This window comes from Cryptomeria japonica, chromosome 3 (genome assembly GCF_030272615.1).
Source record: "Cryptomeria japonica chromosome 3, Sugi_1.0, whole genome shotgun sequence".
NCBI classification, from domain to species: domain Eukaryota; kingdom Viridiplantae; phylum Streptophyta; class Pinopsida; order Cupressales; family Cupressaceae; genus Cryptomeria; species Cryptomeria japonica.
Genome location: NC_081407.1, coordinates 36,999,908 through 37,144,086, shown reverse-complemented (window position 1 = coordinate 37,144,086; position 144,179 = coordinate 36,999,908). Strand labels below are relative to the sequence as shown.

General features: G+C 37.2%; 2 protein-coding genes across 6 annotated transcripts; both read right to left on the bottom strand.

Moving 5' to 3' along the window:
• Positions 1 to 51,797: 51,797 nt before the first annotated feature.
• Positions 51,798 to 117,365, bottom strand: LOC131050925 (ubiquitin carboxyl-terminal hydrolase 2). Of its 5 annotated transcripts, XR_009107057.2 has the most exons (5): positions 116,902 to 117,365; positions 112,582 to 115,766; positions 53,381 to 53,431; positions 53,070 to 53,135; positions 52,931 to 52,974 (listed from the first exon to the last, which is right to left on the bottom strand). XR_009107057.2 is itself a non-coding variant. In XM_057985242.2 (4 exons), exons 2-4 carry the CDS (start codon positions 115,716 to 115,718, stop codon positions 52,325 to 52,327), a joined length of 3,285 nt encoding a protein of 1,094 aa, XP_057841225.2. In that variant the 5' UTR covers positions 115,719 to 115,766; positions 116,902 to 117,363; the 3' UTR covers positions 51,798 to 52,324. The 5 variants fall into 5 exon arrangements, 4 of the variants coding, with proteins under 4 accessions (XP_057841225.2, XP_057841224.2, XP_057841227.2 ...); XM_057985242.2 differs by lacking the exons at positions 52,931 to 52,974; positions 53,070 to 53,135; positions 53,381 to 53,431 and adding an exon at positions 51,798 to 52,580 and having other exon boundaries at positions 112,582 to 114,898; positions 115,007 to 115,766; positions 116,902 to 117,363; XM_057985244.2 differs by lacking the exons at positions 53,070 to 53,135; positions 53,381 to 53,431 and adding an exon at positions 52,447 to 52,580 and having other exon boundaries at positions 52,907 to 52,974.
• Positions 93,662 to 96,607, bottom strand: LOC131050926 (uncharacterized). The gene is made up of 3 exons (XM_057985245.2): positions 95,004 to 96,607; positions 94,560 to 94,895; positions 93,662 to 94,431 (listed from the first exon to the last, which is right to left on the bottom strand). Exons 1-3 carry the CDS (start codon positions 95,394 to 95,396, stop codon positions 94,330 to 94,332), a joined length of 831 nt encoding a protein of 276 aa, XP_057841228.2. The 5' UTR covers positions 95,397 to 96,607; the 3' UTR covers positions 93,662 to 94,329.
• Positions 117,366 to 144,179: the final 26,814 nt, after the last annotated feature.

Sequence of the window (144,179 nt, the reverse complement as noted above, 5' to 3'; positions counted from 1 at the left end):
TTAGAACTCTTTCTATGGTTGGTAATCCTTCTCCTTTCTCACTCTCTCTACTCTTCACCTTCTTCGCAGCATCATCTTGTTCTGTCTTGAGCTCTCATTTCTTATATAGTGATTTCCCGCCAGAAAGCAATTCAAACTCTAAAGCGGTTAGGGTTTCCTCTTTTCAATACAATCTTCATGAGATCTGATCCAACATGTCTTTGATCTATCACTTGTCCTTTAAGGATGCTTTTATACATGGTTTCCATTATCCAATGCATATTTGTTGGAAATAGCAATCTCGAATAAGATCTCCAGCCTTGAAATCCGTTGACACATAAAACACTTCAGCTGTTTCCTTTTAGAGGTCTTCCTGAATCAGATTTCCTTTACATTGATCCAAGCACCAACTACTCCCTGATCTTCCTCTATCATTGTTTCTTCCTCGAGCCGCAATGTTCAAATACAATCCTGCAATTTGTGGGTCCTTCATTAATTGCGATTATCTGTTTCATTGACCCTATCGATGAGGCTTCACCAACCTAGCACGTTTTCCCCTCTGCTCCACATGGCATCACAATGATCAACACATGGCCCACTAACACATAATCAACTCGACAAACACATACTGATACATCCCTTTGCGAATTGAGGTTTCTTCTCCTGTTAACCAATAACGCAGACTAAACCGGTAGCACATATTCACTCTTTATGTTCACCCTTATGTGAGTATCCATCATGCCAGTTGACATCAATGACAACTTAATGCCAAAATGCAAACATTCCTATCCTTGATAATTTCATCAATTAATTCATGAGAAGATAAAGGAGGAAAATATCATATTTGGTCTGAGTTGTTTCCATCTTACCAGATTCAATTGCTTCATCCAAGTCAGATTTGACTCTCGATCCTCTCTTAAGTCTATTGGATGGACCAGGTTCAGATTTCACTTTCTTCTATTTCTGCCCTTTCTTCTCTTCACTAGATTGAGGCTTTCGGATTACCCTTGCAAATTCTCCTTTCTTGGGGGCCTTTTAGATCTCTGCATCTAAATCCATCTTAGATACCACTAGAGATACTGCTACATACTCTCTCTGTGGTTTTTGCTTCTTCCTCGAAACACCCATGCCATTAGCTGATGAGCTAGCGGGTCCAGTTTGAGCAGGAGGTGTCTTCATCGTAGCGGGAGAAGACCCTATCACCTTAGGTTTGGCTGGAGCTAGAGCAGTCTTAGGTTTCTTGGCTTTTTCTGTAGCATCTCTCACAACCCTTGCAGCCCTGACCCTCTCTCTTGGGTGACCTTCGTCCACAAAGATTTCTTCAACCATCTTAGCAATTTTCCTTTGTCTCTCAGGTTTGGTGAACTCAAAGTGAAGCTCCATAAATTTCTCTTTGCATGTGTTGAACCTTTCTTCTTTTGTGATTACCAGAGCATTCAGCAGGTGTTGTGCATATGCATCATGTGTTCCTGCATCAACCTCATAACCCATCGGCAAAATGCACACCATCTGGGGTCCAACTACCTCCATAAGGTATTCATCCTTGTTTACCATAAAACAAATTGTCTCTTCATATTTGCTTACAATCTCCTTAGGGATTCTTACCCTCTACTTCATCTTCTCCTAGAATGTTTTGAAAAATGCTCATAGAGAAGCATTCTGAGTGTCTCTATTTCCAATTCTATCAAGACCTTGTTTGATATGTTGGGTCGTCGGTCTATCAAATGCCCATTGCACTCTATTGGTTCTAGGAATCCGGTTCAAAAAGAAAAGTGCTAAACATATAACCAGTGAACCAAACTTGAATACGTGCTTTTTGTCCTGCATGATTTTCTTCAATCATCAGCTCCTCAAAAAGAACATTGCACATATCGTATTGTGCATCTTCCTTAACTATTTTATAGGTTGCATGAATGGTTGTCCCTGACACAAAATTCAATCAATTAGACTAATACACCTTATACCCAATGACCATTGCAGAAAACTTCACATCATCATCTTTTATTGTGTTAATCTTCATGGATCTTCCATCAAATTCTGCACAAGTTAACTTGTTAACTGTAGAGTTCATAACCTTCTGCAGTTGTGGCTTCTCATCGATTTGATGCAAGCATATCACTACCCTAATTGTTGCAGGTGTGATCTTGTATGGTTGATCCAACCAAATAAACTCATGATGAATTTTGCTTAGCACATATCTCACCCATTCCTTTTCAACAAATGATGCAAAATTCATGAACTAGGTGAAACCTTTTCTCTGTAAATGCAAAAATTTTGGCTTCGGGTTATTGATTTCATCCATAATGTTGTCAATATATAAATCCAAGATGGCTTCAGAGCCGATTTCCCCAATTTCACAGTGGATATATATCCATACATCGTCAACATGCAGAACTTCGTGTGGAACAGAAGAAAATGTGCCAACAAAGTCATCCATCATAGATTTATATGGATGCTTTTTTAATACAGGATGAGTCATATCCTTAACTTCAACAACTAATAGCATAGCAATAGAAGAAGAAGATGCCATTTCAAATTTTTAGAAGATTAAGCTCAGATATGCACTCGAAAAATACCTTAACTTTCTGTCAAATGCTCTAACCTTCTTGCCAAAATGCTTCTAGCTCTCTAATCACCTGAAAGTCTTGATCACCTTGTTCTGTAGCTCAAAAATACTATTCACAAAGTGAAAAATGATTCTCTTATTTGTCCTTTTAACTTCACAAACCCTAATTTCCTTTTGAAATAAATGCACATTAGATATCCAACTGGATGCCCTATTTAGCTACCAAATGCCTAAATCAACCATCCAAATTCCAGACATCAACTAAAATTCAATTCTATAATCCATCGACTACATATCTCATCAAGGGGTACTACAAGATTTGCATGAATTTGCCTCCCCCTAAGGCCAAAATCCCTAGTTATCAAATGAGGGTTTTGCACTAGATTCAGGTATAGATCCACTGTCTGCCTTAGATTTATCTTTTCTCACCCACATCTTCTCATGCTTGTCTATGATCTCTTCTATTTTCTCTTTTCCCTTCTCGTCTAATTTATTCTTCTCTACCAGAGCACTATTCTTGCTTCTATAGTATTTTGCAATGTGATCGGTTTTGTTGCATGCATGGCAAACAATATTATTCTGTATAGGTCTGAAGTTCATCTAATTTGGTCTTGTCCTGCACTAATTAGAGATATGTACAAACATTCCACAATCATAGCATCTTTTGTTTTGGAAGTTATTCAGTACTGCTCTACACATATTTGACTTGTGTCCAAAATTATTGCATATGAAACACTGGCCAATAAAGGTAGGAGCATTATTCATGTTGTTCATTCCATTATTCATCTTACTTCTTCATTGATTTGCCATATGACTATACTTATTGCAAGTAAATCATCTACCATTGACTTTGTGAGCATTAGGATGTCTTATCAGAGGATTCTTTCTCTTCTTTTGATCAGGTTTTGCATTGCCTTGTCCAGATCCAGAGGATTCACCTTTCTCAAATCCTAGACCTCGCATGTCCTTTCCATGTCTCTGACTTTCCATCATCTCATCAAGCCTTGTTGAGCTAGCTTTGAATTTGTCTTTGTATTCATTGGCAGTAGCAAGTTCATCCCTTAAAGTAGCAATTTGCCTCTCAAGTTCTTGACCATTATTCCTTGACTGTGTCAACTCAAGCTTCAACTGATCATTCTCATAAGTAATCTTGAAGCATTCATCTGCTCTTTCCTTCAATGATTGTGCTAGATTTTCTTCATTTTTCTTCCAGCCCTCTATTTCCTTAGTCAATCTCATCACAATGGATTGCATCTCATTCTTGAAAGAAGAATTCTCTCTTTCAAGTTTGTCAACTTCATCAACTTTATCCTAGTACTCCATGATCATATCTTCTTTCTCCTTTAGCTTGTCCATCAATTCCTTCCTCTTCTCTCTAGAGATGTTAGCTTGATCCTTCAGGTCATTCATGAAATCATCATCAGCATTCAGGTTCTTTTTCAAGGTGTGGATCTCATTTCTAGTTGCACCAAGTGTTATTGTGAGGATCCGATTATTACTGAGAGGGGGGGTGAATCAGTGATAACAATAAGCTGAAATCTTTCACCAATCTGAAAACACTTCTCAAAAACTAGTACCGACAGCTGATCAAATAGTCTTCAAACCAAATTTACCAAACTATTATCTGTAGCTACTTAAGTGTTCATCATTAAGAAAACATATTAAACACATCAAATGAATAACTCAACAATCCATCCACAACATGAACACAGATATTTTTTCATGTGGAGACCCAAATGGGAAAAACCATAGCGAGAATTGGTACCCACAAAATATGCACTCTTTTGGAATGTGCCCTGTTAAAGGCCTAGCCCAGTTAGGAGCTTTACAATAATATTCAGTTAAGAGAAAACTATGTTAGGAGTCACTTGATGAAGGTATTTTAACTCATCTCTGTTAGGAGCTCTACCCTGTTAGGAGTAACCTTGCTAAAGGATTTAAACCCAAATTAATGAACCACCCGGTTAAGGGATTTACAATATCAGGCTTGTTAGAACCTACCCAGTTAAGGGATTTTAATACTGTTACAATTGTTAGGAAACAACAGGTAAATGATTTGATCAATGCACTCTCTACTTGCTAGTACAGATCCATTTCAGCTCTGATCTGCTTCACACATGGAAATATCTCAATCTGGTTTGGCACACTCTCCTCAAACTCAACCTGAATACACTTTTCAACTAGGTTGGTTATATAACCCTAACAACATTCAAAATACATTGAATTTACATCATAAATCATATCAGATCATTACAAATAATTTATAGATCATTACATAAAATTTTAAGAAAATTACAGTCGTTGAATGGTCATAACACATCACCGCACATCGATATGATAAGTTGTCAAACCCTTAACACATTCTGCTAAGCACTTCATTGTTTCCCAACAAATTCTATCCCTGTACATGCTTAAATGTAATCTTATCATCACACACGGTTTCTGACACATCATCACTAAATAAGATCATGATAAGATCCACCACCAAACCATAAAACATCACTAGTTAAAGATCTTGTTACTGGTTCTCAAACCTTGCACTGAATATACAAAGTTAATTACAAACATAACTTCTAGTTCTCCAAACATGATGTGGTTCCAGTCATAGACTCATTATAATGTCATAAGAATACATTCTAAACCGCAACATCTAACTCAACACGAATGTCTACCACAATCATCTCCTTTAGTATTCTTGCTTACCGGTTCACTGTCAACTTAGCAAACATTCCATTACCAGTTAGGCTTAGATAAATTAGATAGCTTAGATGATACACCAAACATAAACAAACATGGTTTCCATCAATGACAACACAAATAACTGATCATAAAGCATCATATCACAGTTATAACATCACCAATAGTCCATCAATATATCATCACCAACAGTCCATCAATCTCCTCATCATCTCCATCATTTATGCCAATATGCCAACATCAAGATCCTCAAAAGTGACACTGATTTATCTCTGGAAACCAGAATGCATTGAATCAATCTCTTTGATCTTCCTCGGGCGGTTAAGCTTCCTTAGAGGAACTAGGCTCTGATACCAATTGTTATAATCAATGAACACTGAGAGGGGGGGTGAATCAAAGTTTTGTCAGAAATCAAATTCACAAACTTATTCTGTATCCACTAGTTAGTAATGCACAACAGTAAAGAACATAAGCAAGCAATAAATAAACCATAGATCCTCAACACCAGAATTTTTACGTGGAAACCTGGAAAGGTAAAAACCACGGTGGGGCTGGGACCCACAATATTCATATACTATGGCCAGGAGTACATAAATATTACATAGATGGGGAATGCACTTGCATTCAGTCTCATAGCCTAGAGCTCACTACTCAATTACAATGACCCGGAAGGCTACAACCTTCACAGAAGTCTCATTGACTTACAATTTAGTTATAATGAGAAAATACAATAAAATAACTCTAAAATAGCATCTGACAATGCAAGAATAAGTTCTGGTTAAGCTATTGGATCACCTGGGAATCAAATGCGCACATGAAACTATGCTCAATCACACCAAAATGGATCACCACAATAGTAATAACTGAAAACCAATCACCAACTCAATCTTATATATCTGGTCATATCAGAAATAATCTCCTCCAAGTCGGCTATCAAAGATGTAACGTGTAGCTTCAAATCAGCTTCAATATCTAACAAGACATAGCACCGAACCAAAAAAATCTCTAAAATGTTACACTAATGTCAACCTCATCATTTACACCTCTAACTTAGTCACCAAAATCACCACAAACATTGAAAATCTTACTAGACCAAAACTGCACTGGAATATTCTCGATTTACCAGTTAACTGAGTACTGATTAACTCCTGCTTCCGGATAAGAGGAATCATGACCATCGGATTGAATCTCCAAGAATAGTTTCCATCAATGACAATCCTAAACCATAAATCAAGCATCAAAAATCACCGGATGAGTTTCAATTGCCAACAGGTGGTTCTATTAGAATTGGAGATGATTAGACTGCTTAGATTGTTGGAATAGGTTCTATTACTTTTGATAGAAAACATAACACTGACAATGTATATACTATGGGAAAAGATTACATCATAATCACTTAAGTGTTGGACAGATGTGTGAGAATGGTTACAATGTTGTTTTTTAGGATGGTGGTTGTGAGATCTGGAAGAGATCCAGAACTGTTATTGTTGCATGGAAAAGGACAAATGCAAACATGTATCAATTGGAGGCTACTACAGGACATTTCTTATTATCTCATGTTAATGAAAGTTGGATATGGCATCGGAGGATGTGTCACATCAATTTTGACAATTTGGTGAAGATTAGTTTGACAAGAGCTGTGAGAGATTTACCGAGACTGACTAAACTGGATAATAGTGTTTGCAAAGAATGTCAAGTAGGAAAATAGACAAAGGGAACGTTTAGAGGAAAAGAACAATTTTTTATTAGACTATTATATTTGGTACATACAGACTTATATGGTCTGACAAGAACAAGGAGTTTACAAGATGGGAGGTATTTCATGCTCTTAATTGATGATCATTCTAGAATGACTTGGGTTGCATTTTTAAGAGAAAAGTCAGAGGCATTAGAAAAGTTTAAGATATCCAAAGCTAGAGTTTAAAATGAAGTTGATAGATGAATCAAATGCTTAATATCAAACAGAGGAGGAGAGTTTGTTTATGATGATTTTGATACTTTTGTGAGAAATATGAGATTAGGAGACATTTGTCTGCCCATAGAACACCGCAGTAGAATGGTGTAGTGGAAAGAATGAATAGGACTATACAAGAAGCAATAAGAACTATGATTAAAGAAGCAAACCTACTAGAAGTGTACTGGAGAGAAGCAATACATACTGTAGTATACACTCTCAATAGAGTTCAATTTTGGATGAAATATGGAAGACATCATATGAGTTATGGAATGGGAGGATTCTATCAATGAGGTATTTCAAAGTTTTTGGAAGTAAATGCTATATCTAGAGAGATGAAGGAAATCTTGGAAAGTTTGATAGTAGATCAGATGAAGGTATATTCATAGTATTTCAGCAAAGAGCAAGGCTTATCGATGTTATAACAAGAGATTGAATAAAATTGTTGAAAGTGCAAATGTGAAGGTTGATGAAAATATTTCCAAAGACTCTGGTAAACAAGAAGGATATGAATATGATGAGTCTGTTGACAAAGAAGAAGAGGAGAAGAGAAAAGAAGAAGATTAGCAGAAAGAAACTCAGGTTGCTCCAACGACTATATCTAAAACCCCGAGGTTGTACAAAAGAATCTCTAAAAATCAAATTATAGGAGACAAGAACAGATGTATTATTAAAAGAAGTAAAGTTGTTGAAGAACAAGTTCTACTATGTTTACTTTATGAAGTTGAACCTAAGACAGCTGAAGAAGCATATAATGATCAGAATTGAATGAAGGATGTGAAGGAAGAGTTAGATCAGAATGAGAAGAATCAAACTTGGGAACTACTCCCTAGAATGGCAGATAAGAATGTTATTGGAACAAAGTGGGTGTTCCGAAATAAGTTAGATGAAGATGGTCATGTTGTAACAAACAAGGTCAGATTGGTATGTAAAGGTTACACTTGTGTTGAAGGAATTGATTTTGAAGAGACTTATGCTCCTATTTCCCAAATGGAAGCTATTAGGATATTTTTGGCTTTTGCATCACGTAAAGAATTTATGCTTTTAAACTCTATTTGCCCAATTTACAAAGACAATCCCCACCAATACTTGGGTAAGTTGTATGATCACTAACTTCCCTCTAAATTTTAGAGGTACGATTCCCTCATAAGATTAATATTATTTTTAAAATAAATTGATGGTATAATTTTAATCCTAAAGAAAGAAAATAATTCAAAAATTATTCAAAAAGAAAAGATGAATAATATTCAAGAACTTTATACATGTAAAAATAGATCTCACAAATGATATTTTAGAACACAAGCCAAAACATCAATTGATAAATGTAATTTTTTTAATTAATATTTTTTCAAATTAAGAAGAAATTAAATGTTTAGTAATAGTTATCACTGTTGCACATATAAATATTTGTTGGCATTGATATCAAACTTGTTGGTGGCTTGGATGTTGGTCCAGAAGTAATTTGATGTAGAGGTGTATGAGATGTTGGTCCAAAACTGGTCTGGTAGATTCTTAATACTAGTGACAACATATTGGCAGTTCAGTTGTTGGTCCAAAAGTAATATGATGTAGAGGAGTATGAATGTCTTGCAAATTATATGCAGTATGATAAGATGCTTTGAACATAACTATCTAGATATGATGTTTTTGTTTGGAATAAGGAAGGTATACATGTTGGGTTGTGGAGCAATAGTGAGATGACACTATGGTGTAAGTGTGTATAGATATTGTGTGGATATGTGGAAACTAATTGTAAGTGTTCTGGATGGAAAATATCGATGATATGTTTTATTTCCAGAGGATTGATGTCTTTTTACTAGGTCCAAAAATTGTATAAATATTTTAGGTGACTGCTATGGTGAATGGTATCTTTGTCTAGTGGTGTGTGGTTGTATTGGATACATATCTGTTGTTGGATATATGGATTGAAGTGGAATGGTTATGAAATATTGATCTCCTTATATTTCAATTTTTAGATGGACAGGTGTTATACTATGAGAGCTATATATGTCTATGTTAAGGGATAACACAATTATAAGATGTTGCAAAGGAATGTGTTGCATTCCTCAACTTTATAATACTTTAAGAGTGTTGTGGATTATTTAATTATGCCCTCTGGCACGTTACGTTCCTTCTATGGTGATCCACATATCCTATTTTTGGGTTTGGATTTAAAGGTTGGGTAAAATAGATTGGTATGAACCAACTTATGCATTTCAATCCAAGAGGTTGTATGCAGAACCTTTTTGGAGATAATTGGAAGGTGTTCTAACATGGTGTGAAACCTCACATGTCTTGTTTCCATTCTGCATGTGTTTTATAAGATTGTTTTTGGGTCGATGATGCATTTACATGCTACATTTATATAAGCTGGCCTAATAAACGATATTGAAGGTTTGGTTGGTATATAAAGGACAATTTAATTGAGTATTGTATATATGATGTTTGACTGGTATATATATGAAAGTATGATGCAAGTTGAAGGCGATATGTGAAGCTAATGTGAAGTGATCAAAATATCCTGATGTGTTACAATGGAGAAATAAAAGTTGGATCATATGAGTATTAAGTTGTAAATTTTTATCTGCATATTGGTAGATGTGATTCTTTTGTAGTTCAATCTCTTAATATTGTGTATCTTTTCCTGAAGAAGTGATTTTCAACTATGCAAGTCTTTTGTATCTTTCCCTAATGTTGTGCACCTTAGGTTGCAATTTCGGGAAATGAGCTCCCTAGCCTATGAGCTAAATCTTTGTAAACAATCTTTATACATATATTGTGAGCCTAATTCTCGTCATGGATTTTCCTAGTTAGAGTTTTCCATGTAAAAATCTTGGTGTTCTTGTGTGGCTGTGTTTGTTGTTTTAGTTGTTTACTTTTATGCATATGTGATGAATGATGTTATGAAGACTTAATTTAATTTGACCAAGATTTTTTATATTTTGATTCACTCCTCCTCTCTCAACATCTAGTAGTGTTCAACAATTGTTATCAAAGCTTGGTTTCTGAAGAGGTAGTTTAACCACTGAGGTAGATCCAATATTTTGAACACTGCTTTTTGAGTTTTGCCCCTCATTAATTACCTATAATTAATACTATTCTACCAAAACACTAAGTTAGGTTATGAGTACATGTACTAGTGGGTCATACTCTGGCGGTCTTTGGTATTAGTGGACACTCTCGGCACAATTCTCGTATCATGGAATGTGTGGCATGGTTCTCCTTTGCTAATTGCTATGAACTCAATGAACAATGTGTGTGACAATGACCCCTCCATGGGCCCCATGTGGTTTGTATGGGCCCTTCTTTCAGCCCTTTGCCATCCTTTCTTAGTCCTCTTTTTTCCTTTTCTCCAAAATTCTTCTCGCTTCACCTTTTCCTACCGTTTTTCTTTCTTTTACGAGAATTTTTCAAAAAAAATTAATTTTTTTTTTATTATTTCTCGAGGGGGCATACCTCACCCATGTATTCACGTTGGGGCATCCTTCTTCATCTTCTACCCATCGCCAATTTTACCATTGTGTAAAAGAGGGCCAAAACGTAAACATCTAAAATTAATTAAATTAATATTTAATTAATTTAAGCCTTTCCACATAATTAATTAATTTAATTATGTTGATCCCCTTCCTCTTACGGTTAATAAAATCAAATTTAATTAGTCTTATCACTATAGTCCTATAATTAATTTATTAAAATTAATTATTTCCCTATTCTTCTAAAGTTATTCCAATCTTTATTTCTTCTAAATCTCTATTAGTTAATTGACTTCAATTAACTAAGCTAGCCATGTGATTCCTACAAATCACCTTTCTTAATCCTATCATCTAGCCTAATTAATCACCCTCTAATAATGCTTATCATTTTCCTATATTTTATATCCATCCACTTACTATCTCTCCTCATGTCACATCCTCCTAACTTTCCTACTTGCATTTTAATCCCTCATTACCAACCTAATCAGTATCCTTAATCATTTGCACATCTCTAATAACCTTGATTAGGGATGAGTCGACTCCTTGCCATAAATGGCTTTCTTATCTCACCCTCCAAACCTTAAATGCACCAACTTTGTCTCTTCCAAGGAATGTCAAATCTTTGCACATTCTCATGCCCTCTCTTCACAAGGAAAATCTAATTCCTTTTCTCATTTAATCTTCTCACACAATCTTCTATTTTAGAATTTTTAATACCTCCTCCCTCCCCCCAAGGAATTTTATATTCCTATTTCTCTTCCCAATGTACTTGGGGAAATATTCCCCATGTACTTGTGGGGTGTGGAGACAAGAAATGTCTTTATGAAAAATCTCTTGGATCCCTCACCTTGTCCTCTCAATCATCCTCCACATTATTTTAATCATATCCCTCCATTTTGAATCAATCTTGGCCCTCCATTTTGGCCTCCTCCAATCTATAAATTGAGGTCTCCTCTCCTCAAAAATCATCCATCTTTCAAGTAATTTCATGTTGTCCATTTGAGATCAAAATCCATCCAAAACGCCCTCATAATGCCCAATTCATACTTCATCTAAGCCATATCCATTTTATCCACAACAATCCAATGCCAATGTAAATCTTATTGCGTAGTGGAGAGCAATCCACATATCCCTCATCCAAGGAGCAAATCAAGTGGCGCAAAGGGTACCTCTATTTCATCAAGCTCAATAAGAGGAAGATGCAAGAATCTAGGTATAAAGGTTATTTGTGTATATTTTGAATGCATTTTGGTGATTTATTTATGATTTATGCAACTAACCATTAGTCTAGAGGTTTTTATCCTCTTCATCACAATCTAAACAATCCAACCATGTAGAAATTACTAAACAAGATGAGATAGTTTAGGAAGATATAATGGACTTTTCGTTAGAATCATTTGTAGATTTTTTTGAGTCATTAATGAACAACCTAAAGCATCTTCTCCTTTTTTATCTAGTGATTTATCTAATGATAAAATTCCCAAAATAGGGATACCAACCTCATTACATTGTGGCTACTATAACACAATCAAATTGAAAGGATTATAGTTGATCCAAGTTCATATTTTAACATTTATATAGAAGCATATTTACATAATAATTATTTCCATTAACAACCAAGTTATAGGCCTATATGCCATGTCATAGTAGGCCTATGTACTATGTTAGATGTATTCCATTATTGAAATGAGAATATTTGTGTTGTTCTCTATTCTATTAATGTGATGTTACATTTTAATGTGCATATATTAGTTTAATTAGTTCATAAGTCCTTACCTACACTATTGGAAGGGGGCATGGGGCATTATTGTCTATTAGATCTTTGGGGGGTTAAGGAAATAAAGATCCATTAATATCAAGGAAAGCTATGCCATGTATGATAATAAATTGAACATGAGAGATTAATTTAGCTCTAAAACCAAGGAAGCTTCACTTATTTTGTCAATGTCTAATTTGATTAAAACATCTTAAAATAATTACACCAAATAATTAACCAAAAAATTAAAATTTGATGTGAGCACAATTCTCAAAGATATTTTTTTATATTATTTTTAGCATAATAACCCAAAAACTAATACCTCAAATTCTTATGCGTAAATTTTGATTCGCAACTATTATACTTTGAGAGGATACATTTTTCTAAACTAGAAAATAGTTTAATGTAATTAAATGAAATAACATTATATATTATTTAAAAAACTAATTTATCTTCTATTATATATTCAAAAAAAATTAATCAAAATCATCTTAAAACTAAAGACAATTTTAATTATAACTAGTACAAATTAATTTAAATAAACTCTTTAAACACATACACTCTCATTAATTAGAATATTTGTAAATACACTTTAATAAATTTAAGTTGTAAAAAAATTAATAATTAATCTTCCAAAATATTTTTTACGAATTTTATCAAAAACATCTTTCACATTCAGTTATTGGGTTCTATTTGGTTGGTTGGGCCATAATGTTATTAGTTTATTGTGGTCAATTTACCTATGACATAAATATGAAAATCTCATATCACCTAAAACATCAAAAAAAATGAAAATTTATCAAAATATACACATCACAAAATTGACAACTTAAAAATCAAAGAATCTATTTATATTCAAATATATTTTTCACATTCATTTATTCCTTTTGAATCTAACATTTTTTTAATAACCCAATTTATAATAATTAAGGTGGGTTATTATGTTCTTACTATAGCCTTCCGTGTCAATAAAGATATTAGCATTTGGGACCATTTCTTCAAGAGTAAGAAACATTACATCATTAACATAAAATATTTGTTCTTTATTTTTTTAATTGTGTTCTTTATTTTTTTAATTGTGTACCTCCATTTTAGAGAAATTTAGTATAGTAAAATTTATTGAGATTTTAGTTGAGTACATGTCATTCTCCACTTCATGAATTTTTGGGATTGGTTTGACCAATTTTGAAATAAAATAATAATATTAATAATAAAAATTATATTATTATTTTGTTTAATAAGATGAAATTAATAAACACTAATTTGATGCTTTATTTTTTGTGACTTTATCTAGTACCCTCTATCTTTTCCCATAACTTCATTGGCCTCACCTAACTTTAGTGATGAGCTATTGATTAATTTCATGACTTACTCCTTTGTCAAATGATTTTTTAATTATGACGTTTGGTGAGATATTTTTCATTGAAAAACATGCTTATTTTCAAGCGGTATTTATAATACTTGGAATAGGTAGTGGGTGGGGGCCTTTAGGGTTCAAAATGTTTTGAATGGCCCTTTTTCTTCCCTTACCATGCAAGAAATGTCAGCAACTCAACATAAATTTTGTCGTGGTCTTTTATATGCTTCATCAATGATTGCATTTTGTTCAAAAAAGCATGATGGGCATGACAAAGAATCATATTAATAATTCTTTTATATATGGTGGTTAATGTTGGACGCGTTTATTTTGGTTCCAAAACAGTGGTACGGATTGACTAACACGTGTGTTAGTCGTGCGTTTTACACTGTCGATTTTGCAATAAATGACTGTGATTGACTAACACGTCACTATCACGTTGTACGAAAGGTCTGTTTTGGAGCCAGAATAGCTTTGGCTATTAATGTTATGTCAATTAAATAGTACTATTGGGGGATCTATATCTGGAATGGGGAGGATGCATCTTTAATATTTTGTGTTCCATCTTTTTTTTTGTTGAATGTGAAATGGAAGGAAGAAGTCGAGTAGTTTATGTTGATGGAGTTGTCTATGTAGATAACAAAAGAGTTGTGATAAGATAGTTTATTTGCATTTAATAATTAAATTAAAAAATAGAATACAAATATATTCTAATTTTTATTTTAATTATTAAATACAAATAAATTGTCTTGCCACGGCTCTTTTGTTGCCTACATAGGCAATTCTTATGTTGATTATATAGTTATGTACATTGTACTTGCCATTGTATTCTAGTTGAGAGTTGTATGAGCAAATTATTAATGTTAAGATTCAATTTATAAAATTTGTTAGAAGAAAATATTATCCAATAGTGAATTAAAGATCCTAGAGCCCTGTAGATGGTTAGAACTTTCTTTTGTGGATGGTCTAAATAATCTATACTATTGAATCTTTGTTCAACACAAATAGAAGTATTATCTCATTGATTTCAATTTACTTTATATTTTCAATTTTATTTTTCAATGGTTATGAATAAGCTAATTTATTAAATCTCAGTTGGAAAGGGTTTTGAAATCCTTGTATCATGATATGAAAGGAGTTTCACTAGGTAAAATATTTGATGTAGGTGTTGGTTCTTCTTATCTTAAAGTGGTAAAATATTAAAATATTTTACACATTTTAATTTAAGATAGATTCATTTATTATGCTTTCATACCAATAGATCTCCCTAGTAATTGTGTTAGAAGAATAAATTGAAAATCCTATGAAAAGGATCTAAACAAAGTTTTTTTCTTGAGCTAACCTAGAATAAATCTTGTTCTATCTTTAACCTTACTTCAAAGGAGACCAAGACCTTAATCTCTACCCAATCCTAGAAGCCCAAATCTTATAACATAGTGTTTTCCTTTTGACCCAAGAAATCCACCAAAAATAACTATGGTATACCCTATAGCTCACCCATTATTTAGATGGCATAATGGTATCCCTGTATTTGTTAAACAATAGAATCATATCCAATATTATACTATAAAATCCCTAGATTGTTTTTATCACTTTTATTTACCATAATCAAGAAACAATCAATCATGCTTACAATCCATGGTATAGCTAAAGTTGATATAATGTGTAGACTTTTCATCCTGCTTTAGTAGTTAAACTTTGGAATGGTACCAAAGACTACCTTTGGGATCAATTATAAATTTGAGTCAATCTATGCATTCTCTCTACAACTAGTTCAAGGAGAAGACAAATAATCTATATCTAATAGAGAGACTAAAAATAATTAAAAGATAAGCAATTAAATTTATTAGGAATAAATGATCTAGAATATTAATATAGGATTGGCCTCTTCCAAGTGTAATATTATTGAAGAGGATTAAATGTTAAGATTTCAACAATGATTAAATTTATGGGAGTGTACATTAATGCATGTGAATTTTTTTATAATATATTAGCTTGTGTATTATCGATTCTACTAATTTTATAAATATATATTTGCACTCAAGTTCTTACTTTAATTCTATACCAATAATTAAACTAGTATCTATTCCTTCTTAGGTTTTAGCTCAAACCTCTAAATAGCTAGATGAAGTCTAATTCATTAAAGGGTTTTTTAATGATTGTATGGTAGCATGCATAGTTTTCCCCAAAATAAAATCATTGTATTAACTAAGGTTTTTACCTCAATATTAGTCAAATAACCCCATCTATTTCTAATAGTACCTAAAATTCATGAGAATATTATCCCTGCATTACCTATGTGAGCTACCATTGATACTCAATAAAGAAAATATATAATAAAAATATGGTGGGCTCTTCTTATCACATAGTTTTTAATTTCTTGTATATCTTCGAAGAATGGGAGTATGGGGCTCTTCTTGTTCATGCATTTTCTCAAATTCATCTTGGTTATCTTCCCTAACCTCCTCAATTTGCTCAAAATATTTATATTCTAGCCCTCTTTCTCTTCCTCCTCAGCCCCAAATTTATCCATTTGTTCTTCTTGAGGTGCATCTCAAATTGCACTCTCCTCTCCACTTCTTTATCATTCGGCTTTTCAAGGTACAAAATAGCTATAAAGTTCCTAAGAATCACATATCTAGAGTATATAATGTTCTTAGTTAGTAGATTATAAAGCTTATAAGTTTTAACATTCTCACCAAATCTAATTAAAGTATTCCTTTTAGCTTTTGGCTCCAATTGAGATCACTTTTCTTTAGGCACATGAACATAATCCTCACAACTAAAAGTTGTTAAATGTGAAATAGAAGGATTTTTACTTGTCCATACTTATATAAGGTATCAAATTAAGAGACTTACAAGTAAATATACTTAATAAGTAACAATAAGTACTTGTAGCTTCTACCCAAAAGTATTTATCTAATTGTAAACCATTTAACTTACTTTTGACTCTTTCATAATTATTTGTTTCATCCTTTCTTCCCATTTTTTTTAATAGTGTATTGAGTAGTCTATTACCTATCAATACCTATTATAGCATCGCAAATTGTAACCAATCCAATTTACAGCTCATTTTTGTGCTCCTACTTTAACATGTCCTATTTCCATACCCTCTCTAGGTCCAATTTGACTATATTCTCCAACTTTGATGTCATGAACACCCTTTGGTGGGTCCCATTATGGGATACCCTCCCTCCTTTCTCTTTGGTTGGGCCTTGTTTGTAGAAGGACCGGGGCATGGGACGCCTTGGTTTGGACTAGGTCTCTCAAAAACACCCTAGTCCCTCTCAAACGGGCCGCAATTTAAAATGGGCTAGGTTCTATATCTCTGTAATAGCATTTGATCCCCAAGGCCACACATGACCGTTAAAGGTTGACCTAATCGCTAATTTGCCTAGGGAACCCTATATAAAGACATCTTATCATTTTATTTTGACATCAATCATATACCCTATTATTCGTGGATCTATGAAGTATTCCTCATCAAGAATTTTCAAAGATTCAAGGTTGCATATTCATCATTCAAGCATTGTAGAGAAATGTTACATCAATATTCATGAAAGCATGTGTGTGAGATTAGGGTTTTTCATGTCTGTGTGTTTGTCATGCCATTACATTCAACATTTTTTATTGCATTCAAAGAGTATTGCATCTTCATCAATAATTGTAGATCTAAGGTATATCTCCCTATCATTTATTTCAGTATTTGCATTATTTCATTCAAGATTAATTCCAAATCTAGGGTTTGACTTAGGCAAACCCCTATCCTCCACAACATCTCTCCCTTTCTTTCTGTGTGCAGGAAACAAGTGTAGGAGTTGTACTTGATAATTTCAGTAGTGTCGACAATGATGAATAGGTTCAACTTTGGACAGCAAAAAATTCAGAGGATCAAGGAAGATTTGTGCTACCTGGTCCCAAAAATCAGGTTGATCTCCTGGGAACAAGTTCTAAACATCTTATTTTTCCCAGATCTCAATTGATGGCTTCGTGGGACATCTGTAGCTTACTGATTCTATCAATTTACCTCAATTATCCCTCAGTTTGCCCTAATTTCACAACTGCACTCCAAATTCAACTAAGAAAGAGGATAAGCAACCCCAACCAGTGAATCCAATAAGAATTTTAGTCTCTTTTCCCATCGGGATTGATCCTAGATCTATTGGGTTCTCTCCTCTTTCAATGTAGTTGTGTTAATTGGGTTATTTATTGGATTTTCTTGGTGAAACCCTAATCCCCAATGTCCATATATTACATTTTGGTGAACCCAACATATTTCATGCTTAATTTTAATTTTTTGTCTCACGTTTGATTTGTAGGCATTTGAAAAAAAAAAAATTCCACTCATATATCATATTTTCAATTAAAAACATAAATTTAGAGGTTAAAATAATTAAAACACTAATTTAGTTTGTTAAATTTAACTTGTGGGTTGCATAATTTTTTTCTTATATTGTTAGATCTGATTTTAGGCACTCATAATGGAATTTAGTAAATCTGATTTGTTTTCTATTTCATATATAATTACATTTATTTTTAGTTACATTTATCACAATCATATGTTGGATAATGGCTTCTTTCATTTTACATTACTTATTTTCACTCATAGTACTCTTACATATTGCATTTTTATGGTTTCAAAGATATTTCCTACTTGCAAATCATATCTCAAATATTTTATACATGTTATATGTTGTTTTATGATGACATTTTTAATAACATGTTTTACATGTGTAGATCACATAAAAGCTTTTGTAGACAATGAATATCCTAGAGATGACATTAACAAAGTTAATACTTGTACTTCTCCTAGGTTATCTAATGTGAATGAGGAAAGATTCAATACTCCTATCAATGATCTCTCCAATGGAGAGAAAGCATTGGAGAACATGACACCATCATCTTCTCATAGGCATACTCTAGTGCAAGGGGGGAAGATCAAAATGTTGGGTATATCAATCTCTTTAGATCCTCCTTATTCTCCTAGAGCTTATCTTAGTCATCAAAACATTTGTAGGGAAGATGATGTTATAAATTTTATTCATGGCCTATCTCCTTACATAACATTAAGAAAAGATGAAGCCTTGGATGATAAGGACCTTCCCTCCCACCCTATCAAAGAGGATATGAATAATGATGATAGAAAGAAGAAATTCCCTACAAGGGATATTCCTTCTACATCTAATTATCCATTTGATCCTTCCATGTGCCCTTACACTACAAATTTTAAAGAAATTAATGATAATGGTCCTTCTTCATCACAATTAAAAATTTCTTATAGGAGTGGTTATAACATAATCTTGAAACAATGTTATAGTAGACAAGGACTTGGAAAATATGAACAAGGAATCAAAGTCCTTATAAACCCTCCTTCACAAGCTAGTACAGAAGGTCTATGACATCCCCATCATTCCCCCATGGATAATCTCCTTAGGGTGAAAATATTTAAGGATTATCTTGCAAGACATAGAAATTAGCATCCATCTAAAGGTGCTTCTTCCTTAAACAATCCTTTTTTCTCTTATCAACAAACCCACGATCATCATGCCAATGATTGTCCTAATTTTCAAAAGAGAATACAAGAATGCATTGATCATGTAACTATCAAAATCATAGAAGAAAATCCTCCTCCTTCTAGCGACCCTTGTCCTACATCTCAAGAGACAAGACCTACTCCTATTAATGATAAAGAGAAATTGGCTACAAGAATCTTTTGGAGATTGAAGTATGATAAGACTGTTGTTTTTCCCTTCATTGAACTTAATCACAATTATAAGCATAAAAAATGTGATGAACATTCTTTTTCATCGTGGTTATTCTCATTCTCTTGGAAATTGTAAAGCCTTTAAAACATTTGTTCAAGACTAATATGATCGAGCTCGCATAGCTCTTACAACTAATCTTGCACTTTTTCTTGGTGAAGAGGTAGTGCCTTATCACTCCATTCACCCTATCATGTTTCTCCTCACCCTATGACACTAGTAATTAACTTAATTAGAGGCTCTTTGTCATGAGTGGTGATTCTTTTTCAATAAAAATCATCTTGGGGTAGCAATATGGTTCTTCCTTGTCTCATCACTTGGGGGGAAAGGATAATATATATTCAATTCTCTCTCTCCCTTTTTAAGATTACTTCTTCTTTTGAGTTGCATTTTGCATATCTTGATGTCTTTTCTTGCATTGAATATTCCTTCATGTGATTACATGTGTGTTCCTTGTTGAGGACATTTCTTTGCTTGAAGAGGTTCATCTTCTTATGTATAATTTCTCTTTGGAGGTTATGCAATCCTTCTCATTGTCCCTATGCTTGGGGGGGCATTGATCTTTCCTATTTTGTCTAAGGATCCACTTTTTCTTTGTTGATTGGTGTTTCTTACCATGTGATGTCATTCCTTGTGTGAAGTTTTTTGTTTTCTCAAGGATGCAAGAGGTGTATATCCTTATCTACAAATTCTTCTACACTTGGAAATGTATATATATCATAAACAAACCCTTCCCTTTGGGTTAAAAGTGTGTCATCCTTCATCAAGAATCCCTTTCACCTAGCAATAGGGGGGAGGTATGCATTCTTGTTCTCCTTCATCTCTTTTGGTCGATGATGTTATTTTTGTTAAAAAAATATCCTCTTGGAGGTAGATATCTTTGAGCATAAGGACCTCTTCTCCTCCAAGGACTCCATCTACACTTGTTACAAGATATCTCTTTTTCAACTATATTTTCCTTTCTTATAAGAGTAATTCCTCTTTAGCTTGGATTTACTCACATTGGTGCCTAAAAGGACGTCTCTTTGGTGTTTAAGGTGTGTATCCTTGTTTCTAGATTCCTTAAGATATAAACATAGGACTATCTTGACATCTTAATGGTGGGAGGGGGGGTGGGTGTTTCATATCGCTCTCTTTGTACTATATTTTGCATGTCTTATACAAGGTGTTCAAACTTGAAACCAAACAACACAAAGTCTTATGTGAGATGCTTCATGCAAGAAATTATATGCAACATTTTTTATATATGTCTTATACAGAGTACACATTCTCAAAACCATAAAAAAAAGTCTTATACGATATGTTCTCAAAACCATGCATATATTTGTCTTATACATGGTACACATGCTTGAAACCAAACAAAACAAAGTCTTATACAAGATGTTCCCGGAACTAGACATTTTTGCACTTTTATTTCATTATTATACAGGTTGTTGCATTCTCAAAACTAGATAAAACAAAGTCTCATATGAGATTCTTAACTCTCGAAACCAGACGACAACATATGCAGCAAGATGAGTAGAACTAGCAAAACACAACTAGACTATTCTAACTCTCCTCCCCAACATGGAACACCTAGCATGACATAGCTTGCTAGCCTATGGCATCCATGTCCTCTCTCTTTTCTCTTCTCCATGAGCTCATAGCTTTGTTATTTATGGCTCACGGTTCATCATTTGGTTCATGATCTTGCTCTTTTTATGTGATTGCTTGTGATCTTGTGATAGCATTCCGATAATGATATTAGTGGCTGAGAAATTTTGATTATATTGAGGTCAATTCAACTAATTGACTTGGAGCCTTTTTGTGTTGTGTGTCTTTTTTTATTTTTTCTTTGTTTGTCTTTTTGTCTTTGTCTTGTTCTGTGTGTGTTCTTGCATAAGATTGTGTTAGTTAAGATCCTAAGACTGGGGGCTTGGTTCCTCGAAATTAGTGATGTCTTATCTCCTTGTGATCTTTCTCCTAATTGCTCCTCTCTCTCATATTTCTACTTTACCATGAGTATTTCCATAGGCTCATACTCCCATTTAAGTGGAGGATAAATGTAGTGTCGTAAATTGTAACCGATCCAATTTACACCTAATGTTTGTGCTCCTACTTTAGCATGTCCTATCTCCATCCCCTCTCTAAGTGTGGTTTGACCCTATTCTCCAACTTTGATGTCATGAACACCCTTTGGTAGGTCCCATCATGGGATCCCCTCCCCACTTTATCTTTGTTTTGGTCTTGTTTATAGAAGTACCAAGGTGTGGAATGCCCTATTTTGGATCAAGGCACATCAAAAAACCCTAGTCCCTCTCAAACAAGCCCAAATTTGAAATGGGGTAGGTTCTATATCTCCCCAATAGCATTTGATCTCGAGGGCTACACATGACCATTAGAGATCATCCCAATCGATAGTTTACCTAGGTAACCCTATATAAAGACATCCTATCAATTTATTTTAACATAAATCATATACCCTATTATCTATGCATTCATGAATTATTCATCATCGAGCATTTTTGGAGATTCAAGGTTGCATATTCATCATTCAAGCATTATGGAGAAAAGTTACATCAATCTTTGTGCAAGTATGTGTTTGATTAGGGTTTTTCATGACCATGTGTTTGTCATGCCATTACATTCAACATTTATGATTACATTCAAAGAGAATTGCATCATCAACAACAATTGCAGATCTAAGGTATATCTCCCTAACATTTATTTCAATATTTGCATTATTTCGTTCAAGGTTAATTCTAAAACCAGGGTTTGACTTAGGCAAACCCCTATCCACAACATCTCTCCCTTTTTTTGTGTGTGTAATAAATAGGTGTAGGAGTTGTACTAGAGAATTTTGGTAGTGTCAATAGTGATGACTCGGTGTTTATGGATCATGGCTTCAATGTGTAGTGGTTTATTATGTGGATGGTTCAAGGAATTATCATCTTCTTCAAGGAAGGATAGGTAGTGAGGTGAGGTTAGGTAACCCACCATAGATTGAAACCGATCCAGATCTAATTCTTTGGGGACATTGGCAGTGAGAAAAGCTTTGCCTAGGATCTCTCTATGAGAAGGAGAGATCTTAAGCAATTCGAGAATAGAGATTTGAGTAGTAGTTCATTTTAGTTGTTCAACAATGTTGTAACCGGAAGAAGACAGTGAATCCAGTTGTTTAGATAGGGAAGCCTTAGCAATGTTTGTAGCCGGTTGTTTGTTTGAAGATGTCAGCAGTTTTGATGATGACGTTTGATCAAGAGATGAGAAACCAGCTCCTTTGAGAGTAACTTTTCCTTGAGCATGGGTCACAACGCTTACAGCTCTCAATTTGTCTTGCTCTTCTTTGACTATGATTACATTGCAATGCTCTGATTGAGAAGGTTCGAGCATGTTGATGACATTATTGTTGTTGGTATAGGTGTAATTTATCTTGGCACCTCCCCTAGATTTAAAGGAGTCTCCTTGCTCATAAGTAGGCAAGGGATCTTTGAAAGTTTTGTGATCAGAGTTGGTTGCATGATTCCCAACAACAATTTTGCAATAATCGATAAGGTCTTGAATCTCATGTTTGAGTTTCATGCAGTTATTAGTTGTGTGACCTTTGCTTCGGTGATATTCATAGTAATCATTTTCCCTCCACCATTTGGGTTTGACTTCAGGATCGTATGGTTTGGAGTTGTTAGGCAATGTGATCAGATCATTTGCCAACAGAGTCTTAAGAGTTCTTTCATAGGATTCTCCCAAAGGAGTGAAATCACATTTAGGCTTTGAAATCCAAGGTTTATCTTTAAACCACTTTTTCAATTTCTTAGGAGGGTTTTTTGCAACACTTTCAACAGCTTTGAGGGCCTGTGTGCCACTAGTTAGATTAAATATTGTTGGTTTTGGTTTTGGTTTAACAATATCAACTACTCCATCATTCACGACATTTCTATTATTGTCTTTGCCATATTTCCAGTATTTGTTCTTCTCTTTAGAACTAGAACCATGCTGCACGTTTCCTTATAAAGTGAGATTTCTCCTTTCTTCACAAGCACATCTTCTATTTTGAGAGCATTGTCCACCATCTTATTAAATGAAGGATTTACTTGCATTTGAACATTATATTGTAACTCAGGAATCAAATTGTGGACAAAGATGTCCATCTTTTCAGAATCAGGAATGGGTCGTGAATATCTAGAGAACATCTTTCTCCAACGTTGAAGGAAAGTGAGGAAAGGTTCTCCTGTTTTCTGGTTTGTATTACAGAGATCAATCATGGTGATTGGGTGATGGATGTTGTAGGAGTATTGTTGGAGAAATAGTTCGACCAGCTCCTCGAAAGATTTAATTCCTGTAGGTAGTTTTGAAAACCATTCCATAGCTTGTCCTACTAGACTTATTGGGAAGAGACACATAAGATATGTCTATTCATGCATAAATTCCATACATAGAGTATAGAATTCTAGGGCATGGTCTTGAGGATCCGAGTTGCCATCATATTTGTCAAATTTATAAGTTTTTTGTTCTTGAAGGAAATGGAGGCATGTGAAGATTCTTGTCGAATGGAAACGGACAAATTGTGTCCAAGGAATACTGGACAGAAGATTTATCTTTGCCTTTCATTTCTTTGATCTTAGTTTGCAATGCTTGAAATTGTTTGGTTACCAATGATAGTGGTGTCTCTTCTTCTTTAATGATAATATTTTCAATGTTGTAGTCAGTGGGAAGTATGGCTCCTTGTTTAGCCAATTCTAGAAAATGTTCTTCTTTTTCTCGAGCCATGATAATTTTCATCATTCTCTTGAAATCCTTGTCCTTTTGACATTTAGCTATAGTATCTTCTTCAGGTTTAGAAGGTTCAAAATCACTAGATGAGGTGTCACTATCCGTAGCTTGAGTGATAATGTTATCTCGAGTACTGCATTTAGAAGCCTCTTTTTCTTGTCTTTCTCCAGACATATTGGAAGATAATGGTTGATCAAAAATTGGTTGGTTTGACAACATAGGTTTGTTAGAGGTTGGTTGTTCTTGAAAGAATGGATTAATTTGCAATGAGTAAGACTGCCTCTTACTTTCGTCAAAATTCTTTGAAGAGCTCCTGATTCGAACAGGCATTTACAATTGATGTGACCGAGAGCTAGAAGTGATACAGATGTCAAGATCAAATCGAAGCTAGATGTTTGTTTGAGGTGATGATTGGATGAAGAGATTGAGACCAACTCTAGTTTCAAGAATGATCTATCCTATATAAGACATGATCTAAGTGGATCAGATTGATTAGATCGATGGATGATTGATTGAACTAGCTAGGATATAATTGGCAAAATCATGTAACACAACGGTAGGGGTACACTATCAAGACTGTTATGCTTAGGATGAAAAAGACTAGGTATATGCTCACTACAATGTATCAGGATTGATCATACAAGTATGACGGAGATCTAAAAAGGCATGTAGAAACATAGATTTATGGACTGATGAAAAACAGATATTCATACGACAAACTTTCCAAGATCATACGACAATTAACAGGTTACCAGATGACAAACTGGAATACTCGTACGAGATGTTGTCAAAAGTTGTCAAAAGTTGCAGTAAATGGCACAGACTCGTATGACAATTTAGGTGTTATCAGAAGACAATTCTTGCAAGACAGTACGACAAACTAGCAAAAATAGGACCCTAGGATTCTCACTCGTATGACACAGGACTCGACAAAGGTCGAGTTTTTGACGAGAACAGGGTTTTGACCACTGTTTTTTGATGTTTTGATTGGTTTTCCAATTTCAATTGATTGTTCAAGGTTTCAGTTTCAGCTTCAAGGACAAAGACACAAAAAATTCAAGCGTAGCAAGCTAAGCCTAAGGAAGTTGGCTGAGAGAGAAAACATTTGCTTGCAAACTTAGGTACACACCCAATAGCTAATCAAAATACGGTCGTTGAGTCTCATGCAATGGATTCTCAACGTCGTATTAGCTAACTCCAAACGGTAATGGGAGAACGATATGGCAAGTATCTTGGGAGAGTTACTATCTCTCTTGCACAAAAATTATCCCCCTTTCAGAGGTGAACCGGGTAGCTTCTATCCTAGAGTTCTTAGTAAGGATTTTCGTTCGAAATTACCCCTTGAAGTCGCACAAACACAATTGAGGCCTAGCCCGACAAGGTACCGAAACAAGATGTAGTCACACAAGCATGATTGAGACCGTGAAGCCCTACAAAATGTCCGATATGAGAGATCTCAAAGAGAAAACTCAAATAACTCTGTCCTTCGAGACTTTAACCTCAAAGAGGCCTATTTATTATAGTGAGTAGGAATGCTTGGGTCTAGTTGTACTCACTTGGGTCATTCTCACAGGGTGGTTAATTTTTCCCACTATGACAAGCCCACTAAACGAACACAAATCTCAAACTAGAAAGCTTAAAGGGTCTAGATTTTTGATTGTCTGTGTAGACAAGAGCATACTCTCCTACCTTTTAGACTTCTCTCAAACATGAAAAAAATAGATTTGTTCATTTACCACATCGTAATTTAGGTGCCTAGAAAACAATTAAGAATAAACAAAAGTTTGCTTGAATTGAATCTCCTTAGGCAACCTGCAAAAACAACGAATCAGTAGTCATATTGTTTTTTAGCAATAGATTCTTTGACAAGCATAAGTTTGAGCAATAAATTCTTTGATGAGCGTTCTGCAAAAACTTGTTAGGTTGTCCAAAACATCAGATAAACGGAGAACATAGAAGGGTCAGTGTTAGCATCAACAAATTCACGTCAGAAAACCCCTAAAAACCTCTCTGTTTTTCATACGAGTAGAAAATCGTATGAGTTTTCTCACCTGACCATACAATAATTCTCACCAGACCATACGACAAAAGATAAATACTCGTACGATAGCTAACATAAATTTGTGCAAGTTTTCTCACCTGATCATATGAGAAAATAGTAATTCGTACAAGTTTTCTCACCTGACCGTACGACAGAAAGAATATCATACTGTAATGAATATAATGTCGTACGAGTTTTTGCAGAGAATGTACAGACATAATCCAAAAGATGAGAATTTGATGATCTGCAAGGCCAAAAAATTGAGTTTCTTGCCCCACGGTGGGCACCGAAAATGTGTGTGAAATTTGGAATCTGTATCTAAAACACAAACACTCAATAAGTCATTGCATGCATGGTTAGTTGTTCAAAATCAATAAATATAAAACCATAACAAATCGACCTATTGCCTCCTAAAAGATGTGAGTATAGACTTGCTCTCAGATTTATCTAAGCAATACCAATGACTAGACCACCAAGACGGAGGATTTAATCTATATGAATGCAAGATTAAGCAAATTAAGGTAGATGGATGCAAGATTAAGCAAATTAAGGTAGATGGATGCAAGATTAAGCAAATTAAGTTAACATGATTAAGCAAATATGCAATATTCTTAATGTGTAATATTCTCAATGACTCTATAGCAAAACCAACATGATAACAATAAAATCTCTAGAATACTTTGATTGAGAGATGAGAGCCTAAATTTATAGAAAATCTAGAGAGAAAGCGACGGTCGAGATTTATTGACGATGAGCGGTCGAGATTCTCCAAGAGGAAGCACAATCCAGGTGATTTGAAGTGATTGGTTGCTTTCTTCAGTTTTGAAGGAAATAAGATTGAACTAAAATTGAGATAAAATCAAAAAAACTGATTTATTCCATTTTCCTTTCTTAAAGCAAGCTTTCTTTGATTTATTCCCTTTTATTCAATTTTGCTCCTTTTTTGAAATTACTTTTTCAAATTATCTCAAATTGATTTCTTTCTTTAAAATAATTCCTTTTTATGATTAATTCCATTTTTTTATGATTTAATGGCAAAGTGATTTATTAATTAAATATGCTAGGATATTTAATTAAATAAATAGGATAATTGATTAAAGAGATTTTGATGATATATTTAATTGAAAAGATTAACTTGCCATGTGACATTGATGATTTAGGAATTAATTATTTAGGTGCTCAAGATTGATTTAATTGTCTTTGGTTAGGACCTTGGTGATGTGGTCGAGATTAGGGGCCAATGGTTTAGATGACCATTTTTAGGTATTACAATTGTGTCCTTCAATTGGGTCTTTTGGGCATTTCTGGGAGTTGCATAGTATTTTGGGTCTATCAAATCTGTGAATCCATTGACCACTAGCTCCCACAAATAATTTCAAACCATGATAGTCTTCATCTTCTTGCCCAAACATCATAGTATTGTTCATTGAATGATGGTGGTTGTTGTCAGCTCTTATTGTCTTCTACAACCATGTATAAAACAAAACTTCAATACCCAGACAACACTAATGCCCAACACACTCTAAGATCTAAGGCCCTCTAAAACCAATTTGATGGAAGTAAAATTCAAAACATACATAGAGTTTTTTCTCTGTTTGCTAATCAATTGGCAGTTACACACAAAAAGCAAACTATAAAGATAGTTGGAAACAAATCACAATTTCTTTTCATAAAATGGGATTTACAAAATATATTAAACTTGGATTTCAAATAATTTACAAATAAAACTTCTACAACAATTTGGAGTTGTTGCCAACAACTATTTTTTTATAACTATCTAGAGTTGCATGTATTTGTTCTATTTGTCTGGAACTACCTACTGTTCAATGCACTATCTTCATGCAACCCTATTGTTGTTGCATATTCCTTTCTTCTATGTTGTGCTCAAAAAACTCTACACCTACATGGACATTCCTATTTTTGTTTGTTGTTGTGTCAAGCATTCTCCTACTTAGTTCAAAATTCAAACTCACCTGCCTCCATTTACTTCCCTACCAAAAAACATTAACTACTCATGCAACATTGGGGGCAGAGAGGGATAAAGATCCCAAAAAAATCTCCAACAGGTTGTCTTTGACAAGAGATTGATTGTTAAGTTTAATAAATTCCAACAAATTTCTGCAATAACTTGAAATTAAAAGGGTTTGAAAGAAGTTTCCTCATCTTTTCAAGAAGAGTTCTAAGAACCCAAGTGGTTGCCACAAGAAGGTAGTTGGAGTTTGAGATTCAAATCCTACCCAAATCTCCTTTATCAAACATCAATTCGCATTGACAATCATTTTTGGAGAGAAATGAGGTCAAGAAACAACATAAGAGATATCGGAGCAAGTAGTCATTCACCCAAGTACTTCACCATCTATTTTGCCTATTGTGATGTATAGAAAACAGACTTCTTGTATGATATGCATTGACTACAAGGCCTTGAACATGGTCATGATAGAGAATAGATATCATGATTCAAGGAATGATAATTTGTTTGACCAGCTTTAGCAAGCTAAGTAGTGCACTAAGTTGGATCTTAAATTTGGGTATCAACAAATTCACTTGAAAGAGGGCAAATGGAAGATTGCTTTTAAAACAAAACAAGGTCTTTATGAATGTTTAGTTCTTCCATTTAGATTGAGTAATGCACTACTTTCATGAGTCTAATGAATGATGTATTAAGAGATCTCATAAATTAATGTTTAATTGTACATCTAGATGATATCTTGATTTTTAGTGCAATAATGTAAGAACATCTTATACATATCAAATGAATGATGTATTAAGAGATCTCATAAATTAATGTTTAATTGTACATCTAGATGATATCTTGATTTTTAGTGCAATAATGTAAGAACATCTTATACATATCAAACAATTCTTGCAAGTTCTATAAAAACAACTTTTTGTGTAACATGAAGAAGTGTGAGTTTGACAAGGTCATTGTTATAGATAGAACATTTGATTGGAGGGGGAGAGTTAAGAGTAGATTTTGTTGTTGTCTACACCAAAGAGTGCCAGAAAAGCTAAGAGTTTTGTAGGTGTTGTCTAATAAATGAGGAAATTTATTCCGATCGTCTATTTCCATAGCCTCACTTCTACACAAAGTTACAACCATAGGGAGGAGTTTTCATTGGGGTAGAGAACATGTTGAAGCATTTTAACTTTTCAATTATACAATGAGTCATGCTCCTGTTCTAGCACTTCACAAGTTGTAGAAAGCCTTTATGGTAAAATCAAATGCAAGCAAATATGCAATGGGTGTTGGCATGCTTCAAGGAGCTCAGGCCATTTACCATCATTCAAAGGTTTTTACTTATATTGTTAGAGGATATACAATATCTAATACACAATTATATGTACTAGTTCAAACTATAAAAAAAATGGAAGCATATTGTGCATGCTTACCACCAACCTCTACAATATTTATAAGCTTGAAACAAGTTGTAGTAGGCAAGGCATTCTAAATGGATGGGATTTTCATAACAATTTCATTTGGTGATCAAATACAAGAAAGGGAGCACTAAAGTGATGGTAGATATGCTATCTAGGCCACCAATATCAAAACATATTTTAGCCATGGAAATTATACCAACTAGAATCTTTCACAAAAAAGGCTTATGAGGAGGAATATGCCCAAGATGCAGATTTTAGAGAGAAGTTCAATAAGTTGCACACTCAAGGAGTTGCAAAAAGTGAAGAGTCATATCTCAAAGAAGGGTTCTATTGTGAAGTATTCACACATCGCCCCATCTCAAATGGGGACCCCACATTTTCACTTTCTAGGTTAGTCGTCTTAGCTTAGTAGTTAGTTGTTGTCGAGTCTTTGCTATTAACCTTTTTGTTTGTAGTTGCTCACAAGCTCATCAATTCTCCCTCTTAAGAATGAAGTGAGATTCAACACTCCCTTTGCCCAACCAAAACATAATCCCCTCCACTTCTCCTAGTCTTGTTAGTGGGTGCCCAAACTCAATCACTCCCATTTCTATTTATCATCATTACCATCATCATTTCACCATTCCATTTCCTTCCATTTCCACCTCCCCTACCACACTTCACTTTCATTTACCATATCCTCTACCCACCTACCTTTCTATACTCCATCTAACCTTCCTTCCACCCATCCCCATATCCTAACCTACCTTATATTTCCTAACTTCCATCCCACGTCCTTAACCTAGCCCTTCCACTACCTTTACCTTTACCTCCATTACCCCTTCCATCTCATTCACCTCCCTATCTTCACCTATACCCTCACCTGCCTAACCCTCTTCCCATCCTAGCATACTCATCCCCTACCCTTCACCTATAACCTCACACCTACATCCTCCACCCTCCATCTCACACTCACTTACCCTTCTACTTCCCTTAGCCTACCCTTTCCCTTACCTACCACTTTACCCCTACCCCTATCCTATCCTATCCCACCTTCCTTCCCCTTGCCTAAACCCCATCCCATTATAACCTGCACCCCTTCTACCCTTTCTTTACCCCCTTCAAATAATGATTTGTTGTTCTAATCAAAGAAAGTCGGCCTCACCCTAAAGGACACATCTCCTCATTAGGACACCTACATAAGGAGACTTGAAGCAATCATTTAGTCACCAATTCAAAGCAATCCTTTCTCCTAGAGTGAACTTGATCAGCAGATCAGCAGTCCCCATCAACTTCACTAGCTAATTCGATCAGCAAGACAAGGAATCCAATCAATATCAACAGCAGGAGCGACTTCATGTGTTGAGGATTTAGAGCACACATCATGAGTCAACAATTTAGACCGAGCTTCATATTTAGGAAGTTTGAAGCAAACTGCACAAGCTAAGAAAATGGAGTGAGGTTTATACTTCATGAATCAACAAATTGGAGTGAATTTCATGTAAAGGTGAACTTCACGAGTTTGAAAATTGAAGCGACTTCATGAGTTGATGATCAACAGTGACTTCATGAGTTGTGAGTTTGGAGCGAATTTCATAATTTGAGAAAATGGACGGAATTCCCTACAAAGGTGAACTTCATGAGTTGTGAGTTTGGAGCGAAATTCATGATTAAAAGGAGATGAGCGAATGCACCCAAGACAAGATACAAGGCAACTAAATAGATGCATTTTCCTTGAAGCTAATTTGATGCCTAAGAGGGGAAGATTTTGAATGAGTCGGGCAAATAGAGTGAACTTCATGAATCCACATAGATGAGCGAATTTCATGAATTCACCTAGGGTAGCGAACTTCAAGCTTCATGATACAATAGAGAACTTCGAACTTCACCTTCAAGCCTTCATGAGCGAAATGGGAAGTAACGGAATGAAAGAAATTTGAGGACACTTACTTCATGATCAAATAATTTGGAGTGAACTTCATGAGTTGACAATTTGGAGCGAACTTCGGGAGTCGAGGATTTGGAGTGAATTTCCTACAAAGGCGAACTTCATGAGTTGACAATTTGGGGCAAACTTCATGTTTGAGAGATTAGGAGTGAACTTCATGTTTTGAGGAAATGAAGTGAATTTTACACAAGAAAACTTCACACAAATGAATTTCGTGAGTTAGAGATCATGAGCGAATTTCATAATTTGGAGAGGGAGAACAAACTTGATGAGCAAGATGAGAGAAACAAACTTCACGTGCACACCAATTAGAGCAACCTTCATCCTCAAGCTTCATGAGCGAATTTCAACTTCATGAATCAAGCTACATAAGCGAATTTTAACTTCATGTTTGAGATAAGTGAACTTCATGTAGAGAGCTTCAAGAGCAAATTTCAACTTCATAACCCACGGTATATGAGCGAGTTTTACATTTTGTGGACAAATGAACTTCATAAAATGGTGTATAAGAGCGAACTTCATGAACTCACCCACATGAGTGAATATTATGATTTGATCTACATTAGCAACTTCATAATCTCAATAAGGTAAGCGACTTCAAAAGTCAAGGTATATGAGCGAAGTTCAAGAAAATGAATGGAAGTAAGTTCAAAGACAAGTCAAGGACAACTTCATAAATATCAAGGGTGAAGTAAACTTCAAGAGCTCCTCTCCAAGAGAAAAAAAAAATAACTTCAAGTGTCCCTTCATGAAGGCGAATTCTTTTCATATGCTCTTATTAAATCTATATATCAAGTGTATTTAATATTGCTTGTTTGTTTTGCAGGAGATGAAGAAAAAAATAAAGAGATCATACAAGAAGCATTCACTTACACAAAGACATATCTACAACATCAATGGCATGGAGTCACAAGAGAAGGAATTCCAAAGGAGAGGGACAGCAACGACATCAAAATTTTGTTCCAAGGCAACATCAATACTTCAAAACTAAGATCTACACCTTGCACTTCCATGATCAAGGCATTCGAGAAGACAATTTCAGAAGAGTTAATCGAAGTTAGAAGATCATCGTCATCATCACTGAAGCTGGATGATGTTGAGTATCAAGAAATATTCCTTCATGATGATCTATCAAGCCTACAAAGTGCGAGTTGAAGTGTCATCCTAGTCAGCATCCCAGTCACTATCTCTACCAATCAAAGAAGTTCCACATTAGCATGTCTAGATGCAATGAACCTGACTCGCCAATGATGGAACAAACTCTGAGGCACCTACCCTTGATATGTATTGGTCATGCCAAAGTGTTGTAATCATTTCATTGGCCAAATTGAGTTTGTTGTAACAAACCCTAATTAGGGTTTTCATTGTAGAATCTTGGCCATTGATGGAGATTCAATCCTGGCCGTTCATTGTAAATGAGCTGTTTATAAAATCTCAAGCTCTCCATTTGTAAAGGTTAATAGTTAATAGTGCTAGAATAGTTAGCTAATAGTTAATAGCAATAGAAGAATAGATAGTTTTGAAGAAAGAATAGTAATTAGAGTAGAGTAGGAGGAGAAAGCAGAAATTGTTGCCTAAGTTCTAAATGAACTCCATTTTCATTGAAGTTATGGTGAAGTGTGTTGTTTCTTTACAAAGTGCATGGTTTCTTGTTGGATCTTCATGTTAGATGATAAATAATGTAATGTCCCCTACTAGGTCTAGCTTTGTTTTCCCTATAATTAATCCATCTCAACATACTTATGACTTAAACTAAATTGATTAGGAGACAAACTATCTTAAATATCGCATTTTCCAACTTCTTAGATACCAATAGTCATAACAGAGAAACATAGTCTTCTTTCTAATATTGAATTAATAATTCAATTTGGTTTATAATCTTATATTTACTTGTTCATTCAAAGAAAAATCACAGTAGAACATACAAAAATTACTTTTTTTAGATTATACATATGCAGCGGAAACAAGATTTATTCAATTGCAACTTATATGGTTTATAACATTTTTTTTTTCCCTTTAATAACCATAGTTGGTAGTACAGGGAATGATCCGGTTAGCCCATCCATCCCACTCTGGATCCAAAGGCAGTCATTATGCCCCTTTGGCTTACTATTAGTGGTGTGGGTCTTATCCCCGCAATTCATTCCTTGTCTCACCCTAAAATTATTAAACCAAGGAAGTTTCAGATTGTAGAGGGGCTTATTAATTGCCAGTCCTAGACCCAGTAGCAGTCATATGCCCTACTGGCCTACTGATCTTACATGGATCAGTAGGTGGACAACTGAGACAGGCTTATCCTCCTCTCCCAAACACTCTGCCTTCCTGGGATTTTTAGCAAATTAGTGAATAGATTCATTGTTATTGACATAAGATTCTGCAGTAAGTTTTAGTTTCTGATTTGTAAAATAATTTGTCAGTATTACAACAGAACGTTTTATCCAAATTTTATATAATTTTATGGTTATTATACCTGGTGAACAGAAAATGTACGCATTAAGGAATTCACTTATGCCATTAGTGGTTTAACTTTATTAGTAATCTAGTTATGTATATCATAATATATCAGACGTACTATGAAAGACTGCCAATTCCTTAGCATAACATTATTCATACTTAATTACTATTGTAATTGCTTATACGTATCAGATTGTGACTGTTTGTAATCATAAATATGCATATGACATTAAGTTTAATTAATTGATATGCACAGCTCTATCGAATCATATAAATAGTTACAGTTTAATGTATTATGCAAGTTGAATGGTGGATATTTACGGGTTGATTCCAAAACACATGAATCTGGAATTGATGCAAATTACCGTTGTATGTTATAACCATGAATCTAAATACTGTGCACGTTACAAGTCAGCCTGAAACGTTAAAACTAATCATCATATTTTCTGAGTATGCGTCATATAGTAAGTTACTGAAAACTATATAGTAGATTTGTTACAATTATAATTAGCTGTGTGAAATGGTTTAACATTCGTAACATACTGAAGTGATTTCTATCATACTTTAGATACACGTATTACTCTTTGCAATATCTTAGCAACAATTATTACCATTCCTTTAGGAGACGAAGACATACCCGAAACGTCTTCTTTCTGAATTTCTTTGGTTGTTTTATACCCCTATCGTGTTTGTTAGGGTGTAGATGTGGACTGAGGCAGCAACAGTGGTGTCAGAGTCCTTCCTTTCTCCAATAATCCCTTATCCTTAATACTTTGTTTTCTTCTCCACTAACGTAATGCCCTTTGGCAAGAGACACACCCTTTCACCATTAGCACCTTTTGAAAGAGTGCAACTCTTCATTATTTCTGCCCTTTGGAAGGGACATAATCTTTTATAATCAGATCTGCACTTCTTATTTAAATCAGATCTACCATTCTCATTTTTCAAATTCTCCCCCCATCAAATGAGTTTCTCTTCTCCCTTTTATATCTCATGTTTGAGGAAGTCACAACTTATCATTTCATGCCTTTTGACTTTTCATTAACTTTAATCAAATTTTAATTATATTTAATTATATTCTTTTATATTTTAATATTAATTTTAATATTTATTCTTTTGTACTTTAATTTTATTATTATTTATTATTAAATTATATTTCAAAGTGGGACATTACAAATAAATTAGATTGAATGGAGGAATTTGTTGAATGTATTCATGTGGAATCAGCCTAGTCCATACCACTAGCCTCTTACTGATTGTAAGTGTGCCTTGTGTGGTCAACTAGAAAGATATGAGCTTAACTTTGAATCGTTCTACTTTCATTGTTTATGCATTAACTTGAATGGTGATCAATGTTTGATGGTATTGATTTGAATATCTTTGAAATATCCTTAGAAGATTGCAATGAGCTTGTGTCAAATTGTTCAAGTTGATGATGAGACCTCACTCAGTAGGATTCCATCTAATCATTCACTCATCTTCCTTCTTAGGATTAGATTAGACTCTCTCAACCCCTCATCTTTTGCCATTTTTTTAAAAATCCAATTAGTTTAGGATCAAAAGCATCACCATATTGTAACATCGTATGATCTAAGTTCCAACGAATCAAGCATTTAGGCATTCAAATGTAAGTCCCTTTGATGAAACAGCAATTACAATGACCAATTGAACTTATCCACACGTAGTGACCCTACATTCATGAACCTTGGAGTCTTCTCAAGTGATCCTTAAGCTAATCTTCAGCATTTGAGAGATTTTGTTCAAGAGAGGATAAGATACTCTTGGGTGTTTTATTCTGTGTTTGCATGTGCATAAAAAACACATCAACGGGTTCATCTATAGATTAGGGAAAATGTACATGCCAAGGTCACAAAGGCTTATTCTCGTGAAGGAGACATGTACCTCCAAATTGGCAGATCATTTTGGTGTTGGTAAAATGATGATTTATATCCAAATGTATGTATTTTGGCATAAAATGTAGCTAGAAGTCTCAAGGTTTGTTAGAGGTTGCAAATTATCTTGTCCGAGTGAATCTAAAACAAGAACATAAATGGATTGTGTATGCCTCTTCCTGTACCCACAAGGCCCTGAAAGCATTTATATGGATTTTGTAGGATGATTACTTATGAGTAGGCATTGAAATGACTATTTGTTTCCCTCAGTATATAGATTTAGTAAAATGTGCATACCAATTCCATGCAAGAAACTATTTCTAGTAAAGAAGCAACTAAAATGTTCTTTGATATTTAATAGGTGCACTTTGGGCTTCCTAAGTTCATTATTTCAGATAAAGACAGTTTATTGGAAAATTTTGATCCACTTTTGATAGATACAAGGCTCAACAAGAGTATAACTTTCCATCAGAAACAGATCAACAAATATAAGAAGTTAATATACATTTGTGCAACTTAAAAGGGGCTATAAGAAATGTCCCAAGACTTGGGATGAATCTCTTCACTATATTCAGCATTCTTATAATAAAGCAATCCGTTCTTCAACAATTCAGTCAACTTTCAAAGCATGTTTTGGATATGTGCTCAAAATGCAACATCAAGACCCAAGACACCTCCACATGATGTTGCATTAGGACAAAAAAAAAGAGCAAGAAGGACAAGACTTGGTAGTGACAAAGACATCAAAATTTGTCGAGTAGATTTGGCAAATCCAGCTCAAGGTGAAGGAAAAGCTAGCAAAGATTTAATACTTACAAAAATTGACATCACCAGCATAAGAGGGAGCACAAACTTAAGGTGTAAGGTGTAAGATATGATGTTGTTGTTCCTAGGCAAGGAAAGGTTGCAAGGGCAAGCAGAGAAGATCGAACCTCTTATATATGGACTATATTCCATCTTGGAGGTTATAGGTGAGAATGCTTTCAGACTTGATCCACCCCTTCACACAAAGACATATTTTGTAGTGAATTGTGAACCTTAAATATTAAATGAGGAAGAAGAGCAAGATCTACCTCAATGAGAGGACTTGGCTCTTGACAACTAAGCAATAAAAGGTCGTTGCATCATAGAACCCGACGGTCTTGTAAAGTCACTCAGAGAGAAAATGGTGAATCAAGCAAGTTGGTACTCCAAGGAGAAAGTGGGATAACTCTTTCCCCACTATTGTCACGTTAAACTTTTTGATCCATAAGTATCTAGAAATGTTAAATTTTTATCATAGAGGTTTCCCAAAAATATCGCAGAAAACACTTAATTTTGTTTGCAGGATGAAATTACCACTCTACAACAACAGGTGGTTGTGAAACCATCATAGTGGAAATGAAACTGCCACAATGGAAAAGGAACCACTATGGCAGAAAGAAAACCATGGCTTGATGAAAACAAGCGGTTTCATCACAATATATGAAATGCAAAATTTGAAGCAAACTGTCTTATAACTCTTCCACTTCCAATTCAACTCATGGATTCTTCTAGTGCACGAGGATGTTTCAGCATCTATTTGAAGGCATCGGAGGGTTAGATTGCATCAAAATTAGGTGATACTTGGCTGATTGTGGTTACTTGGAGCTTGATTGTGAGTATATGTGCAATTTCCCATTGTGTCTACTCTTCCAATTTGTTTTGGGTGATCAACAATATTGAGGTAGATATGTAATTGCTGCTACCAAGCTGGGTTTTCTACTTTGGGGGTTCTCTTTGACAATAAAGAGGGGTAAAAATTTATTCAAAACAAAAGGAGAAGAACATCAAGATAAGACTACAAAGACCTATCTTGATCCAACATGTGAGACAGCTCGGAAAGATAGTTGTCCCCTATACCCAATAGCCCAACCCTCCATAAAGTCAAAGCCCATATGGCAAGACAATCTACCACCCCATTCCATTCCCTAGGAATGTGAATGAAAGTGACTAAATCAAAGAAGTTACAAAACAAAAGAATCTGCCAAATAATAATTCAAAGCTGCCAGCTAACACCATCAAAGTTTTGTTGATTCAACAAAGTCACCACTACCTAGGAATCAAATTCAACTACAATCCGTTGCAAGCGAAGAGAGCAACAACACTCCACTGCAACCAAAATAGCAAGAGCCTCCATATAATTATTCGTGTGAGCTCCTTTATAGATAGAGAAAAGAAAGTGTACTTGCCTATAACTATCACGCCTCACACCGCCAATGCCAACATGCCCCAGATTGCCCTTAGAAGACCCATCGGTATTAATTTTGAAAACACCAGGAGGAGGATTCCAATGACCCTCTCTAGAAATCTTCCATAAAGGATGACGACACTGATTTCTCATAACCTACCGAGCCATCTGCACCCTAGGATCAGGAGAATCCCCCTAAAGAGGGAAATTAAACCAGTGACATATCAATCTCCCCATGAGTTGGGCCACCAGCCAAGTCACACTTAGCCAAAACAATTTCCCAAAGAGTGTGAAGAATTTTCCACCACGCATGTTGAATAACTAACCTAGCATCCTAGAAAAACCGACGATTCCTCTCCAACCAGATGTACCAAATAATAAAAGAGGTACCTAAAGACCAGGACGCTTGAAGAAACAGGATGCGAATAGGAGTCTAGCCCCATCAGTCCCAAAATTTAGCAAGGGAAGAAACATGCCAACGGGGAGGGTTCCAACACTCTCACCAGGAGTGCCAAATCTTCCTAGAGAAGGAGCACTGAAAGAAAAGATGAGAGGCAAACTCCTCACTATCACAACAAAGAACACACATAGAAGGGCCATAGAAACCCCGCATACACATTGTCCCAAGTAAGACACCAATTTTGGACCAACGGCCATAGAAAGAAGTTACACTTGGGCCAAGAGAATCTATTCCACACATGCTTCCACCAAGACACCTCTTCACCGCCATAAATTTGACGGACCAACTTCATATAGCCTGTAGCAACTGAATATTTCTCAGACGGATCATTACCCCATGCTAAAGTATCTAGTCCCACCAAGGAGTTACACTCCCGAGAGGCAAGAATATGAGCCAACTCCCGTCAAGTCTCCTCTGAACCCCCAGGTGGCTACTCACTTGGATCCTTCCATCTATGCCCAACAGTCGGCCCAAAAGTCTGAATAGACTTATAATGCCCAACCGAAGTCCAACCAACACCCACAAGAATGTCATAAAGAGGTTGTACATGAGGGTACATAGACAATATGGGGGGATTACCATTCCAAGAGTCCAACCAGAAAAGACCTTCCGAGCCCTTGTTGCAAATCCAAAAAAGCCCGGTTTTAATAAGTTTGGCCCCAGTTTTTAGAGTATGCCAAATCACAGATCCCCTGCCCTCCAACTGGCAGTGAGGAACATTCCAACTATCCATGGGACCTAAATACTTGTGAGTGAGGATACGAGTCCACTCCTGATGCTAATTGGTACACGACCACTTGTAGAGCTTAGCTGCAAGAACCTGGCTATGCAAGACCACAAACCAAAGGCCAAGGCCACCCTCGGTTTTAGGCCGACAGATATAATCCCACTTAACCAAGCTCCACTTAGAAGAATGCAGATTTCCACTCTAGAGAAATTGACGAGACAAAGCATCAAATTCCTTGAGGAAATACATGAGCCGCCTGAACAAAACCTTTGTAAACAGGAAGAGCCTGAATCACAGACTGGAGGAGAGTAACTCAAGCAGCAGTAGAGAGCCATTTGTGAGTCCAATGGTTGACCTTCCGACGCAGCTTATTCAACAAGTCCCACCAAAAGGGTCTTAATTGTCGACTAATAGCTAGAGGAATCCCCAGATAAATGAAGGGGAGAGAACCAATTTGGAACTTTAAAATATTAGCAATTCTTCTTTGAATAGGATCAAGGGTATTGAAAAAGAAGATAGAAGAATTGTAATCATTCACCCGCTGGCCCGAAGCAGCTAAATAAACATCCAAAGCATTCCTTATAGACTCTGCCTCCTGAATGTGAGCAACCCCAATAAGAGCAATGTCATCCACAAATTGTAGATGAGAAAGCTTAGGTAAACCAGCACCCCAATCCCACCCCTGGATCAAGCAAGTAGAACAGTATTTTACTTTGTGTTCTAGTAATTTCTACATTTTAAATTTGAGAAATTACGGATCAAAGTTTATGACAAACCCACCTAGTCAGAAAAGGCCTTTGCTCTCAAGGCTTGAAAGTTAATTAACATAGATGAAATGCCTCATTCTCCTAAATGGCATTTTCAATTGGAAGTAGCTTCCATTTAATAAGGTACTGTGTGTATTATGGCACAGTCGGCAAGAACATGTGTCTGAAATTGATTTAGATTCAAGATGAGCTTACCCTCATTAGATTCAGGTAATTCTATCTGGATAAAATATGCTCTCCTATAAACTACTTCAATCACAAAATACAAGAATACATTATAGATTATGGATCAAGAACTAAGTTCAAAAGCATATGCTACAACACCGATCTTAAGTATCTTATAGAGACCTTAAATTCTCAAGGCAAACTTATGGTGTCCTTTGTGCTTTAGTAAAGACTACATACAAGGATATAGGAAAAGATACACCCAATCTCATTCAAATCAGCATCCTATACATTTTATATCAGCTTACCACTTCTTATTGTTTTGAGCCAAGTGGAGGTTGTGTTTAAGGAGCTCTAGAACATCTTGACTGTTTTGAAATTAATTATTAATTGCCTCATCATAGGAGAATCTAGAAGATAAGTGTCACTACTTGGAAGAGGATATGCATATAAAGCCTCGAAGGGTGGAGGGGATGGGTTATCTTCGCTTAATGTGAAATGTGGTGTTATATGCTACCCTGCTAGGGGAATTCATTTAACCCACTAAGATGCTTTATCAGCTGCAAAGCATCAAAGATAGCTTTTAAGACATTTATTAAAAACTTTAACTTGACTATCTGTTTGTGAATGATAACGCAGAACAGATGCAAATTTGAGTGCCCTGCAACATGAAGAATTGCTTCCAAAAATTGCAGTTAAACACAAGATCCCTATTAGAAACGATGGTCTCATTACAGTTGCGAAGTTATAAATATATCTCGAAAATATTTCAGCAATCAAATGTGCTTAAAAAGAAGATGGAATATGGGATGAATTAGTGTCTTTGGGAGACAATCCACCACTACAAGAACGATATCTTCACTTTCAGAATTTAAAAGGCCTGTGATGAAATCCATGGAAATTTCCTCCCAACACTGACTTAGAATAGACAACAGCTGAAGCAATCCTGATGAAGCAACAATCTCTCCTTAACTCTTTTATAAATGTCATAATGAACTATGGGGGGATGAACATCACTCTTAATTGATTGCCAAATAAAAGAGTGTTTTATTTTGTGGTATGTCTAATGAAACCCAAAGTCCCTTGCTGAACGAGATGAGTAAAGTTCTAGAAGAATAATATCCTAAAAGATGAAATATAATTCTGATAGCAAAGAATGTTATTAGTCCATGAATAGTACAGTTCTAAGCAGGATCAAACTGTAGGTGTTAATCACTAAGTTGGATGGAGGGATCACCATGCCATTCAACTTGTGCCAGAGTAATCCAAGTTGGAAGAGGATAACCAATAGAAAAGAAGTGAGAAGAGTCTTCAGTTTCCTTCATTGTGCACCAGCCACAACATTATCCTTGCTCCAATCATAGTCAATCTCAGTACCTAATGCAGGAATGATCTGTTTTGACCTTGGAGTGATGACCCAACAAATATTGTTGCCAATTTTTGATAGCATGGAGAATAGCTAATATGATAATATCTTCTTTTCATATGTAGATTTTCCAAGATGCTCAGTACAGAGTTCCTTAATTTCAAAAGCAATGAGTCTTCCATTTTGCAATAAGACAGCACCAATTACACATTCAGTGATGAGGATTTGCGAAAATCTGGTGTAACTAAAGCAGGGGTGGTAGTCAACAGTCTTCAAGGCCTCAATTGTTCCAATAGCTTCTTCTGTCCAGTAAAAATACTTCTTTTTGAGCAAAAGGCTGTCAAGGAAGCTGCAATTTTGGCATAGTCTCTAACAAACCTCCAGGCTACAATGGTAGCCAGTGAGTCCCCAAGAAGTTGTGAAGATCCTTAATCGTGTGAGAGAACAATGGGCATATTGATGATATCAATGGTCTTGAAATTTAATATACCCCAAACCTTCAATCTCCAACTTAGCAAAAGCACAGTTGGAAAGTTCATGATGAATTAAGAGATTGAGAACAATACTTTAATTCGCAGATATTCTTCCCAAGTAGCACTACAAACAAGAATATCATTAAGAAAACAACTATAAAACTCCTCAAATAAGGGTAAAAGATGTTCATCGGGCTCTGGAATGTTGCAGGTACATTGATTAAACTGGAGGGCATAACCATGAATTCATTATGACTGTCATAAGTGTGAAAAACAGTTCTTGAGATGACCTCTCTGATACAGTTCTGATGTTGCCCTGATCTAAAATTCAATTTGGAAAAATAGGCAACTCAACGTAACTGTATTGGGAATTTGGGAATGTGTCTTTGACTGTTATCCTGTTGAGTTCCCTATAATGAATACAAAGCTGTCAGGTGCCTTCTTTTTTTCACACCAACATAACTGGAGCAGAGAATGCACTCCAACTGAATCAAATGACTCCAACCTCTAATTATTCATGCAGAAAAATTTTGACCTCATTTTTTGTAAACTAAGGGTACCTATATGGCCAGATATTTGGGAGTGTTCTATATATGAGTGTGAATATATATTCACAATCCCTTGTGAGGAGGAGACTCTTGGGTGGTTTAGATAAAACATGGTTCTGTTCATCCAATATGTGCTGCATCTCCACTGAGGCTTGTGATGATCCTTCATCTCCTTCCATCCTACAAAAGGTGGCTACTGCCGCTGAGCAACTTTTCCAAGGATCTTTCCATCCTGCACAGACTAACTACTTGACTGATGAAGCTGATATTCCATTCAATTGGTATGCTTTACCCTTCTCTTCAAAGTCGAATTCAAACCAAAGAAAAGTTATTTCAAATAATTGCATTGGTACCCAAAGTTTTTTAATCAGTGAACACCTAAGACATCTACACCTCCTAGGCCAATGACATACATAGGTGATACTAGCTAATTATCTGACATTCAAAGTTTAATGTCTATGCAAAGGCCTCCACATGGACCTGCACCTCCATTGGCAATCGTAATATGGAAGTTTTGATTAGTTGAACTTGATGTGCCAAGCATAGACCCAACCTCTTATCAATGATGCTGTGAGTGCTTCCTGAATCAACCAATACAGAAACTCGTTGTTTTTTATGTGCCCTTTGATTGTTGACCTTTGAGGGGACCCTGTTCTGGCCAATGCATGGACAGAGATGGCTGATCTCCCTTGTCTTCCAGTATAGCTTGATATTTAAAAATATGTCCAGCAGGAATGTATTTTGCCTCTTCCTCTCCATCTTCAGGTGCACTTTCTAGGATAACGAAGGTGTTTTCTGTACATCGGTGACCCATAAACCATTTCTTATTGCATCTATAACAAAGTCCAATGGCCCTTTCTCCTCCAAATCCTTACGAGACCACATAGGTGGTTCTAAAGGCATTTTTCCATTATCACAGGTAATGGGAGCAAATCTGCATTTTTCGTGTTCCTGGCCTCAACATGGCATGCCTTGGCAATGGCATCTGAAATATTTACGAGTTGCAAATTCTCAACTTATGTTGAATATCATCCCTAAGACATCCAATGTAGAGTTCCAAATTGTCTTCACCCAATCATCTACTCAAGTGGATAGTATTTGATGTTGCAGGCATATTCTTTAACTGCTCATATATGTCTAAGTCAAGATACCTGATTGAAATAATCTTTCTCCCAAACACTCATATTATTCAGAAAGGTCAATCACCAACATCATCCTATGTCAATATATAGCCTAACCTTTACTTCTTTTGCAACCATTGATACCACTTGTTTATTGGAGCTACCTTCTTATGGTTCAGCACTAGATGGAGTTCTAAATACTGTTCCATTTGACTGACCTATGTTATCACATTCATACCAACAAACTTTCTTGCCTCAACCTTTGAAAGAGGATGCCTTCACAAAGACCCTTGGTCATCCACTGGTGCAAAACTCGTGAAGGCCAAAAGGTTCTCATAAGCCAAAATCCTCTCTAAGATTTCCTTTACCACGTTGCTGCAAATTTGTGATACTTACCATCAAATTCTTCATCTATAAGCTTAGGGCATTAACAGAATCTTGTATGGTTGTTTTGAAGCCATTCATTCTAAGTGTTGTTTTGTATCTGTATTCTTCTATTGCTACTGACATTCAGTTTGAATCAAATTTTTGATAAAATCTTCTTCCATGCTGAGATGTGTGCCAACCTGAAAATTAGGCAAACTATTTTCAAGACCAGATCTGCTTCAACCTATTTCGCTAGTGGATTTGTTTTTTGTTATGGAATCGTCGCCCCCTTGATTCCCACAGTGGCGTATGGTAGACAAAGTGTTGATTCTAAAAATCTTTCAAGGAAATGTAACAGTCCATTGAAATAAAGTAATAAACTTGAAGATAAAAGAAAAGAAAAAAGACAGATAAATATCCATTTAGCAAAGTTTGATGATGTGCCAAGAGCATCACTCTGATACCACTTGTTAAGCACCAGCTGGAATCACCAAAGAATTGGTGCTTTTACTATGCCAAATACTTTTGGGGGGATGCAACCTCCAAATAAACCACTGCAAGGGGGCAATCCACCCAATTTGAAATATTAACATTCAGCATACCATATTCTATGGAGTCCTACTTATTATATAAAAGAGGAAGAAGGCACTACATCATAATGTAATTAATTTAAAATTAAAAGAAGAATAAGTTAATGGAAGAGAAGAAGGAACATATATAGAGAGAGAGGAAGAATAGCATATTTAGGAGTGAGTAATGATAGACGATCTAGTCATTGATTGGTAGCAAAATAGTTCTGAAAGGACAGGCCTCTATATGTTTAGACTTGTGGCTTGGTTCAAATTATTGCAAACAAAGATGACTAGTTAGAATAGAGAATGTTTCAACTTTCAAGAATAAATTTGACAATAAAGCTCAACTGGAAGAAAGAATGCTTGCAATCCATGAAAAGATTCAACAAAATGGTTTCACGTTTCAACAATAATCTTGCCATTGAAGATTGCCTAGTTGGATGACCTATACAGAGAAGAGGAAATTTTCTGGAAGGACCAAAACGCTAAATTCTTGCACAAAATCACAAAGAAATAAGATACTTTTATTGCAAAATGTATCTGGTGACATTTTTGAAGGACAAGAAGATAATGATCAAAAGGTGGCCTAATTTTAGGAGAACCCTCTTTGGGAGGAAGAAGATCGAGAGGAAGCTCAAACCTGTCTTCTCAACAAAATTTCCTGTGATCTCTACTACGGAAAACCAAACTCTTATAAAACTGCTCTCTAAGGAAGAAGTTGAAGAGGTATTTTGATATGAAACAATATAGTACTCCTGGCCCCACGGGCTTCCCTGCAATATTTTTTTCACAGCATTGGGATCTGGTCAAGCTTGAGGTTGTGAACAGTTAAAACTATTGAAGAATATAGAAGATCCAAAAGGACTTTCAAAGCTCTCAACTCTATCTTCATAACAAGGATTCCCAACTCTAAGGATGTGCAAATACCAGATACACCTGTTTTTCTCTATAATGTGGTCTATTGAATCATCTCTAAGCTGTGGAAAAACAAGATCAAGCCCCTCCTCCTAGATCTAGTCTTCCAAGAGTATGGAGCTTTGTTAACAAGAGGCATATTCTTGATGACCTAAGAGTTATTCAAGAGATAATCCAATCTCTAGCTTCAAATGGGCGGAAGGGATTTAAGGTGATTTTGGATGTCTCAAGGCTTATGACAATATATTGGGATCTCTTAATAAAATAGTAGAACATTTTAGGTTTTTTAAGGATTAATGAGACTATGTAAGAGCATTTTAAACTACTTCAAGAATTTATATTTCGGATAATGGTTCCCCCTATTCCTCAAGCCTCTTAACCTTATATCACAATGGTTGAATCCCTGGGAAAAAACCTGAGTCCTGAACGAACAAAAATATAAATATAACATGAGGAACTCTAAACCTGCCCTAAATGAAGATCCAATCATGCATACGCAGAGGATGATAGCATTATCATTACTGAGTCTATTATGATGGAATGCAGCAAATTAAGGAGATATTGAGAAGAAAAATTCTAAAACTTTCTTTGTGATTGTCAATGCCAGTGAGAAAGTTATCCCATCAGACTTGTATTTTGTGAACATGCCTCTCTAACTAATATCTACCTTGGGATTCCTCTAGTCAAAGGGAAGGCTAAGAATGCACTATGCGAGGCTCTTATAAGAAAGATTAAGAATGATATTTCTCGGGCAAAGAAAATGGTTTTCTTCTGCAGGAAGGCTAAATTTGGTTCAGTTTGGGCTTCAATCAATCATGATTTGTTGCTTCTCTCTATTGATAGCTCCCAAAAATATTTCAAATGACTTGGACAAGATCCTTTGCATTTTCTTTTGGCAAGGTGAAGGAAATCAGAATAAGTATCCTTTGATGCATGGAAGATAGTATCCCTTCCAAAAGATTTCGGAGAAACTAACATAAGAAATGGTGAGATAGTGTTGGAAATAAGCCACACCTGGACCAACAATGGGTTGGCCAAAGAGGCATCAGTAGCCCAGTTGGTAGAGCACTCCGACAGAAAATGAAAGGTCCTAGATTCAAGTCCTAGCTGATCCATATGAGCTTAGCTCAATATGTGTCATCCGGGCCAGGCTAGAGGCCTCAAGCACCTGCAATGTGGCTTAAGGAAAGGTGTTGGAAAAAAGCCACACCAGACCAATGATGGGCTGGCCAAAGAGGGGCCAGTAGCTCGGTAAAGCACTCCAGCAGCAAATGGAAGATCCTAGGTTCGAGTCCTAGCTGATCCATATGAGCTGTAGCTCAAGAAAGCTGATATGTCCCTTAGATGCCAAATTGTCTTGGAGAATGATATATATCCCCATGCATATTAGTGTAGTTTATTAAAAGAAAGCATCTAGATAGCAAAGAACCGGAACACATTTTAGTACTCCCGATCAATCAAAAGGATATGCTATCTGTGAAAATATTTGCCTTTCCCATACTATTGTTGAGAAATCCTTGTTCTAAGGGATCATAATGAGGTTAAAATTTCATTTTTGAGAGGATGCCTAGTTGGAAGATTCTTCCATCATCGTCATTTCAAAACAGAGCATCTGTGTCTATTGGCTTGCCAGAAGTAGGAGTGTAAAAGTCAAAGACTATTGGACAAAAGTTGTTTCAGGATGACCAAAGAAACAGATCTGGAAAGATTTGAGCATCTTTCCACATGCCAGAGGATTAGAATCTAGCAGTTTGAGTAGCATGATTGATAATTTCTGCTTTTCTTTCTATAATAAACTAGATAAGCTTCTTTATAACTTTGTTGGCTCTGGCTCCTACTCATTAGTTGATAGATTGCTACTTTGAGAAAATATTTCTAGAGGAGAACAAGTCCGGAAGGGATTTCTAGGGACCTTGAGATTTGCACTTTCTCAAGTAGGTGAAGACAAGATTAACCACTTACCTGTAAATGACTATTCTTCCCAAAAGATTTCACAGCATGTTCTTAAGAGCTTTGAAATGGCATGGGTCTTCCCTAACACACTTCAAAAGTTGTTGCTGGGTTGGGACTTAAGGATAAGCTCTAAGGCTTTCCATACTTTATCAATAATGGTTCCAACTATAGTGTGCTGGGTTCTTTGACTTGAATATAATAGAATAGAATGATAATCCAAAATGAATGTTGCACGTTTGAAGAAACTCAAAAGGAGAGTAGAGGAAGTTTTAACCAAATGGACAGAATCTGTTAACATCACAAGATTAAAGAACTTATCCAGTAAGATATTTGGATCTTAAAGTTGGGTTGATAGTCAAGTTCTTATAAAAAGAAAAGACGTGAAATTCTATGAATTGTGCTTAAGTGAGCATGTTTTAAGTTGAATTTTGATGGTTTCATCAAAGGCTGACTGGGCCCTTGGAAAGCAAGGTGCATCTTAAGTAAATAGTAAGGAGTATCTGAAACTTGCTTTAGTGGGGAAAATGCTAATGATGTAGTTGAATCAAAAGGACTGATCACTGGTTTGATTTTGAGCCTCGACTATGAAGTGGAAAATTCTTAGTTGAAGCAGATTCCAAGATGATTAAGGCTATGAAAAATGGTGGTTGTCAAGGTTGGAGACTTACCAATTACATTGATGAGGCCAATAATCTTAAGGAGAATTTTAAAGTAATCTGCTTTATCTACTAGTACAGGGAATGTAATCAAGTTGCTGACTGGTTCCTAAGAAGAGGTATCCAACCAAGAAAAATTTATTGCTGGCACTAGTCAAGAGACTAAGAATTGAAAGGATTTTTGTTGACATATTAGGAAGAGGATTTTCGTTGTCATCCTCATTCCTGCTTCCTTTTGTCAGCCATTGGGCAACGTGCTGCCTTTTGGAAAGCTTTGATGGATGATGCAAGAGCATTTCTGTTGATAAAGACAATGATTTTCTGCATGCCAGCAGAACTCTCAACCTGAACATCCTGCTGCTGATAATCTTCAAGCTTTCTAGGCTGTTTTAGACAAGAGAGTTCTCCAAAGTTCCAAACAATTGGCAGGCAAGATTTATACTTGTTGGGCACTATAATACAGCACCCTTGATAGTAAGAGCAGATGTTGCAGCAATCTAACTGCTTCTTTACAAGGCCAAATGGAGACAATATGAACTTGAACAACAGTATTCTCCAACTGTCAGGTTACGGACTTGCCATGCATTACCCTTCCTTTCAGCACTTTACCACCTATGGTGCTTTGTCTCTTTACCTGACTGCTGCTAGTAGTGGATGTTGAAAAGGAAAAAGTTCTGTTGAGGAAGCAACTGTCTCCTACTAGCTTGTTCATTAAAAGCCAAGGTGGACAAGAGAATGTAAGATGCCAACTAGGAATTGGCACAATCTGATTGGTTTGCTGATTGGTTTGTTCAACTGAATTCTTTGACCAGTGAGTAGTTGTATTGGGTTTTGATGAAGTTTTGAGTTTTACTGCATTTTTAGGGTTTTAGAGCGATAGAATGAATGATGCAACTTGGAAATGCAAGATAAGAATAAATAACTACTGAAATTAAATTTCAGAATTTCTGATTTTATTGCAACAACTAATAAATTCAGAGAATGAACAAATTCTAACATTCTAGGCCAAACTGGCATACCAGGTGTCCTGCGCTAGCCTAGGAGGAGTGGTTTTATTGCTTGAACTGGTGAATTGGCCAATACATGTGCTTTTATTTGCCACCAATGGCACCAATGAGTTGTATTCTCCTACAATATAATTACCAAAAACAATTGAATGAAGAAATAGTAGTTCAGGTACTATATTATGATTCTTGCCATCCAGAATTGACCACTTTTCCCCACTAAAATGCTGATGTAGTCCGAGCATGCTATGAATTCTCTGAATGAACCCCTGATCTATCTTTATTATCTCCCAACAACGAATTCTCAAACAAATTCTGATCCTAAAACCCTTCAATTTATTTATTTGGCTTCACAGGCCAAGTATGGATGGTACGGTCCTCCTGGGAAAGGTACGGCCTGCCAAAACAATTATTAAACTTGCTGGAAATTGCTTGTATTCTGCCCAGATCAGGAATTTAATCCATGAAATTGCTATTACCATCAAAATACTCTTGATTTTGGCCCTCAATGGCCTGATATAAGCTTTCCTTGTATGTCGATATGCTGAATGGTGAGATGGGCTACGTCCTAACACCTGAAAGATGGATGTCTTTGTCTCCAATCTTCTCTCAGACCTCTTCCTTGCCGTGCAAACCTGCTGATGAAGAATTAATTCCAAGAACATAAACAATCCAATAATCCCAAAAAGAAACGCCAAAGTTGCTTTATGCTTCCTAAACTCCAAACGCAGCCCTAGAAGCATCTTTCAAAGATTCCAATGGAATCTTCTCTCCTCATAAGTGCGTCTAGCTATGAGGGGGGTCTCCATCATGACAAAACATGCCCACTTTTTAAAAGAAACATTTGCCTAGATAAATGTGCCATGCTGTAATTTTACATTTTAACTTTATAAGTTACTTTGTAATAAAAAGTTACTATATTTAGCATAAAATAACTTATAAGGTTTTATTATAAGCTTTTCTTGATTTTTCTTCAACCAATGGCAAAATTGACCAACTATGAGGCCTCCGGCATCTCCTAACTTCCAAACTTCACCTGCGGAGATAGCTAAAGTGACATTTCATAATATTATTTTACCCTTTTTTTATAATTAAATTAATTAATAAGTCATCCTTTTAAATGATATTAATTTTGGACAACTTCATAAGAATTAATTTTATTAATTGTCACTTTTAAAAATTGGGGACATTACAGAGAATGACACTGCTGCTCATTTTGCTCATTATAGTTCAATCTTCACTAATTGTTGTCATCGTGCAAGCAAAAAAAGGAATGGCACATGGCTTTGATCCAGTCAAACCCAGGTTTTTTCACATATTTTTCAGTTTTCCTCAAAAACACTGTTGTTTCTAGGGTTAGGGTTTAGGATTATATTTGCCACTCTTTTCCCATTTAAAAACCCATGTAATTGAATTCCATTTACACTTTCAGTTTGTAATGTCAACACCTAGTGAATGTAATGCCACTATGATTTTGATCATAGGTAAGGTTAAGCTTATCAGCTGTGAAACTGTTCGCATCATGGAATACCATCATTCCCTTTGTGGTAAGAAGGATGATATGATAGCATGCATAAGAAATTCTACCAGATTGTCAAGAATTTTGTGCTAGACACTTTTCCAAATGTTAGGTGTTCATCACTCCCTCATTCAAAAATTTGTTGAAATTGCTTGCTCTAATGCAAGGACTCTTAAAATCTCTAAAGTTCCGATTGTCCTCTCTGTTGTTTTATTGCCTCTGGTTATTCACTGACTGAGTGGTTTCATGTTTAATTCTACCTTCCTAATGTTGAATAATATCATGATCTATGCATGCATAGGGATCATTCACTCTGACTCTGACACTCTCTGGGATGCTGTCTTCTACTTTTGTTCTAATTGTAGGGCATCCCCCCTTTTTCCTAGAGTAAAATATTCATCTTTATCCAAAAAGGAAAAAATAGAAAGCAACATTTTGGGCTAAGTTCTCCATTTATAAGTCCCGGTAACTCTATTGGTCTATTATATGTAGTGTTCAAGGCCAAATTGTTGGTTGTCCTATATATTTGAGCTAGCATATTAACAGTGCATTGTCATAAGTTTTTTTCATTACATAGTCTGGAAGGCTATTTTGTACATGCAGGTCACTGTAATGGCATCTGGTCCTCGATGTGCATCTTATTGGCTTTGACCATGGCCTGCTTAAATTTTCTTTGTTTACCAAAAATAATTGTAAATGTTCATATATCAAGCCTCTACTAGCAAAAATAAAGATAGCTTAATATCATGCCTTGCCATCAACTACAAAAAACGCACAATAAAAATTGCATGACAAAATTCCATCAAACACTTTTATCACACTTTTTTGATATGCAAGTGTTATAATTACCAAATGAGCTATGTGTATCATAACAAAGGCTCTGGAAGGCATCCTACCAGTACTTGAATGCCACCACAAGAAGTTTACATGACTTGGAGAAAAGAGTAACTATGTGCAATGATACTACAACAATTTATGAATGCCTCTCACATGACAAACCTTGTGCAGGATATGCTTTATTAATCATATATTTTCAGCTTGTCTTGTAACATATATTGGTGTCAACTTTTACAGTTGATTTGTCTCTACAAATACAAACTTTCCAAAACTCCATGCAGTACCATGGAATTAAATATATATAGTAAATTGGTAATATACACATGAGCATTTTCCTTCAATGCTAATATTTGTTCTTACAAGGGGGAGGTATTCGTTGCAAGATCCAGGACACGCGCAAGGTGGGGAACGCTCTTTGTCTACACATCCTCTTCCACCAGATAAAACAGTCAAATCTTCATAACATAAACCTTTCCCTGCCCACTGAACCCCTCTCCCACCCTCCCCCATTATAAAATAATAAAATTTTGCCTCTAAATCCCCCCAAAAAAGTGTTTGTTATTTAAAAATTAATTGGTGTTTGCACCCTTGAATTGCCACAACTTCATAGAAAACAACAAAACCAATGCCATTTGTGCAAGGCAAAAAGCATAGAAAAATGCTTAATTATTATTCTGAAGCTCAACAGAGTGTATGTTTCTCATAAAATAATAGGTAGGCCTCACTTTGGAGAACTTCTGAAAAGGATATTCTTCTCACATGAGAATCACTGGCATAGTACCAGAGACTCTTTTCAGGCTGGCCATCCCTTCCAGCATCTTGGTAGTTCTCATCTTCACAACATCTTACATATGCAACATAATGACCACTTCTCATAGTGCCCATGTGTTCAACCACTCCTCTAAGGTAGTAAACACAATTATCTTTGTCAGGACACCTGCAAGAACAAACATAAATAAATCACAAAATTTCCTAGATAAAACACAATTCTATGAGATACAAACTAGCCACTGGATAACCACTGTAACACTGTAATTATGACTAATTAACTAAAGAAGACGAACAGGCTACAGACAGACATTAAAAACTGAACGTGCGAGGGTTATTTTGAGGCAAGCCAAAGGCCTGATCTACCACTAAGCACAAATATGCATATATTTAAAAGTGCAAGATTTGCTGACTTGCCATATGTAAGATAAAATGCATGCTGCTTTGAAAAAACTACAACGCCAAGAAAGAATGAATTAAGATTCTGATGATCACCAGCTTCTCTTGCAAGAATTTTGACAGCTCAACTTTTCCAAGCTCAAGTAACCAACATCAGAACCACCCTACATACATTTCCTCTCTTAATTTTATCTTAAAGAAAGAAAAAGTGTAGAAATAATAGCATATATTGCAAAAATATATGAATTCTGATGTTTACCAGCTTCGCTTACAGAATTTTGACGAATTGGTCCTTCCAAGGATAGCCAACTAACATTAGAACTGCCTGGCATGCATTTTCTCTCTTCTTTTTATATTAAAGAAAAATAGCAAAAAAATAGAATACATTGTAAAATAATATGTTAATCATTGGTCAGAACATAACATTATATCATGATTCCAGCAACAAATGTTTTCCAACTGAACAAAACTTGTGCAGAATACTAAACTTGTCATTGGACATATTCTGCAGTCCTTTAATTTTATTGTTATCAACATACTATCCATAGTGTGGGTGCAGTGACTGTTCACCTGCTGTCTTTACATGAAAAATATTTGTGCTTGTGCTCAGAAATGTACCTCCTATCACCATAAAAATTCAAAAAAAGAAATGTGTTATCCATGAAAATCTCATTGTCTCAGTTATAATAAACTTAAAATAATAGTAAGAGCTTTACTGGAACTATAGATAATGTCTTTCTCTTATCTATTCTCTCTGAACTCTCTTTTCTATTTACTTGGTCTGCCAAATCTAGAACTGATCAGATTTTTAATTCAACATCTATAATTACTAGAAGCATTTAATTTGACATGTTTGTGACACTTAAATGCATGAAAAGCCAAAAAAAACATTTTATCATTAGTTTTTTAATTTCATTTTATTTATTTTCTCTCACATGCACTCAATTAACTATTTTTTAATTATTCAATGCTAATCATATCTTCACTTCCACCTCTTAACTACCAATCACTTTGAGTTTAATTGATCAATCAATTTGTCTATCTCCATTATTAATTATGGGGGATTGAAGTGTCCCTACATAAAGTCCACATAAGAAGAAATATAAAATATAAAATATAATAATAATAATAATTTGGTAACATAAAAAATATATATATATTAAACATAATAATATAATCATATCTTAATAATAATTTAATATTAATTACAAAATCATAATATAATAATAATTTAATATTAATTACAATATAATAATAAAATACATTTTAAAGTGGAAGAATGAACAGATATGATATCTTTCGGCGTACTTTACCTCTATTCCTCTAAAGATTGGTATGCTAGTATTTATTGATACCTAAAATTTATATCTAGACAAAACCTAACCAGCACCACACAGGATAGAGTAAAACAAGAAAACTTCATACAATTGGGGCAACTTGAGGAAACACAATCCTTTCTGGCATTTATATATTTTCTCGTGTGCCAAGTTTATAAGACCTGTATCCTTATTCAGAGTCTAGTTTTCAAAACAACAAAAGGAAAAGGTTAGCAGCTGCTAGCATGATTGGTAGGAAAGTCTCCTATTTCCAACAAGGGCAAAGCTCATTGTAGACATTCAACGGTCTTCGCTCTAAACAAGATTCTGCACTCATTACCTGTTTTGAAGATATCTCCAATCAAACAAGTACCCATACCATCGTGCATGCCATAAGGTTTTGAAAGTACCCAATATCAACCAAGTGCCTCTAAAAGAGAACATCACTAGAGAGGAGCAATGAAAATATAGTTGAATTCAATCACTGACCACACCTGTAAAGTCTTGGCAAACATACATCTCCAGAAGATGTTGCCTACTGATTTATTTCTCACATAGAAAATTACAAAATGCAATTTACCAGCTTCACAGAAGAGTGATTTGACTGCCAAGCCTTGATGAAAAACTTGGAAAGAAAAATGTAGTTCATCTAAAAAATTTATGGCCATGCAATAATGATCCATTCTGATATTTTCTTTACATTTTATGAGACCTTTGACATTTGCTTCACATTTTGTGAGACCTTTCTACAAGACAAAATAATTAACGTTTACTAAAAATAGTAAGTCCTCAGAATTCACTCAAATTTCATTGGTAGCTTCCTTGAAGGATTCTCTTTTCAATGCTTCGCTCAGATTTCACTATGCCCTAGTTTACTAACCTCATTTCTAAGTCTGAAGTGTAAAAATCCTAAAATGGACAAAACATGGTTCCAGACAACCAAATTTCACCAAACACTTGCAAACTTGAGAAGAACGAAAAAAATTGCTGCCAGACTACCCAAAAGACCACAACCAAACGACCAAGTGGACAAAAATGTAGCAGGTCCCCATTTGGAATGGGGTGATGTGTGATTAGGTCACAACAAGTCCGCCCTTCCAAAAATTGCTTGTCCTCAAGCAATAATCGTTCACTAAATTTTCTTAATGCAAGGGCTCTGTTGTGACATATTCACACATCGCCCCATTGCAAATGGGGACCCTTGCTTTTTGCTCTCTAGGGTTTGTTTTCTAGGTCTTTTAGGGTTTAGTCTGTTAGCTTTTGCATGGTGAGTGCTGTCAGGAGGATCGCTAGATAGCAGGCTCTACTTGAGCTAGGGTGAGTCAGTTGATGCTCCAAGTTAAGGGCGTTTTTTAAGGTCTTCCTTAGGCTTGGTTTTGCTGGTGGTGTCCCGTTTGAGTTCGAGGAAGTCAGTGAGTGGTTGAGCAAATTTGGCTAAGGAATGGAAGGAATAAATCAAAGATATAGCCTAGGACAAAGTCAAGCCAGTTTGAAGGTGAATTGAGCCTAGAAAGGTGAATTTCGCTCTTGACCCTTCCAAAGGGTCCAGAGCGAAATTCATGTAAAACCCTATTTTCCACAAAAAATGGAGCTATATGTCAACCTGAAGGAGAAATTTGCATGATCATGAGGAAAGGAGGCCTAATAAAGTTTGTCCAAGGTGTGAGGAGGAGAAAATATGTGAAAAATTGGCTCAAAATGAGGATTTCACTCCTGACCCTTCCAAAGGGTCCAGAGCGAAATCTTCCCCTTTTGCCTTCCTTTGACCTTAAAACCTAGTTTGACCTTGCCTAGACCCAGTTGGGTGATGGAATATTTTGGTAATGAAACAAGGAAGTTGATTTGATCTAATTTGGAGGAGAATGAGACAAACCAAGGTGAGAAACTAGCCAAGAATAGGAATTTCGCTCCTGACCCTTCCAAAGGGTCCAGGGTGAAAATCTCCTTAAGCATCAAATTCTCACTTGTTGAGGTCAGGATTATAGTTTCCTTAGGCATAGTAAGGGCAATTTGATACGTTCTAGCCCTAGGGAGTGATTGATGATGGATAAGATGAAGGATTTTAGTCAAGATGATGAATTTCGCTCCTGACCCTTCCAAAGGGTCTAGAGCGAAATTCTTGAGAACTCTCATTTTTCCCTTGGCTAAAGTCAGGATCTTGAGGGAGATGCGTGAAGAAGGATCTATGTTTGCCTCTCAAAGAGAATTGGAGTTGAAAAGGTCAAGAGTCAAGCCCAAATCATGATTTTCGCTCCTAAACCTTCCAAAGGGTCTAGAGCAAAAATCTTTGTAGTCCACATTTCCTTCCCAATTTTGGCTAAGTGTTGGTTTCTAGGGCGTGTTTGAAGATGAATTGGTTTGATCTTGCCTTGAGATGGAGTTGGTGGATTTTTGAAGAGCAAGATTTTGGCCTAAAGGAGAATTTCGCTCCTGACCCTTCCAAAGGGTCTAGAGCGAAATTCATCATAAACCTTATTTGTTGCCTTGAATGGACTTGAAACCTTGTTCCTAAGGTGGAAAATGATCCAATTTTGCCTCTTGAGGTGGTTTGAAGTTTGAAAAGTGAGCAATCTAGCCTAGAATGAGATTTTCGCTCCTGACCCTTCCAAAGGGTCTAGAGCGAAAATCTTCTTAAAGCTCATTTCCTCCTAAATTTGACTAAATTTTGATTTGCAAGGTAACTTGAAAGGAAAGATGGACATCTTGTAGCCTTTGGAATGTTTGAAAGCATTGAAAAATGAAGGATTTTGGACCAAAAAGGAAATTTCGCTCCTGACCCTTCCAAAGGGTCCAAAGCGAAATACCTAAAATCTCTTATTTTTGCATTAAAGAAGGTCAAGTTTTTGGTTTGTTATAACGTGGATGGAAGAGAAGTAACTTGTCTTTGCCTCTTGGGGTTGTTTTGAAAGGGAGAAATGAAGAATCTAGCCCAAGTCAAGATTTTCACTTCTGACCCTTCCAAAGGGTCCAGAGCGAAAATCTTCCTAGGATGCATTTCTTTCCTTGTTTGGCTAAAATTTGATGTCCAAGGCATGATGAGAAGGAGAATGAACATGATCTAGCCTTTGAGAGTGTTTGGTAGCTATGAAAATGAAGGATTTTAGCCAGGAAAGAGAATTTCGCTCCTGACCCTTCCAAAGGGTCCAGAGCAAAATTCCTTACAAGCCTACCTTTTGACCTTTCTTGGGCTTAAAATCTTGTTCCTAGGGCGATGAAGGATGAAATTCTACCTTGCAAAGAAGTTTCAAGTTGAAAGAATGATGATTTTTGGTCAAGAATGAGATTTTCGCTTCTGACCCTTCCAAAGGGTCCAGAGCGAATTTTCTCAAAACCTCTCTTTGCTATCAATTTTTTGCTAGATCAAGTGTGGGATAAGGTAAAATCAAGGAGAAGTTGCCCCTGAGATTGACTTTAAGTTGCTAGAAACCATGAAAGATGAAGGAATTGAGCCTAAAAGTGATTTTCGCTCCTGACCCTTCCAAAGGGTCCAAAGCGAAAATCCTAAAAACCATCTTTTCTTCCAAAATTTGAGCAAAGTTAAACTTGGACAAGGGTGCGAGAAGTCATTTGGATTGCCTTAGAGTGGATTTTGGTCGCCAAGAATACAAATTTTGAAGCCAAATGAGAATTTCGCTCCTGACCCTTTCAAAGGGTCCAGAGCGAAATTCCTAGGATCACCCTTTTTTCCTTGCAAATCAAGTCAAGTTTTTGGTTTTTATACCCTGGAGAGGAGTGAGGCAAGGTCTTCTAAGTCTTGGAGGTGATTTGAAGTTGAAAGGATGGCGAAATAGCCCTAAAACAAGATTTTCACTCCTGACCCTTCCAAAGGGTCCAGAGCGAAAATCCTAAAATCTACCTATTCCTTTCAAATTTATGTTAAGCTATGCCTAGACCAAGGTAAAAGATGCCCTTGAGATTGCCCTTGAGTTGATGGTTGTCTCCAAAAATGATGATTTTAGGCCAGAGGAGGAAAATCGCTCCTGACCCTTCCAAAGGGTCCAGGGTGAAAATCCTTCAATCACCTATTTTGCCTTGCAAAATCAAGTTAAACTTAGGTTGGATGAAAGAAGAGAAGTATTTCCTTGCCTTGTGAGGTGGATTGAAGTTCAAATGATGAAGAAGTGAACTACAAGCAAGAAATTCGCTCCTAACCCTTCCAAAGGGTCCAGAGCGAAAAACACTAAACCATCCTTTTCTCCAAATTTTGTGCTAAGTCAGGCCTATACTAGGGTGAGAGAAGCTATTTAGAATGCCTTGGAAAGATGTTTCACCTTCAAAAATGTGAATTTTGAGCTAAAATTGGAATTTCGCTCCTGACCCTTCCAAAGGGTCCAAAGCGATATTCATCAAAATCCCTATTTTCTCCTTGTGTCAAGTCAAGACTTTGAGTCCTAAGGCGTAGTTGAGGTTGAAATGATGTTTCTTTGCCCTGTAGGATGAACTGAAGTGAAGGAGATGAGGAATTAAGACCTAAAGCTTGAATTTCGCTCCTAACCCTTCCAAAGGGTCCAGAGCGAAATTCTTAAAACCTCCATTTTTGCCCCAAATTTACATCAAGCTTGGTGTTGGTTGAGAATGAGGACGTTCTTGGGCATGTATCTAAGCAAGTATGATCACAAGGTGAGAAGAATTTGAGCCAGGAACGCAAAATTCGCTCCTGACCCTTCCAAAGGGTCCAGGGCGAAATTCTTATGGAGCCTGTCCTTGGAAAGAATTTTAAGCAAACTTCATTTTGATATCTTCTTGTTGATGATTTAAAGTAGGAAATGCTATGTTGAAATGAATTTATTATGTGTCCTTAATCATCTCTTGATTTGTTTTGCAGATGAAAGAAGAGCAGACATCATCAAGGACGACCTCCTCCAACCCAGCATCAACAGGGACAACCTTTTCTAGCCTAGCATTTTAAGGGAAGGTACATCATCCATCCTGCACATCAAAGACAAAGGAAGATAAAGCAAGGGTTCGTTGAAGAAGCAAATAGTTTCAGAAGAGTTAATTAAAGCTAGCTTTGCAACATCATCAAATTGAACATCAGCGAAGTTTTGAGTGTCAGGCAAGGTGGCGTCCCAGTCATCACTCCTCCTATGTTGGGTTGATCCACCTCAGTGTGTCCAGGTTCAATGTACCTGACTCATCAAAGATGGCACTAACTTCAATGTACCTACCCCAGCTATCCATTGGTCGAATATTCTAGAGAAGACATGTGTCCAAATAATGCAATTATTTCATTGGTCAAAATTAAGTTTGTTGTAACAAACCCTAATTAGGGTTTTGTTGTGACCATTTCACACATCGCCCCATCGCAAATGGGGACCCCCTCTTTTTGCTTGTCTTTCGCTCGCGTTTGCTTTCGTTTTTAGGATTTTGTTAGTTAGTTGGTCGTCTGGATTTAGGGCCAAGCCTTAGGGTTTTAAATTCCGTCTTTTTAAGCCAAAATCCAGTCGTTTTTGAGAGCTTTTGAGCTTCCTTTTCTAGAATGCAAATTTTGAATGCAATGAATTCGCCAAAATGGTCTAATTTTCAATTGGAATGTTAATGCAGAGCTTGAATTTGTCTAAGTGTTGACAGTCAATGTGAATTTTTGTCCGATTGAATATTTTGATCAAATTTTGACCTTTTTTATTTTTGATCCTGGGCATTGGAATTGATTTGTTTTCGCCTCGTGAAGTGTTAAAATGTGAAAAATCATGTTATTTTGGCCTGTAGGAGCAAAATCGCTCCTGTCCCTCAGTGAAGGACGGGAGCTCATTTTCAAATATTTCATCATCCCTGTAGAGTCCAGACAAATTTCAAGTTGGAAGTGATGGAGAACGACGAGATCTTTCCATTGAATATAAATTGAAGATTTTCATGAGCACAGAAATGCCTCCAGGAGGAAAATCGCTCCTGTCCCTCAGTGAAGGACGGGAGCTCATTTTCAAATTTCGCCTTGTCCTTGCAAGATTTCGAAAACTTAACAATTTGAGGACGTCCAAAGGAAGATGCTTTGCCAAATGAATATAATTTGATATGCAAAAAACGAAGGAGAATGACCTATATTGACCAAACCGCTCCTGTCCCTCTCCAAGGAACCAGGGCGAGGTACCTTGTAGCTCTCGTCCCTCTCCCAGGGACCAGAGCGATTTCCTTCATTATGCAAAATCCAGACAAAGGTCAAGGCAAGTTTACGTTCAAAAACAAGGGAAAACATGAGATGAACGCATTGAATACAAATTGAAGATTTTTGGGACGTCCACAAAGGTGTTAAATGCCTAGTTCGCTCCTGTCCCTCAGGAAGGGACCAGAGCGATTTTTGATATAATTGCTTTTCTTGCAAGGTTACAGATGATGTCAAGGCATGGACGAATGGAGTGAAGAGGGACGAATCCGTTGAATATAAACTTGGAACCTGGCAAAGTGAGGTAGTGGCCACAAGGGAAGGATCGCTCCTGTCCCTCTCCAAGGGACCAGGGTGATACATTGATGATAATACTCCCTACGCAAGTTCAAGGTCGTTCCTCCAAAGTTCAAGGTCGACACAAGTCAAGACAAGGTGGCGAGGGACATTTCAAGGCGTCTTCATCATGCGCAAACACTCAAAGGACGTTAAAATGAAGAAATTGACACCCTATAACATAGATCGCTCCTGTCCCTCAGGAAGGGACCAGGGCGATGTTAGATGCATTGGCCATTTCATGCAAAATTTACGTAAGGACAAGACATTGCAATGTTTTATAGGGTCCATGGTATGATAAAAAGATGATAAACAAGAGTTTTGAACGTGAAATGATCATCATTTTGAGCATGGAGACTAGATCGCTCCTGTCCCTCTCCAAGGGACCAGGGCGATTTGCTTTGGATTCCTCGTTTTGCTTCAAGTTCAAGCTAAGTCAAGACGTCATAAGATAGCATATGGTCCAAGGCATCGTTTGAAGATAATTCGCAAGGGTTTTGAACGTCCAAACATCGCCAAATAATGTAAAAGCCTCACATCGCTCCTGTCCTTTGGATAAGGACCAGGGCGATATCATCAAAAGCATGCATATTCCTTCACGATCAAAGTTAGGCGAGGATAAGCGAGGCAAGGGACATCGTTTGGAAGACATTGCAAAGAAGATTGAAGTTTAAAATTGCCAAGGTTAAGGAGAAAACGTGGATCGCTCCTGTCCCTCTCTAAGGGACCAGGGCGATGATCCCTTTAATGCGTCCAAACACATAATGAAGAAAGATAGAGCAAACGCAAAAGGAACAAGCATAGGTGTTATTCGCCAATAATGAAAGATCGAGGAACAAAGATGCATATTGAACGTGGAAATTAGAAGATCGCTCCTGTCCTTTGGACAAGGACCAGGGCGATATGCACTTAAAGGACACCCATATGCGCACACAAGGCGATCAAATTCGAAGGACCATCAAGATGATTGATTTTCAACGTGGAGATAAAGGAGTTGGACATAAGAAATGCAAAAGTCAAGACAAAAATGGTAAATCGCTCCTGTCCCTCTCCAAGGGACCAGAGCGATGAGGTACGTCCCTTTGTTTTCTAGTTTTGGCGCCAAATTAAACAATTCAAATTTTCCTTAAATGCTAAATCGATTTAAAAAATTGAAAATCCATTTTTATTTAGCATTTAATATGGCGTTATCTTTTATTAATTATTTTTTGCCTTTATTAAAAATCGAAATTCTCATTTAAAAAACGCAAGGCATTAATAATTAATTATTTAATTAATATAAAATCAATTTGAAACGCCCAATTAAGCAAGTCGGCCTTGTTATTTTATTGCAAATCATTTAAAAAATGGTTTTATTTGTCAAGTCGGCCTAAGGGGTGAAAGGATGAACGCGCTATTTATAAGGGGAGTGAAATGTTCATTTTCACATCATTATTTTTATCCTTCACATGCGATCTTGAGGAAGAAGCGAAGGTGATGCGAAGTATATCATTAAGTGTGGAGTGCGAATTGCGTTGAAGACCAAAGGTGGTGCGAATTTCATTCATCCAAGGGTGGCGCTTAGTTATCAAAAGGTGGTGCGAATTTGAAGACCACACCAAGGGCGAACTTGGAGATCCATCTAAGACCACGCCAAAGGCGAATTTGAAGATCATTTAAGACCACGTCTAAGGCAATACTTGAAGATCACGTTCTCTCCAGAGGTGGCGAAGTCAATTTTGAGGAGATCATATTGAAGATTATCTTATACCTCAATTTTTGCCTAGGCGAATTTTGTTTTTGCATTCTAGAGTTAGCTCTCTATCGAGGTATGGCGATTTATTATTATTGCTTTATTCATTCATCGTCATATTCCAAATTTTGCAATTTTGAATTTTGAATCTCTTGGCTCAATCGTTGTATTTTAGGAAATGATAACTCTAGAGACTTATCATGAGGTTTCCTAAAATTTATCTCTCTTATTTACGTTATTTATTGCAAAATCTATTTCTTATAATGAAATGTTGTGTAGGTATGGCGACCCCAAAGGCGGGAGCATCCACCAGTCGCTCGGCTCTCATGAAAGAAGATCAGAAGACCGAAGAAGTAGAGACCAAGATCGTGTCTAAATGGAGCAACATTGGAGATACAAACTTGGGGAACTTTAGCACGAAGAAGTTCCGGGAGGTCCCTTACATCGGCAAGCCATCACCTGTCGCCCGGAGAATAATAGAGAGTGGCATCATCAAGGCGGCCGGTTTTCCTCCAGCTATTCAGTGCCACGAGTTGATGATCGAGTGTGCCCGTCACTACAATCCACAGTCCAGGACAATTGTGTCCAATGAGGGAAACACTTTGGCGTACCTTTCAGAGGAAGCCATAAGTGAAGCCTTCCATCTTCCAGAGCATAGGGACATGATATACAAGAGTATTGAAGGAGCCAGATCAGTGTACGATGATGATCCAGATGCTTGCCTAAGCATAATCAACAAGAACTGGCTACTCAAGAGTCGTCCCCGTCTGAGCAAGGTACCGAACACACCACACAGGATTGATTTCCAAGAGGAGTACAGAGATTTGATTACCATGCTCAACAGAGTTACAGGAGCACCTCATGCCTTCTATTTTGAGAAATGGATGTTTTACTTCATCCAGGTGATTGTTCAAGGAAAGGGTACAATACATTGGGCTAGGATAATTAGCCATTGCTTGGACGTACAGTTGAGAAGACTCAGGGCTACTAAGTCCTTCCACATGAGTTCATACGTCATCTATGCCTTAATCAGGAGCGTTGAGTACGCAGGACTACCTCACAGAGGAGTGATTGGAAGAGGACCCGGCGAGGTCAGAGCTTGTGAATCCTATACCTACTTGCATCATCCACCAGGGAAGAACTACAAGTTAGTCAATGATACTTTCACGATGAACATCACAAGGACGTTGCAAGGAGGGATTCACAACAGATTATCTCAGGATGCCCAGGAGTTCATCAAGAGGTACGATGCTTGGTTCATTCAGTTCCCCAAGTTCACTTACATTAGAGTGCATGGATGTCCTTTACCTCCATACATGTTGCCGAGGTACCCGACAGACAGAATTGTGTTACTTGAAGTAACAAGGCAGTTGGCAGCATATGTGAAGGCATTCAGACACAGACATCAGAATGGAGTTCAGGTACCTATTATTTTGGGTAATTCAGTTGAGGTATGTCCTAATGTCTTAGCCATGGATGACGCAGAGAAGGAGTTAGCCTTGTATCCTTTTTCATCTTTTGCTTGGAGGAATAGTTTTGATCCACATGGACATTTAGAGGAGACGGTCGGTAGAAGATTTAGACATGAGCACCAAATTGAAGATTTTGTGATGAACCTCTTAGATGATCTCGAAGTGAAACGAAAGATACATTCTAGATTGCCTTTGGATTTCATCAGGAAATGTAAGATTTACAGAGTGGCCGACCAAGCTCAGGACAACGGCAGGCACATCCAGTCTTCATATGATAGAGAAAGCAAAACAATAAGTTTAAATTGGAATGAGCCCGAGGCCGTGGATTTAGATGATTTGATGGCACCAGTCTTGTCTTGTACTCGCAGATGGGTAGACGTTCAGCATCAGAAGTTGAGGGAACAAGGCATAGCTATGTCTTTTACTTTGGAAGAGAAACCAGCCGAAGGCGGAGCAAGTGTTAGTGAAGGCAATCCTAATCCTAGGAATTCAGGTGAAGGTAACCTTCGATGTGCCAGTGAGGGCAATCTCCATTCGAGAGGTTCGAAGAGAAAGGAAAGATCGGAAAAGAAAGAGCCTTCCAAGAAAAAGTTAGGTGCCAACAAAGATCAAGCACCAGGTACTTCTTCCAGACCAGAAGATAGAACAGTTCGAGTAGAAGAGTCCATGGAGTCGATGGTACAGAATGACAGACAGGAGGAAGGACAGGCACAGCATGTTTCGTCAGATGGATCTCTCCAAGACTATGATTTAGAAGAAGATAATGAAGTAACATCTCCTCCCAGACAAGAAGAAATAGTACATAAAGAAATTCAAGTTCAAGAGACAAGATCGAATATCCCAGATTGGTTGAAGGAAAGATTGACTAGGGTGATCGTAATTGAGGACGAGGACAGTGCAAATTGATTTAGAGAGCCTTGTTGGACGTTCACATATGACAACAGAGAAGAAGAAGGCTACAAAGATGTCCAAGATGATTCGAGATGAGACTGGATCCCGAAAACTGCAGATAGCTACACCGGCAGCAGATAAATATGAGGGTGAGATCCTAGCAGAAGACTATCATATACAGACTATTGAGTTAGGACCATCCACAGCAGAGCAGACTTTAGATGATGCCACCGACACATTTGAGGCATTGAAGGACAAGCTTAGAGAAGAAGTAGAAAAGAATAGAAAGCTTGAGAGAGAGGTCGGTGCATGGAGGGCTTATTTCAGTCACATCAATGAACCTTTGGGACGTCAGGATCCAGTTAGATCACCAGTGCAGGCATTGCCCCTTCAATCGATCAATGAAGCAGAAAGATTCAGGAACATGGTCCAGCGTACATGCAGTTGGATGGATAGATCTCATACAATGGCCATAGAGTTTGTTACAAGGATGTCGAAGATCATTCATCAGGCTATCCAAGTTCTTGAGATTATTCACAGATTGATGGCAACAGTAGCTGCATTTGCCCATACCAAGGACGTTGTCATCCCTGTCTTGAAAGTAATAAGACACACATCCAGAAGAATTTTAACGCAGGAGAGGATCTTAGAAGGTGATTCTCACAGTTTGTTTCAGTGGTCAACCTTACTCCATATAAAGAGTGTTCTCTTCGAGGACATCAGTGTTAGATGTGGTCAAGTTGAGGAGGTGATCAATCCGATTCAGGACAGAGTATTTGAGGTACTTCGTACCATTCTTGGCAGAAGGATCGAGGTCGAGACAGATGTAGATATACAAGAATTTGAGGATAGAATCAAGATCATCTTTCGCAAGGACGCAGATGTTACAGATGAGCAGTATGATCAGATGTATGCCACCATGCTCCTGATTGATAGAACAAAGGAACTTGAACCTACTTGGGACGCAGCTCTTCTAGATGCATTCGATCAGGTCATCCACTTAGAAGAGAGTATCAAGAATCTTCCCGAGATTCCAATCACAGAAATCGAAGGAATCGTGACAAAATTCATTGCATATGCTAAGAAAGAGAATTGGAAAGGGAATAAGATTCTAGATGAAAGGTTGTTACAGATGACATGACATCTTATTTCTCATTGGTTGATACCTCCTAGATTTTTGTGCCGAATTTAATATTTGGCTATGTATTTAATATTGTTCAGTAAAAAGGAGGTCATTTGTAACAAACCCTAATTAGGGTTTAGGTGTCATGATCTTGTCCGTTGATTTACTTTCAATCTGGACCTTTCATTGTAACTGGAGATGCTATTTATACCCCCATTTTTCATTTCATTTGGTAATAGTGAATAGTATAATAGAAGAATAGAGTAATAGTCAATAGTTGATGTAAGAGAGATTAGAGTTAGAAGCAATTTTTGTAGCAAGATTGAGTCTTGAAGAGAGAAATTCAAGCAATTGTTGTATATGATGACTTGGAAATCAATAAAATATTGAAGTTATGGTGTTTTGTTGCAAATTTCTTAAGTTATCTTCATGGTTGTTGGATGTACTTGAATCACGCTCAATCAAAGTAGTTTGTTAATTTGAAAGACTAAGTGTGAGATTTGATATTTGGTAGGATTCGCAATCCAAACCACTAGCTTCTTGCTGATTGTAGGAACGCCTTGCGTGGTCGACTGGAAAACATTTTGAGTCCTTAACCTTCAAGCATTTTCGTATCTAGGATATGTACCTTCATAGTAGTGTCCTTGGTCTTTGATGCATTGAACATCATTATTACCTTAGAAGATCGCACTAATTTCAATTGAGTTGTTATCTTGTGGCAAAATTGAAGTTGGTTGAGTCTTGCCAAATCTCATTCATGCTAAGTCGTTCATAGGGTTAGGCTAGATTAGACTTCCTCTTAAACCCTATCTTTTGCTTTTTTTTGAAAGTTCCCTTTTAGTTTAGTAGAATCTTCGAGCCTTTGGAATCCGTAAGACGCCTTGGAGGAAACAGTAAATCACATCATACCACTAAAAAGCTTGTCCACACGTGGAGACCCCACTAAAAGAACCTTGGAGTCCATCTAACTGATCCTTTTTGCAGATCTTCAGCAGTTAGAGACTATTTTCTCAAGAGAGGATAAGATGCCTATTGGTATTTTATTCTGTGTATGATTGTGTATAAAATACACGTCAACAGGTTTTCATTGTAAAATCTCGGCCATTGATCTCAAATTGATCTAAGCCATTGAATTGTATTGTGGGCACTATATAAGCCCTGGCTCTGCATTTGTAAAAGCTAATAGTTAGTCAGTAGTTAGAAGGTGAATAGTTAGAAATAGTGAATAGTCAGTTGATAGAATAGCAGTTAAAGTAGAATAGAAAGAGAAGGCAAAGATTGTTGCCAAGATGTTGTTGTAAAAGACTTTGTAAAACTTCATTGAAGAAATGGTGAAATCTATGGGTCGATTCAACAATTTGCATGGTCTCTATACTTCTCAGATTTGATTTCATGTTATTAGATGAGTGGAAGAAATGTGTTTGATTGATGGTGAAATTCGTATATCCATACTACTAGCAGTTTGTTGATTGCAGACTTGCCTTGTGTAGTCAACTGGAATCATTCAGTTTAAGCTTAACTTCAATTGTCGCTTCCTCACTGATATGCATTAGCCTGATAGTGTCTATGTCTGTAGCGATGATCTCAATATCATAAAGTTTTCCTCCGAAGATCGCACTAACCTTGTGGAGATGGTCCTGGGATGTCAAAACAAGACTTAGTTAGAATTTCATCAAAGGTTATTCATTGCTCCTACATTCTTAGTGTCAAAATTAGATCCTTCCCTCACCCTCATCCTTTTTTCCTTTTTTTCAAAAAAGTCTAGGCTAGTGAAATCCTGTGTTCCAGTAATATTCAAAGCAAATCAGATGTTTAGGTCATTGAGTGTAAGTCCCCTTGTGATTCCAACAAAATCACATCATACCACAAAGAGCTTATCCACGAGTAGAGAACCTACATAACAGAACCTTGGAGTTACTCCGACTGATCCTTCAGCAAGATCTTCAGCAGTTGGGAACTTTGTTCAAGAGAGGATAAGATACTTCGGTATTTTATTTTGTGTTCGCATGTGCATAAAAAACACATCAACGGGTTCCTAACTAACCCTAATTGATTTGTAATCTTAAGACAAGTTTTCTCTCATCAATTGTAATTGCAAGAATTGTGTTTCGTTGCTTCCTTGAGACAAACAAAGGCGAGAAGCATGACACCCATCTATGACCTTCATATCCCTTTTGGTTCACTCTTGTTATTCTCATATTCTAGATTAACTAAAAATATAGAGCCAAACATGGAACATACACTTGAAAACAGAGTATACACGTAGATATATGCAAACACAGAGCATACACATTAAGACGTGTTGTTTAGATTCCTTCTCATTGACTAGAATGATTCATTGATTCATCTTTACCCTGCAAGATGTCAGGGTCATGCTCTGATACCATTTGTAATGTCTCCTATTTATAGGCTGTCCATTCCCAAAGGGAAACATACATTACTACCTAGTATATTACATTAATTCAGAGGAGATAATTAGAGTTGTCCACAATTCATCTTAATATCGTCATTACTCCAGTCCTAATTCCTAATCCCTTTTCATTCTTCCAAGAAGAGGGCATTGGCTTGTCTAGGGTGCTATGACACCACCTCCCTAATTCAACCCAGACGTCAGGAACATTAGTCCTTTCATCCTTGGGGCCCTTTTATCTTGGAGTGGATTTACTCTGCCTCTCCCTAACAGCACCCGTCTCCCTTAGGGAGTAGAATTAGAATTGATTAAGTACTTAGACTGTGAATATATTTGTCTTTCAATTATTATGAATGTATATAAAATTAAGTATGACTGTCATTCATATTGCAGTCTATATTAATATTACTACTAAATTCTGCATAAGAATATTATCAGGCTAAATATATTAAGCACATCACCATGCATACCACCAAGAACAAAGATGTTACTGCCTGCAACTTAATAACAGTTCTGATCTGATCTGATTGATCTTGCTGAGTATTAATATCTCATATATTATCAGTCTCAATCCCTTCGATGCCTTTTGGGAGTGGTCAGTTTATTGTATAAATATCTCTCCATTGGGATCAGAGGTCGTGTCCTTTCATAAAGTCATAGCCCTAAAAGACATCCCTTCGTATGTTGACTTTTCATAACCATTGGAACCTTGTGAGGAACCGCACCCCTTCAGGGATTAATAACAACACTTGTCAATATCATTAGTAAACACTATAAATAATTAATGAGATCGCTTCTATTTATGGTTTGTTCTTTTTCCCTGATCGCAGTGAACAAAGTCAATATTTATATTAATGTTTATGGTTCGCTGTCAGTGCCTCTCCACAATGATCGCTGCACCATAGGGGAGTAAGGATCGATCCTTAAGACTGATGTTGTTTTATATCTAGCAAGCCTCCATACATAAGATAAGCGATTGAGGCATAGTGTTTGATCTTGTAAAATTGTGAAGTCTTACTTTGTAAGACAATTTCACACTTAGGTTCATTGATTATTGGATATCAGATCAGGGGCATGACAGGAGATAGTAATGAAATTATGATGATGTTATCAGCAAGTTTAGTGCATGAATTTTCTCAGTCAATAGCCAACTAAGGATGCAAGAGTTCAAACTTATATTTGAGTTATTACAAGTCTTCTTGCATTAGTATTCTATTCATAACTTTGTAATGCAAAATGTGTTATTTTGTAGGAACATTACAAGGGATGATTGCATGGAATCAAGTTCACAATGCAGAAGAATTGCAAGGGATCGTGAGGAATGAGCAGGAGATCAACAACATGAAGGACTCAAATTTCAAAGATGTGTAAAGAAGACAATGCAACAAGCGTGACATTACAATTATGAAAGAGATTTTACAACAATCTTGAATTTCCTTCGGAAATCCAAGATCAAAGTCAGGGACATCAAATTATCAATTTATTTCACATTCAGGAACATTCCAAGGGATGATTGCATGGAATCAAGTTCACAATGCAAAAGAATTGCAAGGGAGTATGAGGAATGAGCGGAGATCAACAACATGAAGAAGTAAAATTTCAAAGATGCATAAAGAAGACATTGCAACAAGAATGACATTACAATTATGAAAGAGATTTTACAACAATCTTGAATTTCCTTTGGAAACCCAAGATCAAAGTCAAGGACATCAACATACCAATGAGATGACAGTACAATATGGAAAGTGAAATGCGATCAAGGAAAGAAGATAGTTTCAAATAAGTTAATCAAATTTAGAAACTTGATCAAAGATGATGCAATTTGGGAATATGAACCATCATAATCAGTCAAAGGCTTGGAAATGTTTAGTATCAAGAGATATGCATGCTGAGGTGGCACCTATTCCTCATCAATCGAGTTATGCCACGTCAGCACATCCAAGTTCAATGTACCTGATTCATCAACTACACATGTGGAGGGCACTAAATTCAATGTACCTAACCTCATTTTTCATTGGTCCACATTCAAAGAGGACGTGTCCAAAGTTGTGTAATTTTCTCATTGGTCAGTAAGGTGTTAGTTGTAACTAACCCTAATTAGGGTTTAATTGTTAAATTTTCGCCATTGATTCTAAACCAATCTGGGCCCGGATCTAAAGGCTTGGCAATTTGTAAAGGGTCAATAATTAGAAAATAGGAGAATAGAAGTTAAGAATAGAGTAGTAGCATTTAGAAGTAAAGTAGGAGGAGGAAGCTTGAAGTTGTTGCCAAGGCTATGTTGAAATAGATACATGATTTTCATTGAAGATATAATGGGTTTGTGTGTTGTGTTTCTACATTATGCATGGTTTCTAGTTACTTCTCAAAGTTATTGAAGTTCATTGATCATGGTGGATGCATGTAAAGATATTTGATGATTCCTTTGGTTCATACCATTACATCTTGCTGATTGCAAGTCATTTTGCATGGTTAGCATAAACCTTGTTATTGTAGCTAAGTTTGATTGTGGATATTTGTTCAAGTTGCACCAGCATTGGGTATTTTGATGGATGCTTACAATGTGAACATCTTTCACTACCTTAGGAGATTGCACTCTTTATATGGCGTTGTGAGCTATCTCTGGTCAAGTAGAAAGTAGTTCCATGAGGAGTTCGTCTATCTGAGCATCATCCATTATTATCATTGTCCCTAGGTCTTAGATTAGTCTCTCTAAACCCATTCCCTTATAATATTTATTTGTTTGAGAGAAGTTAGTTTGCAAGTTCCAACTGTGATTCAAAAACGTAAGTCCCTTTGTGATACCGGGAACACATGTAGTCATCAGGTCAGGAAAAGAGTCAAGTAAAGAAAGATCATTCAGAACAAATCAAGTGCGAAATAGCTTTCGAATCCAAAGGAAAATTTCTAAAAAGCTAAATTGAAGATCACCAAAATTTGACTAAGTCTAGAACTCAAATTAAGAAATTCCTTGTTCAAATCATGAAGAATGGCTATCCATGGAGGAATTTCATAATGAAGTTCGCTATGGGGAAAGAAGAAATCTCTTTGGTCAAGTGATGAGTTAGCCTTACAAGTCAAGAAAATTCCTAACTAAGCATGAAGTTTGCTCAAGAATGATGAAATTTTCTTGTTTAAATGACAAAGTTCACTCAGCAACGAAGAGATTTCTAAGGCAGCACCAAGTCTGCCCATGATATGGAGAGGAAGAATCCTCAAGCAACATAAAGTCCACCTTGGCAACTTGAGAAATTCCTTGTCAATGATAAAGTCTTCTCCAAGGCATAAAAAAGTTCCTTGACTTCACACCAAGTCCGCTCAAGGAGATGAAAAAGTCCCTTGTGACCATAGCAAGTCCGCCTTAGGGCATGGAAAAGATTCTCAAGACCATGCAAAGTCTGCCCAAGATTGGCTGAGAAAAAAATGGTTTGAGTGTAGCAGCATGGCAAATACTTCCAATCAAGATGCAAAGTCTGCCTTGAAAGGCAGAAATCTTCCCTAACTCAAGGCAAAGTCTACCCAAGGTGTGAAAAAACTTCCTTGACAGTAGGCAAAGTCCACCCTATACTAGGTGAGAGTTCCTTGTCTATTAGCAAAGTCCGCCCTCTAGGTAAGCAAATTTCCTTATCCTTATGCAAAGTCCGCCCATGGCATGGTAATAATTCCCTATCAACATATCAAGTCCGCCTTAGGGATTAGGAAAAATTACCAAGTCGTGATGAAGTCTGCCAAGGAAAGTTTTGGCAATGATTAAAGCAAATAAAGCAAAGAAGAAAAGTTGCCTAAGTGAGAGAAAAGAGTTTGAAAATTTGTGACAGACTAAAAATGGAAATAAAGCAAAAAGACTAAAACAAGGTAAAGTTCACTCGAGAGGAGGCTCATTAAAACAAGAAAAGCAAAGTCAAAGGCAAGAAGGAAATCGCCTAAGTATTGAAGACATAAGGAATTAAAACAATAAAGCAAAGGTGGAAAACAGCAAGAGGAATTCGCCTAAGTGTTGAAGGCTTAAATGATTAAAGCAAATAAAAGAATAAAAACAAGAAGAAATCTGCCCAAGGTAAGGAAGAGAAGATTTAGCTAAGTGTTTGGCAAGTGAAAAATCCTCAACCATGCTGAAGTCCGCCCATGCCTTGTGGCAAAATTCCCAAGGCAACACCAAGTCCGCCCAAGGGGAGATAGGTAAGGAATTTAGCTAAGTATGGTGACATAGTAATAATTTCCAATCAAAGGCTAAGTCAGCCCAAGAAAATATCAGAAAATTGATTAAGTGTTGATACCTTGGAGGAAAGTTTGAAAGTTTGGCTAAGTGTTTGGCTAAGGCTAAGTCAACCATGCTGAAGTCCGCCCATGCCTTGTGTCATGTCCCCTCCTTGATCGTTATATATATATCCTAAATGAAGTAATTATTACTATTAACAACAAATGATTATTTGAAATTTATTTATTAAATATTATTATATATTAATATTTTTTACACACTCAAATACAGTCTGATAATATATATATATATATATATATATATATAATCAGACCATTATGATATACTTGGTATTATATATACCTGGAGTAATATACATATACAGCAAGCTACGTGATGAGTAATATACATATACAACAGGCTACAGCAACTCGCCATCCATTGTATTCATGTATTCATACATACAATAAATATATACTAAGTCATCGAATTTATACGTATTGCGTGACGGAATATTAGACGTGTCTTACATTAAGGGTTTGAAGCACTGAATAAGCAACGAAACAAAGACTTAAGCATCTAACAATCGATTAAGTTATGTTCATCAATGTTAATAGCCTACCCTCCATACACAATTGATAAAGACTAATATATATATATATCGATTAGTCTAAGAAGATATCCAGTATGGTGGGTTATTCAGCAATCATATAACAGTAGTTATGAAATGAACAATACAGATTTCAATTAAATATTAATCATCAAAATAGATCAACTGTGCTAATACCGTAGAGGCAGCAAACAGAACGAATGAGTGTTAATGCAGCAATCATGATAATCATTCTCGGTGGTATATAGAAGACATGAATTAAGAAACCAAAGACAGCGATTATAATCATAAGAAGGCAGATCGAATAAGACAAGATAACATATAAGATAAGATTGGATAAGAGTGCAAGTACAATCGTTAACCAAATAGTAATGAAGTGACGCGATTAGTAAACGAATGAACATAAGGCATGACTTTTGGCAACATAACTTATCATTCCCAAACGAGAAATAAGAAGGCATTTACAAACATTCCCGAAGAAGGGGGAGAGGTTATCGGCAACCATCTTATAGATGGGGGAATTATCGTATAGTCTGTACTCATAAAAGGAGGTCAGACGATAGATCATATCAGATCAGAACCATGATTAAGTTACAGGCAGTAACATCCTTTTTCTTGGGGGTTTGCATGGTGATGTGCTTAATACGTATGATTAATATATGAAGTCTGATGATGTTTTTATGCAATGGTAATATTAGTATAAACTATGACAGTCATCCTTAATTCCATATGCAGTGGCAGACCAGATCTGACACATGTCAGACCTGTCTGCCATTACCAGCCACCAAACATATTACTAACAAGTAATGTTTAAGTAGTAGTTGTATGTGGGAAAAATGGATTAATAAAACTAAATATGTGAAAAATTACGATAAATATCAATCCACACACACACAGGACTTCTTGATGCAAGCTATGGAGTAACGCAGTGTTACTCAGCTTCCCAAGGAGGGTCCCATGGTTCTCTATCTCACAATGTCCCTCAAACCAATGTTTTGCTCTCAGATTACTGAGCAAAATGGTTTAGGGATGGCAAATATGAGAACGAGAGAGATTTTTTAACTGATTTTAGTATGAGATGTGTTATAAGCTAGATGAGATGCTAGAAATGCAACAAACTAAATGATAAGATGACAGGGTTAGTATAAATACTATCCTAGCATACTATATTTAATTTAAGATTGAACTAAAATGATAATGAACTTATTCTAAACATGCATATTCATGATTAATTCTGATCTAAAAGAGGCTAAATGAGGAGCATATATAAAATGAAAGCTTGAAACAATTTGAGCATAAGTGTGATGCTTCAAATTTGAAAGATGATTGTTAAAAATGGAGGAATGAGAGCTCTATTTATAGGATAAACAGGGTAATGGATGGTCAAGATTGAATGGCTTAATCAAGGGCCAAGTTTGAAAGTTGGGGATCCATGTGCACAATTGGCACCAATGAAATGGTGACAAGTGTCAACACCAGATTGGGTTGAAAGAAGAGGTTGGAGGCATTAAAGGCCTGAGGAGACCTCATGGTTATCTAAAGGCTAAGGGTCAAGTCTAAGTTAGGTTTACCCAATGAATTAGGATATAATCCAAGGATAAACCTTTGTGCAAATGATTAAGAGATAATCATGGTCAAAGCATTAATGACCTGATGAGACCCTTGGGTTGGGTAGAGGTTGAGTCAAAACAAATGTTTTAACCATGTGGGAGGGTTTGAAATAACCATTAATGGTTATTGGAGACTTTGGGAATTAAGTGGTTGAAGGTTGGAAGCCTTCAATGGTTTTCAAAGACTTTGGGGTTTTTGGTGGTTGAAGGTTGAAAACCTTTAATGGTTATCCAAGACTTTGGGCCATTTGAGAAGTGACCTCCCTTTGCTTAGGGATGTGACAAAGTTTAGAGGGGGGTTTAGATTAATTAGAATTGGTTAGAATATTCTAGAAGGGATTTAGGAAGGGGTTTGGGATTTTGCAAGTGGATGGGGGGGATAATAGGATTTAATTGAATTATTTGATTTTCATTCAATTTGGTTGCAATTAAATAAATTTGATTTATTCAATTTAGGATAACTTTTTAATTAAATTTGAATTTAATTAAAAGTGGCTAGGGGGATTTAATTGAATAAAATGATTTATTCATTAAATGGTATAGTGAATTTAATCAACTGATTTTACTTAATTAAATAGAAGAATGTGGATAATTTAATTAAATTGGATTTAATTAAATAGGGAAATGAACATAAAATATTCATTTAGGAATATGGTCATTTTTATACATCTACAGTAGTATTAGTAATTTATATAATAGGTGGTAATATTACTTAATTTACTTATTTATTTATGTATACATATATTCAAATCAGAGTAAGGAATAATATAACGATTGTAAGTATAGATATTGATAATAATAAATGCTAATATAATTCCTTTAGAAATTAGTAATAATTCGTATAAATTAGTATATACGTAATGATCTGTGAATAAATCAGAATAAGATTAACTGTTTAGTATGGTAAGATAGCTAGTACTTGATGGACTACAAAAAGATAGAACATTCCAGATTTGATTCATGTTAAGGTAGTCATGACTCTTAATCAAGTTAGTTTAAGCCATAAGGAATTTGAAATGGATTAATTATGGTTGAAATAGACCAAATCCTAGTAGGGGACTGTTGTGACCTTTTCACACATCGCCCCATTGCTAACGGGGACCCCCTCTTTGCTAGCTTCCTACATTGTTAGGTTAGGGTTTTGGCTGCTTAGTGGGCAATTTTGTGTTTTCCGTGCCCGAGTCTCAGAATTTTGATCATGCCTAGTGCCGTCTAGGGTTTTTGAAGTGTTAGGATCAAGTTGCAAAAGATGATATTTTTAATGATCCTAAGTTTTGCTAAGTGTGAGACCTATTAAACGTTAACGTGTTTTTAAACACGCGCATCAAGTGATTTTAAAGTGCCAAGATATTCACGGACCTTTTGGAGTTGTTTTCTCGCTCCTAAGGTAATATTTAAGTTGGTTTCGCACTTTATTCCAATATTTTCCTAGCGTTTCGCTCATATTTTTGAAAAATTAGTATAGGTCCAGTCAAATTTAAAGTCGCTGAGTGATTTTGAGTGGTTAAAATGTTAAAATCCTAAGGGAAATCCTTATTCCAAGGGTTAAAGGGTCAAAATCCATGCTAGAGGTGATTTTCCCCTCACATTCCAGACTACCCAACCCATTCCCCAACTCAAAATCCATGCTAGAGGTGATTTTCCCCTCACATTCCAGACTACCCAACCCATTCCCCCACTCAAAATCCATACCACACATGGGTTTCCCCTGGAATCCATACTAGCCACTAATTTCCCCCACTGTTTATCCACACCTGGAGCAATTTTCCCCTGGAAATGCTAAAATTTGGCTGTGTCGGGATTTGTCCAGACTGCCATTGAATTTCCCCTAGGAATGCGGACTGGAGTGTGGGCTGAAATGCAAGGATAATTCCATGCCTGGGTCGATTTTCCACCAAGATTTTTGTGACAACTAAGTAAGGATTTTTGTCCGGATTTTTATCCAGACAGAGATCGATTTTCTTTGAGCATTTTTGTAAGAATTTTTGTCCAGACAAGGATCGATTTTCCACTGGGAACATTATGAAGAGTTTTGAGTTCGGATTTTTATCCAGACTGAGGTCGATTTTCCACCAGGGAGGTATTTTTTCAAGTTAAGTGAGTTTTGAGTGTGGATTTCTGTCCAGACACACCGAATTTCCCCTAGGGGTGATTTTTTGCAAAATGAGTGCATTTTTGTCTGGATTTTTGTCTAAACTCATATCGAATTTCCCCTGGGAGGGTTTTTATGTACATTTTGATGAAATTGAGCATGGATTTTTATCCAAGCATAGGTCGAATTTCCCCTATGGGGCAAATTTTGACACTTAAGTGATTTTTGAAGGGATTTTTCAATCCCAACTGATAGCGATTTTCCCCTAGAGGCTTTATTTTGGATTTAAATTGGAATATTTTAATAAATAAGCCCCATTTTGATTGATTTTAAATAATTATTAAATGATTATTTAAAATTTAAAAGCAAATTTATTAACTTGCAATAATTATTAAATGTTTGAACCTTCTAGAAGCAAGTTAGGGTTTCACCAAGCAAGTATTTATACAAGTGTTTTTTTATCCCACATTACTTGTGTGGTGAAAGTTGGAGGTGAAAGCAAGTATATGAGAAGAACTTCAGCATTGTTTTAATATTATTTCTGCTAGGTGTCTCCATGAAAGTGATTTTTTCTCCAAGTTGGGCGAATTTTTTTAGCAAGGCGTTTTTGTGAAGTGTGGGATTGAGGATTTATTTTCCTCCATTTTTTCCAGCTTGCTGATCTATTCCTCTTGGCTGCCATTAAAGACCAGTTTCAGATTTTCGATTTTGCTAAGTTTGGCGATTTTTTCCAAATTTAGCATTTTTTGGTGAAAGTTGGCAAATTCATGATTGAAGACTTGGGCGATTTTTCCTCCACCATTTGTGCTTGTTGTTCAGACCTTCATTGCTGCCATTGGCATCAAATTTTCAGATTTCCATTTTTGGCGCTAGACTTGGGAAAAATTCGATTTTGCTTGGGAGGTGTTTTGGTGCCATATTTTGATGATTTTCATGCATGTTTGGTGGCTGCCATCACTTCCAGCCTGCTGATTCACTTCAGATCTGAGGTTTGCTTCAGATTTTGACTTCCATTAATGGCTGCCATTAATTTTCAAACTTAAGTTTTTATTGCCCAGCAAATTCCAACTTAGACATTTAGCATTCGGAGGTGTTTTATGGAGTTTTCTGTGCATTTTTTAGACCATTTTATCGCTGTTGCAGGTCTGAAACTCCATTGTTAGGCGCTTGTCCTTAGAAATTTTCATTTCCAACCACCTAACCAATTTTGGCGAATTTGCTTGGAGCTGTTTCCTTAGCAATTTTTCAACATTTTCAGGGATTTAAACCACTTTGCAAGGTGCTGGTAAGTCTGAAGTGTTCAATTTTTAGACTTGTCCTCAGAAAACTAAATTTTACCAGCCATACTTGCATTCCAGAAAATGATTGTTTTCATCAATAAAACTGATTTTTATGCACATTTCGAAGACTACAACACGTTTTTAAAAGTCTGAATTTTCAGGTTGTCTTCAGAATTTTGACTTCCATTGTTGACTGCGGAAGGTGTCTTCAGACATTCATTGTGTGAAAACACAACCTTTCACACCTTTCCTAAGTCATCATCAATCCGGTATACTCCTTTGCATTCTTTGCTTGCATGTTTTCTAAACATAAGGAGGTATAAATGAATTTTATGGAAGGCTTCCATGCCTTAGTATTGTCACACTTCGAACTTAATTGCTAAAATTTACCAAGTGTATGGATTATTTTCCTGACTCCATGCTCTAAATTAGCTAAATCTCTAGAAAGTCAGGAATTTTATTACAAGTATTTATTTTTATCCTAGGACTAACTTCCACCTTCGTACAGGTGCGATGTCAAAACCAGGATACAAGGAAAGGAAAGAACTGTTGAAGACGCTAGAGACTGGATTTTATCCAGAGTTTAAGATCTCATCCAGATGGAAGGAGATCATTGATACCAACATGCATTTCCTGGACTTCGACCAGATGCAACGCCGGATGTTCGGATCCAGAGATCAGGTTCCTTCTCCAGCATATGCGAATATTATGAAGAGTGGCATTTTCCATGCCGCTGGGTTTCCACAATCCATACAGTGTAGTGAGTTGATCCTGGAGTGTGCACGATGTTACGATCCACTCACAAGAATGATCAAGAGTCCTAAGGGCGTTGTCATCGCCTACCTTGCTGAGGATGCCATTGCTGAGGTGTTCGGAATTCCACATGGAACAGACATGAAGGATGTGACCAAGGAGGATTATGCAGACAAATACATGAAGAAGATGGGTGTATGCAAGAGTTTAATTAATAAAGAGTGGATGATTGAACCTAGGAATCATCATTCCAAGGCTCCCAAGACACTTATGTGCATAGATTTTAAGGAGGAATATAGTGATTTGATATTCCTACTCAATAGAGTGATGGGAATGCCGCAGGGAGCAATATTTCATGGATGGATGTTCTACTTCATCCAGGATTGTCTTAGAGGAACACTAGTGAATTGGTCCAAGATCATAAGTGGCAATCTGGATTTTCAGTTGAGGAATGTAGAGTGGTTCAAGTCATTCGCCATGAATTCCTACCTGGTGTACCTGCTTGCACAATTTGCTTCATACAAAGGATTATTATGCAAGGGTGAAGTCGGGAATGGGCAAGGACAATTTAAGAGTTATGAATGCTACCCCCAGCTAAGTATGCACAGAATTGAAGACTACAAGAGAGTGAATGATGCATTCACTATGTACATCACACGGATACTGCAGGGCAGAATCCACAGAAGATTGTCCAAGGAGGCAACAGAGTTAATAGAGAAATATGGATCGTGGTATATACAGTTCCCCACTTTCACATACCTCAGAATTCATGGGTTTCAATCTGAACCCTACAGACTTCCTAGGTATCCAACCGACAGAATGATATTGTTGGAAGTGGTAAAACACCTTCTAGAGTTCGATGTTATCCAGAGAGAGAAGCACAAGACAGGAATGACATTCCCTATTTCAGTTGGGAAGACGTCAGAGGTTTGCCAATCCGCCATAGCTACCAGCACTGCAGGTGAGGAGATTGCATTCTACAGATTTGCAACATACAAGAAAAGAGAAAGATTCGATCCAGACAAGAAGGTCGGAAGGATCAGAGGAGTGAAGTTCACTCATAAGGTTGACATAGAAGATTATTGGGCTAACTTGATGGACGAACAAGCAGTAAAGAGAAGAATGTGGTCCAGAATGTTAGTGAATTTCATGAGGAAGTGTGGACTTTTCCTCATCCCTGATCGAGTATTAGATGATAGAAATCATACACACCCACATTATGAGAATGAAATGAAGAAGGCAATCCTATTGCCAAATTGGTCAGAGTCAGAAGAGATTGACCTAGATGTATTGATGAGAGAGGTCTTGAATTTCTCCCGCACATGGGTAGATATACAGATGAATAAATTAGTTGACATGGGTGTTCCCTTCACTTATGAAAGGATGAAGCCGGAAGAGTCTACTTCCGAGGATGATCAAAGGACTATCAGTGATGTCAGGATTCATGCAAACGAAGAGAGTCAAGCATCTGAGGTGATTTTGTTCAAGAGAGGGTAAATTACCTTGGTACTTTATTCTGAAATGTTTTGTGCATAAAAAACACATCAATAGGGACATTACACCTTGTGGCAAAATTTCCAAGGCAACACCAAGTCTGCCCAAGGGGAGATAGGTAAGGAATTTAGCTAAGTATGGTGAAATAGTAATAATTTCCAATCAATGACTAAGTCAGCCCAAGGAAAAATCAGAAAATTGATTAAGTGTTGATACCTTGGAGGAAAGTTTGAAAGTTTGGCTTAGTGTCAAGGAAAATCCTCAAGCAAGAAGCAAATCCGTTCAAGAAAGATGAAGGAAAATTCAGCTAAGTGTTGGTGGATTGAAAGAAAAGTTGAAATCAAGTGCCAAATTTGCCCGAGGATAGTCAAAATTCCTTGTCCAAATGTTAATTCCACCTTGGGAATAAGAAAAATTCTTTGACCCAACATCAAGTTTGCCCAAGCATATGGACTGCCTAAGTGTTGAAAAGGTTCAAAACTCTATAAAATTTGGCTAAAGTGTTGAAAATGTTCGAAGTTGCAAATTTCCAAGACATCGTCCGAGAGAATTTCAAAGTCAAGTTCCACGCTTGAGGTCAAAGTTAAAGTGATTCCTTAAGCAATTTAAGGGATTCCATCAAAATTCTCAGGTTCACAAACGATTGAAGACAAATTCTTCCAATTTCCCTTGGACTTCAAGATAACCTTCAGTCAGGAGCTCCAATTTTCCAAACTTGCAAAGCAGCTTTCACTTCAAATCATCTTGCTTTTTTTATGCTTTTTCAGGGCAAATGCTTCAATTTCCAGAATTTTCATAAGTTAAATAAGAATTATCCTTTGAAAATTCCTTCAAATTTTACACTCCGAGATGGGAACAAGCATACAACCCCCTAATTGTTTTTAACTTAAAAAAATTTCATGATTTTCAGGTGGTAGATGTCAACTCAAGAAGGGATTCCAAAAAGGTGAAGCTGAAACAAAGGAACCAATCGAGAAGATGATTCCACAATACATGGAAAGACAACATTCACGCTTCAAGGTGGAATCCAAGGAAATCAGAAATCAAAAAAAAGAACTTGTCAATATGGAGGATTGTTCAAGAAGCACAAGATCAAAGTGAAGATGAGGATAAGTTCGAACATAAAGAAAACTTTTTGAATGATGGTGAACACAAAAGATTCCACACCAAGGAGTGATAAGTTCAATGAAGAAAATGTTCTAATCATCTTGAATTTCCTTCGGAAATCCAAGAGTAAAGTATCAACACTTCTTCATGACGAAGAATCAAATCTGCAAGGCAAGCTGAGGTGGCACCCCAGTCATCAATCAACCAATCCAAGGGTTCCAAGTCTGACATGTCCAGGTACAATGAACTAGATTCAACAAGTGGAAGATATTAAATGGCTCCTATTTTCTCATTGGTTATCCAAAATATTATAATTTTCTCATTGGACAAAAAAAAAATTTGCAACTAACCCTAATTAGGGTTTTGCATAAGAATGTTGGAAGGATCAGAGGAGACAGATTCATACACAAGGTTGACATTAAAGATTACTAGGCTAACCTAATGGATCAACAAGTAGTGAAGAAGAGGATGTGGTCCAGGATGTCAATGGACTTCATGAGGAAATGTGAACTCTTTCTCATTCCTGATCAGATATTGGATGATAGTGATCATACTCATCCACAATATGAAAATGAAAAGAAGAGGCCTATCTTATTACCTAATTGGTCAGAGCTAGAAGTGACAGATTTGAATGTGCTTAGGAGAGATGTCACGGATTTCTCTAGAGAGTGGATAGACAAGCAAATGAACAAATTGTTAGATATGGGCGTTGTCTTCATATATGAGAAGATGAAACAAGAGGAATCCTCTCTTGAAGATGATCAGAGAATAGTTATTGATGTGAGGATTCATGCAGATGAGGAATGCTCCAAAACGTAGGAAGAGTGTGCCTGGAGAATCCAAGAAGAAGGGAAGGAGATAGTTAGTCAACCGTTGAAAAAAAAGAAACAAAAGCCTAGCGCTCCTTTGTCTCCCCTTAGTTCCTCATCAATCAAGGAAATCGACATACCAGAATGGAGCAAGGAATTTGAATAATGTTCCAACACAGTGATTGCACCACAATCCGTGCCACCTAATGAAGATGATGAGCAGTCGGGATCTCCTACCGTTTTTTATCACAAAAGCTCGCACCCTTGCTGAGCTATCGACTCAGCAACCTTGTGAAATATAGAAACAACCCCGAAGTGTGGGACCTTGCGCAAGGGGTTGAATCTCCGGAGAAGGTCAGCTTCCTTCTCAATCTAGGTGCAGGTGTTGAGCCAACTCAACACTTCAAAACTTACTCCTAAGCCTATCCTAACAAATTGCAGAGGTAAAGGGAAGAGAGAAATGCTTAAAACAAAAGGAGGTGATGCACCAAGAAGATATTGTTTCTCTCCCTACCCGAAATGACACAAAGAATTAACTGAAACACCCAGGAGATGCACAAACTTCAGTTGCATGAGTGACCCAAACGCATGTATGGAGGTTAGAATTTGCTCAGTGTCAAGAGGGGAGAAGGATTCCCACAAGTCACACTCAAAAAAAACACATTAACACAACATATATGAGAGAAGAACCACAAAACATACACCTATGATGAAGGTAAGGAAACATACACAACATACATAAGTTGAAAGAAGGCAAGAATGGTGATTTCAATTAATTATAAGGCCAAGGGCCAACTTACAGTTGCATAAATGCAAGATAAATACAAGAGAAGTGGGAGAGCATGGAATAGCTCAAGCCAGCAGGGAGAGAACCCCTTACAATGAGGCCTAACAACCTTTATATAGAAAAAAGGTTACAAGAGTGATCATGACCCATGTATGTCAGCCTGGGAGTGCAGGGAAGTGCATGAACTTGACTTGTACATGCAAGCAACCTAGCCATACCCACAAAAGGCAACTCTGAGAAAGGTGGATTGACTGACCTTCCAAAGTCGGAGTATGCAGACATGACATAAGTCACTGCAACAAGCATGGCCCCGTACCTCCCTTGATGGAAATCCTGCCAAAAACATTAAATGCACTACTGCGGCTCCACAAAAGAAGGTGCACAAGTCACAAAAGTAGTCGGAGCATTTAAAGCTTTGAGTGTCCATCACGCCATCCAGAAGTGTCACCAGTCGGAAAGAAGTCTGGAGACTTCGGAAACTCAGGTCCCCGAAGTGGGGAAGACAAGGAAAGAACTTCGGAACCTTGGGGTTCCGGAGTTCCATGGAAAAGGAAAGAGACACAGCAGGGAACTGGAGAACTGGAAAAAGGCTAAGGAAGGAACTTCGAAACCTCGGGGTTCCGGAGTTTCGAAGAGAAGGAAGGGAAGGCTAAGGAAGGAACTTTGGAACCTCGAGGTTCCGGAGTTCTAGGGGAGAGGGAGAAGAAGAGGAGGGAACTTCAGAACCTCGAGATTTCGAAGTTCCGGAGAAGACAAGGGAAACGAACTTCGGAACCTCGAAGTTCCAGAGTTCCAGGAACTGGCAAGGGAAAGGCGGAATTGAGCAAAGGAACTTTGAAACCTCGGGGTTCCAGAGTTCCGAGGAAGAGAAACAGAAGAGAAAGGAACTTCAGAACCTCGGGGTTCCGAAGCTTTGCGGGAACTGAAAAGGGGGCTAGGGAAGGAAGGAAATTCGGAACCTCGGGGTTCTGAAGTGTTATCACTGTTTCAAACCTTGGGTGATTTTGTTCCATAATCGGCTAAAATCTACAAAATTGTGCTTAGCACTTCATATTGCCTCTGAGTTTTTTGGTCAAAAAAGGTTTAGGGTTTTTGAAATTTACCCTTGCTATGTCTTGGAGTCCCTGTGTTCTTTTTCAATGTTACTTTTTCCACTTAAGTGGAAGGGTCGATCCGTCGTGAAGGGGTTCCCCCTTTATGTTTTTCCTTAGGTGGGTTTCTGTTAATTTTTTATTTTTTGCGCCCTTTTCCTAAGTTTTGAGTTCCTTGTCGGACCCCATAAAGAACATGCAAGTTCGAAGTTGATCCGATGGTGCGCGTGAATTCGCAGCCGAAAGTAGCCCGAAGTTTACCTTTCGCGAAGCAGCGAAAAGGTGGCGGGCCTGGGTAAGGTGGTCACGAAAGTGCTAACAGACGATCATCTCTTAAAGGATCTAACGGTTCGTGTTGATTCGCGAAGAAAAGTTGTCGGGGCTTTATGTTTCGCGAAATGGCGAAAAGCTGGCGGGCCCCAGAAGTAAGCAGATCCTGTGGCTAAAGACCAATCAACTCAGAGTTGATTGGGCGGTCTGCGTTGGTTCGCGAAAGGAAGATGTGCGAAGTTTACCTTACGCGAAGTGGCGAAAAGGTAATGGGCCCGGCTTAAGGGTGACAAGGAAAGTAAAGAAGGTGCATCTCAAAACAAATCTGATGATCCGCGTTGTTTCGCTAAGCGAAGTAGCATGAGGTTTACTCTTCGCAAAGTAGCGAAGTGAGTTGGCGGTTACATGACCAGTGATGTGGCAATACAGTTGGACGTTCAGCTAGGGCAGCAAGGTGACTCGTCAGCTAGACACGTGGCTCCTAAGGATAGTGTAGGGCCCTCTTCGGTTAAGCGGTGATGGTGTTGAAACTCATGATAAAGTAGAACACGTGGTAGTCCAGATGCGGAGCCTGATGGAGTTTTTGAACAAATAAATGACTGACACGTGAGAATTATCTACCCGCACTAAATAAGGCAGGTGGATTCCGTGCGGAAGGCCCACTTCAAAGGATTAAGAGTGTTAAAGGTTGCACATCTCAAGAGGGATCCAACGACGAGCGTTGTTTCGCAGCCCGAAGATGCAAAGTCTTTAAACTTTGCGAAGCAGCGAAGACCGTTAGCGGTAATGAATCCATACGTTTAGTGAAAAGACAAGTGGTCACCGTGTGGAGTAAAGGTCGAGCGGATGGTAAAAGATCTGACGGATGGCGCTATTTCGCATGAAAGAAATGCGTGAGGTTTAGCCTTCGCGAAGCAGCGAAAAGGTGGGGCCCGGTTTTAAGCAGCTTGACCCATGTAAGGTAAAAGGTGTGCAGGTTCCTCAGGATCCAAAGGACGTCGTCGTTTCATGATAAAAAGGTGCGAGGATTTTAAACTCTGCGAAACAGCGAAAGGTGAAACACTTAGAAAATTTTATGATTTGTTGGAGCCATTTTTCGAATTCAATTGCGAATTCAATTCTGAGTTGATTGCCGAAGCATGCGGTTTTAATGTTCCAATTCAATGCTCAGTTGTCGTATTAAGCTTCACATCAACTGAACATCGGCATCATTTTGAAGAGTTTTGTAGAAGGGTCGGTGCACAGAGCGAATTTCTTCAGGCAAGTAGTAAGTCTCTGCACATTGCTTGTTAGTTACAGTCTGAATTAGTATCACTACATGCTTGTTTCCTCAGAAGTTTGTCCAAGTTTTAATTGATACAACTGCAATTCCGGGATGGCACCAAGAAGGGATTTCACAGGGAAAGTGAATTATCAGGATAGAGCGATATGTGATGATTTTTTGGAACAATTAACAATGTCCACAAATGTCACTGCTAAGATTAAAGAATTAGTGCCCAAGGCCCCCCCGTTTGAGAATTGGAGATGGTTTGTATGACAAAGGGAACTGGTAGAGGGATTCATAGATAGGGATATCTGGGTTGGGACTTTTTAAGGTGAGTTTTGGTCAAAGACATGCCTCTGCTCCGATGAACAGTATATGGGAATTAGACATAGGAAAGCTCATAGTCCTTGGGGTTTTTATGGATGTAGATCTATTGACCCAAGTTGCAAGTAATTATGACTCTGTTGCTAAATGTGTGAGAAATGTGAATGGGGAGCCTTAATTGAGATCAATGATGATGAGTTTAGGAAAGTGTTTAAGCTCAGTGAGGTGTCTAGTTATTTAGAGCCCATAAATTTTGATACACCGGCCCAAGTTTACAATGTGCAGAGAGATCACCTCAAGAGTGGCCCTTTGAAGGAATTTTTTGTCAAAATAGGAGGGTTAACTGTTGTGGGCCCTAGTACCATGGAACCCTTCTCTCTAAATTTGTTTACTCTGAGGGCTAAAGGGATGTATTGGTCACTTTGTCATATTTTTGGGGAAGATGCTGAAACCACCATGCCAACTCATTATATGCTAATGATAGCACAGATTCTGAACCCCTCTCTGGCAGTAACATTTGATTATGCATCTTATCTTATTGATGCAATCCATGCAGGACTAATAGGTATTACAAATGGTAAGGTAGACAAACCTTTTGGGTGGTATTCTCTTCTTATGCATATGTTTTTGTTTAAAGGTATTGATTATTTTGCCAACAAAATGGATTTAGTTAAGGAAAAGGATGGTGAAGAGATGCCTGTACAACTGTGGAGCACAATTTTGTCTTGGGATAGAGAGGATGCCAGCTACTTGAAGTTTGACAGATGCTTTGCATCTAGACTTAGGATTCTCTTATGCCAACAAAACCCTAGGATCCCAAAGGCTCTCTTAGAATTCCTTAGGCCTAAGGAATTTGCTGAAGGTATCAAGATTGTGCACAACTGGGGTGACATATACTTATACCCTGTCTCTATAGTTTTCAGAGTTTATGGTTTCAGAGGCACTCCATATTTATTGCCCTATCAAGTCCCATTGAAGATAGGAATTGTAGAGATCCTGAGGCAAATTGGAGGTGTTCAAGAGGCAGAGTGTTGTTTCAGGCCATCACTTGGAGGAAAACTAGAAACTAGAACGCGCACCCTCTTAAGGAGAATGAGGTAGGTGCACAAGCACTTATGAAAGAAAAACAACTTCTAGTCTAATATTTACAGTCATCAGCACCCTCTTCAGAAGCAGGGTTTGGGATGAATCCCATTCACTGGGATCGGAAGAACTTCGCCATCAAGCCTGGAGAGATGAGATGCATTGGCCTCCTTGCAACTAGTGATTACATATGGACCACTCCAGATAGCATCAAATTTGGAGTGTCGCCCAGCTTTGGCTCTGTCAGCATCCTACTTGAGAACTAGATCTCCCTCTTTGAAGACCCTATTAGTCACCTTTTTGTCAAAAACTTTCTTGACCTGCTCTTGATGAGTCTCAAGTGTATGCATAGCCTGACTTCTAACCTCCTCTAGCTCCATCAGCTCAGCCAGCCTTACTGTGTTGGCATCATTCTCTGTTAATTCCAACTGATGTGCTAGTTCAAGAGAGGATAACTCCAGGGAAGTTGGGAGTCTTGCTTCCTTCCCATATACTAGCATGAAAGGGGAGTTACCAATCGCCCTCTTCGGTGTGACCCTGTCAACCCATAAGGCTGTCCTCAACTTAGTATTCCATGCCCTTTGATTGTCTTCAATTGTCCTTGTAATTATCCTGATGAGGTTCTTGTTGGAAGATTCAGCTAAGCCATTACCCTAAGGGTAATAGTTGGATGACGTCTTCAAGTATACACCATGCTTAACTGCCCAAGAACTGATTTGGGTTCCAAAAAATGCCCTGGCATTGTCTGATATGATGGTGGAGGGAACACCGAACCTTGTCACAATTCCATTAAGGAATTCCAACATTGAGGCCTCAGTGGCATCCCTCAATGCAACTGCCTCTATCCACCTAGTGAAGTAATCTGTTGTGGCCAAGATCCATTTATGGCCAGCACTAGAAGGTGGGTTTATCATGCCAATGAAGTCTAAACCCCATTGGGCGAACGGTTGATCTGCTTGGATGGGATGAAGAGGTAGGGCAGCTAGTCTTTGCTTCCTAGAGAAGAGAGCACATTTCTTGCAATTCTTCACCCATCTATGTGAGTCACTGAATAAGGATGGCCAGTAATAATCAGCCCTCATTATTTTGATAGTCGTGGTCCTTGCAGAGAAGTGACCCCCTGAAGAGCCATCATGAAATTCCTCTAACAATCTGCTGACTTGGTTTCGCTCGATACATCTTAGTAAGACTCCAATGGAGTCTTTTCGGAAAAGAGTGCCATTCACTAAGACATAGGGAATGGACTGCAACCTGAAATGCCTTCTTTTGGTCCAGTCCAGACCTTGGGGGTATCTACCTTCCATTAAGAAGGTGGTCATGTCACTTACCCAACTGAATTGAGTGTTGTTGTCAGTCGGTTGATCGTCTTGTAACACAAGGGCGACCTCTGAAGTAGTCTCAGAAGCTGAAACAAGTTGTTCACATAGGCCCCTACCTCTTACAAGCTTGGTGATCTTGATGTTGATGTCATACTCCATGACCTTGGTTATCCACCCAACCCTCTTCTCACTGATGTCCTTGTTTAGAAGGAAATCTTTGACACTTGCATGCGGAACTAAGAGTTGGATCATGTTGTCGGACAACATGTCTAAACTTTTTTAATGCCCTTACAACAGTGAGGACTTGCTTTTCTACAAAACTATACTTAAGCTCATAGTCCTTTAGCCCCTCACTAAAGAAAGCAATAGGTTGCTCCAAATTATCATCGTTCAGCTGTGTTAGAACAGCTAAGATGCTGGATTCTCTTCCGAAGGTATAGAGGATAAAATCCCTTTCATAATTAGGATTAACAAGGGTAGGAGCCTAAGCAATTGCTTGTTTGATCTCTTCGAAACTGGCCCTCCCCTCCTTCGTCCAACTGAAAGCCAAGTTTTTCTTCAATATGGAAGTGAGGGATTTTACCATGGTTGCAAGGTTGGGAATGAACCTCCTCACAAAGTTGATCTTACCAAGGAAACTTTGCAAACCTTTCTTGTGACTGGGGAGTGGAAGAGAAAGAATAGCCTCTACTCACTCTAGATCAATAGTCAAACCCTCCTTAGATACGATGTGTCCTAGCAATCTTCCTTGATCAGTAGCAAACACACACTTGCTAGGGTTCAAGGACACACCATACTCCCTGCATTTAATGAACACCTGCTCAAGATGACCAAGATGGTCAATTGCATGCTTCGAATAAACAATTATGTCATCAAGGTATACAAGCACAAACTTTGCTAATACACCCTTGAAAGCCATGTCCATTGCTCTTTGGAATGTGGCACCTGCATTGGTCAGCCCAAAGGGCATTTTACAATAAGCATAGGTACCACACTTAGTAGTAAACGCAGTCTTGTATTGATCTGATTCTTGGACCAAGATCTGATTGTAGCCTGAATACCCATCCAAGAATGAAAATCTTTTCGAGCCAATGACCTTTTGGAGAATCTGCTCCATAGAGGGAAGGGGATAGTGATCCTTGAGGGAGGCTCTATTGAGATCCCTAAAGTCTACACATAGTCTGATTTCCCCATTCTTTTTCCTTACAGGGACAAGGTTGGCCGCCCAAGAGGAGTGCTTGATAGGAAAGATGATATTGGCTTCTATGAGCTTGGTCAACTCCTTCCTCATTAGTGGCTCAATCTTAGGGTTTATTGGCCTTTGCTTTTGTCTAACTGGCTTTGCATCTAGGTTTAGCTCTATAGTATGATAGGCTAAGCTAGGGTCAAAACCATTCAAATCTTCATAGGTCCAAGCAACTATGTCATCATATTGTTGGCCAAGCTCAACAAAGGCCTCTTGCTCAGTGGAGGAACACACCTTGCCCAAGTTTAAGGACCTACTCTCGGCAACAACAACTGGCTTGTAATCAACCCTCTTTGCAGCCAAGTTCATCTTCTTCCTCAACTGGTCATCTGAGTTAAAAATGCCCTCCAAGGTAACTAGACCCTTAGGCAACTTGTTGGAGTTGAGCTACATGATTTGATCTCCATACTGGTCTTGCAGCTTAGACTGATTTTTAGCAGAAAATTCTGCTTCATTTTGCAAGAAGTTGACGATCTGCTGATCGCTTTCAAACACTTGCCAATTTACTTGATTGTCTGGGACAGCAGGCCTCACAACAAGCCTGATGTGTTGCTCCTTCTCACTTGCAACATGCGCTGGTATGTCGAATTGAGCACCAACCACTGCAAGCCTATCAGCATGCTTGTTCTGACTTCTAGGAATGCTCTGGATATTGAAGGCCTCGAATCCTTCAATCAAATCCCAAACCCTGTGTTTGTATGATTTGAATAGGTTGTTTTTTGCTACACTTTGGGCTCGAATGTGGTTAACAACCAACTCACTATCTCCAAATACTTGCAAAGATCTGATCTTTCTGCTTAGTGCAAGTTGGAGACCTTGGATCAAGGCTTCATACTCAGTGACATTGTTGGTGCAACCAAATTATAGCCTAAAAGAGAAGAAATATTTCTCCTGCTCAGGAGAAACAAGCATCACACCAACACCTGCACCATTCTTGTTTCTTGAACCATCAAAAAACATGTTTCATAACCCCTCTGAGTCTCCTTGTGTCTTGATGAGGTTAAGGATAGGAGTATCCTCTTCATGGATACAATAGGTGTCAAGCCTAGTCTCTTCAGTCTCAACTAATGGATCAAATTGAAAAGCATTGGCCCATTCATCCAGCAAGCAATCAGGAACCTCTTGCAAAAGAGTGGCAGGCTCATGGACAGTACACTCCTCTCCCTCTTCATGCAAAGTGCAATTCATGTTTATAGGGCTGGGGGTGTAGGGCTCAATGTGGTTTTGGGCAATGGGCTCTGCCCTTATGGTGACCTTGGTACCATACCTTGTTCAAAATAGCATGTGGGACCAATCAAAAGACAGGTACCCACCTATCTTGGCAGTGAAGTCTCTAGATAGGCAAATGGCAAAGAAGGCAGGGAGGTCAATGATTGATACGTCCTACAAGACAGTGCAACTAGGGCATGCATGCAAGGTTAACTTCAATTTTTTTACCACCCCTACTGTCTTAATAGAAGTGCCATCTAATTGGACCACCCCTTTGGTCACAGTTTTGTATTCTATGCCAAGAAGATCAGCTACCTTCTTAGGCATGACTGAGCTACTAGCTCCTAAATCTATCATGCAGTTATGAACCAAATTATCTCCTATGATTAAGGAGAGATAGAAAGGGGGAGGCTTGCTGATCTTGCTTGAATCCTCCTCCTCCTTGGGTTGCACCAAATTGGTGGAGACTGCCTTTCCGCTAACTGTTGCCTCACCACCTGACTGATCGACGTCCTTCAGTGCCTCCTTAAACAAATCCCTTTGAGATGGGATTGAAAGGGCCTCCCACATAGTGACGTTGAGGTTGGCCTTCTTCATCTGATCAACTATGTTGAAAGGGACACCAGCTGATTTTAGAGGACCCTTTGATGCTACAAGGTCTACTTTTGCTCTTTGGACGACTTGGGCTTCTTCCTGCCTCTTTCTCCCTTACATGGTACTCTGACTTGTATCATGGGCGACTACATTGGGTGTTGGAGCTTGGGCTGATGTTGAAGGTGAGGTAGCCTCCATGGCTCTCTTCTTTGACCTTGTATACTACAGCATAGACTCACCATTTGTTTGGTTCAAACCACATAATTCTGCATCCTGCCAATTGACAAAGGTAGAATCCCCTTGTAAGAAAGCCTGAGTGCCAACACTAGGCTGATTTAGGTCATATTGTTGACCAGAAGTGGTCAGCTCATCCTGCACCACTAAGGTTTGGACAAACCCTCCATTTTGGCATGCACCTTGGTTGTGTGACTGATTGCATGGTTGACACCAATCTTGCTCTTGGGCGAGGTTATTTTGCATTGGAACTATCGCCTTTGAGTTGCTTGCGGTTGTGGGGTTCACACTATTCAAAGGCCTGGCGTTGCTCCATTGGTTTTGCCCTTGAAAGGGTGGCCTATTCTATTGATAGTTCTGATTTTGTGCCTGATAAGGTTTGCTATGTTGGGCTTGCTACCTCTTTAGTGTCACCAACTCATTGCTAAAGTTTTGCAATAGAGCCTTGACCTCATGGAGCTCATTGGAGGATGTGGAGGGTGTGGATGGTTGACCTGCGGGTGCCATGGGGATAGGAGCCAAGGTGGGTTGTTGAGTAGGAGCTTCTAGGAAGAGAGGCATTGGAGGCCTTGGAGCTATCTTCCCAGCCTGAATCAAACAATTTTCTGCTCTTATGGTTGTCATATGCACTCAGTAGAGAGGCTCCACCCATTGATTGTACCATGACAGCTATATCGTTGTTGAGAGCTCTAAGATAATACAAGAAGGCATGATTTGGAGATGGCTTTACTAGAGCAAGAATTCTATTCCATGTCTTATGGAATATGAAATTGAAATCTCCCATGAACTCATGGGGTGCCCTCTTGATCATAGTCAACTACTCCACAAGTGATAGGTGGTCACTTTTGTCTTCGAAATGGTTGCACAACCTCGACCCCAACTCATCCCAATTGTAAATGGAGCTAGACAACAACCCTATATACCACTGCAAAGCTTTGCCCTTCAAAGATGTGGCTAAGAGTCTGACAGCAACATCATCCTTAGTGATATTATGGACGTAGCAGATGTTTGTAATGTCCTGAATGTGCTCAATAGGCGTAATAGATGTTTCACCAGTGAAGTATGGTATACTCTTCAACGCAGCCACTAGTATGTCATTCCATTGAGTCAAAATAAGGGGACTCCCCCCATTGAAGGTAACAAAAACCTGATTTCTTGCCATGCGAAACAATGGTCTATTGATATGAGTGGTGGGAGCCCTTGATAATAATGGTCTTGTAAATGGAGGGGTAGAATGAGACCTGGGAGATGGAGTGTTTACAACCTTGACCTCCCTAACTGGTGATAATGAAGGTCTACCTCTCCACCTTCTAGAGCATGAAGATGAGAGTTCTTTGAACTGGAAACTACCTCTAGAAGACGCCCTTGTATGAATTTTGGGCATGAAGTCAGCAACCTGCTTGAGCGAGAGATTGAACTGGTGAGCAGAGATCTCAGAACCTGGGGGTTCCGGATTCCCGGGGTTAAGCACTTCGGAACCTAGGGGTTCCGGACCTCCAAAGTAGCGGACCTAGGAACTTCGGAACCTGGGGGTTCCGGGGTTGGGATTGCTCGGTGACTTCAAAACCTGGAGACCTTGGGGTTCCAGAGTTAACAACAAGTCGTTTACAAGAGACTAGTCCTGTGAGAAAAGTCGCCAAATGCTTGAAGATGACTACCTCTAAAGGCTGAGATGCCAAGAACAGCACTGAATCCTTAGCATGTAAATTGAATGAAGTCCCACCAGGCGTGCCAAAAACTGTTATCACAAAAGCTCGCACCCATAGTTGAAAATCTCGAACTCGCCTCGGACTCGGCAAACCAAAATTTTGGACTCGGACTCAGACTCGTGAAAGACTCGCGAAAGACTCGGCAAAAAAAAAAAACCGTAGTTTTACAAAAAAAACATAAAAAAATTAATGCATTTAGAGAACATAAGTGCCATAATTGAAACATTACACATGTCATATGATCTACAAAGTACAAACACGCAATATTTGAAATTTCATCACTCATGGCAGCATATTCAAGTTTCAACTTTCAACTCTAAAATGTATAATACTATAATGGCAGCATAAGTATATAAATGTTCACAAAATTACATATAATGATATGTCCAAGTCCAACTGCAAATGTGAAAAACAGTAATGTGAATGAACAAACCAAAGAGAAGACTACATCTTCCTCTTTGTATTTTTCCTAATATAGCTCAATTTTTCAGGCCTTGAGCTAGAAGTAGTAGCAGTGGGTGTTGTGGTATCTAAATGGTGAGATGATTCTTCTTCAAAGTCAAAGTCCTCATCATCATCCTCATCTTCGTCCTCATCTTTGTCCTCATCTTCATCCAATCTTGCTCCTTCTGCATCTTGTGCTGCTCCTCTCTCTATTTCTGCAATTTCTTCTTCGGTAAGGAGGACATCATCACCATCATTTTGTTCATTCATGGTCCAATCACCATATGGATCAATTTCATCCAAGTCAATGGCCTCATGTGAAACACCCTCCACCTGTCTAACTCGAAGGCGAAGGTTGTACCGAACAAATACTAGATCATTGAGCCGCTTTTGTGACAATCTATTTCTCTTCTTTGTGTGAATGCTTTCAAAGACACTCCGATTTCGTTCACACCCAGAAGCACTGCATGGCTGAGACAAAACACGGATAGCTATCTTTTGAAGATTAGGCGTGCCGGCACCATAATTCTCCCACCATAAATCTACAAAAAACATTTAGAAATATTAGAATTGAGAAAAAAATGTAACAATCAAGTTTGTAGGTTTTTTCTTGCACTATTGAACTAAGTTACTAAATTTTTTACCTGGTTGTTGTTTTCCTCTCCTATCAATTGCTAGTTGTGATGAGAAGAGTCTCCCCTCTGCACTTTTGTAGATCTTGAACAATGAACATTTCCAAATTCAGAAATAGATACTAGATAGTCAAAGTGTCAAACTCAAATTCAATAATGAACATTTCCGAATTCATAAATAAAGATAAAGCAATTGCAAATGTCAAATCTCACCTCCAACTCATCAAGAACCTTGTCTCTCAACTCAGGATCAGGTGTCATCTTATCAATGCATGTAATAACACCTGCCATGACCTCCTCATCAGCCCTAAATGAATCAGAGAAGTAGAATTTCGGGTTCAAAAAGTAGGCGAAGGCATGTATCGGTTGGTGGAGTTGGTTTGTCCACCTACGATCAATGATGCGCCAAAAGATTTCACATTTTCTTGCATTTCCACGATAGTAATGTGAAATGGCCTCTTTGGCCCTATCCATGGCCTCATAAATGAAACCCATTGGCATGCCCTTTCCATCCACCATACGAAGAACCCTCACCAAAGGTTCTGTCACCTAAAAAAATTAAAACAAATTTTAAATTAGTACAAAATCAACCCCTAAAAAATAAAATCAGCAAATAGACAAGATTGTATAAACTTTACTTTTGTGTTTGTTACTTACCGCAGTCAACTCCTCTCCACTTTTATTGAACCCTTCATCAAAAACAATGCTCACAATCTTCTCTGCTTCAGGTCTTTTGGAGTATGCAGACCCCAACCAAGCATCTGACACAAACATCTGCTTAAGATGAGGAATGGCACTAAGAATGCTCTGCAAAGTGATGAAGTGGCTAGCAAATCGTGTCACTCCAGGTTGCACAAGGTCCTTGCCATTTGTGTGTTTTCTCATCAAAGCAAGCACCCAAGTATGGATGTAGATGAATTTGGTGACACTTTTTGCATCTTCAACCACCTTCTTCACCCATCCAATCTTCCCAATGTCCTCTAGCACCAAGTCCAAGCAATGTGCAGCACAAGGACTCCATGTAATCAAAGGATGCCTCTGCATAAGCATTCTACCTGCAGATACATATGCAGCTGCGTTGTCCGTGATAATTTGGACAACATTCTCAACTCCAACTTCCCGAACCACACCATCCAACAGATTACACAAAGTCTTTGCATTTTTTATTTCATTTGAGGCATCAACAAACTTTATGAATACCACTGCACCATTTGAAGCCACCAAGAAGTTGAGAAGAGTCCTATTCCGTCCATCTGTCCATCCATCATATAAAATGCTGCATCCTTTTCTCTTCCAATACCTTTTCTGATCATCAACCACACCTTCTGTATTTTTCACAGCTTTCTCTAGCAATGGCCCACTGAAGTCATGACCTGTTGGGGCCTTAAACCCCTTACCCACCACTATACATGCATTAACAAAACTTTCCCAATACACATTGTTTGCTGCATTGAAAGATAGATTATTGTAAAACCAAAAGTTTGAAGCTGCTATCCGTGCTTGTTCATGCTTCTCTCTATTCCATCATGTACCTTCAAGTGAAGGTTGTGCACCTGGAACATTGCGTGGTACAAAAAAATTAGGGTTTGATCTAACAGGAGTGCCACTAGCCTCACCCTCATTGTCACCAAAAGATGAAAGTGACTGACGACCTCGACTGTGACCAATGGGACCCGAAGTGGACAATGTGGGATTCATTGCAGCTACCATGGCTTCTCTTGTTTTTTGCCTTTCTTCCTTATGCATATCATTCTCAGCAAGAAGGGCCTTCATCTCTCTAATAATTTCAGGAGTTGATTTGGGGCATGCCTCCACACCATATCCAAGTATTTGTGCAAGGTGGTATTTTAATCTATTGATTCCACCAGTCATCCATTTTGTGCATTCGGTGCAAGTGACCTCCCCCTTTTTGCTTCCTGCAATCCCATATTTCCAAGCTTTATCTCTTTGTCTTCCTGACCTTGGGGTTGCCCTTGGAGTTGAACTTGCCATTGCTGATTTAACATGAAAAAAAAAAATCAGCAGGGTTTTATGGAAAATCAACAAAAAAAATGACAATGAATCATTTGGGAAAAATAGCATTCAAAAACAAGAAAAAAAAAAGAGGAAATAACTTAGGAAAGAAAATAGAAAAAAATTTGGCAGCATATCCCCTTGTTTTTCAAGATTCTTTTCAGTTTCAAAACAATGAAATGATTCAAATGAAAAAAAAAAAAAGAGAAAAATCCTTACCTAGATCTCTCTTGCTGATTTTTCCTTCTTCCCTCTACTCCTCCAAACCCTTCTAACCTGCTGCAGCCAAAAAAAAACCAAAATGAAGTCAAAAATTTAAAAAAAACTTGTTTTTAACCCTTACGGGCGCGTTTTTCTGGGCCCATGAGTCCCTGTGAAAGACTCGCGAGTCTGAGCGAAAGACTCGCGCGAGTCTTTCGCAGGGACTCGCCTGAGTCGACTCGCGGCGCCAAAGGACTCGCGAGTCCGTGGCGAGTCCGCGAGTTTTAAAACTATGTCGCACCATTGCTGAGCTATCGACTCAACAACCTTGTGAAATATAGAAACAACCCCGAAGTGTGGGACCTTGCGCAAGGGGTTGAATCTCCGGAGAAGGTCGGCTTCCTTCTCAATCTAGGTGCAAGTGTTGAACCAACTCAACACTTCAAAACTTACTCCTAAGCTTATCCTAACAAATTGCAAAGGTAAAGGGAAGAGAGAAATGCTTAAAACAAAAGGAGGTGATGCACCAAGAAGAGACTGTTTCTCTCCCTACCCAAAATGACACAAAGAATTAACTGAAACACCCAGGAGATGCACAAACTTCAGTTGCATGAGTGACCCAAACGCATGTATGGAGGTTAGAATTTGCTAAGTGTCAAGAGGGGATAAGGGTTCCCACAAGTCACACTCAAAAAAACAAGTTAACATAGCATATATGAGAGAAGAACAACAAAACATACACCTATGATGAAGGTAAGGAAACATACACAACATACATAAGTTGAAAGAAGGCAAGAATGGTGATTTCAATTAATTATAAGGCCAAGGGCCAACTTACAGTTGCATAAATGCAAGATAAATACAAGAGAAGTGGGAGAGCATGGAATAGCTCAAGCCAGCAGGGAGAGAACCCCTTCCAATGAGGCTCAACAGCCTTTATATAGAAAAAAGGTTACAAGAGTGATCATGACCCATGTATGTTAGCCTGGGAGTGCAGGGAAGTGCATGCACTTGACTTGTACATGCAAGCAACCTAGCCATACCCACAAAAGGCAACTCTGAGAAGGGTGGATTGACTGACCTTCCAAAGTCAGAGTATGCAGACATGACATAAGTCACTGCAACAAGCATGGCCCCGTACCTCCCTTGATGGAAATCCTGCCAAAAACATTAAATGCACTACTATGGCTCCACAAAAGAAGGTGCACAAGTCGCAAAAATCGTTAGAGCATTTAAAGCTTTGAGTGTCGATCACGCCATCCGGAAGTGTCGCCAATCGAAAAGAAGTCTGGAGACTTCGGAAACTCGGGTCCCCGAAGTGGGGAAGACAAGGAAAGAACTTCGGAACCTCGAGGTTACGGAGTTCTGGAGAAAAGGAAAGAGACGCAGCAAGGAACTGGAGAACTGGAAAAAGGCTAAGGAAGGAACTTTGGAACCTTAGGGTTCCGGAGTTTCGGGGAAATTAGAGAGAAAAGGCAAGGAGGGAAGGAACTTCGGAACCTCGAGGTTCCGATGTTCCGGAGAGAAGGGAAGACTAAGGAAGGAACTTCTGAACCTCAGGGTTTCGGAGTTCCAGGGGAGAGGGAGAAGAAGAGGAGGGAACTTCGGAACCTCGGGATTCCGGAGTTCCGGAGAAGACAAGGGAAAGGAACTTCGGAACCTCGGGGTTTCGGAGTTCCAGGGAAGGGAAACAAAAGAGAAAGGAACTTCAAAACCTCGGGGTTCCGAAGTTCTAGGGAAGGGAAGGAGAAGACAAAGGAACTTCGGAACCTCGAGGTTCCGAAGTTCCAGAGAAGGAAAAGCGAGAGAAGGCAAAGAGAAGGAACTTTGGAATCTCGGGGTTCTGGAGTTCTGAGGAAGGGAAACAAGAGAAGGCAAAGGGAAAGAACCTTGGGGTTCCACGGTTCTGGGAAAGGAAGAAAAGGCCAAGGGAGGAACTTCCTCCGGACAAGGCAACACTTCACACTTCATGATTCTTCTTCTTTTCTCCTGATCAACTAGGGCAGCGCTATTCCATGGAACATATCTCTGATCGGTTCTCACTGATGGACCAAGGGTGTCATAAAATGACAACACGTCCTATTGGAAGTTAGCTTGGGTAATAATGTTTATGATTTGACTAAGGACAAGGAGGATGATGATGATGTTATCTTGGCATTAAGAATGTTTGATCAGAAGATGTGTCTTGATGATGGGATGGAAATGTCCACCATTGTCGATTGGTTAATGAAGAGCATGGAGAAGAGTAAGAAGATGGTAGAGGCCCAACCTATTGATAATATTGATGACTACTTAGCCAGGAGTAATAAGGAGAATGAACCTAAAAGGGCTAAGATACTTTCAAATGTAGCTAGAGATGAGACAGGAATGAGAATTGCACAGGTGGCTATCCTGATTGGTGATGTGACTAGAGATGCGGCTACTCCTATGGATTTCCAAATCACTTCGGTTGCCCTCAGACGGACTCCAAAGACACAAGAGTTCCAGGAACTCAATGATATAGTTCAGATAATCAATGCAAGGATGGATAGAGAAATTGAGAAGAAAGAAATATACAAAGAAGAGAATATCAAGCTAAGAGAGTAGATTGCAGGGATAAGGCGTGAGGATCTCGCCTTTGTCTCCCCTATCCCAATTGATCTTGGACTTCATTTTGATCATGATGCAACAAGAGATACACTTGCAGAGTTGGGAAAATGGATTGAAGATGTGAAAAAGCAGGCAGATGATTTCCTTACTCAATTTGTCCAGGCATTTGATAGGACAATGGTGCTCATATTCAAGATACAATATTTGGAGGGAGTTTGGGATGAATTTCAGCCTATTCAAGAGAAGACTATCCCCCACCTTATAGTGTTGAAGAAGATTCCAATATCCACGTTGATTCAGGAGAAAGTTGTACAAGAAGGAGATAGATATGATTTCCATGGTTGGTATTGTTCATTAGCCGTATGGTTTCTATGGTTGGTATTGTTTATTAGCCGTGCAGAAATCAACTTATGAACATGCACGGAAGGATTGTGTAGTGAGAAGGATTGATTCAGGAGATACTATCGAAGATCCTCACATCTATTGAAGAGTTGTTAGGGGTAGATGTCAGTGATTCCAGCGATCTACAATTAGAAGAATTGAGAGATAAGATGAAATTCATGTACTTTAGCCAGTTAGATTCTTCGAAGAAGAATCAGATAGATGTTTTGGTTTTCCGGCTGATTCATGTTCATAATTCGTAGAAGCTTATGCCAAATTGGGAGAATACTTTGGATGCTTGTTCCGATGCGTTGGATGTGATTGATGTGCAATTGGATGCTTTGCTTAGCATTACCATGGAGGAGTTAGATTCAGTATTGATTAGATTCCTAGAATATACTGTGAGAGAAAGGAATGCAGGCCGGAGTCTTCTAGAAAATTCCCTTCTTGATGACTAGGTGTCATTCCATTGGGTCACATGTTGGTAGCTCTATTTTTTATGTAAACCCTAATTAGGGCAACTTAGGGTTGTGTAGGCATGATCTTGGCCCTTGATTTTAAATGAATCTTGGCCATGGAAATAGGTGTGGTCAGGTTTGGGCACCCATTGATAGATGCTGGGAGAAGTGGAAGTGATCATGCCTTGGCTGGGCAAAGAGAGTGTTGAACCTCACTTCATCCTTAAGAGGGAGACTTGATTAGCCCCTGAGCAACTACAAACAAAAGGTTAATAGAAAAAGACTCTAACTACTACCCTAGAAAGCGAAAAAGTGGGGGTCCCCATTTGCAATGGGGAGATGTGTGAAAACATCACAACAGGGTCCTCCCCCCAATAGCCTCCTCCTCCCACCCACCAACCCTTAGGGCGAGCCCATTTAGAATAGTAGGGAGCTAGAGTCAACTTGATTAACCTGCTGGAATCCCCCATCCCCCTACAATTTGATTGGGGAGCTGGGAGCAGCGTAACAATTCTAGTTGCTAGCCCCCTAGATTCGAGTAATTAATCAACCCACTAGCCCATTCAAATAGTAGGGGTAAATTAATAAACCTACTAGCCCTTTAGAATAGTAGGGGGTTCGATTAAGTTAGAATAAGAATTCTTGACTAGAACCTGCTAGAATAATATAATAGTAGGAGCTCCACTCGAAAGTTGGCCACAACCAGACATACCCGCCAATGGGCGTGTCCAAAAAGTGACCCCACAAACATTTTTAAAAATATATTTAAAAATACCCCCCCCAATGCCTAATTTTGCCTCAACTTTCCTTTCTTTGGTCATTGCAACACATTTCCTCAACACAACACATCATTCTCACCATTTATTTCTCTATGTTGGTTTTGAAGGTTGCGAGATTTTTTTCAAAGGTGAAGGCTATGAAGGAGCAAGACGCATGCCAAAGGCTTAGGAATCATTGGAGAAGGAAGATTTAGCCATCAAAGTTAAGTAAATCTTCTTTTTTCCAGGTTTTCAATAATCTTTTCAAGATTTTTCAAGTTTTTTTTTAAATTTCAAGTATTTTTTTTTAAAATATTAATAAGTCTTGAATATTTTTTTGAACTTTTTATGCACAATAAGGGGTTATAATGCCCATTAAAAAAAAAAAATCAATAATGTTTTCCAATTTAGATTCATACATAATGGCTGGAAGTTCTAGTTCAGTTGGTCGAGCCAAATTGAAGAGAGTACTTTTAGAATTGATGCAGTGTTGCCTCTTTGGCAATGTACAACAATTATTAAACAAATGTTTGGTAGTGAGTTTTCTTTGGTGATGTAACTATTGCAGCAAAGCGCATACGAGCTCCTATTATCAAGTGAAAACTCACTTATGCACCATCCTTGGACACGAAATAAAAGCTTGTCAAGGGGCAGATGACAAAGGGTTGCCACATGATCTAATAATGGCTTATATTAAAGAACAAGAGGATGCTGACATGAGAAGTAACAAATCAAAGACTAATGATCATCCTCTTGCCAAGAAAAGCTTGAAGAGACTTCCTAGTAGTAGTGGCTTGACACAACCAGCTGGCCCACATCCTTTCATGCCAATGCTACCATCTTTTGAGCCAAAGAATGTTTTGGTTGCACGGAAAAGAAGCCCATTGGATAGGGCTTTCAAAAATGAAATTAGAGAGGTTACAGATCAAAGCATTGCATTTATGGTAATGATCTTCCTTTCAACATTGTTAGATCGCCTTATTAGCAAGAGATGGTGAATACCCTTTGCGATACACCTCCTGATTAAATTAGTTCTCGATATGAAAAGGTGAGAACCACCTTATTGGTGAAGTACAAAGCTTCAATAGAGACATCATTGAGAGTGATCAAAGATACATGGCCAGAAACAGGTGTGTCCATCATTTTTGATGGATGGAAAGATTGCAAAAATAGACCATTAATGAATTTTATAGTAGTGTCCCCTAAAGGAACAATGTTTTTGAAGGTAGTGAATTGTGAGGGGCAAGTAAAAGATGTAGAGTTTATTGCCAATATCCTCATACATTCCATTGAGATGGTGCTGCCTAAAAATGTTGTCCAAGTCATAACAAGCAATGCTAAAAATTGTAGGCCAGCTGGGCTTATAGTGCAGGCTACATATAGTCACATTTTTTGGATATCATGTGCAGTCCACTCACTCAATTTAATCTTGCAAAAGATTGGCACACAAATTGAATGGGTCAAACAAGTCTGCACTGAGGTTGAGTAGATTCAAATGTTTGTGACTAATCATCACATGTCACAAGTCATATTTAGGACCTTCTCCAAGTTGGAGTTGTTGAAGGTAATTTAAATTTTATTTTTTACTTTTATATGGTTGATAGAGGATGTGTATTTTTTTATGCCATGTTAGGTTGTCGAAACACGATTTGCATCTCACACAATCATCTTTAGATGACTTGTGAAGGTGTGAGAGACCTTGAGTTCTATGGTCGTGAACACCTTGCAGACTATATGGAGGCAATCAAACACAGAAAGAGCCCATAAAGTAAAAGCATAGGTCCTTCATGATAAGTGCTGGGCTCCTAAGGAATATGTTTTGAGTTTAACTGAGCCCATCATGAGCATGATTAGGGATATTGATACTAATAGCCCATGTTTGGGTGAAATTTATGATGCCATGAACTCCATGGTGCAAAGAATAAGAACAATGATAGAGGCCAAGGAACATGACCCAACGGAAAGTTGGAAACATTTTTCAAAATTGCTTGCAAAAAATTATTGTTGAAAGTTGGAACAAGATGACCACCCCCTTACATCTCTTAGCCTTTGTCTTGTCACCAAAGTATTGTAGCAAAGAGGTACTTGCATTGCCAAGGAGGGCCGCACCATATAAAGATGGAGAGGTCGCTACTAGATATAAGGCTGCACTTAGAAAGACATATACAAATGAAGAAATTCGAAGTGTTGTCTTGAGCGAATTCAGCCAATTCATATCTTTAAAAAATCATGATACTTCCGCTCTTCATGACAAATATAGGATGAGTGCTGATGAATGGTGGTATGTACATGTTCAAGGCTCCATTTTCTTGCAGCCTGTTGTAACCATTTCACGCATTGCCCCATCACAAATGGGGACCCCCTCTTTTGCTTTCAGTTTTAGCATTTGTTAGGTTAGATTACAAGGAGCGATCCTTTGAGAGTGAGTTGGTTTGAGTTGATCTCACATCCAGCATTTTGAGAGGCACAGATTCACACCTTTTCGCTTGTTTTGATGGATATGAGGTGCAAATTTGACTAAGGCAAGATGATTTTGGAGGTCAAACATTCTAAGGAAGGGAGCTGAAGTTGAAATTATCATGAGGCTTGGAGCAAATCAAATCAAGACAGCAAAAGTTTGCATTTTAGAGGACTGTCATTTAACCCCTCAAAAGTGCGACGTAAGCATTTCCATTGCTTCCTTTGATTGCCTAGATCAGCGACTTAAGCATTTCCATTGCTTCCTTTGATTTCTTAGATCAGCAACTTAAGGTTTTTGAACAATTTCCTTTGCCTCCCCCAAGCAGCGACCTAAGTTGCCTCATTTCCTTTGATGATTTGCATCAGCGAACTAAGGGGATTTTACTTCCAATCAAGCTTCCAATGGACATTTCGAAGCGACTTCCTTTGACCCCCTGAAAGAGTGACTTAAGGTTTTGTGTCATTTCCATTGCTATGTGAAAAGTGCGACATAAGGATTATTGCATTTCCATTGACCCCTTGAAAGTGCAACTTAAGGGATTGATCATTTCCTTTGCCATGCTGAAAGTGCAACTTAAGCATTTGATGACTTCCATTGCCCCCCCAAAATGTGCGACTTAAGGATGAGCTATTGTCATTGCCCCCCAATATGTGCAGCTTAAGAAAAATCGTTTTAAGATGCATTGAATGGACCCCACAATATTGAAAAAGAGACGTTTTATTTAAATTTGAATTTGTATTCACAAGTCGGCCTTTTGATTTTAATTGCAAATCATTAAATGGAATTCACAAGTCGGCCTTATGATGAAGTATCACACCCTTTCAAGCAACTATAAAGTTGTGTTGATCATTTCATTTGATCAACACAAAATAAATATTGCAAATGCTCTTGTGAAGGCAGCAATTCCAATCAGATCTATTAGACGTTTCATATTGTCAAGTTTTGTCATTGCTAGAGGGCGAATTCATTCCTTATTGACAGCAATTATTATCAAGATTAAGGCGAGGTTATTAGAGGCATCAAATTTGATCATCATTCACAGCGAATTGACCTCTTTGATCAGCGAATTCATTATCCAGGACAGCGACATTGCATCTGTCAGACTTCAGCAATCTTATCATTAATCAACAAACGAATTTAGAAGGAGATTACCTCATCATCGCTTTGATAGAAGGCAATTTCGCCAAATTATCAATCAAATTAAAGCTTCCAGCTAGAATTGGAGTTATCTGCAGGTCTGAATTAACTGATATTTGATCATCATTATTGAAATCGGACCTTATTGAGTACTGGTATACCTTATTTCTCATTAATTTTGATCATAGGAGGCTTTAATCCATTGCATTCCAATCATCTAAACACATTTTCAAGACATAATTCATTAGCTTAGATGGTCATGTTCAACTAGAATCAAGTTTTGCAAACTAGGGTTTTAACGTAGGCACCTAGGGTTTTAAGCAATATTGAGGATTTTGATGAATTATCAGCTCTAGAGATGAAAATTCTTAACCTAGGCGATTGATTTCCACTCGCAAGCATTAATATCGTATCATTAAACTAACTTGGACAGCTCTCACAGATATAACATGGCAAGAGCACGACAGAGTCTCATCAAGGAAGACTCAATGGGAGAGGTGATGGAGTCCAAGATTGCAAAATTCTGGGGCAATGCAAGAGATATCAACCTTGGCCAAATCAACATGAAAAAATTCCAAGGACCGTTGTATATCACCAAGCCTTCCAAATACTTGAAGATGATGATCGAAAGCGGAATAGTGAAAGCAGCAGGCTTCCCTCTAGCTAAGCAATGTAATGAGTTGATCATTGAGTGTGCCAAGCATTATGATGCAAGCAAGAGGATGATAGTGGCACCTGATGGTAGAGAATTCGCCTACCTTTTTGAGAGAGCTATTAGCGAAGCCTTCCATATACTTGAATTCAACAACATGATCTACGAGAGCAAGGAGGCAGTGTGGGCATTCTATGATGATGATCCCAACAAATGCCTAGCCATAATTAACAAGTATTGGCTATTGACGAGCAGGCTTGGCCTCTCCAAGATACCCGCCAAGCTCCACAAAATTGATTTCAAGGAAGAATTTAGTGGTTTGATCACTATGCTCAACCGAATTGTGGGAGCCCCTCAAGCCTCTCAATTTGAGAATTGAATGTTCTACTTCATGGAGATCATATCAACTGGAAAGGAGAGAATCAATTGGGCAAGGATTATTAGCAATAACATTGATATACAACTCAAGAGACTTGTCCAAACCAGGACATTCTACATGAGTTCATACATCATATATTCACTTGCCAAAGCTCATGAATACGGAGGATTAATCTATAGAGGTCCAGTCGGCACAAAAGCTGGAGAATTGAGAGCATGTGAGCCATACACACAGTTGCATTACCCAGGCAAGACACATTACAGGAGAGTGAATGACACCTTCACTATGCACATCACAAGAACGTTGCAAGTGGCATTCATCAAAGATTATCCCCACAAGTGAAAGAGCTAATAGAGAAGTTTGTTGCTTGGTTTATCCAGTTTCCCAAGTTCACGTATATAAGAATACAATGATGCTCTACCCCGCCCTATATGCTACCAAGATATCCTACTAACAAGCTAGTATTGCTTGAGTTGGTAAGACAGTTTATGGCATACAACAAAGTCCAGAAGAATAAACACAAGACAAGGATTCCATTTCCCATCTCAATCGAACAGTCATTAGAGGTGTGCCCATCCTTGCAAGTGGCAGAGAAGGTGCATGAGGAATTGAAGTCTCTCCTTCTAATTCCTTTTGATCCCTATGGCAGCATCAAAAGATCAAGTGGAAGAAGACACAAGCATAAGTTACAATTGGAAGATCATTTCATGAATGCTAAAGATGATCTAGACATAAGGAAAAGAATGTGTTCGAGGCTACCTATTGACATCGTCAAAGCATGCAAGGTCTTCAACATTCCTAATCAAGCACAAGACAGTGGAAGTCCTACCAATATATGAGCAAGAGAAAGATAAATTCAATTGGACTGAGGAAGAGATTACCAACTTGAAGGATCTAATGAAGCCAATTTTATCATACACAAGACGATGGGTAGTTGCTCAAACCAATGTGTATTGAAGAGCCAATGCACTCAACTAACATTTGAATTGATGGGAGAGGTAGAGTCTTCCATTGATGATACAAAAAGTGAAAGCCAAAGTGGAAGAGCCACCCAGTCAGCTCATTCCAAAGGATCCAAGAGGAAAGAAATCAACAAAGAAGAGCCTCCAAAGAAGAAGCATAAGCCAAGTTCAAGAAACCGCCCTTCTACCCATACCTCTTCCGTGCATGAAATGGAAATGAATCAAGCGGCTGCCCAGGAAGATCATTCACCTAGAGAAAGCATTGATCATGGGGTGAATGAGTCCACGGAATCTACAATTCAGAACAACAAATGTGAAAGGACGGACAAGGGAAAGAAACCATTGGGAAATGCAGTCTCACCCAAGCCAGCCAATGATAAGGCAAGCAGTGATGCATACATGAACATTGAGGATGAAGATCGGGAAGTTACATCTCCACCTCGAGAGGATCAGCAATTGAATGAAGTACAAGTAGGAGAAGAGAAATCGACTAAACCCGCATGGCTTAGGGAGAGATTAGCAAAGGAAGTGATAATAGAAGAGGAAGATCCCATTGATTTAGACAACTTCCTGGATAGAACTCAAGAGACTGAAAAGAAGAAAGCAACGAAGATGTCAAAAGTGACTAGGGATGGTGAAGGATCTCGAATTATACAAAATGCCACTCCAAGAATAGATAAGCCCGAGGATGAGATCACAGCAGAAGAGTATGACTTGGAGACTATCGATTTAGGTCCTCCCACCACTGATCAAGCATTGGAAGATATGAATGACACAGTGAGGACTGTCCATGACATGCTGAAGTTGGAAATAGAAAAGAATAAGAGGTTGGAGAAAGAAAGCAGTGTATTGAGAAGTCACCTACAACAACTCAGCAACTGCTGAGGCGCATGATCCTTTGGCTATGCCACCAGCATTGCTTCCTCCCGACTCAATTGATGACTTTGAAAAGATGAAAGCTTCCACACAACTGATGGACACTTGGATCAATAAGACTTTCAAAAGGGCGAATGCATTCATAAAGAAACTAGTGAAGATATTTGATAGAGCTATGGGGATTCCTGAAAGAACCCAAGCGCTCATCATAGTATATGATACTTTTGTTTACACCAGAGACTTCACCATACCTATGCTGCAAGTAATGAAGAATATGCCAAAATAGACTTTGGTGAACGAAGGAGTATTGAAAGGTGGACAATCACCTGATTTCCAACAGTGGTGTAACTTGCTTCGCATGAGAAAGGTCATATTTGAAGATGTCAACAGCGGATGCACCCAAGTTGACCAAGCAATTAATTTGATACATGACAAGATCTTGGAAGTAGCCAAGATCATTCTTAAGAAAGAGAAGAATGAAAGAATCGCTATTGATGCCGATCAGCTAGCTGAGCGAGTGAAGATCATCTTCTTTGGAACAGACAGATCAGCTTCTGAGTGGCAACTGGACAATATCCACTCATTTACCGTACTTTCCAGCAAGACAAGAGATTTTGGGTCAGGATGGGAGACAACCTTTGCCTCAAGCTTGGATAAAGTCAATTACTTGGAAGAACAATTGAAGAACCTGCCAGCAATTCCCATAACTGAGATTGAACTCATGACGTTCAGATTCGTTGAATTTGCGAAAAGAGAAAAGGATAAGGGCAACAAGATTCTAGAAGACAGTTTTTTATGATCCAATGTGGCGTCAATTTTCCTATTGGAGGATTTTTCCTTGTATTTTGTGCCAAATGGATGTCATATTCCCATTGGCTGATATTAAACAATTTGCAATAAGTTAGGTATTTTGGTTGTAACAGACCCTCGATTCTGATTTAATCTTTGGCCATTCATTGTAACTGAGAGCTCTATATAAGCTCAACTCATTTCATTTGTAAAGGATCGATTAGAAGAGTTTTGAAGAATTGTTGCTCGATGTTGTAGAAATTAATAAAATCATTGAAGTGTTGGTGACTTATTGAGTTTTGGAGCATTTGCTTGTTTCTTCATCCTTTTATGAGAGAAGTTAATAATTGAAAAGACAAAAAAAATTAGGATGGAGTTTGTTTTAAGTATTTTAGATGAGTAAAAGATGCATGTGCATGATTGATAGTGAGGCTCGCTATTCATACTAATAGTACTCCATCGAAGGTGAAGTATCTCGCGTAGTCAACTGAACCTAGTTTAGCCAAAGCTTGAATTCAATTACTACTCCATCATTGATATGCTTCACCTTGAATGTATCTATGCTTGTGGCGGTGATTTGAAAATCACCAAACTATCCCTAGAAGATTGCACTAGCATTGTGGAGATGTTTATAACATGTCAAAGCAAAGCTTAGTTGAGCTCACTTGAAATTGTCCATTGTCTTGCATTCTTAGTTTTCGCACAGCATTCCTAAACCTTGTTCCTTTTTCATTTTTTTATCAAAGATCAGTAGAAGTAGGAAGGAGCAATATTGCAACATCATTCAAAGAACGGCATTCCATTTAGCTTGAATCGAGCGAAGAACAACTATGTAAGTCCCCTTGCAGTTACAGCAAACACATCACACCATTGAAGCTATCCAACACGTCGAGAACCTTGTAGTCGTCTCAAGTGATCCTTTTTGCTAATCTTCAGCATTTGAGAAGTCTTTGTTCAAGAGAGGATAGAGTATTCAATACTTTATTCTATGTTCAATTGTGCATAAAAACACCATCAGCACAACCTCTTGCAAGTAAAATTCTCTCCCAAGTATGTATTTTTTCTTTATAGCTTTTCATTCAATGCTATCATGCTATAGATTATCTCAACATATTTATTTTTTTAATTTATGTTTTAAGTTCTGATTCTTGAATTATAAAATTGAATACTAAATGTTGTATGCAAACTCCACAAGTTGCAAGTTCTTCAGCTGAGTGGAATTGGAGTACATACTCCATCCACTCGGTCAAACACAACCATTCAGGTGCAAAAAATGCAGAGGATTTGGTCTACATACACTCCAACCTTCATCTATTGTCACATAAGAAACCTAAATACAATGAGGCTGCAACAAGGAATTGGGATCTAGCCCCTGAATGTGATGATTAAAATGCTACAATTGCACTGCTTGCCAAAATCTTTATAGATGAGGTAGCCCTTTCACTTAACACAGATGCAGCTGGTGGGATTGGCAACCTAATGGATTGTGGTTCAAATGAAGTTGAGCCAGATGCTGACCTGGATGCTCCTGACGAAGATGAATATAGATATTAAATATTGATTGTAATTTGAATTTTCATTGTGTAATGACTTTTTGAGACTTGAACATTAGCATTTTTGCAAATTATGAATATGATATTATAAGGTATTTAAAAAAATTTATTTATTGGCAATCATGAATTTATGGGTATCACTCTTCTTATAGTTATATTTATAACTTATAATTTTTTTTTTAATATATATATATATATATATATAGACGTACCCGTACCTGCAAACAAGGAAAAAAATTGGCCTACCATCAATACCCAAACGTGTATCTTGTACCCACACCTGTACCCAAATTGGCTTATACTAATACAACGCATTATAGGAATTACTAGTTTCTATCATAAATTGTTTGATTATTAATTAAAATGCATTTTTAATATTAATTTTATTTGTATTTGTCACAGACAACTAAATAATATACAAAACATCAATTTTTATATACATTTTGTACAGACGTACCCAAATGTACCCAACCACCCCAAAAAAAAATTGTACCATCATACCATATGCACGTACATGTACCCAATTTGGGAACTTGGCTTAAGAATGTTATTCTAAAGATTGAAGCTTTCTTCCAAAGCTTGAATTCTGTCCTTGAAGACAGCACAGTTTTGGCAAGAAGAATTCAAGGTAGGGTTATAGCTATGTTTGAGAGCATTATCATAAGACTGGGTCTTAACAGGAACATCATTAATATTGGGATCTGTAACAGTTTTGGAGGCATATTGATCAATAGACACTACATGTTGAACAGGGGAGCTAGATGAAGGACCTTCCATTATCACATTGTTACCTTTGTCAACCACCTAAGGCAGGAGTATTGACAATAGGGATTTCAACAGGCTAAGAGGATTTTGGAAGCACCAAGACCTTGACCACCCTAGAACCATCTTTTTCTCAGGAAACTGGGACTGTTTGGTGCTCTTTAAATTATCAATAAAACAATTTTGGGTGAAATCAAGGAGGAAATATCACAGCTAGGGGTATCCTGATATTCAGCAGGAAAGGTTGAAGAAGTTGAAACACCAGGGGTTAGGGAATCAGCAACTGAAGGGGTAGCAAAAAATGAAGCACTATGGTGCGAAGAAACCTTTCTAAGCTTAGTAGAAATTTTGGTAAGGTTGACAATTTTAGGGAAGGGCGTAGGGGGGGGGGAGTGTTTTTGCAAGCTCAAACCTATATAAACAATAGATTAATCCATACAAGCATTGCATGTTGATCCAATGGAGTTAATGTTGTAAGAGTTAGTATAAAATTCTCTATACCATGCAAGATTTGGCTGAAGATTGTAGCCACCCAAGATCTAGGAACTTCTATGAGAGCACCAGAGAGATCAGCTATGAGAGAATAATGCTATTCTATCAAAGGATGCAAATAATAGATTATTTACAATTGAGATTACAAAGGGAAGCCCTTGATTTAATAGGCTAAGGTGAGACATAAAATTGCATAATATTGTGACATGTATCTTAATCTTATGACTTGAGACATAAAGTGATAACTATCCTATGTGTACCTTGAGTAAACTTAAGTTACACGTGTGAGTAGGACCTAGATGATGAATTATCTAGGTAAAACACCCCTTTCACACCAACAAATGCAACCTTTCTGATTTCATTTAGGAGAGGGTGGAGGTTTATATGAAGCAAGTGCTTTATATTAGCCCATAAGGCAATATGATAACACCTGTTCGTTTGTGAATTAGTGATGTACTCTGCAGTTTCTGGTTTTTGTCAACTAGTTATTTTCACTGTCTGAATCCAAATCCAGCTTATTGTTAAAGATTTATTTCCCAAATCTTTCTGGATCAAGCCTAGACCTTAACTCTAGGTTAATCATGTCAGACTACTTGATGAATGTAATGTTTCGCATCTTTACACAAGGAATCTCAAATTTAAATAAAAATTTGACCCGTAAATAGTCAGATCATATGTATGTAAATTATAACTAGGGCTCTCATTTATAATAGCTAGTTGCCTTAATTTTTTACCTTCAAACCCTTTATGGAAATGCCAGTAGACAATAAAAATGACCATATAATGTGTTCACTAGTCACATCTATTTGCACTTTGACTCCATTTACCACACTAAGTTGAATATTTTTCAGTTGATTACAATGAGCTGTATGCTACATTTCTTTTCCTACACTGTGCGATGCACTTATGATTGTTATCTATTACCAATTTCATTCTAATCAATTTTTCAAAATTAGAAAACACTAGCCCTAGGTCATAGCACCCTTCATTATCTTATTTCAACTTTAGTAGTAGCCACATATACAAAATGTGCAACATCTGTACAAAAAGAAAGCACAATCGATAAATCAAATGGATCAAATCCAAAACAAATTATTGTTACATGTATGCTGAAACAGATCATGTCAAGTGCTCATTCATGCCCTCTAATGGAGAAAATTCTTCCATGGGAAAGGAATCATAAGTACATTTATTTGGTTATAACTACAGGCTAAGACATTATCAGTTACGGATTCAAATAACAAGAAATAGGTGAACATGTTCTACAGTAAAGAAATCACAAATGCAACTACTTCTTTCATTTTGCATGTGTACTGAGTCAAATGCCGCATTTATAGCACAAATTGTGTTCATGAGCCAAACAAAATCTGGAGTATCCACAAAACACTTTAGAAGGTGTCAGGAAAACAAATTAGCATTTGCCTAAGGCGCTACATTATTATTCATCATTATACAATGAAAGGCATGCATAAAGGCTGAAAAAATTGAAAGTTAGACTAGAGGTTTTTATAAGTTACTTCTGTGAATTGTATGATTTAAAGACCAATACCTATTTTTATATAGGCATGTTATATTTTTGTTAATCAAGTAACAAAATAGGGTAAAGCTATGGTATGGGAAAGCATTTTCTTATCAGAAAATCCCCCAACAAGTGTACACTTATAAAGCAAATATCAATTTTGACATCCAACTTGAAATCCTTAGCCATCACAGACAAGATAAAATAGATCTCAGCATATAAGAAGTGTGCTATTTAAAGTGTTCAGAATTACCTAGGGTCCAAATATGGTCTGATATCAAGCCTCTCTTGAAACGTAACATGGCCACTCAGTTTACTTAAACGGCCCCATAGATCTTGTGTAAACCTCTTTAGTTGTATGACTAGAACAGATGGTGCCTTGCTGATGAGATATCTTTTGATTGCTTCTTGTTTCACAGTATTAGGATTGAATTCTGTTTTCTTTGATTTTCTTTTATCTAGTACATGTCCCTTCCCAGCTGACCTATGTTTTGGGATATGTACATTATGTCCTTCTAAATTTGCAGTAATTCCTTCACCTTTTGGAACGAAGCTTGTGGAAGCAGATCTCTCAGCTTGAGTGATCCCATCAATTCCTTCCCTAGACTCAGACCCATAAGTTCTTGATAAATTCTCGTTACAAGAATCCTCTGTTTGACTACATAAAACTCTTTTACCAGAAGAATCATTTAAACTAACACTGAGAGAGACATTCACAGGGATATTTTCTTTCCCTTGAAATGTTCTTTCCAATTGGTGTACTTCCTGATCAGGTTGTTGTTCACTGTCTGCAAGACATAAACTGGACAAAACGCCAGTATGGTCAAATTTTGCTTCATTCATGCCCTGCCAGTTGCCCCTTATGCTTTCATCGATGTCACTGCATCTTATTGTACCACTACATAACTCAGTGTTATCTGCTTTCAGGGCAGAGAGTCCAGAACTATTTGTGATGGTGAGAACTTTAAGCTCTGCATCTCTTACTTTGTCTTGTGAGACTAATTTCTGCTCCTCCACATTTACATGTGTCCCACAGATTGAAGATACATCTGAAACATTGATCGCTGATCCTACAGTCGACCTTTTCTTAGTTTTCATTCCTTGATTTGGTTTTGCTTCTCTCTTTTCAGGCTTTCCAGAACTCTCTACAACCTTAGAATAGCACTTTTCACACTTCCATGCATTTTCTCCAGTTAGTAACTCTGCCCTTGTGAAATCTATCAAGCAACCATCAAGAGACATTGGTGTAACCACGGTGTCCATAATGTCTTTGATTGTTTCAGTAGCTACAATAGAGCTGTCCGTATACAAAAAATCATTGCCACTTGCATTGTGCAAAAAGTCCTCAGACCCTCCTTTTTTCTGAGTATGCACTGTTTCTTCCTCCTCAAACAGTTGTCCAAAACCATCAAAAGGCTCCGGATCTGTACATGAGACAGTAACATTGAAATGATTGCCTAACGCTTTCTCAGGCTCCTGAGCCAACTCCAAAGACTCTTCTTTTGCCTGAAGCCCTTGATCAGATATCAGATCTACTTCTTTGTAAGGAAGTAACAAAACATCTGAGTCCCCAACAACAAGGGGAGGATGCTCTGTTTCAGAGCCATCAGATGCAATAAAACCACATTCAAGATTTACAATTCCTGCACAATGGTTCTCAACTTGCTGCACATTTTCTGATGTCTGAGAGATATCTTGATTTAAAATATCATCAGACTCAGATCCAGATCTAAGATAATCCATCCATACGGTATCTTCTTGTGATGCAGATGTATTCCATATGTTATCTTCTCGTGGAGCAAATCCATTCCATCCAGTATCTCCTTGCCTAGCAGATCCATTACATCCAATATCTTCTTGTAGAACAGGTTCAATCCATTCAATATTTTCTTGTGGAGCAGACACATTCTCAGCTCTTTCTCCTGTATATGGATTTCTGTCTTCAGCACAGGATGGTGAGATTTCCTGAGAAGGCACATCTGCTTGAGCATCACAAATGCCTGATCTTCGTTTCCCCGTGGAATTTCCTTTCTTACTGGTTCTGGCATTATTCTTCAACTTTGCTTTGGGAGATGATGAGCCTCTGTAACGGGGCAATGAGACCTTTTCAGCTGTTTGTTTAGTTGGAATTTGCAGTTGCAAATCAAAAAATGGTTCATAAACCATTGAAGAATGACCACAATTGCAGCAGCAAACTGTGCTACACAATTGACCATCAAATACTCGATCCACTAATGTTATTATATCTGGTGTACTAGTCAAATGGTCCGTGTTTTCATCTGCATTGTCCTTAGATGCTCTGAAATCCAAAGATACAGTTCCTTTTGACTTTATTATACATAATTCTTCTGTACGTAAGCAATCAAGTAAATATCTCCACAACTCATGGCTATCTTGCTGCTGAAATCCCTTGAATTGCAATGCCTTGTCACAGATGGCACAGAAAAGTGCGTTGGGGTTGATGGTCCCATTCACTTTCGTTCCCTTTCTAGACTTAGTGAGATCTCCTTGCCCCAGCCCCTCTGAACTTGTTTCAAAATAAAGCTTCCTTAGAGCTGAAGTCATGGGTCCTTCAAGAAATTCACCAGAATTCAGGAAATGATCACAAAGCACATCCAATGCAAGCAAATTCTGCACAACCGAATTGAAGAAACAAGTATTACCAAGATTCATCATACCTCTAACAATGTGCCTACCACTCCAGAAAACATCCTCACTACTTCCATCCAGATCCTGAGGTTGATTATTTTCAGTATCACTTGTCGCATTCTCCCCAGACCAGATGGGACCACCATTGGCATCACTGATCATAGTTTGATTGAGCAGTTTCTCCTGAACCAACTTAAGGGCTTGCAGCTGCAAGCTCTGACAGCTCTCTTCCCTGTCCACAACAGAATTATCTTGCACGGTGGTTTTGCAGAGGAAACACCAACACCCAAGGATGTCATTAGCATTGCATTGTACAGCATAAGGGTGGTGTGCATAGAGCCAGTGCTGCCAAGCATGCCCATTTGAACTAAGGCCCTTTTCTTCACCCCCACATCCCAACTGACCACAGGCTAAACAAACCCAAATGCTTCCTGAGGGCAAATGCCTCAAATCCTTAGATCCTCCTTTATTTTTCACATGTTTAGCCTTCCCTTTCTTCTCCTTCTTCCCACCAATACCACACTTCAAGCACCCCTGGCATTTCAGGACTGGTGATTTCCCTAACTGGTTGTTTAGTTTTTCCAAATCAATACCCTTATCCAAGTGTTTGCAGGCCTTTTCTGATATAATTGTTTCGATGCTTTCGGTGTTCTCAGTCTTAGCAATGGCATTAGAAGGCTGTAACTTTTTGGGCTTTTGCACAGGTTTTTTGTGAATTTTCTTCTTCGCTTTCTTCCCCATTTATGAATATTCAGATGAAATAAAGGATGAAAAGCATTTCCTTCCAGTCTGTCCACAATCTAACCATATTAGCTACAATATACAGATACTTAAAACCATAGCATAGTACTTGAAAATTAAAATGAGGACAATCAAACAAAGAGAGCATGTTGAAATGAAATAGAAGATGAAACACATTTCCTCTTAAACCTGCCCACTATATAAAAATATTAGGCACAATGAAACTGATAATAGCAGTGAACACCAAGTGCATGAAATCTTAAATCAGAACAATCAAACAAGGCCTGGACAATTTTTCTAAAAATAAACATACCATAATTAATCTTTTAAAAAAACTAGCTCTGCTAGGTCCTACAAGCATTTTGTTCTTATGTAAATTAAAAATGGTCTTATGTTATCTCGTGTGGTATTGATTTAAATGCATGCACTGTGATATGCACAACAAACCATTATTGCCCATAGGATACTAGAGATTGTCTTATCTCATAGGGGATTAATTAAACAATGCAGTCTGAGATATGCTACTGACCATTTTGACCTAAAGTATTTTGATGCCATAGTATCTTTATCCCGCTGGATATTGATTTAATATGTGAACGCACTAGATCATAAGGAACATTTTGGCCTCAAGAACATTAAAAGTTTTTTTGTTTCAATTCATCTCATCTCGTATGCATCTTGATGCAATTAAAATACAGTTCAGAATCTATCGAAATGCTCAAGTCGGAGCAACCATATGCATTGTTCTCTTCAGCGTAACCATCCCAATTCGCATTGTTTTATTAAGAGGCTTTACGGACCATTTAGGCCTAAAGAATATTAAAAATCATCTCATCTCATGTGGGTACTGATGTGATAAAAGAGTACTCAGACTCTATTTATCTCACGGTAACCATCCCAAATTGGAATTCAGTTACTTGGGTTCTATACAAATAACCTCATGCCCAAATTCAAATTTCATTCCACTAAGCTCAAGGCAAATACGTTCAAAATGTCAAAATTGACATTTTGTTCGATTGGGTCCAATGCAAATACATTTAAAATGCCCAAACTGGGATTATTTTAAGTCAAGTTCAATGCAAAAAATTCAAAATACCCAAACTGGGATTTGTCAAATTGGGTACAATGCAAATAACTTCAAAATCCGATACACAATACACAAATACAAGGCCTTAGCCCTTACCTCCTTGAAGACGATTGTAAAAGCTGCAATTCAGATGACCCAAATAAGCTACTCGACGGGATCAACAGCTTTAAGTGATCACTGTACAATCTCTAACCTTGAATTTTGATCTGAAGTTTAAACAGTGCATAGATCTTTAGAGTTATTAAAAACTGCACATGGACATGTGTACAGAGAAAGCAAAATCAGAGTTGATCATTTTTTTTTGTTTTTTTATATTGTATTTGTCTCTGTTGAGTAACTTATGTGGTCAGTCTCTTCTCGCCATTATTAAAAAAAAAATTTGCCCATTTCAGTGGGAAATTTTGTTTTGGAAAAGTGGATTTGGCAGATAAATAAAGCGAAAATAAGAGGACGGAGTATTCTAGTGCATCTCATGGTTTGGGAAATTTAAATCCAAGTGCAAATTGGGAATGGAAGGGGAAACGAAACAACTAAACTAATTATATGGTTCAAGGTAATTCAATTCTCTTGGATTCCGCTACCGTTAACCGAAAGAAGAAAGATTCTTTTCATTTGTTTTATTTTATTTTATTTTTATATGTTTTTGACTCCTCTTCTTTTGGGGATTCATATTTTGTTTCCTTCTTGTTTTTCTTGGATTTCATGGATAGTGTAGAAACAAAAGAAGGGTTCATTTAGAGCTTTTTTTTATTACTGTTGTTCAATCTTAAATTTTACACTAATTTGTATGTTATAATATGTAATATAAAATAATAATATATTTGTTATTAAATATAATCTTAAAATTATAAAAAATAAATAAAACAATTATAATTTTAATAAGATTATTGTAAACATAAATTTATGAATAAAAATAAAAAATATATATATTATGATTAATATATAAAGTAAAAAAATGATTTACTTTGTCTTGGAAATTTGTATATACGAAATTCTTTGTGCGATAAACTGTAGATTCTTTTGGTGGAATCAACTGCATTATACATCTAGTACAAAGAAGTTTAATTTATAGTCATCCAAAATCAGGGGGTCATTTTGCATTGTATTCTTCATGATATGAGGATTACATAAAAGTGCTCAGCTTGGGAGATTAGTACTTGGATAGAACTCACAAAAAATCCATATTGATCATAAAGACTGTTTTGACCCTTGGAACCGTATTGGCTTAAATATCCTTGAACAAAATAAATTTATTTATTTAGAATTAAAAAAATTATTATTTATATTATATTTAGAATAAATATTGTTGATAGGTCTATAGGGTTTCCATTTTTCTTACATGTTTGTTTGCAAGTCAAATCTAATGCTTTGTGAGTGTAGAATATTAATTTAAAGTAAAACCTACTTTTATAGTAGTGAGAATATGGCAAATTAGTTATATCCAAACAAAGATACGGAAGAGGACAGACATCATAAAAAGTCTCTAAAATGAGAAGGTGAACCCATTAGTTATATTGAAAATGATAGAATTTAGACAACTGATGTTTCTTCTGAGGTTGTCATGGATGTGTGCGTAATGGAAGACCTAGCAATCATTTGTCGCTTCATATGCCTTAGAAAAGATCAAAACAGAATTAGGGCATGGATAACTAAGAGCTGGAAGACATAAGAAATAGTCAAATTCCTACCTAGGGATTTCTTTAAGGTTATTTTTGCCTCTATTGAAGACCGAGACAAAGTTTCGCAAGGTGGATTATGGATAATGGGGGATGCACCCCTTTATATTCAAAACCGGTTTCCTAATTTTGAGCCACTTCGACTAGACAATTATGAAAAAATAGTTTGGATCCATTTATATAATCTACCAACAAAATATTGCTTGAAGGAATGTCTAGAAGAAATAGGAAGATCTCTAAGACAACTTGGATATTGATGTCAAATTTGTTAATATGACTCATGTCTATATTCAAGGATAAAGATTGTGTCAGTCAAGAAAGTTCCAACAAAGATCTGATTATATGCAAATAGAGATCAATGGATATAGAAAGTGGAAGTTTAAGAAGACAAATCCTTTTTTTTACAATGTCGGAGTAGAGGTCGCATGGAAATGGGGTGTAACACCAAATCAATCTAGGTAGCAAAAAGAAATCGAAAGGAGGAAGACAAAAAGATGGCTAAGAAAATGAAGTATAAGTGGGTACCAAATGAGATGGATAATACATTGTCAAAGGAGACAAAGTGTTGGATATTGTTGAGAATTTTGTTGAGTGATGTGTTGTCATTGATGTCAACATATTCCTTTGTGTGTTTCAGTGTTGTAGTCAGACTAAGTGAGTTGGTTTGGCCAGTGTGTTGCAGTGGAGCTGATATAGATTAAAGGGTTTTGAGATACTTATCTCTAGTTGATTCAGCTAAAATTTCAGTGGTCCACATGAAGATTGATCGAGTTATGAGATCCGGTATTGTGGTTGGTTTCTTAGTTGTTTAGTGTTGCCAGTGTTCGGTAAATCGATGTGCATTGCTCCGGAATTGCAATATCTTTATGTGTGGATGTGTGGGATGTGTTTGGGACATTGATGCGTGTCCTCGGTTCGAGTGGTTCATGATTTGGAGGTCTGCAAATGAATCTTTCAATTTGACAATTAGTTTTGTTGATGTTCTTGAGCTCCAGTAGAGAGATGGTGATGATTCTAGTAATCCAAGTTGATGTGGTTGTTGCGGTGTGATTCACGTTGCTTGTGGATGTTTCTAGATTGTGTGTTATGCATATTGATGGTCTGCATTGATCGTTGAGCATGTTATGGGTGATTTTCTTAGTCCGATGGTGTTCTTCATGTTCTTGGCCGACATGATGATTGTGGCATGTTGCAGATGATCAAGGCATAATTCTTGGAGGTGTTTCACGTTCGAGGTTGTTGTTTAGGTCCATACTATGTCTTAGCCAACATTGTTTTGGTCTGCATGCATTATTGTAGCGTGAATTGTCATATCTTTGTAATTTATAATGTGTTGAGTCGACCTTGAAAGATAGGTTGATGTCATGTATAAATGAATGTAATAATCATTGTGTGAGGTATCAAGTGAGCGAATAATGTATTAATCATTTGCTCAAAAGTGTGAAGAGGTGCAAAAGAGAAAAATATGTGTTGTGTGCTTAACCAGAACTGTAACCAAGCATGAGGAGATGCTACTTTATCAATTCATGATCTTCCAAATGTTTTTGTAAGATAGTGAGTCTTCTTGTAAGGCAGTGAGTCTTCCCTAAGGGTTGTAGCCCTTCTTTGTTTTGTGATTTGAGCAGTGAGCCCTAGGCAATGTGTCTAAATGCATGTGCATTCCCCATTGTAATATTTCATTTACTCCTAACAGGGTATTATCTCATTGTGGGTAGGTTCCCACCATGGTTTTTCCCTTAACCGAGTTTTCCACATCAAAAAACTTGGTGTTATGTATTTCATTGATGTGGTGTTGATTTGTGCTTTCACTGTTATCTATCAGATCTGATTTGTGTTTAAGTTGAGATAAGTTTTTGAGAAAACTGATTCACCTCCCCCCCCCCTCTTAGTTTTTGCATTGTTGTCAACACAAAGTCAATTGAGGTAAGGGATAACATCAAGCTCATGGTTATGGAAAATAACCAGACAATAGAGGTTGTGGCTTGGAATAAAGGAGAGAATGCTACAAAAGATGTAGCAAAGGAAAATGAGGGTAACCAAAAGTAAACAATTATTGACAAGATGAACATGAGAAAGAATATTTGAATGGCACAAAAAACAATCAAGGAACCAAATCATAAGGATACCTTGAAAAATACGATCAATAGTAAAAGAGAAAAACAAGAAGAGATAGGGTCAAGAGGGAATGCTCAGCTAATCCAGGAAGATTAGGAATAGGAAGAAGAGTGTTTGGGGGATGATGAATTGGGGGTGGTGGATCCAGTGTATAGGCCAATTGACGGCTATATTCTTAGGGAACTCCCATAAAGGTAGAGGAAGGAAAAAAAATAGACAAAAGAGGGAAGAAGAGGCGGCAAAGAAAGGTTTGCAAAGCATCAAAAACTTCTTATCTAAATCCAAGGGAGCAAAGTCCTCCCTTGGAAGGCAATGAGGATCATCACGTAGAATGTCAAGGGCCTCAAGGCTATTGGTAAATGACATTTAATAAAGCATTATGTAGAAAAATTAACATCTGACATTGTGATTTTGCAAGAAACTAAAATTGGAACAAGAAAGGGATTAAAAAATTAAAAATATTGTAGGAGATGGAAATGACTCTTCCAGGAGGTGAATGGTATTATCATAGGCCACTAGGAGGCCTTGGATAATGTGGTCACCCTTGAACACGGATATCACATTAGAAGAATCAAACCAAAACTAGATGTTGTGTAGAGTCAAAGATTGTATGAAAAATATAGAATTTCCCTTGTTCAACATCTATGGACCAATTTGTACAAAGAAATCATGAATCTAGAGTTATATAAAAGAAAAGATCAAATCATTGAATGAAGACAAAGTGATTTTAAGTAGATATTCTTACGCAATATTAGACCTTGATGAGAAGAGTGGGGAACTTTTAAAAGTTAACAATGTTATTACCAATTTCAAAAGCTTCATAACAAATGCAGAATTTATTGATAGCATTCCAGAAATAGGTAAATACACTTGGACAAATTGAAGAGCAGGTTTTACAAACATATCAAAGAGATTAGACCGTTTTTCTTAGGTTTAGGGTGGCTAAGAGATCAAGTCAAACGTGAATCTAGTATTCTCCATGTCCTAGTGCCTAACCATTTCCCTATTCAATTGGAGATCAAGACAAGCGAAAAGCCAAAAGCGAGATACTTTACATTTGAGAATATTTGGTGGCACAATACATCATTGAAAACAAGAATTGAAGAATGGTGGTTTGAAAACAATAGCTTCACAGGGACAATCGGCTATTACTTAGTCAAGAGGATAAATTTGATCAAGAATAAGCTAAAGTAGTGGAATAACGAATGCTTTAAGAACATGTTTGAAAAAAAGTAGTAGAATAGGAATTAACAGATTTAAATGAGAAAGTCATCGAGAACATGATGTTTTTGGAGGATTCCTAGGAAGAAAAAGAACTAAAAGAGAAACATTTAGAACTATTGTTAAATGGGATTAAAATAGGGGATTCTAATACGAAATTCTTCCATTCTTCAACTAAATCAAGAAGAGACAAAAATTGTGTTGAAGAAACAACCACAAAGGATGGCACAATTGGGAGGAAAAGTTCAGGTATAGAGGCTGAAGAGGTGAAATGTTTCCAAAGAATATTGGCAGATATAGTGAAGCCCATGAACTCCTATTCAGATGAATTATCATCAAAAATTCCTATGTGCATCTAGGAAGAGGATAACATTAGATTAACCAAGCCTTTCACAGTAGAAGAGATCAGGGTGACTACTTTCCAGTTATAGCTAGAAAAGACACTAGGCCTTGATGGATTTCCTACAAATTCGATTAAGAATATTGGAACATACTAGGAACAAAAGTTTGAAAATTGGTGGATGATTTTCATAAAAGCAGAAGATTTATAAAAGATATCAATAATACGAAAATAGTGTTGAATCCAAAGAAAGAAGTCTATTTGTATTTTGGTGATTATAGACTGATATCTCTATGTAATACACTCTACAAAATCTTCTCCAAGGCATTAGCTAATAGATTAAAACTAATTTTAAGTAAGATTACCTATGAAGAACATAATAGCTTCATTCCAAGGAGAGAAATCGTGGACAACATCATCATTACCTCTTAGACTCTTCACACTATCTCAAAAGAAAGGATTAATGGTATGCTCATAAAGCTAGCTGTAAGTAAAGATTATGATAGAGTAAAATGGGAGTTTTTACTGAAAGTAATGAATAGGTTCAGATTCAATAAGCAATGGTTGAAAATTATAAAGGCATGCATATCAACCCCCAAATATTTAGTGGTGGTGAATGGATCAATGTGTGATTTCTTCAATGCTACTAATAGATTAAGACATGGAGACCCATATTCACCTTTTCTCTTTGTTGTAATGGTCGAGGCTATGGGTAGACACTTCAGAAAGTTCAAGGAAGCTAAGTTATGGAAAGGGATTCAAATAGAAGAAGGATTGGATCCAATAACACATGGAAAGTTTATAGATGATACAATGTTATTTGGGGAAGCCAATATAAGGGAAGTTGAAATAATAAAAAGAGCATTCACGAATTACTCTTCAGCATCAAGACAAATCCTCAAAGGTAGAGGAAGGAAAAAAATAGATAGAAGAGGGTAATGTAAAGCGGAAAAAGCGATCGAACCCTAGTTGTTCTCCCCTCCCCAACTCCACTCCAAGGAGAGAGAAAGGAGGTCACTAGGATTGATGGTTTTCACTTAGGAGAGACTTTACATTCAAAAGAGGGGTTGAAACCCACAAGATCCAATCTCACACAATGCAAGACTGGATTTTAAATGAGTTTCAAGGGTTGTGAAAGCAAGGCTACCCTCTTTTGTAAAGAATGTAGATAGAAGGATTGAATTAGGAGTGTAGGTGAAAGTAAGAAAGATTCGTTTGCAGACAGAAATAGAAACATGGGATGAAGCTGCGGACCTGGAATTAGTAGTAAAATGTCGAGACAATGTTGTCCTGCAAATTTGAGCAAAAGTTGACAGGACAATGGCGCCCGGCGTGCACACGGTCCTCCGAAAAATCCGCGAAATGAAGGGGGATCTATTCATCTCTGCACAAGGATTCCAGATCTTCAATTACAGCCGTGTACCTACAACCTACACATAGAAAAGAGAGGACGATTGGGGGGTTAGGGATTAGGGGTTTGCCCTTAGGTCAAACCCCAATTTTGGAATTAACCAAGAAATGAGAATGCTATAAATGTAAATGATTCTAATGTAAACAAGTACTGATACCTTGTTGTAAGAATGTTTGTATTCTTACATGCGAAGGTGTAAATGTTGTTGTATGTTGTATGTTGTATGTGATCTCCTCTTCACTGGTTGGATCCTTGTCTTGAATGCAACACTTAGCCTTGAATGGAGACTTAGAATGCTCAATTGCTTGAAGGAATGCTTGAATGCTTGAATGCTTGAATGTTTGAGTGTTTTAATATCGCTTTTGCGTCTTGCACAAATATGTCCTCCCTCCCCAAAATGGGAGAGGAAATGTAGTTTATATACTTGTCAATTAGGGCTGATAGACTGATTTTTCCGACCTTAGGCCGACCAGGAAACATTATTTCCTGAATTGCAAACATAAAGACCCGAGGCCCAAAAGAGACTGGGCCCAAAATAGGGCCAGGGACCAGGGCGTTGGGCGTCATGGTCCCATCTCCTAGGACAGCAGGGTGCAAGGAGGGATCATGCCAAGGTGCAGAAAAATGCAGTTTTCGGTGTCATAAACAGGTTTCGGGGTCTCCATTCAGGTTCAGTGTTGCATCACCATCGTGAAGACCCAAATGCAGTCAAAATTGCAAGTGTCGTAATTTTAGGACGTTACATTTAGCCCCCACTTTAGCGAGAGTATAAGCGTACACCCATACTTCCGATAAAGTACAAGGAAACAAAATTGAAAGACTTTCACCATGTCAAGGAGGCAAGACACACCAAGCCCCCAGTGGACTAAGGATCTTACGACTTCGATTGAAAAAGTAAAAGGGAAGATCACAAGGGAGAACCATGACTGTCAGTAGTAAGGTTCCCTCACTATGAGTCGTGCAAGAGGAATACCAAAAATTTTCAAGGCAAAGCTAAGTTCGCCAAGAAATTTTCAAGTATCCTGAAGGGATAGACGGGGTGTATGCCCCCTACGTTAAAGCGATCGCACACGCCTCAACGGGGGTGATTGCTTTAAGGTAGTGATACACATAAGAAATGAGAAGGGAAAGGAGCACGTTATCACAAAGATTTAGCCCCCAAGTGTGAGATAAACCCAAGGATAATAGACACAAAACACAAAGCACGAGGTGACTTCGCTTTCTTCGGGGTCAGTATGCTGTATGATAATTCATGTATATCATATGTATGTATGCATAATTGTTCTTCATTCCCCAATCAAGGAAGGTCACCTGGAAGAAGGGAACACATGTGTCTTTTGAGTCAACATGAGAGAGACCAAAAGAGATCTCAATGCTTTGCATCGTCCTCAAGTAGACAACACTAAGGACAACAAATAGAAGAATGAGAATAACACATAGAAGAAGTAACAAAAGAAAGAGAGGAGGAGAGAGTCTGCTATGCTAATGAAACTAGTCTAGCACGTCATCTACCCCCCGATCTTGCTAATCAATATTTCGGGAAGGCAGGAAACACGCTAGAGGAGGAACATCCAACACAGCAGATGGAGCTATCACAAGATCCAAACAAGGGCTATGTTCATGTTCCAAGCCACGTTGTTCTTGTCTAGGAGCTAGGATAAGTGCTTTAGAAAATTCGTTAGATAAATGGTTATCAATATCAACATATTCATATTCACTATCAACATGAAGAGGAGTAACATTTTCATCATGAATAACAGTTTCATCCATATCATCATCAAGATTTATAAAAATAGGATCTTTCACTCACACAGGATCAAAACCATCCTGCATCTTATGTTTAGGAGATTTTGGAGAAAATGGAATAATGCTTGTTGAAGGTGTTTTTGGGGATTGAGAAGCAGCTGCCTGAGCTCTAAGACGACGCTTTCATTGGCGTTCACGCGCAGAACGATTTCGTCTAGTCTTAGTAGGAAGTGGAGAAGATTGAGGAGGAGGAATGTTCTCATCCTTATCACTTGGATGTTTAGGTTGTGGTTTCTTAGGTTGGATAATAGGATAAGAGGAAGGTCTCTTCTCTCTATAAGAGGAAGGAGGAGGAACTGCTCCATATAAAGGAGGAATATTTGGTTTAGGAAGGAGACCAAGTCCATCATGACGAGGAGGTATAGGTCTACTTTTAGAAATTTTATTAGACATAGACATAGTCACATCCATAGGAATGGGTTGGGAATCTTCTTGAGGAAAGACATTAGTTTTATCTTTCAAAGGAAGAACTTCCTTCTCAAGAATGATAGGAATATCAAGTTTGGGTGTTCTAGGTTCACTTAGAGATAGGATCATATCTGTTTTCCACTTTTGATAAGATTTGAAAAGATGATCACTTCGCGGTGGAAGAGATTGGAATTGTTTAGGCCAAAAATAATCAATAGGAACGCTAGAAGTTCTTTTAGCTGGTTTAAAGAGACTATGATTGATAGTAACAACTTCACCATTATGGGAAAATTTCAAACACTTGTGAATAGGAGAAGCAATAGCTTTCATGGAAGATAGCCAAGGATAGCCTAGCTTCACACGAAATTGTTCGGATGATGGAATAATAGCAAAGTTCACATCATGGGATTTGTTATGAACTTCAATAGGTAATGTAATAGAACCAATTGCAGGAGAAGAAAATGAATCAAATAATTTCACAACCACATTTGTTTTGTCATAGATCACTTGATTCAATTGTAAAGTAAAGAGAAATTCTTTAGTAATAACATTAACCATGCAAGAAGGATCAATAAGCACTCCACGGCAAGGTGTATTCTTGACTTTTGCAACTATATATAAAGGACCACCAGGTGCCCTAATAGTTTCACTAGAATCAAATGTGATGGAAGGTTCTTTAGGGAGTTTATGCTGCTCTAAAAAGTTAATCACATTCGGAGTCATAGACACAAGACCATCAGATGAGAAAGAGGAATCATTAGTCTCAATCACATTAGAGGTATGAGAAGGTAATGGATCAGTAAAAATCTTAAGATTTTGGTTAGGAGGAGCTACAGATGTGTTTCCTTTATCATTCACACCAGAAACAGAGATAGTATTATTATCAATCAAATCTTGAATTTTACCCTTTAAAGCAAAACATTTTTCAGTATCATGCCCAGGTTGACGATGAAATTGACAAAAAGATTTGTTATCAAAATAGGGTGAATTAATCTTTGCAGGATCTATTTGCTTTATAGGAGGGAGAGTAAGCACATTTTGTTCCAATAACTTATTCATGATACTATGCAATGATTCATTCAAAGGAGTAAACTTTCTTTCTTTCTTGAAAAACTTAGAAATAGGAGGCACACCTGATGCTGCATTCACATTGTTGTTGATGATGTTTTCATTGAACTTAACGGACTCTCTGTTTGGTTTAAACTTTCCAAATGGTTGTTGACTACTATCACCCTTATCACTCGGAGCCGTAGGATTTGCTTGTTCCATTTGACTCACAGTCAGTTGATAATTGTGAAGAGTTGCACACAACTATTGGAAAGAAGTAAACTCAGAAAACAGAAGTTTTTCTCTAATATCTTTTTGTAAATTAGAAATAAAGATTCTTTGAATATCATTGTCAGATACTGGAAAAGAAATTTGAGCATACAAATGCTTATATCTACCAATGAAGTCAGTCACTTTTTCTTTAACACCTTGTTTACAATGCATTAAATCAATCAAAGTAACTTTAGGACCTATATTGTTTTGAAATTGTTGAATGAAAGCATTTGCAAGTTGTTGGAAAGAAGTAATAGAATAAGAAGGCAATGAGCAATACCATTGTAGGGCTTTATCTCTTAATGTCCTAGTAAACAGTTTTGCAAGCAACCTTTGGTCATAAGCAAAATCGGTACATATTGTTTGAAAAGTCTTAACATGTGTTAGAGGATCACCTTTACCATTATAAAGCTCCAAATGCGGGATTTCAACATGTTTAGGGGGGATAGCTCGAACAATGTCAAGAGAAAGTGGGCTCGCAACATCAAATGCGGGCACACTAAACTTAGATTGATTCATAGAGGCAATTTGTTGCTGTAAAGAAGAGACAGTTTGTGCAAGATTGTTAATGGTCGCTTCAGTCGAGGAGTTCATATTAGACGTGTTAGATTGTGATGGAGGTATTATGTTATTGAAAGAAGGTATTGATTGAGAGTAAGGTGGCGAGACACTATGATAGTTAGTCATAGGAGATGATTGGAAAAGAGGAGCACTACAAGGAGGAATGGAATGGTTAAATGAATTGCCCCCTTGCGTCATATTCATTTGTGGAGATATAATAGGAACACTTATTGAAGGAATGAATGAAGAAGTTGGATTGAAGGAAGGGAGAGGGTTAATTGAAGAGGAAGGATTGCCCCATGATTGGTGATCATAGGCGAAATGTCTTGTATAGAAGTAGTCATTATGTTTGATGTAAAGGTAGGTATGCTAGCAATAGAAGTTGTCAACAGAATAGAATGATTGACTTGAGTAGGAGGTTGTGTATAACCTAAAGTTTCGGCACAACTCTTCATAGGCATCACATTCGAATCCACAATGTGTGCAATACCACGCAAAATATCAATTCCATTCTTATCACTTTGAACCATACGTTTTAGACCCTCAATTAATGAAAGAGCTTGACTATCGGGGTATTCTTGGGACATCCATTGCTGAAAATCATCAAATTGGTTATCCAATTTCAAAATTTGTTGTACAAAAACCTCATGGAGAGCTTCTTCATCATTAGGAGGATTAGAGGAATTACTCGTGTCCTCGTTAAAAAGGCTATTCAAATTAGGTTCCATCTCCTCGGTAATTAAACCTTGGAAAGACTTAATTCTACGGCTTCGTCTAACGGGAATAGTGTAAGTAGGGCTTATTGTTGTAAAACTCATGCACTAGAGAGGGAGAGAATTTTGAATTTAGAGGTAGCAAATTTCAATAAAATCAGCCAATCTCCTAGATTTAGGCTGTTAAATGCAATCACGACAATCTCCCGAAATTTCAGAAAAAATGCCAGGGACCGTGGCGAATGGAGTGCACACGGTCCTCGCAACTTTTTTCGAAATTTTCAGGGATGAAAGTTATGATGATTTTAAAGTTAATCTGAAAAAATTGAGTGATTTTATGATCTGTAGATAGGCCAAATTAAAGTTGCAATCTCAAAATTGAACCCTACCAAGATTGTTGAAAAATGCAAAATTTGAATTTTGAAAAAGAGATGGAAACTGAAATTTTGAATTTTATGATTTTAGAGGGAATACTAAGAGAAATGCAAGCTTTGAAATTTAAAAGTTGACTCAATTTCATGCAAAATTTGATTTTGAGAGCGGAAATCAAAGTTGTTGCAATTAAACACTTAATTTCAAACGTCACAAATTGCAAGAATTTGAATAAAGCACTGAAATTTCGAATGAATGCCGACACACTTTTCAGATTTAGGACAGTAAGAACACAATTTTGACACAAAATTTCAATTTCAACAATTTTTGAATGATTAGGAGCCTTAATTCAAGCAATCACTAGACCAATTTTGACTTTAATTTTGAAAGTGTTAGAATTGATGAAATCAGCCAAGATTCTGGATTTTAGCAGAAAAATACAGTAAGATCTAGCTCTCGAAATTTTGGAAAAAATGTCGGGGACAATGGCGCTCGGGGTGCACACGGTCCTCGCAACTTTTTTCCAAATTTTCAGGGATGAAAGATATTATGATTTTGTTGCGGAATCCAAAGTTACAGCTGATTTGGAGATGTTTTGATCAGTGAAATTGTCTGTCAAAGGTTGAATCAAGAGGGTTTTAAAAATTAGGGTTTTGATACTTAACCACTTAATTTTTAGAATTAAAGCACAAATATGAATTGATAATTTGCAATAGAAGGGTAGATCTAAAACAAGCATTAACATTTAGACATTTCGCAAGCTCAAAAAAGAAAACTTAGGGTTTTCATGCAATTAACCTCTAAAATTTGCAAAAGATCAAACATGGAAATGTAATCAAGGCATCCAATTTTCAGATCTAACCATGAATAATCAGAAAGGATGTTCATGTCGGGTTCACCAAAATGTAAAGCGGAAAAAGCGATCGAACCCTAGTTGTTCTCCCCTCCCCAACTCCACTCCAAGGAGAGAGAAAGGAGGTCACTAGGATTGATGGTTTTCACTTAGGAGAGACTTTACATTCAAAAGAGGGGTTGAAACCCACAAGATCCAATCTCACACAATGCAAGACTAGATTTTAAATGAGTTTCAAGGGTTGTGACGGCAAGGCTACCCTCTTTTGTAAAGAATGTAGATAGAAGGATTGAATTAGGAGTGTAGGTGAAAGTAAGAAAGATTCGTTTGCAGACAGAAATAGAAACATGGGATGAAGCTGCGGACCTGGAATTAGTAGTAAAATGTCGAGACAATGCTGTCCTGCAAATTTGAGCGAAATTTGATGGGACGATGGCGCCCGGCGTGCACACGGTCCTCCAAAAAATCCACAAAATGAAGGGGGATCTGTTCGTCTCTGCACAAGGATTCCAGATCTTCAATTACAGCCGCGTACCTGCAACCTACACACAGAAAAGAGAGGATGATTGGGGGGTTAGGGATTAGGGGTTTGCCCTTAGGTCAAACCTCGGTTTTGGAATTAACCAAGAAATGAGAATGTTGTAAATGTAAATGATTGTAATGTAAACAAGTACTGATACCTTGTTGTAAGAATGTTTGTATTCTTACATGCGAAGGTGTAAATGTTGTTGTATGTTGTATGTTGTATGTGATCTCCTCTTCAATGGTTGGATCCTTGTCTTGAATGCAACACTTAGCCTTGAATGGAGACTTAGAATGCTCAATTGCTTGAAGGAATGCTTGAATGCTTGAATGCTTGAATGTTTGAGTGTTTTAATATCGCTTCCGCGTCTTGCACACATATGTCCTCCCTCCCCAAAATGGGAGAGGAAATGTAGTTTATATACTTGTCAATTAGGGCTGATAGACTGATTTTTCCGACCTTAGGCCGACCAGGAAACATTATTTCCCGAATTGCAAACATAAAGACCCGAGGCCCAAAAGAGACCGGGCCCAAAATAGGGCCAGGGACCAGGGCGCTGGGTGCCATGGTCCTGGGGGACCAGGGCGCTGGGCACCCTAGTCCTGAAGGACCAGGGCACTGGGCGCCATGGTCCCATCTCCCAGGACAGGAGGGTGCAAGGAGGGATCATGCCAAGGTGTAGAAAAATGCAATTTTCGGTGTCATAAACAGGTTTTGGGGTCTCCATTCAGGTTCAGTGTTGCATCGCCATTGTGAAGACCCAAATGTAGTCGAAATTGCAAGTGTCGCAATTTTAGGACGTTATAGGTAACTCCCACAAAGGTAGAGGAAGAAAAACAAACAAACAAAAGAGAGAAGAAGAGGTTATAAAGAAAGGTTTGCATGGCATCTTGAAATATTCCTATCTAAATCCAAGGGAGCAAAGTCCTCCCTTGGAGGGCAATAAGGATCGTCACATGGAATGTCAGGGGCCTCACAGCCACTGACAAACAATTATTAATAAAGTATCATATAGAAAATTAGTAGTCGACATTGTGATTTTCAAGAAACTAAAATTGAAACAAAAGAGGGATTAAAATTTTAAAATATTGTAAGAGATAGAAAGGACTCTTCTAGGAGGCAAATGGTATTGTGGGAGGCCTTAAGATAATATGGTCACCCTTTAACATAAATATCATATTAAAAGAATCAAATAAAAACTGGATGTTTTGTAGAGTCAAAGGTCATATGGCAAATATAGAATTTTGCATATTCAACATCTATGCACCAATTTGTATAAAGGAGAAGTTGAGAATCTGGAGTTGTATAGGAAAAAAATCAAATCATTGAATGAAGACAAAGTGATTTTAGGGGACAAGGTGATTTTAGGGGAAGATTTTAATTCAATATTAGACCTTGATGAGAAGAGCAGAGGACTTCTAAAAGTTAACAAAGTTATTATAGATTTCAGAAGCTTCATAACAAATGCAGATGTTAGTAGCATTCCAAAAAATGGTAAATACACCTAGACAAACCAAAGGGCATGTTTTACAAATATATCAAAAAAGAATAGATTGGTATGTATTGGGATTAGGGTGGCTAATAGATCAATTCAGATGTGAATCCAATATTGTCCCTATCTCAGCACTTGACCATTTCCATGTTCAATTGGAGATCAAGACAAGCCAAAAGACAAATGCGGGATACTTCAAATTTGAGAATATGGGGTGGTGCAATACATCATTGAAAAAAAGAATTGATGAATGGTGGTCTAAAATAAATATCTTCACATGGACTATAAGCTATTGCCTAGTCAATAGGCTAAATTTTATCAAGAATAAGCTAAAACAGTGGAATAAGGAATGCTTCAAGAAAATACTTGTAGAAAAAGTAGTAGAGTTGGAATTAGTAGATTTAAATGAGAAAATGATCAAGCATGGGATGATTTTGGATGATTACTAGAAAGAGAAGGAATTGAAATAGAAACATTCATAACTACTGTTGTATATAAAAATTGGCTATGAGCAATTAAATAAATATTTAATAATTATTCTTCTATTAAATAGTTAATTTGAAAAGATTAATTTATTTAATTCATTTTTCGTGTCTTTCTATTAATTAATAATTTATTAATTAATTAATCTATTCTATTCTTCTAATTAATTAAATATCTAATATTTAATTATCCTTTTAATCAAGTTAATTAAATATCTAATATTTAATGGTTATTATCCTATCCTATAGTCTCAAATATTAAGTAATTCTCAAAATTATTTAATCCCTTTTCCAACTCACCCTCCATCTCCAGTTCATCTTCCCTTTGCCAACTCATCAAACATGTGGCTAAGGAAATTAATATTTCTTAAACACTAATTCATCATTTATCTTCAACCTCCAAACTTAATGAAAATTGTGTACGTACACATATTTCATAACCATTTCCTATATTCGCTCCAACACCCCCTACATCTTAGGAAGGACTTGAGTCCACTTGTCCTCTCATGCCTAAATTTCTTCCAACCATCCCTAGATTTCTTTAGTCAGCAAACCAGTCAAGGTGAGATGAGTGACACTTGTCTTTTCTTTCCCCCTTTCTCTCAACCTTCACCTTTGCTCATAGCCATTCAAATCTGTAGATCTGATCATGACCATTGATCTAAACCACATCATCTCACCCTCTCAAAGTCTATAAAATCAAGAGCTTCAGTTGAGAGAGAGTTAGACTTCAAGAGATTTTCAAGTGTATTTTGCAAGCTAATCATATGCATCTGTAAGTTTTAGTTTTGAAGCAAATAGCAAATATCATTTAGCATAATCATTTTAGCAAAATCATGTAGTATTGCATATCATAGTATCAGTTAACTACAAGTTATCAGTTCATTCTTCATATGCTATCTTGGAAGCCATCGGTGCATTGTCTGAGAGCACACCATCTGCAACCAAGAACAGTGGAGTTAGGACACAATGAGACATAAGCCATGAAGGTAATATTAGTATTTTATTTCATATGTACTTCATGTAGTTTCATTGGTTGAATTTGGATTTCCTGTATTATTTCCATTTGTATTTTGTGAAACTAACTTATTGCTGGTAATATTCTGAGGATGAAATTCAAGTCGACACATTTTGGCACTCATCGTGGGGCTCATAAACCTCGCATATACCTTTAAAATTGACAAATAATAAAATTAACGCATTTGTAATGCAAATTCATGCATGTGTGAATTCTGACAGCGCTTTTGTTCCGCAGGTTAGTGCATTTGCATCCTAGGTTAGCACATTTACCTTCTAGGTTAGCGCATTTACACCATGGGTTAGCGCATGAGTATTTTTGGTTAGCGCTTTTGTCTTAAAGTCTACGCATTTGCATTACAGGTTCATGCATTTGTGTTCTAGGTTAGCACATTTGTCAAAGAAATCATGCTTTTGTATCCACAAAGTAGCACTTTTGTAGTCTGAGTTAGCGCTTTTGACCTACAAGTTAGCACTTTTGAGCAAAAAGGTAGCGCATGTGTTAGATTAGCACTTCTGTTTACAAACTAACAAAAATTTCTTGCTGGTCCGAAATGTCCAAGAAATCAGATTTTTTAGATTACTAACATACATGTGCAGGATGGTATTTAAGGCAAATTTTATGCATTTCATCATCTAGTTAATTAAAAGCCTTGTTTTGGGAAGTAACATATCATATCTTGTTCATCTAGTTTAACTAAGAGGATGAATTGACAACATGCAACTTTCATTTTTAGTATTTTCTCTAAATAGTTGCACATAGACTTTTAAAAGGGCTAAAATGAACACCATGCTCGTCGGAGCAACATCTCCAAATAGGACTTAGCCAACAATTTCTTTGAAAAGGTTAAAAAGAACACTTATATTCCATGTCTCGAAAGTGGTAGGTATATGCTCTCCCCTTAATTGGGTGACCAAAAAGCCAAACCCACTCTTTTAAGCTTTCTTTAGTTTCAAGCAATTAAATCCTTTAGAGGGCCTACCTTCCCGAGCTGCCTTGAGGGGGCCAGTGAGAGGGGAACGACCTAAAGTGGAAATGGGCTAATACCGAGTTCTTCCAATCCACTATAAATAAATCATGTTTGTGACGAAAGTCCCAAACAACATGTGTTGATAAGTTCATACCGACACTATGTTTCCCCATAAACCCTATGGAGCGTAACCTCTATAGGTTGGGAACCTTCTCTATTTACAGAGCTGAAAGTGCCACATGTATGGCCACATGATCGGAAGCCTTTACTAAAAACCACTTGTACTAGTTGCCAAAATCCTTCTAGTTGTCGGCGCAGCAGGTCGAACCTTTGAAGTGGCTCACATACATACGGTTCCTGGTAGAGATATAAAGTTTGTCATGGGGAGTTTTCATGGAAACTGGTGCTTGGCTGCCCTGAAGAAGTGAGTGTCGAGGGTGAAGCCAGTGGGGTCAAGCATCTAAATATCCACTTTGAATAGTGTAGCCTTGGGGGAAACCCCAAGTGAGATTCAACAACTATTGTCTCAGCCTGCCATAAGGATTGTACTTGCTTGTGCATTTTGTTTATTAAACATTGTGTCTTCTATGTCTATAACATGTGCCAAATGGTCAAAAATTGAAGAAAATTATCATCTACAAGAGAGCAAAAATCCAACAAATTACTAAAAAAGTGTGATCAAAAGGGTAATACAAAATTTTTTCCAACACTTGAAACACCAGATCAAAATCAAAGTGTCAAAACGTCAATATCAAAATAATTCTTGAAGTAGATTTGTCTCTAAACCATCACGTATTTTCAAACTAGCTCAAACAACTAGGTCACTAATCTAACAGGTTATTCCCCAAAAGTTCTATAAACATCAACATTCAACAAGCTATTGATTCAACCATCTTAAGTGCAAAAAAATTGACATCCTTGTCAAGTTTCTCATCAGGATAATCAAATCCTCTATCACGAAGCTTGATCAATCTATACTAGGCTCCTAATCTTGGATATCTTTCCTATTTTGAACCTAGGTTATATCAAAACCAGAATCACACCAACATTAGAATCAAACGAACTTGTGAATTGCCAAATGCTTATATGACTTTTAAGTATCACCTTAAGAAAAGAAAACTCAATTATAAAGGTACTCAAAAAAGGATAAGATTCTTGTATATCAATCGCAAGATCTTATTGAAACATAGGACATTCCTACACCATTTTCGTCACTACCTACGTGGTTGCGGTACAGAATTTGATGGTGAAATTTTGCAAAGATGTGCTTTTCAACAAAGAAACGCTTTATCCCAATGGACAAACAATAGCGATAAAATCAACAAGGCATATCTTCCTAAACCAATAATCAACTATTGACTTTATCCTTTGGAACTTTCAACAACTTTGAAATAATCACATGCCAGTTTGGACTAAAGCCCAACATGAACAACTTAGAAAACAACAACAAATGGAGGAAGAAGATAATCCTGTATTCCACACTTTTGGATTTACCATTGTTGACGAAGAAGCAGTCAATAGCACCATTAGAGACCTTGAGCAAGAATTCAAATTTGATAGGCTAATGGAAAAATTGTTGGCAAAACAAAAAGAAAAATATCTCTTGATGTTGGCAAAATTTGGAGCTAAACTACCACAAGACTTTAACATAGAAATCTTGAAACAAGATGCGGAGGCAAGTAACACCCAAAACATAGATGAGCCAAATAACGAAGATGTGAACAAAGAAAGAAATGAAGAAACAAGAAAAGAAAGGGATGACAAAAGAAAAGAGCGTAGTGATAAGAGAACTCACGAAGAAACAAGGAGAAACTATGTGGATAATCCATTGTCAAACCTTAATCAACAAATACAAACTCTACAACAACAGATACAAGACATACAAAATGGGACAAGCTCCAAGAAGTATTCATTAGAAGATATATGCCCATATCCGTTCAATAAAAATCTGAATATGATACCATTTCCGCAACATTGTGAGATTCCTAACTAAATATGACAAATACGATGGAAAATCTGGTCCTCAAGATCACATTAGGGAGTTTTGTACTGTGAGCATGGAATTTGCTCATGATGAAACTTACCTTATGCATCTTTTTCCTTGGAGTTTAAATGGACAATCAATGGAGTGGTTTTCAAGATTACCATCCGGAATCAAATCCTTTGAAGAACTTGTGAATAGGTTTATTTCACAATACTCCTACAATATAAGGAATGAATTAACAATGTTGGATCTTTGCAATGTTAAACAAAAGAATGGTGAATCCTTTATGATTTTCTTACAACGATGGAAACACATGTTTAATAGGTATCCCTGAGATGTACCCGATCAAGAAAAAATGGACATATTCATTGATAATCTTATCAATGAAATGAGTTATCGACTAAGGATGCAATGTCATCCCTCTTTTGCCAAAATGATTGAGAATGGTCTGAAAATAGAGAATGCAATGGTAAAGAAAGGAGAGCTAAAACTTTATAATAATTCATACAACAACAACAACAATGACAAACCCAAGTTCTGGTCAAAGAATATGAATATCAACAATGAAGGGAATGATGATAATAGTACTACAAAACAATAACAACCAATTTTTAATCTATCAAGTCAAAACTCAAGCAATAACAATCCAGAAAACCATAAAGCCAAATCATTTTTCTCTAATCCTCAGATGAAATTCACAAACATTGGAGAATCTTTGGAATCAGCTCTAAAAACGCTGCTTGCCAACAAATTGATTGTTTTACCAGAAGCAAGAAGTTATGAACCACCAGTCAAGCCCAATTGGTGGAATGAAAATCATTTTTGCAATTATCATCAGAATAAAGGACACCTAACAAATGATTGTCAAAGATTGAAACACCTTATCCAAGATCTAATCAATAATGGAACCATCATAGTGGATAGCCATAAGACAAATGAATCACACTTGGTTTTCAAAACTCCACTTCCAAATTATGACAAAGGCGAATCGTCTCAATTAAAAGATGACAAAGGAAAAGCCAAAGTGAATTACACTTATACATACGATGATGTAGTAAATGTTATCATTGTTAATGAAAATCCATCTTTAGAACCAATCAATGTTATCACAAGAAGCAAAGAAAAGGTTACCTTTCCAAGTATAGCAAAAGATTCAACATCCACATCACAACAATACAATTTAGTAGAGCAATTACAAAGGATACCCGCTCAAATATCAATTTTGGAACTTCTCAAGGTTTCACCTTGCATAAGGAAATTTTGGAGAAAGCTTTAGTGGAAACAACAGTTTCAAAAGACTTGGATGTAGATCAGTTCCAAAACATGGTAGGACACCTTGTAGCTCCTCATTGCTTATCATTTTCTAAAAATGATGATGCATCCTTACAACATCCTCACAATGCTCCCTTACTTGTTGAAGTCTCCATTAATAAAACTCATGTTAAACGTGTACTCATAGATGGAGGAGTTGGCTTAAACATTTGTGCATTAAGTTTGATAAAAGCTTTGGGATATTCAGAAAATGTAGTAGACCCGAAAAAGAAAATAACCATCAAGGCTTATGATGAAGCAAAATGTTCTTCTAAAGGAACTATTGTGCTACCAATAAGGATAGGACCTGTGGAAAGGGATACATTGTGTCAAGTTTTAGATTTGAACCTCTCTTACAACATTCTTCTAGGGAAACCACAGATTCACAAGATGCAAGCACTTCCTTCTACATATCATCAATGTGTGAAATTTCCTCATGAAGGAAAAGAAATCACTATAATTGTAGATTCCAGTCAATATTGCAATAATTTGAAGCCAACACAAGATACAAGAGTTCCACATAACAGAGAATCAGTATATCCTACCAAAGAAATTCAAGCAAAGTTATGGGAAACTTTTGAAGAAAAGCTTAAATTAAATGATGAAGGAATGGGAAAGTATTCTTTGCAAAATTTTCCACTTTCCCCTAAGTCATATGGAAAGCTTACAGATATTCAATCAAAGACATCAGGAAAATTAAAACATATGTTTAAAGGAACTTCTGTTAGTGCTGGAACTCTTGAAGAGGAAAATGAAGACAAAGACATTCTTGGTTGGTTGTACAAGGATGGAGATAAAACTATAGCAATAGCAGCAAAAGTCAATATTCTAATAAAACAATATGGTAAAGGATATGAAATCATGCAAAAGATGGTATACGAAGGAAAAGGACCAATTGGTAAGAAACATCAAGGTATTTCAGAACCTATTTGTCTGCACTCACAATCCACAGAAGATAAATCTAGGTTGGGATATCTAAAATTAAATCAAAAGCAACATAATCATCAACAACAAAAGTGGAGAAAGAAATCAGTTTCTAAAGAAGAAAATTGTCAAGAAAAGCTACATCAAGCGACCGAAACAATAACCAATAAACAAAAGAAGCAAGAAGAACATGAAAAGAAAGAAGAGGAGATTACTATCAACGGTGAAGAAAAATCTTGTCAAACAAATGCAAAATCTGAACAAGATATTCTAGAAGTAGTAAAAATAGAGATGACACAAATTAGAGAAATTTTTGCACCATACAACATTCCAATATGGTATAGTGGAGTAATCTTAGATCAGGATTCATAAATAGATTCCAATGAGTATGAATGGAGTCCAGATGTCTTATCTACTACATCAAGGAACACAATGAAGATCAAGCAGCTAGCACGAAATAAGACTTGTCTATTGCAGAACAAAAGATGAAGTTAGAAAGAAGGCAAGAAAAACTTAGAATTCAGAGAAAAGAGGGGTATGCAAAAAGGAAAGGAAATGACAAAGACAAAGAAGCAATGCCACAAGAATTACAAACAAGGATAGATCAAGCATCTAAAAATACAAGATTTTCATCAAAAGAGGAACAAGATGTATCCAGATGTGGCAGAACCCTAGAAGAAATAAGAGATAGTCAAGTTGGATTGACTATTAGTCCAGAAGAAGTTGAGTTTGAAAGGAGACAAAATCTATTAAAATAATCCTCTTTTTCATGTGCACAAATATGTCAACTTCTAAATGCAAATGAGGTCAATCAAGAAGGAATTTGCAGTATTAAAGATGTGCGCGTGGATATAATCCATTCATTTAAGGGACAAACATCAGTTGAAGAACCACTTGAGTGTGAACTACACAATGCTAATATTAATTTTGTTAAGACTACTTCAAAAACACTTGAGAAAGACAATTCTCAAGAACATTTAATCTATGACAATACCTATTATACGCCAAGCTATGATCATTATGTCATGAATGTTGAAACACCTAATGATGACAATGATTACAATTTACTCCTTCTTCATTCCAAATTAATTGATTGGGATAATTTAGATAACCCTGAACTAAATGTCTTTTCCAATGATCATGACTTAGTTGTGTACCTTAACGTTGTTGAACCCATTCCACCTAAGATATCTTCCATTGCAGAATCAAGTGATGTTTCTCATAGTCAGGAAAATGTTAAACTTTCCAGTCGCAAAAATGAAATAAAACAAGGAAACATACCTATTGTTGAAAACCATTTCATGGCAATATTAGATCAATCAAAAGAGAAAACAAAGGATGTATCTAATGGTGAAAACCTCATTGAGGTGCTAGAAGATGGAAAGTTTGACATTCTTCCTGCATATTTTCAAGAGAGATCTTGATAGTTCTGATACTAATTGTTAAGTACAGATGCCAAGCTAACAAGATGAGAGGGGGGGTGAATCATACAAACTTAATCTTCCATAAAATCAAAAGATTCAACCTCAGTAGCTTAAATAGATATGTGTAATAAAAACTATAAAACATGCAACCTTAAGAACACATAATCATAACAACACTCATAACACCAGATTTAATTTGGAAACCCAAATAGGGAAAAACCACTGTGGGATTTCAGACCCACTAAGAAATATACTCTTCTAGAGTATGCTCGGTTAAAAGAAAATCCTGTTAAAGATTACAAACACATTGCTAGATGTGACCCGGTTAAGGGATTTCCCTTAGATCTGTTAGGATCTTCACCTTGTTAGAGGTGACCTTGTTAAATGGTTTCAAACACTCAATCAAAATGTCACCTTGCTAGAGGGTTTTACAAATAAGACTGTTAAATCCACTCGGTTAAAAGATTTTTTGTCACTTCACAAAATAACAGTAATAAAAATATATCTGCAACTTTGCATCTAAAATGTTAAAGCAGAGTCTTATTTGCTCAATACAATCTAGTCATGGGACTTATCTTGTCCCTCTGCTAGGCTCTATACTCTGTTAATCAAACAGGTCTTCAAGCTTCTGTGCTCGGTAATCACTATGTAGCATCCCTATGCTTACACTTGCCTGCATGCATTGTTTATCAACAGTTCCTTATTTATAAACAATTTGCTAACCACTTAATCTCCTTGATCACATATCCCATGATCAATCATAGCCATCAGATCTTCAAACTTGACCAAGTTCCATGTATCCTTCGATCTGAAAATGTTTTACCTCGTCTTGGAACTTGCATACATTTCTTGGAACTTGTGCTAAGGTATTGCGGTTCAATCTGAGCTGTAGATCTTTCTACCAATCTTACATTGCCATAGATTCTTTAACAAACTTCATGCACGACATACCAATCATTTAATCAATTCCAGCTCATCAGCTTCCTTCATTAAATAATTCTTTTAATCATTTAATGCATTCTATTATAGCTCGGTTGCAACTCGGTAAATACTAAACTTTACTCGGTAGACATTTTGCCTTCATTAACCGATAGCGATAACCTTAGGGTTTACTGACTAGGTTCCTTAGGGTTTACCGATTAGGTTCTTTGCTCGGTAACATAGTATAGTATTAACCTTATAATCAACAACATATGTAGGATATCAAAACAATCTAAACATCATGATCTCATCATTGTCTAACTCGGTAATAGTTTCCCATTGAATAACTTATTTCTCCCCTTATTCATCACAATCTTTCTATGTCTTTTACTGACATCTTTATACTCATCAAATCATACTTCTTAAGATATAGTAACATCATACTGAATTAGAAAACCAATTTCTTGACATCAATGACAAAATAATAATATTGAGACAATAAACATCCTTAATCAGTTATATCCATAATCATCAACAACCTTCTCAATATCCTTATTGAAATGCCAACAATCTCTCCTTGTCTGTTATAATGCCAACAATCTCCCCCTTTGGCATTGATGGCAAAACCAATTGATTTCACCTAATTGATTCAGATTGTTGTGAGATTCTGAAATGCTCTCCCCCTATCATTAGACTTCTCCCTCATACATTAGTCTTCTCCCCCTTTGACAACAATGCCAAAAAGTAAAGAACTAAAACATGATTTCTTCCACTGAGAAGTGAATTCCTTGCTGTTATGTGTCAACTTAGTCTCAGTCAGAGCATTATGTCTACAATTCCTGTTCCCTATATTTGTTTCCTACACACCTTTAGAAAACATCCTAAAGTGTGTAAATTAGCATCAACTCCTAAAAGATATTCTTTAGAGTCATCGAATTGATTCTTTCACAGAACTCGATCAGTGAGTAGAAGATAGGGGTATGACCCCTAACTTACTCCTGAGATACTCAAAAGTGTCCCTTGGAAGTGGCTTGGTGAAGATATCTGCTATTTGTTCCTTTGTGCTAACATACTCCAACACCACTTTCTTCTCTTGAACTTCTTCTCTAAGATAATGATATTTGATAGAGATGTGCTTTGTCTTAGATTGCATAACAAGATTCTTTGAAATGTTAATGGCACTAGTATTGTCACAGAATATAGTTACTGGCTCAGTAACCTTCTCATTTATACCTTCCAATAGTTGTTTGATCCATGCTATATTGGTACAATTCAATGCTGTAGCAACATATTCAGCTTCTGCTATTGACTGTGAAACACATCCTTGTTTCTTGCTAAGCCAACTCACTAGTCTTTCTCCTAAAAAGAAAGCTCCTCCACTTGTGCTTTTTCTGTCATCAATGTTGTCTGCTCAATCACCATCAATATACACTTTTAAATCAAAATCATTTCTCTTGTTATATACTAAGCAATAATCTTCAATGCCTTTCAAGTATCTAAAAATTCTCTTGATTGTTGTCATGTGTGTTTCCTTGGGATCTGCAGAAAATCTTGCAACTATACCTACTGCATGTGCTATATCCGATCTGTTGTGAACAACATATTGTAGCTTTCCAATCATGGATCGGTAAAGTGTCTCATCAATAGATGCAGATTCATCATTCTTTGATAATTTACAGTTGGTAGTCGTAGGAGTACTTACTAGTTTTGAGTCCTCCATTCCAAATTTCTTCAAGATTTCCTTTATGTACTTAGATTGAGTAATGAAAATCTCATCTTTCATTTGTAGTATATGTAGACCTATAAAATACTTTATCTCACCGATTAATGACATCTCAAATTCTTTGCTCATTACATTTCCAAAGTTCTTGCATAAAGAGTCATTTCCACAAAAGATAATATCATCAACAAATATGGCTGAGATCAGTATTCCATTTTCATCATTCTTCATGTACATATTGTTGTTTTCACTTGTTCTTACAAAACCAATCTTGATCAAATAAGAGTGCAATCTCTCATACCATGCTCTAGGTGCTTGTTTCAAACCATATAATGCTTTGTTCAATTTACATACCTGATCTTTATTCTTGTCTTCAACAAATCCTTCAGGTTGTTCAATATAAACTTCTTCTTCTAATATACCATTTAGAAATGTAGATTTGACATCCATTTGATATACTTTGAAATTTTTGAAAGCAACATATGCCAACAATGTTCTTACTCCTTCAAGTCTTTCCATAGGTGAAAAAGTCTCACCATAATCAATTCCCTCTTCTTGAGCATATCCTTTGCAAACTAGTCTTGCTTTATTTCAAATGACCTCACCTTTTTCATTCAGCTTGTTTCTGAAAATCCACTTTGTACTGATTACATTTTTGTCCTTCGATCTTGGGACTAGTGTCCATGTGTTATTCTTCTTGATTTGATCAATCTCTTCTGTCATAGCATTTACCCAATCTTCACTATTAAATGCCTCTTTCACTATCCTTGGTTCACATTTAGATATCAGACATGTGTTCTGTCTCAGTTTGTTTCTTGTCATCACTGGATCATCCTTATCTCCTATAATCTGACTTGATGCATGATTCCTTCTGACATACTTGGCTAACACAGGCTTAGTAGGCTCTGTATGATCTTCTTCATCACTCGGTAACTGAATACTCTCTTCATTTCCTTTAGCATTTTTCTTGGTAGGACTTCTCAGTTGAACATATATAAATTCTTCATAATCTTCCGGTTCTTTAGAATTTCCTTCATCATTTCTTTCTGCAAATTTATCAATTTTCACATTTGCACTTTCTACTATTTTGTTAGAGGATTTTATCAAACATTTAAATGCTTTACTTCTAGAAGAATAACCAAGAAATGTTCCTTCTTCACTTTTCTGATCAAACTTTCCATTTCTATCATCTTTGTGTACATAACATCTACTTCCAAAGATTTTGAAATAACTTACATTAGGTTTCTTGTCATACCAGATTTCATATGGTGTCTTCAAGGTTCCTTTCTTCAGTTGTACTTGGTTCAGGGTGTAAATTGTTGTGTTTATTGCTTCTCTCCAAAATGTTTGTGGCACTTTCTTTTCTATCATCAAGGTTGTTGTACAATCCACAATTGATCTGTTTCTTCTCTTAGCTATCCCATTTTGTTGTGGAATTCTCGGTGCAGAGACTTATCTTTTTATACCATGATCATTGTAGAATAGTTAAACTCATCAGAGGTAAACTCTCCTCCTCTATCTGATCTAAGACATTTTAGTTGTCTTCTTGTTTCATTTTCAACTCTTGCCTTGTACCATTTAAACATTTGAAAAGCTTTTGATTTTTCTTTTAAAAACATTACTCACATCATCCTTGAGTAATCATCCACAAATAATTTGAAGTACTTATCACCATAATAACTCTGAACTTTCATAGGACCACAAAGATCAGTGTGCACAAGATCTAAAATTCCCTTAGAAGTGTAGGACTTACTTGTAAAGCTTGATCTTGTCATCTTACCCATCTGGCATCCTCGACACATAGCATTC

Bases quoted from the DNA above. Each gene is read 5' to 3' on its own strand.
- LOC131050926 (XM_057985245.2), bottom strand. From the start codon at position 95,396: ATGCTTATGCAGAGGCATCCTTTGATTACATGGAGTCCTTGTGCTGCA. The intron at 94,896-95,003 runs GTAAGTAACAAA...TAATTTTTTTAG, and splicing joins GTGGAGAGGAGTTGACTGCG to GTGACAGAACCTTTGGTGAG. The intron at 94,432-94,559 runs GTGAGATTTGAC...TCATTGTTCAAG, and splicing joins AGGTTCTTGATGAGTTGGAG to ATCTACAAAAGTGCAGAGGG.
- LOC131050925 (XM_057985241.2), bottom strand. From the start codon at position 115,718: ATGGGGAAGAAAGCGAAGAAGAAAATTCACAAAAAACCTGTGCAAAAG. The intron at 52,581-112,581 runs GTAATTCTGAAC...TTGTTCTTGCAG, and splicing joins AGACCATATTTGGACCCTAG to GTGTCCTGACAAAGATAATT.